General features: G+C 38.1%; 8 protein-coding genes and 1 pseudogene across 16 annotated transcripts; 4 read left to right on the top strand and 5 right to left on the bottom strand.

Annotated features, from left to right (window-relative positions):
* Positions 1-698, top strand: part of LOC120104648 — a 1,191-nt pseudogene extending 493 nt beyond the window's left edge.
* A 7,348-nt stretch (positions 699-8,046) lies between these two features.
* LOC103719478 (F-box/WD repeat-containing protein pof10-like) lies at positions 8,047-13,963 on the top strand. Its single transcript, XM_017845808.3, has 4 exons — positions 8,047-8,534; positions 10,292-10,489; positions 11,830-11,989; positions 13,618-13,963. The coding sequence occupies exons 1-4, from the start codon at positions 8,516-8,518 to the stop codon at positions 13,835-13,837; spliced, it is 597 nt and encodes a 198-aa protein (XP_017701297.2). The 5' UTR covers positions 8,047-8,515; the 3' UTR covers positions 13,838-13,963.
* A 2,725-nt stretch (positions 13,964-16,688) lies between these two features.
* LOC103719479 (molybdate-anion transporter-like) lies at positions 16,689-21,623 on the bottom strand. 2 transcript variants are annotated; one of them, XM_008808743.4, is made up of 8 exons: positions 21,327-21,623; positions 20,403-20,547; positions 20,112-20,280; positions 18,796-19,066; positions 18,447-18,712; positions 18,144-18,359; positions 17,395-17,503; positions 16,689-17,318 (listed from the first exon to the last, which is right to left on the bottom strand). In XM_008808743.4, exons 1-8 carry the CDS (start codon positions 21,475-21,477, stop codon positions 17,176-17,178), a joined length of 1,470 nt encoding a protein of 489 aa, XP_008806965.2. In that variant the 5' UTR covers positions 21,478-21,623; the 3' UTR covers positions 16,689-17,175. The 2 variants fall into 2 exon arrangements, with proteins under 2 accessions (XP_008806965.2, XP_008806966.2); XM_008808744.4 differs by having other exon boundaries at positions 16,689-17,237; positions 21,327-21,622.
* A 2,262-nt stretch (positions 21,624-23,885) lies between these two features.
* LOC103717379 (MYG1 protein C694.04c) lies at positions 23,886-34,287 on the bottom strand. Its single transcript, XM_039121636.1, has 7 exons — positions 33,974-34,287; positions 32,518-32,664; positions 30,893-30,991; positions 28,320-28,511; positions 28,063-28,182; positions 24,972-25,043; positions 23,886-24,333 (listed from the first exon to the last, which is right to left on the bottom strand). Exons 1-7 carry the CDS (start codon positions 34,223-34,225, stop codon positions 24,109-24,111), a joined length of 1,107 nt encoding a protein of 368 aa, XP_038977564.1. The 5' UTR covers positions 34,226-34,287; the 3' UTR covers positions 23,886-24,108.
* A 16,216-nt stretch (positions 34,288-50,503) lies between these two features.
* On the top strand, positions 50,504-52,514 carry LOC103717381 (AAA-ATPase At2g46620-like). The gene has a single exon (XM_017845242.3). It carries the CDS (start codon positions 50,701-50,703, stop codon positions 52,180-52,182), a length of 1,482 nt encoding a protein of 493 aa, XP_017700731.2. The 5' UTR covers positions 50,504-50,700; the 3' UTR covers positions 52,183-52,514.
* A 10,296-nt stretch (positions 52,515-62,810) lies between these two features.
* On the top strand, positions 62,811-71,297 carry LOC103717364 (DNA excision repair protein ERCC-1). The gene is made up of 9 exons (XM_008805713.4): positions 62,811-63,106; positions 63,181-63,334; positions 63,427-63,530; positions 64,878-64,977; positions 65,167-65,243; positions 66,801-66,900; positions 67,372-67,443; positions 67,692-67,760; positions 70,673-71,297. Exons 1-9 carry the CDS (start codon positions 62,877-62,879, stop codon positions 70,991-70,993), a joined length of 1,227 nt encoding a protein of 408 aa, XP_008803935.2. The 5' UTR covers positions 62,811-62,876; the 3' UTR covers positions 70,994-71,297.
* A 337-nt stretch (positions 71,298-71,634) lies between these two features.
* Positions 71,635-85,982, bottom strand: LOC103717365 (ATPase family AAA domain-containing protein 1-B-like). Of its 6 annotated transcripts, none has more exons than XR_001879994.3 (7): positions 85,551-85,982; positions 81,413-81,713; positions 78,183-78,341; positions 73,544-73,836; positions 72,950-73,161; positions 72,774-72,863; positions 71,635-71,966 (listed from the first exon to the last, which is right to left on the bottom strand). XR_001879994.3 is itself a non-coding variant. In XM_039121609.1 (6 exons), coding segments are annotated over exons 1-6 (1,161 nt in total). In that variant the 5' UTR covers positions 85,746-85,982; the 3' UTR covers positions 72,400-72,862. The 6 variants fall into 6 exon arrangements, 3 of the variants coding, with proteins under 3 accessions (XP_038977537.1, XP_017700736.2, XP_017700734.2); XR_001879995.2 differs by having other exon boundaries at positions 73,027-73,161; positions 85,551-85,981; XR_001879993.3 differs by having other exon boundaries at positions 72,774-73,161; positions 85,551-85,981.
* An 848-nt stretch (positions 85,983-86,830) lies between these two features.
* LOC103717367 lies at positions 86,831-91,560 on the bottom strand. Its single transcript, XM_008805721.4, has 6 exons — positions 91,156-91,560; positions 90,823-91,035; positions 90,660-90,739; positions 87,482-87,557; positions 87,280-87,408; positions 86,831-87,198 (listed from the first exon to the last, which is right to left on the bottom strand). The coding sequence occupies exons 1-6, from the start codon at positions 91,303-91,305 to the stop codon at positions 87,049-87,051; spliced, it is 798 nt and encodes a 265-aa protein (XP_008803943.2). The 5' UTR covers positions 91,306-91,560; the 3' UTR covers positions 86,831-87,048.
* Positions 91,561-97,827: 6,267 nt separating this feature from the next.
* LOC103717369 (serine/threonine-protein kinase sid1-like) lies at positions 97,828-135,703 on the bottom strand. Of its 3 annotated transcripts, none has more exons than XM_008805723.4 (22): positions 135,344-135,702; positions 126,359-126,613; positions 126,145-126,269; positions 125,970-126,014; positions 124,627-124,708; positions 122,785-122,853; positions 122,415-122,585; positions 122,257-122,322; positions 117,022-117,090; positions 116,791-116,862; positions 116,584-116,645; positions 111,842-112,123; positions 109,462-109,598; positions 109,134-109,228; positions 109,025-109,063; positions 108,873-108,932; positions 101,709-101,810; positions 101,547-101,598; positions 101,417-101,469; positions 100,199-100,263; positions 99,648-99,699; positions 97,828-98,505 (listed from the first exon to the last, which is right to left on the bottom strand). In XM_008805723.4, the coding sequence occupies exons 1-22, from the start codon at positions 135,515-135,517 to the stop codon at positions 98,428-98,430; spliced, it is 2,205 nt and encodes a 734-aa protein (XP_008803945.1). In that variant the 5' UTR covers positions 135,518-135,702; the 3' UTR covers positions 97,828-98,427. The 3 variants fall into 3 exon arrangements, 2 of the variants coding, with proteins under 2 accessions (XP_008803945.1, XP_008803946.1); XM_008805724.4 differs by lacking the exon at positions 135,344-135,702 and adding an exon at positions 129,944-129,962; XR_003387558.2 differs by having other exon boundaries at positions 98,428-98,505; positions 100,195-100,263; positions 135,344-135,703.
* Between the last annotated feature and the right edge of the window lie 961 nt (positions 135,704-136,664).

The following is a 136,664-nucleotide window of genomic DNA, read 5'->3' as shown; positions in this document are numbered from 1 at the left end:
AGCTACTTCGGAGACGGTATAGAAGGTAGCTTCCCCTTCCTCCCAAATCCACACCCTAGATATCAGAGAACTTCCCCTTCTCCCTCTCTAAATATCCTGCTATCTTCCTCCCCAAATCCCAACCCTAGATATCAGAGAACAGGAGATTTAATGGCCGATCCAAGATCTACGGCGGAGACGACCCCGATCGCCGGCGGAGCCCGGCCGGAGGCTCTTCACCCTACCAGGACCTCCAGATCCCTACCGGACCTCTACGACCTCCCACCTCGCCGGAGTTCCTTTTCCGGGAGTCGTTGCCCAGCGCCGCTCCTGGGGCGAGAACCTCACTACTACACCGGCATCGGCTCCTCACCGGCGCCGTTCGGCGCCTCCTCGGCTCCACGCGCCCCCGCCGCCGCAACCTGGCGACACCCCAAGATCCGCGTCAACGCATCCTCAATTCATCCGGCCAGGACGGCCGCCGGATCGGAAACCCGCCTCGGCGTGCTCGGCCTCCTGTATGCAGGGATGGAGAGCGGGATGGTCGCTGCTAGGGATACTGATGACTGGATCAACAGCGTGACTGCTGGCTCGGCACCGGGGCCCTGTTCAAGGCCGCGATGGGCCGCGTTCGGCGGCTGTCGCTGGCGCCATCGGGGGGTGATGGTGGGAGCTGCTGTCGCTGGAAGCAGGCGCTGAAGAGATATGTACCTATCTAGGGTTTGTTGTCCTTCTAGCTCCTGATCCTCTCGATCTGTTATTTCTTCTCGTTTCTTGATTCTAGAGGGGACCAAAATATGCGTGTCCATTTTTGCACTTATCACCATGCTGGGGGACCGGAGGTCAAATAATTGGTTTGGAATAAGCCGATAACAACAATTTCATTAATTTAATTTCGTTATATGATAGTATAACTGTTTGTATTTTGGTTTGAGGATTAACTTATGTGACTCTGTTCTTGATAGAATGTTTCAAATGTTGCATCTGTCTTGGTTCCTTAGTTGGCTCCTTCTTGTTGCTGTTTCGTCTGTTAGGAACTTTTTTCTTATGTTATATTATATAAATACAAAGAATCATTGTTGAATGGGAAATTTGTCATTTTGAGGCGACAGAGAATAAGTTCATGGTTCTTTACTTCCATTAACTGATCTTTAAAACTAGTTTTTAATATCAAGAAGATTATTGTAGTTATGGATATATGACAAGAAGTTTATTATCCTTGGTGTATTTATGTAATTACTTTTACCTAATTGCTTTGGCACTATTTAGCTGAATTTAAGTTTGCTTCTATGAATGCATATGTTCGGTCTATGGAATTGCAACATATATTCGAATTCACAGCGATTTTTCAGATATAAGATCAAAGATGGTTGTCTAGGTTTCTTTAAGCACCCGCTATTTCAAGAAATCCTGGTTTGCATTGCTTATTGAGATGAAGAACCCTTTATTGATTATGCATGATTTTAAATATCAATATCGAGCGCTGTACTATTTTTCTATCAAAATGGCACATCGGTATTAGTATGGTATTGGTACACCTGCATATATAAGTTGGTATATTCCAAAAAAATTTAAAAAACTATTATTGCCGATTGGTACAGCAGTACGGTATGCTGGTACTCGCCGCTGTGGATCGGTATATAGACTGGTTAACTGGCCCGTACTGGTACATCTATTTTAATGTCCGGCATCCTACTGGCGCTGGTTCTGTATTGGAATGTTATGGTATTATTGTACAATCCCATTTCAGCAATTTTTGAAACCATGATTTTATAGAGTTGTTTGTGTTTCATTGATGCATTAGTCTGGTCCCATTTAGTCGTGGATTAGGTCTGATTGTTTAATCACATTTTTAAATTTCTTCCCATTTAATCCTTCAAAGATTTTTTTTTTGTATGATCAGATTTTACCATTTGGTATTATAATGGCAAGATCCCTTATGGCATAGTACAGGCTTCTAATATTGTGTAGGTTCTGATACATTATTGAATGCTACAGTTGCTTGTTCTAACATTTGATGTGATAGGACAGCCTTTGTATGTAAGCAGAATGATTTATGCTATGTTCATTGAATCCGATGAATTTGTTAGTGAAAAGTCAGGAGTGCAATATGAGCATTAAGAATCTCAAGGACATTAAAGTAATAATCAGGATTCTCAAAGTTAGATTGAAATATTACTTATAGGTTAGAAGATTTGAGTTATGAAGAGCTATAAGATGGATGATTATGTTTGCTTTCTAGCTTTTATCAATAATTTGATGGATGTATCATTTTGTTTTATGCCAATTGTTAATTGGACCCAAAGTCTGACCACAAAAGAGCTGCCACAACCATGACTTCATGGGCTGATCATGAGATGTTAGATGATTGATTCCATCAATTTGTATTAATCTAATGGTGGCAGTAGTTTCTCAGAAAATGGTGTCAGTCAAACATTGTTTGGCACTAAAAGAAACTCATGGCAATACTATAGCAGTGGAAGCATGGATGTGGTACAGAAATTTGACGGGGGCATGGGGTTTGATGTTGAAGTATGTCTTACTGTAGTAGATTTTCTATTTGACTTTTCCAGTTATACTGATGACCAACAATCAGAAATGTAATCATACATTAAAAATATTGTTCATGTGTTAAAGTTGCTGTTGCATGAAGTGAGAAACTATGGTTCTTAGGAAGAAAGGGAGGTCCAATTGTGTTAAAGAGGTACGAAGTTTGGCTAGGTTGGTATACCATATTGCACAATAATCTTGCTGACTAGCGAGTGATTGTTCCATGGACAAAATTCACAGCAAGTGAATGACAACCTTTTCAGCATATTCTAAGTTTCTTCATATATTAGATGATCTAGACCTCTATCACTTAATCAAATTATTTAGAGAAAAGAATCTTATGAAGTCTTAGACAAGTAGACATATTGCAAAACTGAAGGAGTGTCATCATGAGCTAATGTTAGCTGACTGGAAGAAGACTATTGTATTTTTATTTTTTTTGCAGGTATGAGTGAGAATTAAGAAAGCCTCAAGACTGCTGTATTTTTATTTTTTTCAGTTATGAATGAGAAATAAGAAAACTCTAATTTCAGTATTCTGTAGCTTAGATTGCTCAAATACTTTTGCAACTGTCATGGATTGAACCTTCCTTTTATCATGGATTGAGTGGATTCCAAAAATCATTAATCAAAACTTTTAACTTTAAAAAAAATTCTAGACCATTGACTTATTAAAGGTAACAATATTGCAGGTCTTTTGTTGCTGGAGTTTGCCTAGTTTGTTAAAGAGGTAAAATGCAATGAACTAAAAAATCTAAAAGGGAGTTTGTATGCAAGTGTTAAGGACTTGTATATGAACTCAAAACTGGAAGTTGATAAGATTTGGAAATATAAACTCGCAACATGGAAATTGACAATATTTGGAAATTGACAATATTTGTAGGAAAAAAGTCTACGATTGGATGGATTTTCATATGGCCCTAATACAAACATGTATTATAAGATTTATAGTATAAAAATTTCTCCTAAGTATATTGTCCCATATTACTTTAGCATATTTGTAAGAGGCAAATTGACAATTAATGAAGTATTTTAAATCTGCAGTGTTGTTGAATGGGTTTTAGAACTTAAGAACAGTGTCCCATAGGCAATCGATAATTGTTTTTAGGGAGAAACTTTTAAAGAATGTTAGGTTGCAAGCCAGCAACTACATAGGAATCATTTCTTGGCACTTGGGAGATGTCCAGAAGGAAGAAATAGAGAAGGAAAAGTTCTAATGATGTGCTGCTGGATTCCAGTACTGTTGTCACCATGCCAGAGCCGTCATAAATGAATAATATGATTATGCTGCCATTCTGACTGAAATGTTGCTAACTTGCCTGAGTGCGTCTTAGTCTCTCAACTTTTATGATTTATCCTCTCAGTTTTTCAGCTTCTCCTACTTGCGTTGACCCACTTTGGACCTAAATTTGACTTAAACTGTCTGAACCCTCTCTATTTTGCTGACCTAGGCCTGTTGGCAGTCTTCCATGTAACTGCACAACTAATCTGGGCATACCTAGTGAACATGGTTGCCAAGATAGATAGCCAAGCCTCTAGGCCAGGTTCATAGGTGGCAAAGTGGTGCTTGTGAAGTGCATTAGTGGCCTAAGCTTGTTTTTCTTTTTAAACAACGAAAAAATGATTGGATTAATTATCCCCCAAAAATGAACTGCAGTAGAACTCATGATTGTATTGTATTGATTCCCAATAATCATAGAAGGAAAGATGGTTTTAATTTAAGATGGATCTATAAGCTTATAATAACATGCCTTTCTTAGTGTTTATATCTTAGACGATGTTTCTTCATCAGTGGCAATGGTTCAAAGCTAGGGGATTCCTAGGCAGTTGGAATTTGTAATAATTTGTCCCTCAAGCTCTGGTTGGAAGGTTCATAGTTGAAAGTCGGTCTCATCAGCAAGCCAATTGAATTTGTGATTAAACTTCTTTTTTTTCTCTATTTATTTATGTTCTGGTTTTTGGCTTAACGATGAGCTTTTATAAAAAATGCATTGATTTGAAGTTACTTGTGATGATCACTTTACTATTTGCTGTAGACTTATTCCTCATGAAGTATTTTGATTTTTTGAGGCGTGGAAATAGTGTGTGTAATGGGTCATGTGTTGGATAGATAGTTAACAGACTTGCCACTTGACAACATAACACCTTGGTCAAAACTTGCTACTTTATGAGTTTCATTTTTGTGCCTATAGTCTACCTTTTTTCAGTAAATCTTTTGGATAAATTACCTCCGTCAAAGAGTTGAGGTTGTTCTTTGCTTGTCTATATCTTAGGCAATCATCAAATTGAAGGAGATGAACTTTGCATGGTCAAGGAAGTTGTAATGGAGAGCAAATTTTGGGGAGACTGTTTTGTCAAAGATGTTATTAAAATCATTATTACGATGCAAGGCATGATGCTGGTTGTGGGGAATTGGAAAAATGCTTTGAGCATGTCATAGGAGTATTATTATGGAAGCTAATATAAAAGGTGGCTAGAGGGATCGGACATAGATTTTGGCCGGTGGTTGGTTTTAGGGGTGCTTTCTTGTTTGGCTGTCAACTCATCTTATTATGACTTTGGACTATGGACTATGAGGGGAGGAACTGTAAAGCTATCTTCTCAGAAAGCTTTATATTCCAGGGAAATTTGTAAAAATGATAATCTAGTTCAGAGGGATATTGAATGTTAGGTGTCATTTGGCATCACTTTCATTTTTATTTCCGAAAAAATTATTTTATTTATTTTTTAAAGTTTAAAAATATAAATATGTTTGGTATAGTCAACAATTTTTTAAAACATAAATGGATAATGAGGGTTGAGGCAACGTTAGTGATGGCAGAGATAGTAGAAGCTTGTAGTTGGGGGACGCTAGCGACATGGTGGCGGGGGGCAGTGGTGGTGGGGCAATCGATGATGTGGTGCTAACAATGATGATAGTGGTGGTGTTATGGCAGAGGCTATGGAGGCGGCGGGAGATGATGGATTGGTTGGTGGTAGTGGTTATTGGTGGTGGTATGGCGGGTGGTAGTAATGGTGGTGTTAGAGACAATAACGGCGATGGTGGTGGAGATGACGGTGATGGCAGCAGCATGATGGTTGTGGCGGTGGAGGTGACGACAACAGTGATAGCGGGTGAAAATGGAGGTGGTTCCACTGGTGTTGGTTTTCTTATTTTGCAAAATAGTAAAATAAGAATTTCTTACTTTCATTTATCTAAAAATAACATAATTGATTTTTGAAAAATAAAAATAATAACATATATTCCTTTTTTTTGTCTTGGTTTTTATAAGAAATAAAAGTGATGCCGAACAGGGCCTTAGTCTTACATTTTTTATTATATCAAGAGTAGTTTACATTGTATCTCAAGTAATTGGTGGAATAAAAAATAACTGATTTCAGAATAATTGTCGATATCTCTTTTTAACTTTTTAGGTAGCTTGCTATAGGATATTTCTAATTTGGATTTTCATGCAGATTTTTTACCTTTTAGTTTACATACCTTCTCAGGATCATGCATATCAGCCATTAGTTAACTATCAGTTGCTTCCTTTTCAGGGGGTCAAAGCTGTAGTATGAATCATATTTGTAGCCTAGTGATGAAATCTCATGCTTTTTTAAATATCTTTAGCATCCAAGTTTTTCTTTTCATTCATGTGATGATTGTGATTATGAAAGTGACTATCAATTTCATTAAATAGAAATATTGTTATCATATTTCTAACCAAATATTTTTTATCAAAATCTTCTAGAAAATCTTTTTAGAATGTTGTAAAAAAGTAATAAATCTATTGTAGAAAAAGTAATTTTTTATAATGGAAAGGAATGCAAAAAGTGGCTTAGTTTTTAGCTATCTACAATTGCATCTATGTTACTCCTATGTTCCAGTCAATTGATTCTATTATTTGTTTCAATGACCTGCATTTTAGTTTGTTTGCTTCATTTAGTTTTCATCTGAATTTACATTGCATATTGTGAAAGGTTTATACTTGTCCCACTACTTGAGTGATATGTATATTGACCAGTATCGAATTCATTTACTCGTTTTATGTGTGACTGAAGGTTTAACTTAATAATTTTGTCTTTTGTGTCTAATGAGGGTATGTAATTGGTGACTACCTAATTTTTGCTGTTACTTCCGTTACAACGGTCTAAAAAAAAAGTGCCCGTCGGTATGAAATTCTTGTATGTATATTATCTCAGAGAAATGCTGAGTTAAAGAGGATCATGTTTTGGATCATGCTGTGTGTATCAGTCATGTCCATATAGTGAATTATTCTGGTGTGTATAGATCTCGAGAGATGATGTGTTCAACAAGATCTTTTTTGGATCTTGCATCAATCATGTTCATATATTAATTATTTGGGATTCTGAGCATAATGAGTTCATTTTATACACTTGAGACTTGACATTTCCTGCAACAATTTATTTCTGTATACTGTGTAATATAGGCTTGATTTAGTCAATTAAAATTTGCATAGGCTCTTTGCCTTTTTTTTGTTGACTGTAGAAAATCTGGTAACTTGGGGAGATGTCCTGTTTTGGTAGTGTGCAATTTCCTTGGGAAGCTGGTGATGATTATATGAAGGGCTAGATGTATACTGAAATTTATGCAAATTTTAGGTTACATTTTAGTATATTATTGGTGAACTTGAGGTATGAACTGCTGTTAATAATGGAAATCTGCTTGATGATGGTGAAGCTGATGTGCAGGTCAAATTTATGCACGGTTACTTACATTTGTCCTAAAAATATTTAAGGAGAAAAGCTGGCAGAGGTTGAATGTTTGATTTGTCTTCCTTATATTGTTGGGGATCAGAGCACTTTGGTCTTTCCTTCATTTTATTTTTCTTTATATGTGATTCCTGCATTCTTTATCTTTCACTTTTACTACTGATCCATGTGAATGCTCGTCTAAAGCTATGGCTGATGTTTTGTCCTCTCTATTAGAGGTGGACAAACATCGCCTGGGAATGTTGATTCAAAAGTACTGCTAGTTGCAGATTATCGATAGTTTGTAAGATGAATACGGGGAAATTTTGATGAAAATGGATTATAAGGTTTGTTTGGGCTGGAACTCCTTTATAGATTCTACATTTATTCTTAGTCTGACATCTCTGGGTTAAAATTGGAAATTCTGCTTAATTATTTGATATGAAATATGCTTCTCGCCTCTATTGTTTCCCTGTATCTAACTTGCCGGTTCCTGTACAAGCTTTTCTGGTTTTATATGAGTGTTTTGAAGCATTGGTTAACCTTTTGTCTGTCTTTGTGTAATCCAAGGGCAACCTCAGCTATAACTTCGATATACTTTATGTTATCTAAGTGAATATCTGCACTTTAAATACAAAGAAAAGTTAGATCGGTATTTCTGCAATTTAGGAATCCCAGCAACCATATAGCAACCATGTGGTGCTGCGATGTTGGACTTCAGTAACAAAGTGTATAGCCTTTTATAAGATTCTGCCTGTCCATGTTAGCTTCCAAAGTGTCTTGGTGGTGTTAATTTTTTCGCTTTACGTCTCTTGTTCTTGTGTGGTATCAGGAGATGGATAATATCAGCCAAAGAAACGAATCTGGATGGACGGTTGTTGGCGGAACTTGAGGTCTCGGCTAATTTGTTTGGAAGTATGGATACGTGAAGGGTTGTCGTAACCTTATCTGGAGTTTGGGGCTCCTCGTTGTTTCGTAATGCGGATGCTGCTGGTGTTACAGTTGTGATCTGTGACCGAACGATTTAGAGATTGTCTCCTGCAAACTGTGCAATCAACAAATTCCCGGATCTGTTCTTTGGTCCATGTTATATGGAAGGGCACCCTGTGTTACGACTTACGAGGTCTAACGTGGCGTCGTTCATGCAGCTTCTACGTGATCTTGTTGCCGTCCATCGAATCAGCGGCAAAGATATAGATGAGCTTGAAGTACTCAGCTCCAAGACGTAATAAACTGACATGGATCACACCGGCTGAGCATTTTCGAACCCCAGCTTATCACCTTCCTGCTCCGACATGCAAGAGGCGACAAATGGTAATGGAATCTATTCTTTCCATCGTTAAATTTTAGCGGCTGAGCATTTTCTCCCTCCACCTCAATAATATTCCTCGTCGAAAACCATGTCGGACCAATAAAATATTATGGTATCAAAACAGACTAAATAATGTACCATAGAAAGCCTTCCGTGATCCTTCACCAGGAAACTCCGCATGGCTCAGCTTGCGCACGTATATATGGATATTTTTATTTTATAATTGGTTTTGAGGTGGTGGCAGGATTTCCGAAGGCCACAGCCATCCATGTCACCTTTTATACCCGTCGGACTCTAGCAAAGGAAAATGAATTCACAATCCCTTCTTCAATGATACCCGCCACTTGGTCCGACTTACTCCGGTGCAGCTATAATATCAAACGCGATCCTAGCTAGCTTGTTTTTGCCCATATCGCAAAGAGTGTTTTAGAAGAACGACATGCCTATCGAATTTTGGTACACCATGGGAACATATACCTTATTAAAACGGCCGTCTGATTGGAGGCTAATATATATGTTTAAGCAGACCACTCCTTGTGTATCCTGATGAGCATAAACTTGTTCGTCTGGGAGAGCATCCAAACCCTGGATTAGCAGTCGTTTCGCGTGCACAAATACAATGGAGTAGATGTAGCAGCATTCATAAGCAACTACATCCTGCGATCTCATTATGTTCTATGTAATCTATACATAGCCATCTATTAGCATAATTTTTTCTTCAGCCGACTAATGAAGAGGCATTGAATGATCTAATGACAGCGGTTTGTGCATAAGATGGGATCCTCAAGGATAAATGTTGAATTTTCATCTTTATCCAAAAAGAGAATTGTTGATTTTTCCCTTTCCTTTTCCTTTTTTTTTTGGAAAAAGAGCCAGATATTCATGGTTCAATAATTTAATATCATTATATCTTTGTGGCATCACTTCTATGACTCTTAGAGTTAAATAATTGCAAATACAAATTTTGATTTATGTAAGGTTGCTTAGAATTAGCTTCCGCTAAAGTAAATAATTTTGCTTTGGTGATATACCCATGTTATTATTTCCATCAAAATGGAGATATACCTAAGTTCTAAAGGATTTGATACATATCAATGTCCCTGCTTCCTTTGTTTGCGTCTGCATAACACATTCAGACACCAAAAATGACTAGCCGGAAGATATTATTTGGGTGTCTTAATTCTATTTAAATTCTGCCTAATCAGAAGAAGGATTTCTTAATCCTATATAAGTATCCAAAATCTACCCAACGTCAGACTAAGGGTTCAAATCTATTCAAATCTAGTCATAAATACGACGATCGACTCGTGGTTAGCCTCAATGGATCCGTGCTGTTTGCTCTGATACTATTTATAATAACCTAGGACCTTACTCAAAATAACTAGCCGGAAGGTATTATTTAGATTTTTTGATTCTATATAAATATTTAAAATCTACCCTATAAATAATTGATGTGGGAATAAAAAAAAAAAAAGAGGCTCATACAGTGCTCCCATGGAGAAAGCTCATGAGCAATGGCTACATGATTGACAGCAGCTATGACTGGGTTGCGGCGGTTGGCGGCAAGAATGAGTGCGGCCGGAATGGTAGAGAAAAGAGTCTCCATTTGAAAAGCTCTAGATTTGCTTTACCCCTCCCGCAAAAGAAGTCTAGATTGAAAACGAAAAAGATAAGGGACAAAAAAAACTGATTTAGTTTTAATTTTAAAAATATTTTATTATTATTATTTTTGACTAATCTAGATTAGCACACGTGGCAGAAGACAAGAAGAAACGGGGAGGTAGAAAGAGGGGCCGAACCGGATCTTCGTCGGGCTCAGACAGCAGAATTCTCTCTGTTTTCGAACTGAGACAGCAATTCTCGTGGAATCCGGAGGTAATGGAGAGATTGCCGGGGGAGCTGTGCGTCAAGATCTTCCACCTCTTCGATCACCAAACTCTAGCAACAGCTCTCCAAGGTAGCTCTGTCTCCAATCCTCCTCTCGCTATCTTCTTCCTCTTCTTGTAATTTATATTACAATTATGGTAATTATGGCATCACCTGTAGGAAAACTGCCTCCTGTCTTTGAATTCCCTCATCACGACCACAATCAGAACTGTTTATAGTTTCTTTGGTGCTTACTTTTCTTCAGTCCTTTAGATCTGGATAGTGGAATTAGTTCTTGTAGGATCTTCTTTTGAATCTGGGAGCATCTTTCCATACTGTTCAACGAGAAAAGAAAACGATGATGGAGAAGGGACAGGAGAGAACTGGTATGCAGAGCTGCTCATTAATGTCTTTTTGTAAAAGCAATCTTTTCTTTATGTTTTGTGCCCTTGCTTGCGCATGGCAATATGGATTGCTCGATCACTTCTCTTATGGACTTTTTTTTTCACTCGCGTGAAAATTAGAAGTCTTGTGGACAAATACGATTTCTTTCATGATCCAAGCAGAGGAGTTGGGTGCAGGGCCTGAATTCTTGGCGAATTATCTAACCTGAATTGTGCGGTGCAGTCATGCCGGCAGCACACCTCTTTCTGCATCAACATCGTAAACTTGTGAAGTGGTCTTGTTTGGTGACTCATTTCTTGATATGAATCTAGTAAATATGATGCAGATCCTTATGATTATATCTCTGTATCAACTATAACCCACCTGAGAATTGTAATTCCTTTCCATTCATTGGATTGGTGCTGATTAAATTGCCATTTCTTGTGGACAAATATTACTTCTTGCCTGGTCCATCAAAGAATTTGAGTGCGGGGCTTGAATTCATGGTGAAATATTTAGGTGGAGCAGCTAGGTCATTACACCTATTCATCTGATCATGGATCTATACCATCCATTCTTTAAGTGTCCTTTTTTGGTGGAAATGCCCATCATTGTATTTGTATCTAATGCATCATTTATCAGTTGAGATAAAACCTACATATCAAGTGCTCTTCAAGATAAGAACAGGTTTTCGATGGAGAAATGTAAGCATGGATTTCTTTACTTGGCAGAACCCACAATTTTTGCAGAACTGTGAAATGTGTGAAATCAGGAAAATTGATGTTTACTTGTAAAGGCCCATGAGCGGTGGCACCAAAAGCCATTGATTAACATGCTAACTGTGCAAACATCATTATCTCCTTGGAGAACTTAATAATATATCTTTCATTCCCTTTCAGAGTGATGTTTGAAGCTTTTGTTCAATCAAAACAGAAAATGAGTCTTCAATTTGCTTTCATAAATTAAACTGTCAAGAATACTGGTTAATCATTTAGTTTACATCCAAAGCTGAGTTTGTGCTAACATCCACGTTGGTGCACTAACTAGTTTGCAGAAAGTGGAGGAAATTAGGCTCTGACAATGCCCTGTGGAGCAGCCTATTCAAGGAACGATGGGGAGAAGACAGTGCTTCATTCTACGCGCCACAAGATTCCAAAACTTGGAAAGATGTCTACATAGCGCAAGATCGATGCGATAGATATGGATTGTAAGTCATCAGCACACCCTTACTGTGTTTCCATTTCTCATAACTTATTCTTTACTCATTGAGATCAGGTGTACCAATCTGAATCTAAATTATTTTGCGATTTAATTAAGCAAGCGAGAAAAATAGGAGGAACCTATATTTATATTTTTCATAACTTATTCTATACTAACTGAGATCAAGTGTACTACTCTGAATCTAAATTGTTTTGTAATTCAATTAGGAAAGTGAGAAAATTGGGAGTAAGCCATGCTTAGGTTGCAACCGATTGTTGTATATTAGTAATTTTCTATGTTTTGATACTTGTACTGGTTATAATCATACTTAGTTCTAGAAACTGCTATTGAGTGCATATCCATATGAAATTTCCTCGAGGGCTATTCTATCCAAGCAACATATACTCACATGCATAAGATTGCCTAGCAGTAGTAATCTGCCTGAATGACAACATGATGTACATGAACACAGTAACATATCTATCCTAAAGCAATGTTTTGATGAACTTCGTTGGAACTTCAATGTAAATACAGCTTCGTAAGCTAAACTTGTCTGAATTGGGCAAGGATGAGTTGAATGTTTCATGTTTGACTTGGTTTTTATCATCTACCAAATGCATATCTAATATTTTCTCTGATGCCTCCATACTGAAACAAATATTACCACTAGATTCTTTCTCCCTAGTGGAAAAATTGATATAATCTAGGAAATTGAATTGGCATAGAGATTAAATATTTCTCTGGAAATAAAATATATGCACGCCATTTTGCATGCTGACTAATTGTAGAATTCGTCCTTGAAGGAGTGAAACTGATAAAGAAGGATTGCACTTAGGATTATTCATGAAGTTCTAGTGTTGGTATCTAGATTTCAAAGTGCCAAACATGAATGCGTTGATCCTATAGAAACGTCCATCTTATCAGAATATCAAGACTAAATATCAAATGCTGTATAGCTAGAAACTTTTCTGACATGTTGACCATAGATCATCAAAGATTTTAACCTAGTAATGCTTTCAAAAAAAAAAAAAAAAAAATTGCTCTATTTTGTATCTGTCTCATTTTTCTTCAATCACTAAGAATTGGTGTTATTCATAATATACACGCCTTATCTTTGAAATTGTAAGTCTGCGTTTAATCCGCATATGCTGATTTGAGAAGCCAAGCTATTTGCCAAATTTTAGTAAAAGGAAAATCTCCACTGTGCTGAGCCAAGCTTGAGCTCAAGATAACCTAACAATTTTTCAGTTTAGGGGAAAAAGAAGCGAGAAAATTCGCCTCTAAAATATATTCAAAGGGAACGAGAATGGGAGGACGGACCCAAGTGCCGCAAACCTGAACTCAGTACAGATCGCCCCAGAACAAATCTACCCCAAACCGAACTAAATGTACCTTTTTCTTTACAATTATGAAATGAAACCTAACAATTTGGACATGAATGTGTGAGCACCGGGATGAGTGCATAGACCTCATTAGGTTAGATAAAGCAACTGGATATGAAAATGGATGCCTGTTCAATATAATCAGTTGATTCAGAATTTTCCTTCTAACTGTTTGAGCACTATTTTCTTTATATTAAATATGCCCTTGACTTGTCTTTAAATGAAGTAAAATAACTGTATTACTATGTTTCAGGGGTTTGAAGATTATCAGAGAAGGAGTTGACTACTATCTCATTCATCAAGGTGAGATCCAACGATACCTAGGCTCTTGTAGGCATCAAACTAGCTGGGACAGCGGACCGCTGCTCCAAGATAAGCTAGAGCAGCAGCGCTTGGAGATTTCCGATAAGATGCTATTCTTTATTGGGGATCTGGAAGCTGCTTGTGCTGATGCCAGGCATGTTAGAATGTGAAGTTGCCAATTGTGAAACATAGAGCTCTGTGTATCATTATTGTGCAGCTATTGTTTATCTACAAGTATGATTGGTTTCATCAGTTAATATTCCAGTATCTGCATTCGAATTTGATGCTTCTGTGGATATTTTGTGACTATACTCGGTTCACCTGTACCAAAGCACGTTCTAATTCAGAAACAGAGAGCAAATTCCATCCAATAGGTGGAGAAATTCCATGCTAGATGCCTTCATCAATTGACATTGAAGAAAGATCAGTTCTTAAGTTGCGGCATCAAAGTGCACCACGGAGCATTCATTCTGTAAACATTGCTGCAAGCATGTGGGAGGCGGCAAGAAAAGTGGAACTTGCCTATCCAAAAAGGGAAGAGAAAAGGGTGAAACTATGACCATCTGGAAATGGTACAAATCCAAACCCTAAATTTGCTAACAGACGTCTAATTGGAGCACATCTAGTAAATGATTTGGACTCCCTAAGGGCCATTCTGCCTCTGGCTAGTGAACTTTAGTGGTAATATCTGATAACCAAATGACCGATCTCTGGAAAGCACGAAAGGGAAGCACTCCACGTGGACAAAACATGAAGTTGCTCTATGAATATTACATCCCGGACCATCATTTCCCCGTATGCCCTCACGCACTACTGACTTCAGATAATCTGGAAATTTCCTGGTTTCCTCATGTGTAGGGCACATTTGTTTGTCATACTTTTCGAACCCCATCAACAGCCAAGCACACGTACAACCTTCAGGGATAGAGAGCATCTAGGTAATTTGCTTCCGCCAAAAAAAATGTAGATAGGAAGGATGCAGTCAGGAGGTTTATGCATATACTGATGACGCATGGAAAGAATGAGGTAGCGGCCTGGGATGCGTGTTGCAACAAACTTAAGCCTGATGGACGCTACTTCAACTCTTGAGCACAGGAGGAAGGTTCGAAGGAACTGAAGGATTTTAACATTTACTCGTATTTACTCTTTGATTGATTCCTGTACAGGCATCATCCCAAATAAACGTTCATTTTCAAAAGAGTCGAGTCGATTCCTTCTCATCGGTTTCACGAGTCACTTACTTGTCTTGCTCATCAGTTACATGGGCTTATAAAGGTCAATCTGCCCTGGGATGGCTTCAAAAGGACCTCAACAAAGGGCAGCTGTTCTTTGGGCTAGAAGAAAAAACAATATGGCCGAACAATTCTATGCACACCTCAACAAGTAGTGCAAAGTTGTCTTCTAAAGAATTTAACTCCAAAGAGAGGATGCAATCATGAGTCTACATGATAGAAGTGCAAAGATAAGTGGAAGGACTCAAAATATAAAATGATGGCTTTTTTTATAGAGGAAAACAATTATTCACATTCTGGTGAGATTACACGTGGCTGACTCTATCAAGAAGCAAAATTGGTTTACCAGGTTTCTAAAGATAGAGGATGCTGGTAGGTAAAGCACAAGGTCCAAATTCCAAATGGTAATCAGCAGAAATACAGTTTCCTTCATGGAAAAAATCCGAGCTTAAAACAGAACGTCGATAGATATAGAAATTCAGACACAAGGATACGGCAATATACAAGGCTTTTCAAATTTCATACGTCATGATCAACAACAACAAAAAAAAGTCAAAAAATTAGTATGCAGAGGACAATTTTCCAAATGCTATCGATCAGTATGAAAAAGAAAAATCCTTTTTGAACAAATATGAAGACACAAACTGAGAAATGGGTGCTTGGAGATGATACTTCTAAAATCTGTCAAAGGAGAGAGATAGAATCATTCTCACCGGTAAATATCAACCCAGGGAAAATGAAAACAGATACTATCTATTAGATTGACTGATGGGCAAGGACACTAAGGTAAGGCTAGCGGAGACAACAATTTGAGCACCAAAAATAACCAATAAGGTTAGCTTGATTAAGTGTATGTTGAATTGGACTTCTCTCAATTGGTCGGCATCCCTCTCCACAAGAGAGGGAAAAACAGGTAATTGCTTCCAGATGGTGGCATATTCACCATTATTTTTTTGGTAAAAAATAAATAAAATGATTAGAAATATAAAGCTCAAAAAATAATGGATGAAAAGAAGTGCGCTAAATTATAAGTTTATAATTTTATAACGTCGTGATATCAAGACACTTGTGTAGGTAAAGCTCCAAAGAGCGAAATAAGTTTATAACGTCGTGATATCAAGTAATAAGTTGACGCACCGCAAATACAGCGAAACTTCGCAGCTCCAGGTGTCCCATGTGCACAAGACGGCAGACTGCTTCGTTGTTGGCATCCAAACAGCCAGTGACTAGACAAGTTGCTCAAAGTCATGCTAAAAATTTGCTCTACTTGGAGGTGGGCTGTATATTAGTTTTCATGATGTATGAGGTTTAACATTAGAAGACCACTTTTATTGTATCGCTTAGAATGTGTTCAGGAGATTGTCTATTGGAATAGGATAAGCATACATATTGTTTAGAACTGCTGAGGTAGACATTTCAATAAACTTAATCGAAATAGAAAAAGAACCTGAGTGTTAGAGGGGAAATTTAATGGGATAGCAATAGTAGATACAATGATGGAACAACATTTGAGATGTTTTAGACTTGCAAGCAGAAGAATTTAGGACTATTCATATATAGACAACAAATGATAATTAAATTCATAATAATCTCGAAACTTGCCAAAGAAAAAGGACAGTCGCTATTTGTTATCAGAAGAAATCATGTAAAACAACAAAAGAAAAATGTAAAAAGTTTCTAGGAGTACAAATTCACATGATCAGATACCTCATGGACTGAGCACAGCCTATCTGAGTATGAATGCAGCAGACTGCCCGTGAGAGAAAATTATCAAATTCAACAAATGTCCTAATTATGCAACAAAAGTACGCTTCTTATTATAGAGTGATTTTTTAGCAACAGCAATCAAGAGTTACAAAAGAAATATCTACATAACAATGCTGTTAGAAGCCCATGTTTTGCATATGTGCAAAAAGATTAAAGAAAGATTAAAGAATGAGGCGTTGGAACAATCAAGTCCTCATCAGATCAGAAAAAAGGTAACGGACCAGCAAAAAATGATTATCAATGTCTAACCTATTTGGCAGGATGCTTAGCACGAGCAGACCACTTCTCTGTTAGAAAGAAAAGGAGAATCTGACTAAAGGAGAGTTCTTTTAAATGGAACAGTTTGCTGGTTTTGAATGGTATTCATGTGCTGACAGTTCTTCTAAATGTCCATAACTCCTCCCAAACCATCTTATTTATCAGCTCAGCTACATCAGCGAATGCAATGCGATGGCAGTATCTTAATGTGAATTACAACTTGTATTGTGCTCCAATTGTCTTCTTCCTGATTAGATATTCAATGGCGCTGTCTCACCATCCCTCTCCTTTAAAGATGACCAATCTTGTGCCTCTGCCAAAAGTTCATTAGCGATACGAATGCAGCCAAGGTCTATTAGTTTTAAGGAGATGACCCATTTTGATGAAGTTGCGCCTCAAGAAAAAAAGATTTCAATGTAATAATACATCAAGTTCAGGTTTGACAGTGCAAGTGATATAAGATAACTTACTTGACTTGTGCATCTCAGCAACCACCATCAGCCGCCTTTGCAAGATCGCAGCCATCAAAAGGAAAATCGAACACATCCCAAACATGACATTTATAGGCAAAGCGCTCACCTTCAAGATACCATTATTTTCAAATATTAGTATTCTCAATGTTTTGTGATTTTTAAACTTTTGAGGAATTTGTAACCTAATAATTCCATCATTTTGTCTTTCGGAATGACGCTAACATATCTCTAATGTCAAGTAGAACTGCAATAAAGAAAACTCCTGACTGAAAGCCTTGCTGCTGCCCATCATCCTTTCCGAGATCAATTTGTACATAAACGTTTCTTTACTAAATGCACCAGCCTGCCTCAGGAGAGAATTTATATATAGCAACCGAAAGAGGGAGTGCATTTATCATCTCTAACATAAAAATATAGATTTGAACAAATGTTGAACCATCCATCCTACTTCTCATGTACATCAACACATGCTGGGTGCTAATGTAACCAAGTAGAAAGAGATATTTAGCCCAGACCATTATCCATAATTTGAAGTAACTGATTGAAGTCATACCAAATATGGATAAAGTTGAACTTATGGAAAAGTTAAGACGATAGATAAGACAGCTGCTCTTTTTAAGTTTAAATAATATTCCATTTGTTCTTTTTGAGGAAAAAATAATCTTGAACATAGTTGGACTATAGCATCTGTTGAACTCCATTTCTGTGAGAACAAAAGAGAGAACTAAAAAAGTTTCCAGACTTACATTGTAAAGCACAATGCAGACAAAAATGTTCAGAGGAATACGGAAGAAGTTCATGATTGTGCTCCTGGCCTCCTCAGGAATGTACTGAGATCTCATTTTCATAATTGATGGCCAAAATATTCCCACAGATGCTTCAAAGACACAGAAACCAAAGAATAGGATACAACCCCCGAATGAGATGCTCCGACCTTTCTCTGTGGAAGGTGCAATGAGGAACTGTTTCACATTAAGAATCAGGTCACACGCATATGAATAACTTAGCAAAAGAATTTCATATTAGTTGATACAAGCAGGAAGTCTTACACTAGTAATAGTAGGAAGGATGAGAGTGAAGGAAGAGATTGCAAAAACAATCTGCATATAACTTTCAACTTTGGGTGTTGGACGGGCCAGAAGCCGAGATGCAATGGAGCTCCCCAACATTGAAGACAACATGAATGTAGCAAAAATAAAGCCATGAGGGATGTCCTCATCATTTGGGCTTAGAGCAGGAGTCCACAAGAAAACAAAAGTATACATAGATCCCTCAAAGAGTGATTGTATTGCACCCAGCAAAGCAATTTTCTCATCTGCTTCAACAAAACAGAATAATATTGAAGCTGATGGCCCTAAATTCCAGACAGATTATTAATCACTAAGATGGCACACCTACCAGAAGCAATGGCTACTGCAGCGACCTTGAACTGAGCAATTAAATCCTTGCTCTCAGAAGGATCTCCGTAGTTTTCACTCCATGAGGGCAAGATAATGACCATGGCTATTGCAAGGAGGATTGCAGCAGCATCAAATGGAGCCACAGGGCCAAGTCCTAAGTTATCAACCAATACATTTGCAAATAACCCAGAGATGATGGCAACAAGACCATTGCCAAGAAATATCGCTTTGGAGAAAGTTAATGATAGCCATTGCGGATCAAAACCTCTCTGTAAAAGAGCAGTAGCAAGGTCCATCAGAACAAAGACCAGGAAGGTAGTCATTTAGATATATGAAATACACTTCCAACATAGTAAGTCAGCAGTCAGATCACCTATTTCAATAATCATTCTAGATTTTGTAATTCGTAATTTAATGAAAGAAGTGCATAATTGCATTGAATACAATTTGAACTTAAGTCAACCCCCAAATAGTTAGGACAAGGCTGATAGTTATGGTTATGGTGCATAATTTATAAACATAATCCTAGTTAGATGGGTTTCCTAATTGAAAAGGAATTCAAATATTCTTAAGCATTTCATCTGAAATTTCCCTCACAGCATTGTTATAATAAATGTAAGAAACTGCATAATCTGAGAATTATTAGCAAATCTTGAGGGAAAAAAGAGATGGTAATCATGATATCTCCACTATTTCCCCCTGAATGTTTATATCTTCCTTTTCATTCCCCTGTTTCTCGCATATTTTTCTTAGCTTCATCTTTTCAATTGATTATGTCCAATTTTCTTATAATATTTCTAAGTGAAGTATACCTATAATTATATCTTAAATCTTGAATTCCAAATGTTGATGGGGAACACAACAGGAGCATAAAATGAGAACAATTGCAACTCACAAATCAAAAGCCAAACATACGTCCAGACATCTATATCAATTAATAAAATCAATGGAAAAATTGCAGCAGGTGAGATTCATTGAGCTGATATGATGGGTAGGTGAAAAATTTTGCAATAAATTGAAAGGGAGAAGAAAGCAAAGGATCTAAGCACACAGCAGCAAAACACAGAAAAGTAATTAGCCAATACACAAATCGAGAGAACCAATCTGATGGATACATCACACTAGAAAAAATTGCTCAAGTTTCTCAGCTTATTTTGGTACTAAAATTCAACTTTAGTTGAGTACAAAACCCGCCTCATTGCTGTGTATATCTAAGATTTCAAACTGACAAAGATGACCAAATCTATCTTTTCTTGAGTAAACTGCAGCAGAGTTAAAAGAACAGAAGGGAAATAAAAAATCAATCATCATGACCTTAAAATGTTCTGCAACAAGCCATGACTCAAAGGCTGAAAAGAGTAGAGACGTTGCGATTCCTCCCAATACACGTCCCAACATCAAAACCTTGTACTCTGGAGAATGCTTGGTGATACAGCTAAGAAAATAAGCTATGCAATAGGTCATACAAGCCCTCTTCCGACCCCTGTATTTGGATGCATCAACCGCAACAATCTTATTCAAACAATTCGCTCTCCCAACAGTTAGATTCCAAAAGAAAAAGAAACACCACACATGATAAAACAAATTTATATCAGAAATTCTCACTGTTTGTCAGCCAGAGATCCAACAATCGTCCCAAACAGCATGGAAGATCCAAATCCTGCAATGAAGAGCCGCCCAATATCTCCCTTGTCGAAACCATACTGGCTGTAGAGGTAGTACACATAAGGGCCCTGCAACCAATCACCAGCTGATGCCAAGAAAACAACATCATAATTAGACCAGTCCCCGCCAACACAGAAAGAAAGAAAGAACGAAAGAAAGAAAAAAAACAATCACCACATGATGCCAAGAAAACAACACCATAATTCGACCAATCCCCATCAACAGAGAAAGAAAGAAAGAAAGAAAGAAAGAAAGAAAAACCAATCACTCTCTGATGCCAAGAAAACAACATCATAATTAGACCAATTCCCGCCAACACAGAAGGAAAGAAAGAACGAAAGACCAATCACCAGCTGATGCCAAGAAAACATCATAATCAGACCAATCCCTGCCAACATAGTGAGAAAGAAGAAAGAAAGAAAGAAAGAAAGGAATTCTCCCCATGACAAATATGAAGAAAAATTGACCTCAACTCTCTGGTACTCAATTCATGGCAATCAAGAAAACATAGAATTATTTCATTTAAGTGCTTCCACAAAAGAAGAGCACTAAATCCAAAGATCAATCCGAGCAAACACACAAAGAGACGATCAACCGACATTATTTAACAAGATGAATCTACCGACATTATCAGACAAAAAAAACATCAAATTAACTCCAGAAATCGAACACTTTCAAAACCCTGGGGATCAATCCAGACAGAGCCAAAGGCTCGTCGTTTAGATCGGAAAAACCGGAAGGGATCCCCCTATACCAGAGCCTCGGCTCCAGATCGACGATCCCAGATTGCGAACCGGAGGGTTTTTTCCAGGCAAGATCTGAAGGGTTAATCTTGGGGGAGGAACGTAAGAGGCGGGGACGGACCCATGGCGAGGGAGTAGACGACGAGGTAGTTGTTCTTGAAGGAGTTGAAGGCGGAGGAGATGGCGACGCGGTCTTTGTTGGTCTTGCTCAGCTCCACCGTCGCCACCACCACCGACAAACCCCCGAACGCCAGGTAGTAGAAGAGCTCCATTCTTTTCTCGTCTTCCCCGTTCGCCCCTTGATTCACAAGAGAGTTCCTCTTGGGATTAGAAGGGAACGAGGCTTTACGTTCTTTTCTCTTCCTTCCCCTTCCACCTCCCTTCCCGTGACTCTGGAGATACGTTCCGAATTCCCCGATCTCGGCCAATCGGGGGTATATATACACATCGTTTCGCGAATCACCTTTAGCTCGAATCCTGTTCTTTAACTTATTTTAAGGAAAATAAATTTATATACCATAAACTAAGATGATGTTTAACGTTGTTAAACATATGATTAATTTATTATAATCTATAGTGTAATCTTGCACCTCATGAATACGTTCTGCATGGAGTTATTGGTCTGACCCTTTTGAAGGCATGAGCATATGAATATATGATTGATTACAGGTTTGCTGGGGCTGAATTGGGTCATGGCAGGGTCAAATTTTATTTATATACAAATCAGATCAGAATTTTATATTCAAACTTGATTTGTTTTTCTTCTAATTGGGTCTGATGGGATTTAGATTCTGTGTTAGTTATCTACTTGGTTTATCCAATGAAACTAAATTAAAGATAGTTAAAAATATAAATCATAAGTAATGTGCATAAATCTGTTGATTTCTCATATATTTTTTAAAGAAAAACTTGATTTTAAATATATTTTTCAAAAGATCAAATGTTTGACATGATCATCAATTTTGCATTCCATATGCATGAAGATTGACTACCAAGAACATGTAAATTGTCACAATGACAATATATATATATAACAATTTTTAAACTCAAAGAGGTTCCAAATATATAGTTGGTTATTTGGGTTAGGTTTTGTCTGGATTTGGTTACTTCACGACCTCTTGATGACCCAATATAATTTTTTTTTGTAAGAATGATTTTGGAGAGGGGGGGCTGAAATCAAAATGTACGTAAGGTTAAACCCAAATTACTTTTTCTATTTCATATTTAATTAGCTAACTTCATGTTGGATTGTTTAGGTTTATCTTTGGAAGTTAATTCTTGATCAAAAGTCAGTCAATGGAATGCACGCAACAATTTTTCATGCAAAAATAAAAATTAATGGAACCATAACTAAGATTTTTGCATATGGTACTATTTAATTTTTTTCTAAGAAAAATTTGCTACAGCAGATCGAGTTTATCTTCTTTTCATTTTCTAACCTTGATTAAGAGTCAAGATATTATTTTCCCAATGATGCTTCATACTTAACATGGGATCTACGCAACAAAATAGAAAATGACTAATCATGATCATTAGTGGGCAGCATCATTATCAGGCAAACAGTTCGCTATGAAATCGGCATAGGGTTTGCAGCCATGCGCTTTTTGTTCGGGTCCAAGCGAAAACCAGCCGGCTCAGGTTTCTTGGGCCCACGACCAGTCCCCACCCCTCTCGGATCGTATCAGGAGGACTGCAAAAGGACTTGCCTTCAGTCATTCTCTTGGTTTTTTTCCTACGTTAACGCGGAGGGCAATAAATACAATTGCTCGCATTGCTGACACGTACAACAATGCAAGGAAATCTGGCAATGGTCCCTGGTAATAATATTCTTCGAACTTGTAGATTTTTCAAAAGTATATCTATTTTTACTCTTTACTGGATTATTCTTCGTATTATTATTTATAACATACTACTCGATTTATTCACAATATATTCACATCCCACAACTACTTCAAGATGGCATTTCTAGGCTACAAATGATGTTATATGCTCTTGTGACAACTGAAATGATGGCATTTCCGGGAGCTGTCTTTTTTACATTAAAAAAAAAAAAAAAAGAGGGGGGAGACTGCTAACATCTTTTCAGATCCTAACTTTGCTCAAACTGGGGAACAAAATCTTCAACTCAGTTACCGACTGAGATCAGGATCCGAGAGCAGCTCTTGCCATCGCCAAGGCTCCATCATGTTTGATTTCAACGAGGTATCCACTAATGCGAAGGAAGATACAACCAGGATTACCAGATTTATTTGAAAGCTCGTGATCTCTCAAACGGCTCCAAGGTGATGAAAGAGGCCTTCGCAGAAAAAAAAAATGCTTATAGCCTCAAAACGAACTGTCTCGCAATACATTCAGGGAAAAAAATGTTGTCACTCTAAGATGCTTCATTCTAGTCTAATATGTACTGAAAAAAAAATGGTATGCAAGACTTTTTTAACTTCCATAAATTCATCACCGGCAAGGGGGCAAAAGGGTAGAATGGGAGATTTGGTGCTTGTAGCACCAGGGCAAGTAGTGGCTGCTCTGGAGGCTTGGGGTGGGTTCAGATAAGTAGTGTTCCTTTTTCTTTGCCTCTTTCCTCCATAGGAATCTTTGAGCTAAATCTCGGGCCCTTCCTGAAGTGAAGGACAAGGGTTCGCTCGGACGCCATTTTATGAACTTCCTGGATTGTTGCTGCTGCTGCTTAAATAAGGCCATTTTATAAACTTCAGTAAAAAGTACCACTGGAATCGTCAGGAAACACCAGCTCAGCTGCCTTTGTGTACAAGGTGCAGGATATGCTTGTGTGATAGACAAAAATGCTTGCCTGAATGCAAAATTAAGGGAGGGGAAACACAACCATTCATATAGTGACTCCTGATTAAAACTCGAGTACAACATTTATTTTCAGTTAGTTGCTGAAATCAATACTTGAGGGCAGCTCTTGCCATAGCCAAGGCTCCTTCATATGTTTGATTTCCACCTATGAATCCGCTCATATGAACGAAAACGCAACCAGGAATACCGGATTCCTTTGAAAGTTCATCATCTCTCAAACCCCTCCAAGGCAATGGAAGAGGCATTCGGCTTTCAAATTTATCGGGAGATATTGCCACTGCTTGCACTCGCCAATTTTTGCCCCGATCATCCTGCAAATATAAGAAGTCAAGAAAAGCTTAAGCACACTTAAATAGCATAATGATGATTTGATGTCACACCATGGTGGCATAGATAACAATCATGTAGCTAGAGGGAATGAACTACTAAAAGTGTATCCTGAGGTGCTATATCATTGATTCAACAAGGAAAAGTATATTGAGGAATCCAATCCAATCTAAAATGATTACACTAATAAGTAGAATTTCAAAATGTTATCAACCAACCTCTGGTAGAAGGGAAGAATGTTGTTCCTGTGTGAGATGCATGAAAAGTACTGAGTGCAGGTTCTATTGAATGCACTGACAACTAAAATGATTTCTCGGTCTAGACTATACATGTCACACAAATCAAAAGATTTACTTCAATAGAGCACTGCCGCCTCAAACTGTCCAGCATAATGCGGATCTATTTATCTATTAGACAATAATAGCTTCTAAAATTAGTGACTTTAGGCTCAAAATATCACACTGTATTGAACTTTGTTCATGCACACCAATATGAATGGAAATAATCTCTCACTAACCTAATTGTTCGACAAGTAGATAGTCCAATGTGCATGACTATATGCTACTAATAAATTCTTCTGGTCCAAGTCACATAAATAAATATTCCAGCCGAATGAACTTACCTGATAAAGAACATACTTGATGAGAGGATCAATTTTCAGTTCCTCTTCAAGCTCGAACAAATGAAGCTTCCACTGCAACAAGAAAGATTAAGTTGAATAAGAATCAACTTCTCTGGATAATTAGCATATAGATATTAGTCAATTAACTCTATAAATCCTAATCAGATAAGGGAAAAAACGATCATACAAAATCTTCAATAACATGGTTAATTTTCACAAAAATAAAGACCAGTAAGAGTAAAACCCTCGAAAATTACATACCTCACTACATTTCTAAATGGACCATATAATCATTCATATAAAAATGCCAATAAAAATGATGGGGCTTAATCTAAAAATTTGTTTTTCTGAAGGTGACCCGCTTGTAATTAAATTAAGCATTGTGAATATATGGTTGGCCTGACTGCCAAAAAAAAACTATATATGGCCTTATCCGCTTGATCATCTCTTGTCTGAATGATACAATGTGGTGCTAAATATGCAAATCAAGCAGGAGCCCACTAGAAGTTGCGTCAGACTCGGCCCATAGTCTTGATACCTGAGGCTGAGCTCAACCAAACCTGAACTGCCTGCAATACTCCAGCCTAAGCCTGTCCTCAAAACTTTACAAGACTAAGAAATGCAAGGCTGGCCAGCCTAGCCCAAGATTGTTTAGCACGAGCCAAGCCGTCTCTCAGCACAACCTCAACCTATGTTTTCTGATTCTTGGGTGACTGCTGACTAAGGTAATATTAATAAGGGCAATATATAGTTTACTAAGTATACATCGAGGGTGTCAGTCAGTGCATAGGCAAAAATCATTGGGGGTTGGTACCAAGGACCTGGGTTTGAGTCCTATCCTCAACCCAATTTCAGTAGGATTTCTCCCACCATATTTGTCAAAAATATACATATATAATATATTTTAGCCAGGTAGAGCTGATCTAATTAGCACAGTGAAGATTAGCTTAGGCTCAACTTCAGTTGATATCAACCAAGATTCCAGCCCAACCCATTGTCATTCTAACTTGGTCCATCTAAAATGAGAGTTAGGTCAAGCTGGTCATCGGCTAGCAGTAACGAGCGTGGTATGAACAGATTCCATCAACTCTGTGACAAGAAGAAACATGGCATCGTATCCTTGGTCAGCATTACGTGTGGGTATTACGTGACAATTCATCGCACATCAGAGATCTTGTAGCTTTGCCTTCACTCAGATATGGGAACCAAAGTCACTGTTTGCCCATATTGTTAAAATCAAGGTTACAAGAGAGAGAGAGAGAGAGATCAGTAGCCGATGTCTTACTTCATTTTCTTTTTTCCTATCACCTTGAGCTCTGGGGTCCTCCTAGGCACTCAATGCCCTCCCCTAGACACTGGTCTCCTGCATATTATAGTCTTTTAAAATCTTTGAATATAACCATGGTGAAAGGTCAAAGAAGCTGTTCTATGCAAAGATCTGCTATACTACAATTCCTAAGAGGAGGTGATGAACGGTCTAGAAATATGGATGAAGATAATCAAATCACAGGCTATGGATCTTGACCATTGATCATATTTCCATAGCTCCATTTGCTAACAAAATCATAACAATATAATTCTTCGAAAATTATGTCTCACAAACTTTTTCCAGAATCTTTTATGATCCTATTAACAAACGAAAGAAAAGTGTTATTGCTTTTGTTTCATTTAAAATGCCGATATTGACTAGCATTACAAAAATTAAAAGTAAAACACCTTTTTCATTCTAGACCATTCATAAATTTTAAAGAGACCCAGATATCCAAACAGCTCCCAGAAGAACCTATCCTCGAACATTCTTCAGGTGTTAGCTTCCAAGATGTTGAGTGGCTTTCTTAGGTTTGAAGTTGCAATAATACAACTATGGAGGTTCTAGTCAACAATTTATAAAGATCTTGCTCATTTAGGCTTGGCAAATCACCACCATCTCATTAACCCACTTGCTACTAGAAAAGATATATGATATTTTGGTATTGCAATTAATATGTATTTATAAGTCACTACCAGCACATACACAGCACAATATTGAAATAAGAAAAGTTATATATATATATATATATATATATATAGAAAGAGAGAGAAAGAGTGCTGGACTTGGTTACACTTGAGTAGATCCCCTCACATCTGATCGGGTCTAAATTAGACAATAGGGGTTTTACATTGATGATCCGAGCCGTTAGATATGATCACCTTTAAACTGCTTACATGCCAAAAATTATATGAATTGGAGACCCCTAACCTATGCATCAACTGACCAAAAAATATATATAATTTAGTATTATTTAGAATATCCATTTTTGGACCACTTGGCGCTAGGCTAGGCATCTCAAATCACATAATTTTTGGTATGTAAGCAATCTAAAGGTAGTAGATCCCATCCGAGGGTTTGAATCGTCGGTGTAAGACCCCCATCATGCAATCCAGACTTAACCAAATCTCAGTGGAGATCCACTCGAGTGTAGCCTAGTCTCGCTATATATATATATATATATAGATAGATAATACATAGATATACATACATATATATATAGATATCTATATATATATACACACACACACATAAATACATATACATACATACATACATACATACATACATACATACATACATATATACATACATATATATATATATACACATATACATATATATACACATATATATACATACATATGTATGTATGTATATATGAATTAAAAATAATATTAGTTTAAAAATGCTGCAAAACATACTAAAATCAGAATATTCGAATCATCGGTGTAAGACCCCATCATCCAATCTAAATCTCACCAAATCTGACTCGAGATCTACTCAAGTGTAGCCTAATCTATATATATATATGAATTACAAATAATAATAATTTAAAAATACTGCACAACATCTTAAAATCAGAATATACAATCACATACATGGGAAAGACCAGACTGAACACCACACTCATGGCAAATCAAACTTAAAAAATTGGCATAACCCAAAAAGAAAATAAGATGCACTTAACAAAAAGGCACATATTTCAAGTATAGAGCAAAAGGCAATTACTCATGGAAAAAATGCTTAAATAGTTAAAATAAAATAATCGGACGTACTTACAGGGCAAAATTTACTCAAAACCATGATTTCTCCACTTGGATCAACATTTTGTCTTGATTCTAGACACTCGATGACAATTGATCGTGCAGGTAGCCATGATCTGGCATAAAAACGAACACTCTGGCAAACACATTAAAAAAAATGTAATGTTATGTGGAAGAGTTTGCTTCTGGTCAAAAAATACATCTAAAAGTTTAGCAGCACCCTGGCAAAAAAAAGATGGTGCGGATACGAGAACTAGACAAGAAATTTTTAACCTCTAAAAATTCACTGCCAGCAAGCATCATAGCTTGCTGAAAAGCTGCATTCTCGTTCTCTGAAGATTGGTCAGGATCCATCCAATTCAAATTAAGCCGCCCAACCCGTGACGATAAATGTGTGTTGTTCACATATTTTGGAGGCTGATCCGACTCGTATTGATTTATCCCATTATCAATGGCATCAATTGCCTGTTACATGTAATCAGCACGAGTTATTAATCAACTTAGTATATGATCAACTAAAACGTTAAATGTAAGTTTAGTGTCAAAAATACATAATATGACAATAACCGATGAATAGTAGGTGTCCTGTTTGTGAGAGAAACAACAAAAAGAAACATAAAGCACATTTCTTCATTCATTTCAGCTACAGAAAAGATGTTTTATTGATTACTGTCGCAAATCAGAAGCGAGAAAAAAAGAAACTGATCATAACCTTTAACAAAAACTAGTTGCTGCAAGGAAACATAGAGGTAAACAAGGTCCATGATTTCGGTACCGGCTACCGGACTATTACCAAACTGGTACAATAATGTGCTCACTCAATACATGAATATGTACCAGTTCGGTACCAACACAGCACTTTTTGATTTTTTTCTCTGTTTATTTGTTTTTGAGGATTATTTTAAGGTTTATGGATGTTTAAAATAGGATGTTATTATTCAAAGTACTCAAATAAGATTTTATGGATGTTCAAAGTACCTAATAAATTTTCTATTAGCAAATTAGACATCTTAAAAATTTGAAATTCAAATAGCACTAGTAGTTATTAGAAATTCTACGGAACACTTTATGGAGCTATATATCTATACTATTCAAACAACAGTTATAAATAGATAGTATCAGAAGCTTCTAAGAACAACTCAAAAGTTATACTCTGTTAACTCTTAGACCACGTGATCAACCATGCAAATAAATATCAACCAAGCTTTTCATTAGATATTGTCTCCAAAGACCCATACATCATTTGCTCATGATGTCTCCTATAAAAATAAATGAAAATAAAAATTAGACATCGTAAGACTTGATTTATATGTCATCAAGTACTTTAGTCATTTTCAATAACATTTTCAAGCTACAACCATCAACCCTCAAGAACTACAATGGAATTAACAAAAATAATACCATTGGACCTAAAACCAAGCACCATACATATAAACAAGAGCTTTTAATATATCAAACTCTCAGAAAAAGGAATGGTGGGATATTTGCAGTAATTTAGAACATTCAAGTCTGGTAGTTTTTGTATTTACTGATACATTATTAGATGCTCGAAGTTGTAGTACTACCATTGTAGATCGATCAGGGCACATGATGCTAGATCATCATAATTTGTAACTGCTTGAAGTCTTCAAACAAAGGTTACTCAAATAGCATATGTGGGAAAAGAAGAAAAAGAAGCAAGGAAAGATGAAAAAAAGGAAAGAAGGAGAGGAGAGAATAAGAAAAAGAAAGAAATGGGAGAAAGAAGAAGCAAAGGAAAGAAAGGAAGGGAACAAGAAGAAAAATGGAAGAAAGGAAGGGAGCAAGAAGAAGAACAGTAAGAAAGAAAAGAAAAAAGATTAGAAGAAGAAGAAAAGAGAAAGAAATGAAGGAAAGAAGAAGAAAAGGAAAGAAAGAAAGCAAGGGAAGAAGAAGAAAACGGAAAGAAAGGAAGGGAGAAGAAAAAGAAAAAAAATGAAGGAACAAAGGAAAAAAGAAGAAGAAGGAAATAAAAGAAGGGAGAAGAAAAGAAAAGAGGGAGGAAGAAAAGAAGGGCAAAGAGATGGGAAAAAAAAGGTAAGGGGCCTAAACTGCCTTGAATCGCTCCGGACTTAGCAGGAACTGGGCAATTCCACTCGATTCGGGCCAGTTCAGCCTCGTTCAGACCCTTTTGCCGAATAGAACCTCTGAACCACCCCGATGCCGTACCAATTCGGGTGGTTCGGGTTGGTTCGGCATTCCTTGGGTAAATATATCTCTAGCAATCACTTCTAGGAGTTGATGCCAGGAAAAATCAAAGCTGAATCTATCTCTAGCAAACACTTCGAGGAGTATCTCAAGATACAATTTTTTCCAAGCAATCTCATAAGAGAGGAAGAATATGATCAAATAGTGATTGAAGAATTTTTAAGCATGTAGGAAGATCCTCTGGATGACTGAACCTTCAATCATTTAGCCATTGTATGGCGACACTTTATAGACAAGCTGAAATGCCCACCAAAGCAGAATTAAACGATTAGTGGTGTTTGATTCTGCTGCATGCCTATCACCTTTGTAGGCTGCAGCATTGAAATACACTGGAATTGAAACTGATGGTTCTTTTGTCAGTACTGTTACTCATATTCTTTGAGGCTTGTGGTAAGCAGGCCTTTACAGACCCCTCCTTGATTCTATTACTTTCAAAGGTATAAAGATAAAATCGGTGATAATGCCCCTCCACACATATTAAACATGCATGCCCAAATACACAACACCTAAAGAAGTACAAGTACTATTTGTTATACTATATCAGGTCAAATTAAATCAAAATGAACACTGTGGAAAGAACTATGGCAGCATGAAGTTTTATGCATATCCATGCTTAATACCTCGATGAAGCTTTTATATACAGCAAGATATAGACGATCTACATCTTGGTGTCCTTCATCAAGCTGAAGCTCCTTCGCAATTATCTCCTTACCATAATGCTACAAAATGAGAATAAAAAGTAAACCCGCAGTCTAGAAGGATCTGGAAAAAGACTTAATATCACAATAAACAAACATAAAGGACTTATTTCCTTCCATGTGTACATATACTAATGTAAAAACCTACATTTTCTAAAATGACTTGGAGATGCAGATATCTTTAAGTACAGAAGACAGGCAGATTATATCTCAATATTTTGGGAAATGAAGAAAGGCAAAAAAAGGTCTTTTTGTAAAAAGGAACATATAAACCTACAAAAAAGGAAAATTCTAAAGAAATGTCAGTATTGTAGCCAATCCAGGATGCACTCATATGCACCGTTTTCTATTGAAGGACTTAGTATGAGGCAAGGTAAACGAGGAAAAGATAACATTGAACAATGATCACATAAGGTCAATTAGTGGATTATGTAATATAAACAGTTTAGGTCTCATCTTGTCATCCTCAAGGTCTCCCATCTTTAGTTCTCATGTACTTTATTAGTTTATAAGTTTCCTTTTAGACTCCCGCTGCTTCCCATTCCCACGTTTTCTCCTTATATTTCTTAGATTTCTTCTATAAAATGGAAATTATTAGGCTAGGTATGCTTTTGCTTTTCATTCACATGGAAGTCATGCAACACTAACAAAATTCATTCTTGAGAAACTTTTCCCCAGCAACAAATTATGCATTCTTACAAGTAATATCAGACCATTTAATGAAAACTGTGCGATGACAAAAGGGGGTGAGAATAAGAAATTTTGTTGTTATAATTCTGGAACCAAAAGGTTCATCTTTTTCTAAGTCAAGAGATGATTTAGATTATAGCATGCTAGTTTGATATCAGACGACTCAGGAAAGCAAGAATTAATGAACATCCATAATAACTACTCATCCTGACAAAAGTCAACAGTTCACCCTCTCACAGCACTTTTAAAACATTTGGGCTGAGAAAGACAAAAGAAGGATCCTCTTAACCAAAAGGATACCTTGCATGGAAAACACAAGGACAAGGTACTTAGGCAAGGTTGCTGCTCATTATATGCATTTCAAGAAATCTCAGCTCGATCATAGGTAGGCATTCCGGATCTGGCCATAAAAGCATTTGGTACCCATAAGGAGCCAAATCCAAACCCAATAAACGAATCGAATCCAGGTTTGGCTACATATCCTGCAATCTTATCATGTATGAAACCAGTTTAAATGCCTCCAACAGCACTAGATTTGTGTTTGGATTCAATATCAATCTATGTAGTAACCTCTTTAAAGGCTGGTAGCATATAGCAACCATATTGATGCTCCAACTATTGAATCCATATGACATCCACAACTAAAACTTACAACATTTTCTTGAATTATCATGAGTATACCAGGACTTTGAACACATGGTAATAGCTTCAAATCCATGATCAATAGTAACATGGTAACAAGGTACAGTCTTATTGAGCTATTGCTGGCGAACATGAAGGTGTCATGCAAACAACATAGATACACTCAAAAATGACTTAACCTTATGTCCCTTGTGCCAGGTTGAGAACTATCTTACCTTATAGACTAGACCAGCACTACTAAGCTTGGTGAGAAATCCATGCCCAAAAACCTCATTAAATCCTTTTTGGTGATGATCGTACCGATCTTGGCTAGGATCATACACGCCGCCAACATCAAGCACTGCATCTAGTGTATCCAGTACCTGCAAACCATTTTAACAGGCAATACTAACTCATAGTAGCCATATTAGGAGAATGAAAATACAGGAAATGGAAGTTTGACCAGCTAAATTAACTTTAAAGTTGTGTGTATTGAAAAACTTCTTGATCAGTTAAACAAAGTTAGGCTGAATATCACAAAATCCATTTGAACTGTGACCAATGATGTTATTTAAGTCAATAGGATCATATCGTATGACAGATTGAGATATAACTGATGCATTTATGATTAGATAAAAATTCAGAACTAACAAATTTATTAGTTTTTTTGAAGCAATACAGCCATATCGTAGAGTTTAGTTCATTATTAACTGAAAGACATCATTCTGCATACAAGAAACTGGCAGCTTGCCATATTTAAGAACTCATCAAATAATCTAATGAACAAAACAAGAGTTATTTCCTTTCTAATTTATATGCATTATCCGCTCTATACCATTTCAAAGCTTTTCGTTACCTGGCATTAAATGGTAAAACGCACACTCCCCCGATAAATGATATCCTCTCATTGTATAGATTTACTTAGAATGCCCTTACAATGCATTGAACCAGCCTATTTGGAGCAAATAGTTAATCATTTTTGGTAGCTTCTCTGCAGACTCATCAAAAATGTTAAAAAAGAGAAATAAATCTCTATACATGCGTCATTTGCTTCTATGTTCTCTCTAAAGTTCTTAAGCTACCTTTTTCTTTAAAAAAAAAAGAAAGAAAATTCCATCTAAACCTGCATCATGTTTTCATTCCCTCCTTCAGCAAGTTCCTTTTTCACTTTTAACATGCTCCAGAATCCGGGATGAGAATCTAATGTTTCTCAAATCTGAGATGAAAACTGAACAACTCTTTTCCATTGCAGAACAGTTTAGTTTCGGCAAACAAGGACATTCCGTGGATAAGAAAGCGACCATTTCTAACGCTAGATCGAGGCTAAGAGTAAAGTCAAAGTTCGTATACTTCAATCACTTTTCAACCTCATGAAAGCAATGTCATTGCTTAACAATATGTAATGGCACCAGAAATAAGTCACAAATAGTTATCCTCATCAACTCAAACAGTATGGTATCAAAATAAATGACGGACCTTTGATTCAGCTCTATACATGTTATTATATCATATTATTTTAACTATATCCACAGGGTAAATTTAACAAACAACTTCTAAACAAACCCCAGTACCTTCTAGCTGATACAAAAACGAAACTAAAAAGAGCAGAACCGCATAATCGACACCATTTCTTCCAAGAAGAATAGCTATACAGAACGCCGTTAAAGGGCGACCTGGTGGAGAGACTGGTACCTGGGGGTCTCTGGTTCGGACTATCTCGGAGCCGGAGAACTTGTTGGTGAGGCGGATCATGAAGCAGCCGAGAGCCTCGTCGCAGTGGAAGCTGCCGTTGTGGGTGCCGACCCTTTTGAGGCTAGGGTTTGGGGAGCCCGTCGAGAAGGCCGAAACCCTAGGGCTTCTCGGAGCGGCGGCCGCCATGGAAGAGGCGTAGCCTCGGGTCTCCAGCACAAGTAGCCGCTGCCAGCAGCTCCGAATCGCGAACATATTGCGGCCCACCCGCGACCCGACCGCTTTAAATTATAGCGTGCCGGACCGGTCTGATAGGTAGGTTTGGGACGGGGTTGGGTGTGTGTGTATATATATATAAGGGACAGATCATATAAATTAAGTATGAATATATCAAGAAAGATCAAAAAAATAAAATATCACAAAATGTAATTGGGAGAGCTAATAAAGTGGTTCACAAAACCTCTTCTGAGTACTCCGCCACATAGGAAGCGATCTAATTTACCACATTATTCGTTTTACAGTAGGTGTGCTTGGCTACAAAGCATGTGCACTCCCTCAACTACTCCAAATATCGACCAAGAGCGGGTGGAAAACTGCCACCCCTGCCTGGCCTGGATCCAACTACATTCTCACTTTCACTTGGTGCACTCTTCTCCAATCTCTACTCAAGCAAAAGATGAACTAATTGGAAAATATCTTATAGGTATGTGTAGGGTGTCTTATGAATGGACAAGGGAATTGCTTTAAAACGGACGCGTTCATTGTGATGCTTTGACAAAAAAAAAATAAAAAAAAAATTTGTTTAGGGCAAGATAGGCCGGTCTCTGACCTAGATGGCTAGATTAATTGGTATAATTTTATATACTCATGAAACTGTCCATCATGAAGTAATATATATTTGATAAGCACCATGGTTTTTATTTAATGTTTGTGTATTGTTGAAATTAGACCATCAGCCTATATGCTATTGTAGGTTTTGTTGGCCTGCTTTTGAAGTCTCTCATCGGTTCAGCCATTCTAGATCCAAGATCTTTTTTTAAGGAGCCTAGAAAAGGCTATATCTTATATATCTGGATTTTTATCATAATTGCTAGATAAAACCTTTGGCTGCACTTTATGGCCTTATTGCTTGTCTGGACGCGTGCCAAACATTCTCTAATTTATTCTGATGGCTCGGGAGGAGAATGAGCTTGTTCAGTGGGCATTTGTGTGCAAAATGTAGAACTGCAGACAATTGGTGGATATAATGGCATACGTCAAAACGCCATACTTTCAGCCAAATAAATTTTGATACTACACTGTTCACTGTTGTGCTATGTAAATATTTCTCTTTGCTTTAGAATTCTCCCAGATCTAAAAGATGATAGCCTACCTACCTCTAAAAGTTTATTTGCTCCAACACTTTTAGAGCTCCTAGTAATCATTCACTATTATGTTATATCATAGTATTTTTTTAATTATTTCAAATAACTCCTTTCTCCACTCCATTGGTTGCTTTCCCCACACTTTGGACCCTTAAAAGTTAGGAATAGGAGCTATTACCGCTAAAATTGGGGCCGACCTAGGCGTCGAGCTAATGATGTCGCCGAAGAGATAGACCTATCTGTTGTCTCGGTCGAAGGGGCTGGCTTGAAGGTTGCTATACATCTCTTAGACAAAGTGGATGGAGAAAGGTTATGCATGGATGGCGGCTCCGATGTCGAATCTAATCTGAAACATGACAGATAAATGAAGTTCACTGGTCAGAGAGTGTTTGGTGGGAGATCCTTTGATGTCTAAGTCAAACTTAACTTAGGGAATAGTGGAGGTGTTATGAGAGCAGCATAATGGCAACATAAGGAGATTGAGGAAGCACTTAGAGAAGTCTAGATCACTTAGAAAAATTTTCTGAGGGTTCCCCAAGTGTGGGTTATATAAGCGAGGTCTGGCTCCTATCGTCGAGCAAATCAAGCAGGTGCACTAGCTGTTTTTAGGAACAGATCACGTGTTTTGCTTAAAGATCGCGTGTTTCGCCTGAAGATCACGCTTGCGCATCTCACCTACATGGATCACTCGCACACCGCACAATTATGGAATCTATTCACGATTATGGTCAAACTATCCCCAATTAAGGGGAGAGCTAGAAATTCGAAGGACTCTTCGTGCGCCTTTGGGTCAGCCACGTGGTGATCTTTTATTGGTCGGCTTGTAACTACCTGACAAACTCCTATTGGTTGGTCTACCATGTCGCTATGGTCAGTTCTGAGGCATATTAGGAGCCAAGTCTTGGAGTGGTGCAAAAAATTAAATGGTAGGGTAACATCAGGCAAACTTGACATCCTACTTTAATGATCTCTGCTTCTAAATTTCTGGACTGACAACTTACTTTATATATTTTGTATTGGATTTAGCAACATCTGTTTGTAAAGACAATACTTTTCTAGGTGAAAATTATGACCTTTAGCTGAGAAATGATGGCAGAGAGAAGTTACAACCTCTAATTTCTGGCAGTTGAATGGAAGCTGCTTTCCAATTTTGAAAGTCGTGAGGTCCAACAAGCTACTCTGGATTGTAGTGCTGATGCTGTTTCTCCAGGGGCATTCTTCTGAAATTTCTCTGACAGGATTTCTTGTGTGATATGTTTCTAAGTAGGATATCTGATGACATTAAGTAAAATTAGCTGCAATTGGCTATAATAAAAAAAATCTTCAGCTGCACCTTTTTTAAATATAGAGATCTCTCAGAAAGAATTCAACACAGCATTGTTATATACCAGTAGCAACCTGCTTTCTTACTTTGTTTCGTCATCATTTAATATATGAGAATTCTTTTTCAAGTATGCTGGTACATATAATTCTGTTTGCAGTTGTTTTCCCTCATGAGAAAGGAAAAAAAATATAGATATAGGAGGGTAAGAGAAAGTAGTGCTGACTTTTGAGTTGAGGTGCTCTGTCATGGACAGCTTCTGCTGCCAAAATTTGTTGTATTTTCTCATTTGTTAGATGAAGCATGATCTCGTGTATCTTTATTGTAAAATTTAGTGCAGAATTATAAGTTCTATCTCCTACTATCAAAGGCATTTACATCCTACAGATTCCATAAGGGGTGCAATAATAGCTCATTTGAAACAACGGGAAGAAGAGAACATAGGAAGCTCAAACCCAGCAAGATTAAAGCTTGTGCTACAATGTCCTTACAGAGGGCATCTATGGAAAACCATTTCAGTTACGTGAAGCATGCACTGTGTTATTAGACTTTAGTAATTGAAATATGTCTGTCTAACACTACTCCGATGGCTCCCTTTTAGTGTTTGTGTTGCAATCTTCCACTTACTATTCCTTTCTGTATGTCTTTATTTATGTCTAAATAGCAGGGATTATTAAGTCTGCTCGCCCGTTTAGGAGTTTGAATTAGTTGTTGAAACGCTGCTGACCCTCTGGATATCCCTGCTTGATTCGTTTTTGGGCCTTTTATGTTTCTTTCCTTAGCTCCAAACCTCTGCTCTGATATCATGTTAAAATCACCATTTGTCTCAAAAGCTTAAATTGATAGAATGAGATAGATTTATTTATATATCTTATATTTTTTTACCATTTGGATGCTTTTCTATGCTATTTTACTGAGGCAGTTCAGAACTTCCAACCTCCTACTGAAACATAGCTGGACAAAGGGGTTGAATGATAGTGAGCTCAAATCCATGACACTCATAGTCTGCATTCACTCTATAAATAATCTATCAATAAACAATTAATGACGTGACTAAGGTGTCGTTTGATTTTGCTGTCATATCTCTTAATTTTCACTTCACCTCCGCAGTTGCGTGCTCTCCCCAGCTAATAAACTACTAAGGCTTGAGATCGTGGCATGCTATGTTATTGGGGTTTTCAAATTTTTTTGTACCCGTTCATTATAGAGCTTTAATTGTTAACTATTAAAATTAATGCCTAAATGGTAGTTAATCTTGTTGTTACTTTGCCAACTTATAATTTTAATAGCCCGCTCGCTATGTACAAGGCAAGATATTTGGACAACTTTTGATTGTATTATAAATTCTATAGTTTTCTTTCTTAGTTGGAAGCGGTCTTTGTCATCTTACTCATCAAGAGTGTTTGAAATTGCTATGGTTCGCAATGGATCATAGTTTGAAATTATACATTGTTAACGATATGATGGCTCTCCACAAAGTTATTGACTGTTATAATTAGTCATAATATCCGTTATTTGTCTCAAAAAGCAACATTAAAAATTTTAGTGTTACAATGGAAAAAATAGTGATACTATCTTCTCTTCATTTTTATTATATTATAAAACACCATGCTCTTGTAGACATGCAACCAATTTTGAAGTAAAATTTGAGATAAAATTAAAATTTTAAATAAATATTATTTTATTGGAAAAGTCCGTACAAGTAAAAAATAACAACCGTTGTTTGAGTTATAATGCTCTGGTATAATAGAAACTAATGAAAAAACAATGGCTATTGTATTTTGCCATGTTATCTATCCTAGTAACATAATGGGGGTGACCAAAACCATTATAAAGGTTACAATGCTGCTATTTAAAACCCTCCTAGGTTCTGATTGAAGGATAAAGAGCAGCATTGGTATCTAATTGGCACATGAAATTGAGTGTGATATGAATAATATACGATAACATTTTCATAACTTTCATTAGCTAATATTGCAAATCCATGCTAGGCATAATAGGCACAAATAGAGACAGCTTAGATGTGAGCCTTGGAAATTATTCCAAAGTAATTTTTGAAGTCTCAGGAGGATCCACATGAGAGCTTCCAATGAGGCGTAAGAGCACATTAATATAGCTACCCCGAAGGGATCCTCGATAGCTGGAAAAAATTGACTCTTATTTCGTAGGTTCTACATTCTCTCAAATGACTTACTTCACTTAAGAACCACCACTTCTTGATTTTCTCAAGATCAACTTTGATGACAGCGTTCAACATAGAAAAAATTTTGGTGGAGCAAGCTTCTCACATCATACATGAGGGAGACTCTTTGACAATTTCTAGATTCTGGTAGTGTATTAACTGCAATAAGTGGTATTAAATTATTTGATACCATTGTTTCTATGACAGAACTGCATGCTACATAAAAAAGGCTATCATATGCGATGAAAATTTTGAAAGCTTGTCACATCATACTTGAGGGAGACTCTTTGATAATTTTTAGATAGCTATCTCGTTCATCATGTTCAGAGACTAGTACTCATCCTCTAAGATAGAATTATAGAAAAATGGGGACAACTTTGTCATCTTACAAAGTGACACATGTCTATATAGAAGCTAATAATGCTATAAACTGGATGACGACATATATAGCCCAACATATTGTGATTACTTTGTGCATGGTTGTGACATATATTCCTTCGGAATTGTCAAAAAAATTATTATTTAGATTTTCACAAATGTATTTATACTAAAGTAGTGTAATAATTTTGATTTATCAAAAAAAATTCATATCCGCAGACCAAGATGAATTTGAGTGTTGGTAGCGGTGAACATATTATCAAGTGGTATGCTAGAAGAGAGCGAAAAAATAGAGGAGAAAAAGTCTTCAAGTTGATTAAGGATTTGTTTGGATGCCTGTGTTTGCTATCCACAAATAAATTGTTTATTTAATTAAAAATCTAGACAGAAGACTATGGGTGCAGGGAAATTGAACCAAAATGGTAACTCAAAGACTGCACGATTTTGGAAAAATTGGACTTCATGTTCTTTTCAAATGATAGTTTGTGGAATTCCATGTATTATAGGTTTATGTTTTTATAACTAAAATGTTTTAACCGCCCATGCGCATGGACTATTCCACGAATACTTAAAGCGAGCATTCAAACAGCACCTAAGATAATGAAAACAAAGTCAAATCTAAGCATGAATCATAGGCATGCGTTCCGCAAGGGAAAAAAAAAAAAACTCGAACGTTTCCTCCGCGAACGAGACCGAGACAATTCGCCGTTCGTGTGATCGGTGTCATAGCCTCATAGGCGGAGCTTTCTTGGTTTCAGTATAAACTAGCTTGTCAGAGTAGAATTTTTGAGCATAACGTCATCAAGAAATCAAAACACACGCTTTGTCCTCTAAACACACTATAGAAATTGGAAGTGTGTATATATCAATATTTCCAAGGGGAATCGGTTGGGTGCAGGTAGGTTCGGTCCAACCAGGGTCGCACGATTACCATCCGAACGCGGTCAGTTTCGTGCAACGCGCCCGAGATGCGTGGTGATCGCCATGGAACTTGCCCTGCCGATGTGGTCGGACCTTATCCTCGTCCGTCCGGTGCAATTTGGTGACCGTTGGTCAGAGACTTAAATGGTCCTGACGTGGCCGGCGGCTCCGAGAAAATCAAAGAGTAGGAGTTTCTATCAGACGACTTTTCTGAGTTTCTCACCGCGGGGTTTGAATTAATCGTTTTGTTTTGCTGACCTGTTAATTATTATCTCATTTCCTGATAGCAACGGAACGTTGTATTTTGAAACGGTAAACCTGAAGACCATCGCCCGTTCTAGAATTTATGGTTCAAGTATGACTCAAGCTTTTCATAGGACGAAAATTCTGAAATCAGACCAGTGGAAGCAAGTTAAGCTCATTGTACTAGGGTGCTGTCATTGGCCCACCGGATGTATAAGCCGAGAGAAGCCAAGTAACAAGTTACTTTTGGCTCAACTTATTGAATAATAAATGAGCTCCAACCGAGCCTAAGAATCTAATCGAAAGCTTGGTTGATTCATTTATGATTTGTATTATTCATTTTAATGAACTCAAGATATTTAAGCTCAGCTGCGAGTGGAGCTTCAGAATTATGTTATTAAGCTCAGTTGCTGAGATCAAAACTTTTATGAAATGTGAAATGCTTGGTTCATTCGCACATATAGCCTACTGTTATTTTGTAGACTGATTGAGGGTGCAGGCATCTCCACTCTGTTTTTTTTTTTTTTTGTGAAAAAGAGGGAAAAGCAAAGTGCTGGTGAGGTGGGCGACCACCATCTGCTGCTTAGGAATATCTGAACTATGGTCTGTAGTGGGATGGTCTTGCAGGCAAAGCGCATACATATAGAGAGACCAACGGAACAGCGAACTGGGTGGCCTTATATGTGGCAAATCACTTTGGAGATATTTTTTGGATGGAAAAGAGGGAGCTGCCTGGTGCATTTTGGGATCTGTTATTTTTTTATTTTTTTATTTTTTTGGTTGTATTTATATATGCATGTATGATACATCTGTTTTAGTTGGGTTAGTTGCTTGTGATGAGTCATGTTGCCATCTTGGGTGAAGTATAAAGTTCATTTTGGATGGATACCCATTAATTCCTGTACCTGGTCGTGTTCACGGGTCAACTGCCAAATTGATGGCCTGCCCACCTTTCGAAGGAACTGCATGCTCCTGCGCTATTTCTAGTGGATGATTCCCAAGCTTTGATGGACATGTCTCTGTCCACGGTGGCCAGCAGCAACCACCCTATGCGCGTTGGATAAATGACCCCTCATCAGGCCAAACTAAAGCGTCCGTAACCTTTCCCTCGGGCATGGTTCTTTTCCAGTTTAGGTATTGGCTATGTCGTTTGTCGTGTTTAGTAAATTTTTGGTTCGATTTAGCAAAGATTTCATGGGCAACCTGTTTTATAATTTTCGTGCTAGGTGGTTGCAGAATCTTGTCCCATTTGAACTGACCTAGTTGGAGAGTTAAGCATTACCTCAATATGGGGTCAAGTTTGCAGTTGCCCAATTTGGGTGCTAGAAAAATTATTTTGTATAGGTCCACGAAAAATATGAGCCAAGCAAAGCTGAGCTTAGGCTGTTTTAATTTAGTATTTTTTTAAAAAAATCTATTTTAATTGCAATTGCAATCATCGTGGCTCAAAATTAATGGAGACCTTAGGGTGGTGTCGATTATCTTAAAAAGCCCACTTGGCATTCGGCTCGGCATGATCATGTATACAAGATGTCCGAGCAAGGTTGAACTTTAACCCATCTTAGCCAAGCTTGGTTTCGAGCTCGCCTAAATGGGTTAGGTTGTTAAACAAATTTAAGCTTCTGCTCATATATATTTCCGAGGTTGCACATATTTATACTTAAACCATTAGAAGTCAATCAGGCTTTCCCAATGCTGATAGTCTCAATAACAGAAATTTAATTGTTATTGATCATTAAAGCATAAATAACAATATTATTTGTCTGAGAAACAAATGGAGTAAAATATATCTACTTTAAAGGTATTTACACCACATCATAGTGCTTATAGATTATCACAAACGTGGCAGCTATAAAATAGGATTAGGTAGCGACCTAAGCCTTGAGCCAAGACCTAGAGCTTGCGTGGTAGCCCAGATAATTGATTGACTGAAGTGAATGAATGTATTATAGGGAGAGCGAACCAAATCAGTCTAAAGATACCTCGAAGCGCAAAGGGCCGTGCTATAAGCTGGTTAGAGGGAGAATGCCAAACCAAACCATTATGGAATAGGCCAAATAAAGATTAGTAATAAGTTAAGACTGATCAAGTATGATTATCGGTCTGACAGATTGTCACGCCCCGGATTCGGATCCGTGACACGGCCGTGCTATTGCCGACTATCGCCCACAGTAGCACGCAGCCTCATACAGGGGTAACAGGTAGCCAAAAAGGATTCATCCTTATATATATATTAAAAGTTTGCAGTACAACCTTCAAGTTTGAAACCAAAAATACAGAACTTCTATGCTATTCAAATGTACAGAAGTATATAAGCTTCTCCAAAAATACGAAGCTCTGTAACAAAATAAAAACATATCTGATGGCGATCACTGGTGAGGATCTGAAAGAAAACGAAACATAAACAGATGTGAGCTACACGGCTCAGTAAGTAATCCTGCATAATCCTACCGGATCAACCAGTAGACTAAACATGTAAATCAGGGTTTTGAGAAGCTGACATGCATGTTTATCTAATAATCATCCTGGCATAATTAGTATGCAATTTAAACAAAGCAGTAGTGCAAATCACAAAATTTTCATATTATATGCATATGAAACCGTGCCCCCCCGGCATGCCGTGGTCCTTTTACTCTCGGATGCTACTGCGAAGTCAGACTCGGCCACTGGCGGGGCCAGCTCAGTTACTATTCAGCCACTGGCGGGGCAAGCTCAGTTACTATTCAGCCACTGGCGGGGCAGGCCCAATTCCAATTCAGCCACTGGCGGGGCAGGCTCAGTTACTATTCAGCCACTGGCGGGGCAGCTCAGTTACTATTCAGCCACTGGCGGGGCAGCTCAGTTACTATTCAGCCACTGGCGGCTCAGTCATTCTCAGTAGCATCTTTGAGCCCATTATAGTGCCTCTGGGCTAGCTAAGACTTTATAAACTTACATGCATGATTATAATATCAGTATCATCATGTTGCATACATAGCCATAGCTTCTGGGATCATTAAAGTTACTTATGCATTGTAACATATCATGTATGAAACATATATACTTAAAGTAAATGCTTAGGAAACATTAATAACATAACATGATCCATAACAGGATTAGGACAGGTTACTTACATTCTTCACTAATCATGCATACAATTCAAATTGTATGAAAAACACTGGTTCATCTTATAAAACGTAATACAAGATCTACGATAGGATTAAGACAGATTACTTACCTCAATTCGCTTTCCAAATTGCTCAAGTCCAGGTGACAAATCCTTAATCACCTAAAACAACATCATAGGGTTTACATTATTCCCCATTTATTTATTATAAAATCTCTTAGTTCATCATACTATGAACTTACTTGCTTGGATCCCATCCAAGGATCTAGCCAAGTCCAATTTACCCAATTTAGAGCCTTTGGGGCTCAGTTTAAAACCAGATTGGGCCCACATGGGTTGATTGGATTTTTAATTGAAGGATTGGGCCTCGTTTATAATTGGGTCCAACCTTTTCTAGCCAATTGGGTCCTCTGTCAATTTACTGGGCCTAATTTAGTATTAATTGGGCCTGCTGGGATTAACTCCACTCAACTGGATTCGGACCCAAATCAATTTGGGCCTAATTTGGTTCGGATTTGACCCAATTTGCAGTTTGGGCTCGTCCAGACTTAGCACAATCTGATTGAGCTCGGATTTAGACTTGCCCAGTCTAATTGGGCTTAGGTTAGTCAAATTTGGCTAAACCCCCTCTTTTTATATTTTTTTCTTTCTTTCTTTCTTTTTCTTTTTCTTTCCCTTTTTCTTCCCTTTTTCTTCTCTTCTCCTTCTTCTTTTCTTCTCCTTCCCGAAGCTTCCTCTCCTCCCTTCTCTTTCATCCCGATCTCCCCCTTCCTCTCTTCTCCGACGATGGGAGCACGACGAGCGGAAAGGGAGGACGGCGAGCGGAGGGGGACGGGCCACGACCGGCGGCGTCCGCAGCCAAGCCCCGCGGCATCCCCGGCCGAGCCTGCGGCACTCTCGGCCGCGCCTGCGTCGACGGTGCTCGCGGCCGAAGCCGGCGGCCGCCGCACACGACAACGAGGATGAGTCCCCTCTTCCTCTCTTCTTTTCCCTCTTCCTTTCTTTCTTTCATTCTTCGTCTTTTCTTCAACCTCCCTTCACCAACCCCCCATATTCTCTCTCTCACTCCCAAACCCTCTCTCTTCCCCTCTTCATTCTTCCCCTGTGAAGGAAGAAGGGGGGTTTGGGAGGGCCGAGCCACAGTCGGCGGTGCCACGGCCGAGCTCGCGGCGTCCACAGCCGCGCCTGCGGCTGAGCCCACGGCCGCGCCTGCGGCGGCCTTCTCTTCTCCCACGGGGAAGAGATGCCGGGAGAAGCCGGCGGCACTGCGGGATGCCCGCGGCCGCTCCCTTGGTCTGCCAGCAGTCCCCTTCCTCCCTTCTTTCTTTGTTTCTTTGTTGTCTTGCACAAAACAGGGGGAGAGAAGGCAGGGGGCTTACCTGGCTTTTTGCTGGTTACCGTTGGGCAGTTCTTCCCCCTGGTAGTCCCTCCTTCCTCTTGGAGCTTCAGGGCTCCTTCGCCTTCGGCTCCAGGGCTTCGGCTCTCTCTCTCGTTCAGTGTTCTTGGGGGTCTGTGACTTAGGGTTGCCAGCAGAGGCTTAAACAATTGTTTAGAGGATGAGACCCCCCTCTGAGAGGTCCCATCCGCTCCATTCCTCCCCTCTCCGGGACTGGCCGCCCCCCTGTCTCCGGTGCGCAGGCATCGGCTGCCAGCAGGGGTGAGGGTCACCCTTCCCTGTCGGTCTTATCCCTTCGTTTTTTTTTTTTTAAACATTATAACAGCACTGCCCACAGTGAAATTTGGGCCCAAACCCTTAACTGGGCCCATTTCTTATTGGGCCTAGTAGGTTGTGGGCCCGGACATTACACAGATGGTGTAGAATTTGACCATTCTGACGAACATGAGTAGTACGAGAACAGCTAGCATCAACTACCAGAATTTGCTACAAGTGGAGGTTGGATGTGTGCAGCCATCACCAAAGTAGGCAGTTATGATGTTGTTTATTCTGTAGTATAAATAAATAGATGTATTCTGTAGGAAATATCTACAACGCTTCAATGATCTAGTTTATCTTTAATTATATTTACTTTATCTTTATTTTTGCTCGCTTATAGTTTACCGGTAGAACTCTATCCCTACGAGTAGTGGTAGCGGTAGGTTACTGCAATTATAGCCTTGACTATATTCTATCCAACTAACTCTATCCATCTTTTTTCAAAACAATGGTGAGAAGTTAATGAAAGTCTTTAAAAAGCAAGACATCTAGACCCATACTGCTTTCATCATATTATTTGTCTGGTCTAGGAACAAATGGAGTAAAATAATATCTACTTTAATGTATTTACACCATATCATAGTGCTTATAGATTATCACACATATGGTAGCTATAAAATAGGATTAGGTAGCGACCCAAGCCTTGAGCCAAGACCTAGAGCTTGTGTAGTAGCCCAAATGGTTGATTAACTGAAGTGAATGAATGTCTTATAGGGAGAGCGAACCAAATCAGTCTAAAGACTTGAAGCGCAAAAGGTCGTGCTGCAAGCTGGTTAGAGGGAGAATGCCAAACCAAACCATTATGGAAGAGGCCAAATAAAGACCAGTAATGAGTTAAGACTGATCAAGTATGATTATCGGTCTAAAAGATGGTGTAGAATTTGACCATTCTGACGAACATTAGTAGTACGAGAACAGCTAGCATCAACTACCAGAATTCGCTAACAAGTGGAGGTTGGATGTGTGCAGCCATCACCAAAGTAGGCAATTATGATGATGTTTATTTTCTAGTATAAATAAATAGATATATTTTGTAGGAAGTATCTTCAACGCATCGATCTAGTTTATCTTTAATTATATTTACTTTATCCTTATTTTTGCTCGCTTATAGTTTACCGATAGAACTCTATCCCTACGAGTAGTAGTAGCAATAGATTACTGCAATTATAGCCTTGACTATATTCTATCCAACTAACTCTATCCATCTTTTTTCGAATAATGGTGAGAAGTTAATGAAAGTCTTTAAAAAGCAAGACATCTGGATCCATACTGCTTTCATCATATTTTTCTTGATTATCTTGTTTTTGACTAATAATGCCAGTGGCAATGGCACACTCGTGTATTTACCACAACTTTGCAGCTGAGTTGTACTAATCTCCCGTCTCTCAGTAGAAAAAGGTGTCAACATATAACCAACATTTTTCATCATAAAGAAAAAATAATGGGCAATAAAAAGAAAATGGCTTTATTTGCTTGCATTCTAGTTCTCAAAATAAAACTACTAAAATTTTCATTTGTTATATAATTTTGAATTTAAGAACCATTATCCTTCTGCTGCTATAGCATAAAAACAACCAAATAAATGTAGTTATTATTTTTGTATTACAATATATAACATAAGGGATTGGCCGCTATTCATGTTTACTATTTTTTATTCAAGTAGCAGCAAAATAAATCCTAGTCATTCATGAATGAAGGGTATTATTGAAAAATGATAGGTCACTGGTTGCAACTCAAGTCTACGTGGTTTCAACATGATCACCTCCCATGATGGTTAGGCCATTAGTCCTCACCCTTTCCAGCTGCTCTCTCAAGGGCTACCTCCCCTTCGAGCTCTCTCTCCTATCCTCCTTAAGGTTGGCGTTCGGATGTGGCAATAGAGGAGTGATGAGATGGGCACAGTGCGGAGATTTTCATGGCAATGAATGAGCATTCAAGTTTGAGTTGGAGCCTGGAGGAGCTCCTTCGGGCCTCCTGCATGGTGGTAAGCCATCTTAACGAGGCCGATGATGAGTTGTGACTTGTGAGGGTGACGACGGCGAGTGAACGGAGGAGGAGGCGGAGGCCTGGTTGTCGGTGTGAGCAGAGGAGAGAGGAGGGGGGATGCCGAGGTGGGGGGTGTTGGGTGAGTTGAGCGATGGAGAGGACTGGAACTGGGGGGTCATTGTGTGGGAGAGCAGACGAGGGAAGAAGATGATGGTGGTCGGGTGATCAGCGGAGGGAGCCGATCAGGTTGTTGGTCCGGCAGCGAAGGAAGGTGAAATGGCATTAATTATGACTCTTCTATTTCATTCAAATTATTATACTTTCTACTTGTACCAGGGCTATTCAATGGTTATAATGACTGTGGAAAGATCGTTTGCCTTTCATTGCAGATTGAACGGCAGAGCAAAATTTAAAATTTTATCTCGAATGGATTCTAGGAAGCCCACAGCAAGCCCCGTAACATAATGAGCCAACTTATATTAAAATTTGACATTAGCTTGAACTGGATAATGAACCACCAAGCTATTATAAGGAGCCACTTAGAGCTGGGGCAGTTCATTCATTCCACCACTAATCTCATCTAATCTAATCTAGTAAATACGAAAATGAAGGCTATGCTTGTATATAGTTGTCCATTCGCCATGTAGACGTTCATATTATTAGAGCTCTTTATTTTAGATAATAAGTAGAGCTCTATTTGATATGATTATTTATCAAAATATAATAATATAATATAATTATTAAAAAGTTTATTAGCCTATTAAATCATATTAAATATAACTTTTTATTAGCACTACTAAATTAATACAAAAAATAATGATATTGTTAATAATCATATTTATTTAATGTATGCTGATATTAATAAAAAATATTCTTTTATTAGTACCATATCCCATCCATGTTATTAGATTATTTTGATATTCTCTTAGTTTCAACTATATTTTTGTGGTCATGATCTTACTCAAAAGTGAAATTACAACCACTAATAATCCTACTATTGTATTATGCAATATAATTCTATTTCTTAAGATACGTATGTTAAATCATAATTTTATTATTTTATTATAATATATTATTTTATTGTATCGGTAGGTTTTACATATATTATTAAAATTTAATATAGTGATAGCATATCATATTATTAATATAAAAAATAATTAAGCTCTTATACCTATTATATTCTATTTTGTTTCTGTTATTTATTCTATTATATCTCTTCTATATTACATTTTTTTTAAACATTCCATATTTCATTTCAAAAATAGTTGAAAAAAGAAGAGAAAAGTATGTTTCGGTTGATTATATGCTAGAATATACTAAAATAGAGGCTCTTCTTATGCAGAGCTCTCTATTCACAATGCAGATACCTTAATAACATTATTAATATAGCTATAATAAGTAGAGCTCTTATTTAATACAATTTTTTTATAAAAATATAATATATATATATAATATAATAATATTATTAAACCATATTATTAAAGAACTTTCATTAGTATTACTAAATTAATACAAAAAATAATGATATTATTAATAATCATATTTTCTTAATATATGCTGATATCAATATAAAAATACTTTTGATTAGTCCTAAAATTCCATGTAGGTCATTGGATTATATTAATATTTTATTAATTTCTACCGATATAATATATTATTGTAAAATAATAAGATTGTGATCCTTAATAAAAAATAAAAAAGTATTGCATTTAGGGAATATTTAAATACGATACAATAAGATTGTTAGTAGAAGGGGTCACAATCGGATTAGGTCAAATCAGATATGGATCAAGTCGGATAATATGTCATCCCAAACTTGATATGTTTATTAATTGCTACATTTAGTGATAGAAGAACAAAGTTTTAGGTGGGAATGCGCTATCCTAAGCCAATAATGATCCAAATTGGATTTGTTTGTACAATTTGGAGCCATATCCAACTCATTTGTTTGATAGGTTAGGTCAAGCATAAAGGAATGGTCTCTCTTGGACTAAATTTTTGGATTTATCTTTAATGAGTTAAATGGCATCCCTTTAGATTTGAAAAATGAAAATCCAACATCTTGCAATTGAGTTCCTTGATTAGGAATTGGCGACAAACAAATAAAAAGGGGCCATGTAACCTTCATTCTCCTAGCTCTTAGGGAAGCTACATTTTGTTGAGAGGTCCTAGTTTTTTATATGCATCTAAGAACCAAATAGCTTCTTCTCAGATCACATAGACAAGTTTTAGCTTCAAACTTCAGAGTAATTCTAGCAACATTTTCTTTTCTTTGCATTATTTCTATAAGAGTTACATACACAACAATTGGCCGAACAAAGAAAAAAATATCTAGAGAGTATAACAAATAAATATTTTATAAAAAAAGAGTATAATAAATATGACTGAAGTTTGAGCCAAAATGATGCGGCAATAGTGTACCAAATAATCTGGAATGTTGGCCGGGTTGCTTCATTCATATTAGCTAGATTCCTAGAAAAAGATACTGCACTTCCTATCGCAAGGTATTTTGCCCTTATGACAACATTTTAACAAAGCTGGGGCACAAAAGAAACACACTCCTATCTTTTGCTTCCAAATAAAAGAATTTATATCAATTTTTAACTCTAATTATTTTAAATTTTAATCTCTATTTTCAGATAATTTATTTCATTAATCCCCTATTTTAAGATCATTTTCAACTTTAATATTTTGAAATTATAATCTTATCTTTTGGAGCAAGTCTAGCTTTAAGTTAATTCTCTTATCCTTATATATGTTTGTTACAAAGTTATTAAACCAAAACAAAATAATAACAAACTTTAACAATATGCATATCCATCATTGAAATTATTTTCTATAATTTATAATTCTTCACTTTGCTTCATTAAGAGAGCGTGTATATTTTCTTATTCAATTTTATTAAAAAATATTGTTATACTACTTATAATTTATAATAAAATACCATTCTTTTATAATTTTGTGCAATACAATTTAATCAAAACACATATACCTATCAAATCTCATGAGGGCACCGATCTACATATAAGAAAGAACAATTCATCATTTGTTTGATTTGTAATCATCTCCTCAAGGCACGCGGCACCGTTCAACCTTTTACACCAGATAAATTCCGCCGGAAAGGCACAGCCGCCTCTCACGGCCCTCAAGATCTTTCTCCCCGCCCACGCGCTGCTCTGAACTGGAAAGCGCCGAAAATTACAATCCGCATACCAAAAATAAACAAAAATTACAAACCCACTTGAAATCCCCATTCTCTCCTTTCCCAATCCCATATATCTTAGCCTCCTATGTGTGCGCGTTTGTCCTCCCTCCCTTCTTCCCTCTTCCTTCGTGGCTAATCAAAAAGCCGGCGAACGCCGTCTCCTACCTGCCGTCTCCTACCTGCCATCTCTTACCCCCAACTCCTCCCTCCCCCAATCCCCCCTTCTTCTCTATTCCCCGTTTATTCCCTTCTAATCCCAATTCTATTTCACCATTAGATCGAAAGGATTAGAATTCTAGTAATCATCCCCATGATAATCCCGGTTAATGCCCTCTTCGTGGCCTTGGCCGCCGTCTGCGGTCTGGTGATCCTGCGGACCATCCTGTCGGCGAGGGCCCTGCTCTACCACCTGGGGCGGTGGTGGCGGTGGGTGGACGAGCGCGTGCAGGCGTACCAGTACTTCGAGATCCCGCGGTACAACGAGGGCTCCCAGGAGAACCCCCTCTACCGGAAGGCCGCAGCCTACGTGGCCTCCCTCCCCTCCATCGAGGATGCGGACGCCGCCACGCTCTCTTCCTCCGGCCGCAAGCCCAACGACTTCCTCCTCCACCTCGGCCCTGGTCAGTCCGTCCCCGACTCCTTCCTTGGCGCCCGACTCTCCTGGTCCAACCGCCCCCCCGGCGGAGGGTGCCTCGTCCTCCGCGTCCGCCGCCAAGACCGGACCCGCGTCCTCCGCCCCTATCTTCAACACGTCGAGTCCGTGGCCAACGAGATCGAGCTCCGGCGAAGGGAGGTCCGGCTGTTCACGAACTCCGGCAGCGGCGACTGCGGGGAGGGGCCGCGGTGGAGGTCGGTGCCGTTCACCCACCCGTCGACGCTGGACACGGTGGCGATTGACCCGGAGCTCAAGACCCGGGTGCGGGCGGATCTGGAGGCGTTTGTTAAAGGCCGGGCATACTATCACCGACTCGGCCGCGTGTGGCGGCGGAGCTATCTGCTCTACGGCCCGCCAGGGACCGGCAAGACCACCTTCGCGGCCGCCATGGCCAAGTTCCTCTGCTACGACATCTACGACGTCGACCTCTCCCGCCTCGCAGCCGACGGTGCCGACCTCCGGTCGCTCCTCCTCCAGACGGCCCCCCGGTCGGTGATCCTCGTGGAAGACCTGGACCGGTATCTTAGCGGGAACCAAGGGCAGTCGTCGTCGGCGAGGCTGACGGGGATGCTGGGCTTCATGGATGGAGTCTTCTCGTGCTGCGGGGAGGAGCGGCTGATGGTTGTCACGATGAGCGGCGGCGATGGGGGGATGGAGGAGTTGGACCCGGCGATGCTGCGGCCGGGGAGGCTGGACGTCCACATCCACTTCCCCCTGTGCGACTTCTCGGCGTTCAAGACGATGGCGAGCAGGTACCTGGGGCTCGAGGACCACAAGCTGTACCCCCAGGTGGAGGAGGGATTCCAGTACGGGGCTCAGCTCAGCCCTGCCGAGGTCGGCGAGATCATGATCGCCAACCGGGTTTCGCCAAGTCGGGCAATCAAGTCGGTGATCAGTGCATTGCAGCAGTCGACAAACGGAGGTGGCGGACGGAAGCTGTGCGAGAGCTGGTCCACGGAGGGTGGCGGCGGGGAATTGGGCTTCGGCAAGGATTTTACGACAATGAGGGAGTTTCGGAAGCTGTATGGATTACTTAAGATGAAATACGGGAGCAGGAAGGAAGGGGTGATGCCGGTGAAGGTGGCCGCGGCGGCGGCCGCTGCTGGCACTCTATTAGACAAGGATTATTCTAGCTGAACCGTGGAGGTTCGCAACTGGAATAGGAGTCCTCATTTTGGGATTTGAGACTCGTAGATTTTAGGAACTCTTTCCTCTTCGAAACCCAGGTAAAGGAATTTTATTTGGATTTTAGTTTTATTTTTGATTCTGGGGAGGGGAAACGGGGATCAACCAAGGTGTAGAATATAATTCGTAAACAGTGAAGTGTAGATGACATACTCTGTTGTCCATTGTAGTTTGAAGATGATCGCTCAAGACCATGCTTCGTTCTAGGATTTTTTTATTTTTTTTATTTTTGTATTTTGAAAAATATTGGAAAGTTTTATTGTGATGCTCCTGCCTTACTGGTCTCTGAATTTGCTAGATTTGGTTTTAAAACATTCCCATGTTTGTATTACTAAGATAGATGCTGGAAAATGAAAAGAGAAAAAAATCTTACTAAAGATAACTAGTTGAGTGTATATCTCATAAGTTTGTGACTATCAGCCGGAGATAAGAAGAAAAGTAGAGATTATATATGGTTAGCCTGCTTTTGCAATTTGGAGCATTCTAATTTCAAAAGCATATTCCATACTTCTATTTTCAATGTTTGAAGTTTGACTCTGGAGAATTAAACCTATTTGATTGTTACATAGATGCTGGAAAATGAAAAGAGAAAAAATTGTATTAAAGATAACTAGTTTAGAGTATATCTCATAAGTTTGTGACTATATATTAGCTTGAGATAAGAAGAAAAGTGGAGTTTAAATATGGTTAGCCTGCTTTGAAATTTGGAGCATATTCTAATTTCACAAGCATATTCCGTTCTTCTATTTTCAATATTTGAATTTTGACCCTGGAAAATTAAAACTATTTTATTTTTACATAAAGGGCAATAGCATTAGTAAGTTTTGGGAGAATTTATGGGCTGGCATGACAATGGTTCAAAGTGAAGAAAGGTTATAAGATGATAGGGGGAAAAGGAGCAGAATGATGTGAATATTTCAAAGTTGAAATCAAACATCCATATAGTAATATTATAACTCAAAAATGCTCGTTCTGAAGTAAATTACAATGCTTAGGATTAGAACATGAGATGCAGTCAACATTTCATTTTGAAAACATGGAGTGGACCTATCTCCCCTAATCAACTCAAAACTGTTAGCATCATTAGTATGAATTATTCTTCGGTTTGCATGTTTTTTTCTTACAATCTTGACAATTGTCTTCCAACCCACTAGAGGTTTTACTTAGTATACTTCTAGTTGTACAAAGTGTGAAAGTCAAGCTGATAGTAACTATTTGGAATGAGGCCTTGTCGTTATGATACTAAAATGATAAACTTTCAACGCATGGTATCTCAAAATGTTTGATATCACTCGCTAGTGTCCTAGAGTTAGTCAGCCCAATAATTTACACTCCAAACAAGTATCCTTTTACAAAGTAAGTCCCACAAGGAAGCCTTTCTAAAAGGTTTCATATGGACCCAAATGTTGGTTGAGGATGCCATGTATGCAAGCTTTCTAGTGCTAGCGATCCACGCGACGCGCTAAGAAGTGATATCAAGCTTCAAAAAGGCACAACACAACTTGTTAGGGTTGCTTTGGCTATACCTGGGCGATGGCCTCGTGCATGGCCTACCTTTAGAGTCGCATGAGGGCTTGCAAGAACTACTCCAAGGATAATTAGAGAGATCAAGTTTTAATCCATGTTTGGATCTTGGTCCAAGGATGGATAATATAAAATTATCTAACTATCTAGCCAAACACCATCCAAAAACTCTTATCCCACTAAGCATGGGGAGCAACCAAATTAAAAAAGGAATAAAGGTATTCATGGGTCAGCTGGTGAGGGGGCGAACACTAATGATTAAAATGTTATTCCAGGGGTGGTTACTCTGGTCAGCAATTCGGCATCCAAATGCAGCTTTAGACTTCTCGTGCCTACGATTATGGGTTGGAATTTGCTCGGCTTAACCAATGATAAAGAGCATAACTGAAACGCTGACCCTGCCGTTCAACAATCTTTGGCCGGTCAGCCGGAGACTTGGCCTTTGCTACGTTACGCATTATTATTATCGAATAAAACCACCTCTCGTGTCGTGATTTTGTCCTGCTGGCCGAGGAAATTGAAACCATGTGCCCTTTCGTCCACACACGAAGTCGTTGCCTTTGAAGTTAGAACTGGGACACGTTTGTAAGGCTCAGAGAGGCCAAGAGAGTCCACAGGTTGGGTTTGATTTTAAGCTTGAGAGTTCTCAAGTCAAGACAAATTTATTGGACAAGGAACACGATGCCGAATGCTGGCCGCTACTTAGGAATCTCTGGAAAGTGACTTTTAAAGCACTGTTCTGAAGCTTTGTGCCAGTGTTTGTCCTGTTATTGGCCTCGCATGCCTTCTTCTCTTCTTTGGTTTTGGATTGTAGTTGGGTTGGCTCACCCCCACAACAAAGCTGGCCAAACGGAATCCACCGCCCCGGGAAGTGTCTTTGGGTCGGCTGACAAGGCTGGGGGCTGGTTCGTACGCGCATCTCTGCGTTGGTGTACGAACCCCATGGATGGTCGTGCCTCTGGCTTCTAATCATAGCCTTGTCTCAGCGTGGCTCACGAGCGCCTCGAATTCCCACTCGCATGGGAGGTTGACGTAACTTTATAGATTACATTAGGATTTTTTTAACTAAACATGTGGTACTTAAAAAATTAATTTTTATATATTTAGTTGATTATAAAAAATATATATATTCTAGAATGATTTATATTTGATTATATTCAGTTGAATATTTATTTTTTTAAAAAAATATAAAATATTTATTATACTTTTAATAAAAAATCTTATTGTGTACAAACTAAAAGTTTAAAAATATTTTTTAAAAAAATATCTCAATTTCTAATTAATAAAAAAACTACTTTTCCAACTTTCTTATTTGAAAATTCCAACTAAACATAAGATATTTCCTCATTTTTTTCATTGACCATATTTTTTTCTTCCCACGAACTAAATGAGTTTTGTAAGCAAGTTTTGTTGTCTCAATATTCTATGCATTTTTTTCTATTTGTAGTGTGGGAATCATTGTTTGGTGGCCCTTCTATCTTGGAACTTGGAAGCTTCCTATTATTTAGTAACTGTGTTGATTATATTATAACCATTCATCAAACCTCCTCCACTTTCTTATTCAAGATCAAGGTAGTGCATAGCGTGACTGACTGCAATTTTATATGTGAGATGGTAGCACTGACATAAGAAAATATAGGATCTGTTCTCCGTTGGATCTCTTGGTAATGTCCATTACATTTCTTTAGCTACAAAATTTGAACTCAAACTACATGTTTAGCATGCATAAAAAGTTTTGGATTCCTACAACAACATAGACCACTCGGTTGGTTTGTGGGTGTGAAAATGATGCACGGCAGAGTCAAAAGCACAAAAATGTGCATATACTTGTGGGCATATGCCATGTCTAAGGTGTAGAATGCAAGGATATGTATGTCCAAAGAAAATAATACAAAGGCAAAGCTAGGCGCTGATGATTTTTGTATAGTTAATTGCATGTAATTTCAGAAAAAAAAAAACTCAAGGGTGTAGATGGAGAAAATATTAAATGATGTTTTTTGAAAATTAGAATTTAGAGAAGACCCAACAAGAACTAGCTAGAGAACAATTTAAAGCGTTTTTGTTGTAGCTCTTGACAGAAAGTTAGAACATGTTAATGAATAATCATGGCCTATTTTTGAGACTGGAGCAGCCTTAATTATATGCAAATATGTATTGCGACAAGATCAAATTGAACACACATCCATTCTTAGACGAGTAAGCCTTCGTTGAGAAGCAAAATTGATATTAATAGTGTGAGTCCGAGATGAAAAATAGTAGCTCCTGCAAGCTTAAATCAATAGAAAAATGCTGATTTTGCTAGATATGCATGAAATTTTAGGTGAAAGTGACACAACTTGTTCACTCTACTAAACTACATTCATATGCTCTTGTGCATGCGCGAGTTTTTGTGGATAATTTTAGGTCAGAAAAATAAGGGACTAACACGGTATGTTTAGTATAAATGATGTCAAAGAAAGCGGATGTAAAATAGTTTCAAATAGCTGATACCCTATTCATTATCTTTTTTCTCTCTGGATATAAATTGGCGTCATCGAGATAGGTAAAGCATGATGGAACTTTACAGTGTACGATAGATGCAGAATCAAGTTTGTCAGCTTCTGCAGGAAAGTCCACAATGCCACATGTAATAAAGGGACAAATTGCTAGGGACCGCACTAAGCCCTACATTTGTTCTCGAAGGAGGACGCGATGGCCGACACGAGTGGACATTTGCCTTCTTTTCTTCTCATTTTGAATCAGCATGCTTGAAAGATAGGTCCTCCAAAAGCATTAATTTGACAACTTACCTGCCATTAGAACTAAATCTAAACGAGTAGTGACAGGCCAACGAGAGAGAGATTGACCGCAGCTTGAAATCTAGATCAATAGACAGAGGCTTCATTTTTTTTTTTTTTGCCACCAAAGTAGTAGCCTGATGGTAAGGGGGCGATAATTCCGCCTCAATTATCCGGGTTCAAAACACGCGGGCATCGATTAAATTAGAGAACCGGATGCTCCACGCCCGGTAGGCAGTTATGCTTTCCTTCCACTTGTACCAAGATGGCGTTGGGGTGACGTACCCACACGTGAAGATGATGAGCCCAGTGGGGTGAGCCCACGGGTCGGGGAAGGCACGCGAAACTTGCGATCTGTATCGAACATTCCCTGGTGGAAGGGGGCCCAGTAGGAGCTGCTATGCGGGGTGGGCTAGTCCCTCCCTCTCCCCTTCCTATTTTTCACAAAAAAAACACTTTTTAGCCTTCTAAAAATATTTTTAAATAAAATAAAAGTATTTGGTAAAAATTTTGAAAAGCTGTTTTAGCTTTCTCAAAAACTAAAAACAACTTTTTGAAATAAGCTCCACTTTGGAGCTTTCCAAAAAAACACTTTTAGGCTCGGTCGGAAAGCTGTTTTTTTACCAAAATACCCATGATAAAATATAATAATTACACAAAATGTCCATTTAATAATTATTTAATCAATTTTATGACCCAACTAGAAAATTTATTATATTATAAAAAATTAATTTATGCTAATACTTATAATATTTTATATCTTTATTATTGTATGATACTATAAATATAATATTATATTACATTATATCATAATACATTGATATGTTGTGTTAAATAATTTAATATAATATTAAATTATTATGCTATAGTATACAATATTATATTACTATATTATAATAATATTATATTACATTACAGTAATATTATACTATATTATATATTTATGTATTAATACATATTATATTTTATTATGCTCTACTGTATAATACTATGCAATATTCTTCATGGTCATTTTGTCATATCAAAAGTACTTTGTGAGTTTGTTTACCAAACACATATTAAACTGGCACAATACTTTAGAAATATACTTACCAAATAGCAAACAACTTTTTATAAAAGTTTTCTTCAGAAATCTCTACTTTCAAAAACTCTACTGCTGACAGCTCTCCCAAACGCCTAGAGTGCTTTACTTGGCAGCAGGAGATAAGATGACAACAAAACTCTAGGGTTAAACTGATGTTAGATGGAGATATAGAACTGCTTGTTTTGATGAATGTAGAGACTGCACAAGTAGTGAATCATTCAGTTCTACACAAATTGTGCTTGAGCAGAGATTGAGTTCTCGGTCTAGATGTTCTTGCATGGCAAAACATCGGTTGAATGTAAACTCAAGAATTGATATAAGTAATAGAGATTGAACTCATTTAAGGGGATGAGAATTTGTTAGATCCACTGGACCTGCCTTTCAGAGTGATTCATGCCCACAAAATGCGTAGGTAATGCAACACACCTGTGCATTAATACGCATCAATCTCAAACATCCTAGCACAGGGGGCACGCTTCCTAATTGGCTAGTGTTTTGAGTTGTATAAGGTCATGAGGGGCAAAATTAGTCAAGGCGCCACTGCAACCACTTCGCATAAAAGAATTTAATCTGATTAAAAAGCAAAAGCAACTTTAGGATTATTTCCGCCTGCCTCTTACGTGCACTATCATAATAGTGTACTCTTTCTATAATAAAAAAATTATATTAAAATGCATTACAGAATTATGCACAATTTCGTCTATTATAATATATACGATATTGGATATCAAAGTTGTTACATATTGCATGTACAATTTTAGTATATCAGCTTAAATCAATCTCAAAAAATTATGGGATCTGATTGTTATATTCAAATTTAATATTTGTATTAAATCATAAAATTTTAATATTATATTATACTATATCTAGTCCCTAGTAACTTTTTCATAATTATAAATTTTTTTGTTGTATTCTACTATATACGAGGGCTCAATTTGTATATAAAGCACATTAGTTCTATGAACAGGATTCATATTTTCAATACAATTTTTTTAAAATACTTACATATTATTTATAGGTGCACTCTAAAATTACACAGCTGAATCTATTATATATATATATATATATATATATATATATATATATATATATATATATATATATATATATATATATATATATATATAAAAGAGAATCAATTGTTATTCAATATCGCGGAACTTGGATGACTCACCAGGCAGTTTTGGGAACCACAAAACCACAAGCCTGACAGAAGCGACGTACCACCCTAGGAGGCTAAACCATTTATATTACTGTTTTAATAAGCTCACTGAGATAAAAAAAAATAATAAGGGTATTATCTAATAGATAGCGCTCTCTCTCTCTCTCTCTCTCACACACACACACACACACACACACCCGCACACATACAAAGTTCAGTGTATATATAATTAAACATTAAAAAAGGAGTGATGATTTTAATTATCTTAGTATTAAGAGTCATAGAATAGGGTCAAGTTTCTAGTCTACCAAAAAGAAGGTTCAACAACAAAGCTAGTTTTTATTGTATAGCCCTCGTGTATCTTCCATATGGAGGAGATATATGCAGGTATAGTTTCTTCTTTTTCTTTTTGATACACGTAGGTATAGTTTATTAACTTGAACTACTTTCAACGGTAAATCTTATCAAAGCCCCACAATCGCGGCGTTGAAGGACCAAATTAAAATGACATGAAAGGAATTTAAAAATCAATTTTAGTGTTTGCAAACATCTTTAAAAAGCTTATAGCCTCAGGACCACGGGTATTCGTTTCAAAGTAATATTTGGCTTTTGATACTAATTTCTATGATTATGAGCTGCAACTGTGGATGGAAGAAGGTGCAAATTGGTAGCTACAGGCATCAAATCGAAATTAAAAGCAAATAAGTGGCAATTAGAGGGAGAGGCAGCATACCACAATATGCTTCACAAGCCAAAGCTAATAAATCAATGTGTCACTCTTTTTACTAATCATTATGGCACTAATAATCTTTCCCACCCAATCTTGTAATGACCTCGTCATGGTTGGATCGTTTTGAGAGAGGGGGTTCATCCATGGCCCAAGTCCTCTTTAACCCTATTGGGTCCTCAACGACCTTAGCAACCCTTGGTGATGAGTCCACAGGACTAATAAAAATTTGTGGTGCACAATGAGCCTAAATCTTAAGGTCAGTTCCTAACATTATGTTCTCCATATATTAATAAATCAAAAAAACAATAGGCATGACCTTCTTTTACCCCCAGGTTAGGCTGAATCTCCCATACACAACCCCACCAACAAGTAGGAGGTTTTCATCTAAGAGTTAAACTTGGCCACCCATCCTTGACCTCCATGATCCACTTAGTCTATTAACAACTATTGACGAGATACAGAAAAACCAATTGTCGTCCCTCTTGCAACAATTGGATTTATCCTAATGGAGCGGCAGGCTGACTTTTAAAGGTTTTGGCCTACCTTGTGTGCATAACATCTAGCATCGTCTAAATTTAATTGTCTTATAACTTAGAAAATAGCATTATTTTCATGCTAGTACAATGATTTCGATTGTTTTCATGCTAGATTTGAACCATAAGACAACATATTACCAAAGAAAGATACTTGAATAAGAAGTTTCTCTCTAGATTGATTTAAAAGATATGTATGTATGTATGTATTCTGATTTTTTTTTTTTTTTGAAGAGGGGTGGGGGGAGGATAAAAAAGGCTTCTTAGCTGATAATTGTTAGCTTAGTTGGCTAGCACCTTACCTCTAAGAACTTCTCTTGAAGATCTAGCACAAACTGTTGATATTACTAAAAAAAAATATATTTAAGCAGGAGCCTATGGCTTAGAAAATTATCTAGAATTTTCTTTTTCTACCTAAACTAGTATCTACAATATTAAATATAGAGCTAGATACCTTCACATTTGCAGGGAGAATAACTTCTTTACACAGTAGCAGTAAACCCAGGTCCATCCAATCCAAATCTCATTCTGACTTAAACTCTGATCCAACTGAAATCTTAGTTCATCTGAGCTAATCTAGTTTATCCTAATTTGAGGGCCAAATATAGTACATGAGCCTACTTAGCCTCTAATTCTATACTTGCATGCAAATTCAACCATTCATGAACCTAATATAGGATTGGACAAAGCTTAGATATCATTGGATCCTCTAATATCTTCATCCCACGACCCCATACTCTCTTATCATGAAGCAACTCCCCTCTTAACCATCATTATTTTCTTAGAAATACTAGCTAAGTGGCATCCCAAGAGACCTCCACCACATTGTTTTTTTTTAACTAACTTGATTCCATTTTCAGTCTACTTTTGCCCCGTATCCAACTTCTCACATGCTCCCTTCCTTCCATCTAATTTTAGCCCCAATAAATGACAAATATAAATATTTCTCTTGTAACCAACTTTATCCATTAGATGCCACATCCTTGACATGTATTAGTTCAATTTTGGTGCCTCCTTTTTGGCCATCAAATACTCCCCCAACGTCTTAACCCTAAACCCTTTGGCTAGAACAAATAATTTTCATATCACTGCCAATATTAACCTACATCATTATATCACTCCCCTCTCTCTTACAATATTGTAATTATCCGTTCACCCTCCACTTCCTCTATCCTTATGAGGAGAAGGTCTATTTAAATTTATCTATTTAGTTTTCCTCGTTACTATTAAATCAAACTCTCTTCCCTAATCCTCCAGTCCTCACCATTAGATCAAACTCTCTTCCATAATCCGAACCCTTCTCCTTTTTCTCTAATATACCATTCCAAAAGAGCACAATTAAATCGACATACCCTCTTTAAATCTTGATCATCTACCTCTTCAATTCTCTCCTCACACCATTTAGCTAATAAAGACTTGCCACATTTTCACCATAATTCTTAGATTTTTAGGATTGAATTGTGAACCATAGACTAATCTATCCTATGTATACAATCTTATCCCTGCAAATTAAGGAGCATGAACTAAAAAAACATGCTCTCCCTTCATCTCAATTCTCCATTTATATCACCTCACATGTCCTCCTTTAAACCCAAGAGCTAATATAATTAAGCCACTCAATCTCCCTTTCCTAGCCTTGGGATTTAGGGGTAATCTAATGTGATGATCCCTAGGAGAGGTTACCTTACATCCCTCTCCCAAGAAACTCTTCTCCGAGAGGGAGACTAAGTTAAGGAGAGAAATTTAGTGGGAGAAAGAGGAGAAGGAGATTTAGGATAACCTCTTCCTAGCTCAGTCTCTCTCTTCTAGCCGAGTCCTGTTCCTTTGACCTGTGTTTCTACACTTATTATGGTTAGTATATCATAGCCGAATACTGTTAGATCTAGCAGGAAACATGTGATTTCTATCTGTATTGATCTTTAGTCTCATCCATATGGCACTTGTAATATTTAGGTTGCCGAGATTAGGTGTAAATAACTTTGTATAGAGGTAAAGATTCAGATTTCAATAAAAATCCAACAAATTATAGGTTGTAGAATCATTAAATTATTTATATTTTTTGCAAGCAGCAAGTGAAGAAGAGATAAGAATAATAAACAGTAGCAAACATGCCATCAATAACAACAATTGGTGTCATCAGTTTGTTATTTATGAAAGCAAAAACTAGTCTGCTATATCATTTTCTTCCCAATAGATACGCATAGCCTGAAACCGGTCGAGGTGCACTGCCACCATCCTTTTCACCCCCTAATTTATTCGCAGAACCATTCCCTTGCTCAAATAGGCATTAGATTTGGAAATAAGCTTCAAAAAACAAGACCAAACTGATCATCACTTTCTAAATATACACTTAGAAAGCTTTAAGAGTCCAGCATGCAAATCGACTCTCAGACCATGGATTTCTTTCCCCTATAATACAATATGTTTAAAAAAATTCCAAAAACATAGGATACTAGAGAAAAAGGAATCATATCGCTGTTCACCTCCTCTTGCTTAAATGCACAGAAGCGCTTCACATGATCGAACTCCGATCTATCGATGCTTTTCCATACATACATGCACGGCAAGTGCCAAACGCTAGTAGTAGCAATGCCACTCATCAAGCTCTCCAAAGCCCTTCTCGTTTCAATTCATTTGCAATTATTTGCAGCTCGAAAATTGTAGACGTTGGACTCCTCTACAAGCTGTTTAGCCCAACAAGATGAGGCATCGTGATCGTTACGGACCGGCCCAAACCCATCCTGCTCTAATAAGTAGACTCGCGACAAGCGAACTCCAAGCCCCGACCGCGGCCTTCCGCTCCGTCTCTGTCTCTCTCTCTCTCCCCCTCTCAAGAATGGAGAAAAAGTCCGAGGAAGAGCAGCGAGCGAGCCAGGAGCAGAACAAGAAGAAGGGCGTCATAAGGATCCCCTCGTACCAAGAGGTCTTCGGGGGAGGCACCTCCTCCTCGTCCGCTCCTCAGCCCTACAACCCTCCCCCGCCACCGTCCTTCTCTCAAGCCTTCTCTTTCATCAAAGCCTCCGAGTTCTACACCCCTCCTCCTCCGACTTCCGACCCTTCTCCCAGGTGAGCTCCCCTCCCTAGTCCCTCCCTCCACGTTTCTCTTCGCCCCCCGATCCTAACCTTTCTCCTCTTTCAAGGCACGTCGCTGCCGAGCCCCAGGCTTCTGCAACGCCAACGCTGCCGGCGGGGGCGGCGGCTTCGTCTTCTTCCGGTTCTGCTCCTTCGTCGTTCTATTCTTCGGCGATTGCGTCGGCTCAGAACCGGAACGCAATTCTTGTTAGCCATCGGCAGGCGGGTGACCTTTCTTTCTTGATTTTTGAAGGCCTAATTGGGAGATTTTTTTTTTTTTTTAAAGTTTGTTTGCTCGCTTGTTTTGCGCGCAGAGGGGGAATCCGTTGCTTAAGCATATCAGGAACGTGCGGTGGGCGTTCGCGGATGTTGTTTGTGACTACTTGCTAGGACAGAGCACCTGTGCTCTTTATATTAGGTATAAGCACATTTGCTACTGGTTTTTCCCCTTCTGATGCTCTCTTTCTTCCTTTCTTTGTTATTGGGTTATTTTCTACATCCTTTTTTTCCAAGAAGTAAAATAGAGATATTGCCTTTGTTTGAGGATCATGGATATGCGGTTGTTGGCCTATAATCTCTTCTCTGGTTTGGTTGTCAGAAAATTATGTTTGAGTAATTGCGCACAGAAAATGTAACCATTAGCTTCTCTGTATTTCCTGAAACAAAGGGAGATAAGCTGAAAACTACCCAGTCAAAGGCATGTTCCATGGGAGATGCTATTGTTGGAGCACGATTCAGCCTTCCCTATCTACAGTACGATAAACTGGTTTATTGCTGCTTTAACATGCCATTAAGCTTCCCCTCTGTCCAGATATAACTTAAATTACCTTTCAAAAAGAAAAAAAAAATCAAGCCTTGTCCTGACTTATTTGGGTTGGCTTTATGAAGTCTTATTGCGAATCATTCTTGATGTTGGTTATCTCCGAAGTAACTCCAAATTTTTTGTTACCCTTTTTCACAATCTCATTTATGTTAGCCTAAATCTTACCTTCTGTTTCTAGTCTCATAAACAAATTTCATGCACCTCTCCTTACCATGACTTTTGTTGCAAATGTCTGTACCATTTGAATCCGTTCTTTACCGCTTTATCCTCAATTAGTGCGACTTCTATGCCTCTTCTATTATAATCCTTGCCAACTATCATCTTCGTAGTCTAATCACCTTACATTTGATTCATACAACATTGTAGAACTTATTTTTGTTCAGTAAGTTTTTTTTTCTTGAGCTGACAAGGACTGCATTAGTCAAATAACATTGCATACGCATGTCTGCACTTCAACTATCCAACTATTCTTCTATAAATATTTTCTTATCAATCACTTTTGTGTCCAGTAAATCTGATATAGTTGAACCAAACATAGGAAGGCCTTTGCGGCGATAAGCGTTACTGAGGCTTGTTTTAATTATTGTTTCCATCAAAATTTTGTTCTATATACTCTGTCTTTGTCTTTATATTTTTTTAGGCCATAATACTATAAAGCCTTTTTTTTTAATTTCAGTTTATCATTTAGTTTTATGCTCTCTGATATTATCATTATATCTTCTATGAATAATATGGTCCATTTTCTTAAATATTAGTAGTAAGTGCACTTATGTCTAATGTGGAGTTTAGTGCTATCGTTGGTTGGTCCTACATTAAATATTAGTTGCTTGAATCTGTTCATATCACTATCTTTTGCTATTCTTACATGGATATGGATATCTCTATTGTTAGTATGCTTCTTTCATCTCTCTTCTCTTTAATTGAGTTCACCGATATATGCAGTCTCCGCTATCATCTTCTTCATCCAGACTACTTATATTATCGAATAAGAGAGTTGCAGAAGAATTTTAAGCTCCGTGTTGTTTTGTGCCATGTTGATGTGGTAAGCTCCACTAATTGCGAGAAGCCCTCCTTATTCCATTTAGGACATTTTTCACCTTTTCTGCTTGGGCTGATTAAAATTACTTGGATTCTTAGAAGTTACTGTCAAAGATTAGCAGTCTATTTTTTCCGTTCTTTCATTCAGTTCTTTTCCTTTTAAGATCAGTTTTCATTACTCTTAGTTTTTCAGGAAGATGTTGTCAAACCATTGCTTGAAGTCACAAGGACAGCAATGCTGCATGACTGCACTCTTTTATGTGGTTGGAGGTATCATATCCTTTATTTATTTGATAATGTCGTATATGTTGGAAGCCTATTACCTATATTTATCATGTTGTAAACAAGGAAGCTTTTTGTTACAGTTTGGAACTAATGTTTGACTTGGACTGCAAATTATTTTCTCAATAAGAAAATTAAAAGTTGTCTCAGCTTGGGAGAGCTTAAATTATTTTCCAAGCAAGGGTATTTTTGTACTCTATTTTACCAACAAGGCTGAGTCACTTTGATGTTGTTAAAGGTTCTCAAGGCGCTTAGGCAAGGCGAGGAAACCTCTAAGCGCCTCCACAATCCCAAAACAAGGTGCGTTTACCAAGGCGACACCTAGGAGAGTGCTTGCGATAGCAAGAGGTGCTCAAGCAAGCGCCTCTCCAATGTCCGGCACTGTTCTTCCTATCCAGTTCTCTCATTCTCTTAGAACTATGTTAATTTTATTGTGATGTTGATTTTGTTCTATTGGAGCCCTTGTAAATAAAGGGCTACTCTAGGATGTTCGGTGGTTTACTCCTTTGCATTGTGTTGTTTAAAAATATGTTTTCATGTTTTGGGAAGTGGTGTTTTGCCATTATGCTGGAACTTTGAAGCTATTTTAAGATATCTAATGGTTTAATTTTACTAACCACGGTTAAAAAACATGTTATGCGAAGTGGTATTTTGATGTGATATTTTGAAAGATGTGAAACATGATATCTAATATTTATGATGGTCATGATTTAGGCTATTGAAACTTGAGTAATTAATCTTATATATTTGTATTGTTCAGATACAAATAGTATTTATTTCTAGTGCCATTATTGAACTTTTGATAAATTAGTGCCTTGCTTTCTTGAGGTAAGTGCCTTTTTGGCATCTGGCACCTTGGTAGTATGGGGCCTTGTTGACTGAAGGGCACCCTTTGCTTTTGACATCCTTTAGTCAATATCTTGGAATATACATGATAAATAATATATGCACGATAAAGCCTGAGACACGCCGCTCAATTTTTTGCTCTCCTACCTCTTCCTAAATTCATTGTTTATGGTATCAGGAATTACTGATAGGATACCAGAAATTAACCTGCACCTAATTTTGTCTATTTGATAATCTGTTTATCCTTTTATACCATTCATGTGTGTCAAGGAAAAATCTGATGTTAGGAATCTTTCATTCTTTGGTCTCCTATCCGAAATTGTCCACCTGTCTGACATCATCCTTTACCCTTCGCCATCCAAGTAGGGATTGGCATTGTACAGGTATGTAGGAAGTAAAGTCGTTTCTATTTGTTATAATCATTGTTAATTAAATAGTTATGCTTTTTTAATTTGTAAAAGCATGCAGGAACAATCAAAGCCATTGCTGTTGTGTCTGAAGATATCTTCCTAGGTTTTGCATGGATATCTAGAGCTGCAAAAATATCATCACTTTGTTTACAATCTATTTTTGGTATTTAATGCTATGTCCATATATCCTGTGTTGTGTATTGTTTTCCTGTAAAGTACGGGATACAATTAAAATAGTTGAGAAATACCTTCAGGCTTCAACCTTGACTACCTTTTCTTTCTTTTCTAGCCTGGAAGAATGTGGTCGGTACTTGGAGACAATTAAAGTTTATGAAAACAAACCTGCAGACAGCATTCGTGAACAGATGGATACTGATTATTTATCACGGGTATCTATTTTTAAGGACCACTTCTATCAAGCGTTGATACATTTCTTCTGGATGGATTGCTTATCTGCTGAACGAAATCAATTATTCTAGGATAACTAAAATTGATTAAAAAATAGCTGTATTTAGTTGAACCTATTTCTTTGCAACAAATGAGACATTTTATTTTGAAAATCTAACTGGTGATAACCTTCTCATTCAACTACTTCTATGATCCCAGTCACATCAGTGAAGGTTTATTTTGTTTTTTAACCTAAGGGAGTCGGTCATTTTGTTTTTTCTCAAAAAATCAGATTGTTTCAGTTCTTAAACCATGAAAGTTATCTAATAATCTTTTTAATCATATTATCAAGGGATTTATTAAATGATTAGTAACTGAGCTTCCCGTAACTAATATTAGACCTTTAAAATATTGTATACTTTTACTCGAAACCATTTATACTTGCTTTACTTAAATTTCTTAAACTTTTGCAGCTGACTCATGCACTTACAACTGTTCGACATGTTAACAAGACTGATGTAGTTACACTTGGTTCAGCTTTTGGGGTAAGCCTGGATCATGTTAATCTGTTTCCTGAAAGAAATGCTGCATCTTTTAATTTCAGTTCTTCCTAGTGTCATAGATGCATATGTCAACCACTTTTTTAACCATGAATTTGTTTACCTGTCTAGGACTAGCTTTTGTCTTCTGTTCCTTTTTTTTTCTTTAGAGCTTCTCTGTGCAAGCCTTGAAAAAATTCATTCTTAATAATATTGCATGTTCATTATTCAGCGAATTTTCCTACATGTTGCAGTCACTTTCACATATTATGGATGCTTCTATGGAAGATTTGGCTCGTTGCCCAGGCATCGGTGAGCGTAAGGTATTTGTCCCATTTGGTGGTCCATGTGTTTGTTGTACATGCATATAGCTTTTTCAAAAAAGATTTACCAATTTTCTTTTAATTATGTTGAAGTTTTCAAGAATGCTCTAACTCCTTACTCTTTTGAATCAGCTTACGTCTTGGTTCATTTTACTTAGCTTTCACCTGCCTGCTGTTTTAATCACAGCAAAAGATAGTGTTGGGTTTGTGTTTATGTAACCCCGGAAATATTTTAAGCATGTGCTTCTTTATAATCGAGCATTCTGTTGCTTTTGATTGGAATGATTTGCAAAGAATTTATAGTGCTGACTACATATGAAAGGGCTATATTTTTTGTTAGTTGGTTGATATTGTTACTCGGAAAATTTGAGTGTTATATATGGAGTGTACATGAATCTTTCATGGTTCTCTTTGTTCAGTATTAGGCATACAGCATTTTGTTGGATCTATTTTCAAAAAGTTCAGCTTCAAGGGTGTGAAGTACATGGCTGCAACATTCCTACCCCCCTCCTCCTAGGTCTTGCTGGATTTCAGTTAAACCTTAATTTAATTTTAATTGATTTTTCCATTTAAATAATGTCATTTTTCTACATATGCCATTTCCATATATAGTCTATTATTCACTGACACTAGGCCTTCAATTTTAGAGCCCTAAGAAATGAGGGTTTGAGGATATCATTTGTGTCTGCCTCAGAATGATAGAATAATATCACAACATTATGTTACTAGTTTCACTGTTGAGGCTTGATCATATGCCACAAGATTAGAGGTTGTGGTTGCAAAAGCAACTATACTTAAGATGTGGTTTCAGGATTTTGATATTGCTTGAGTAAGGGACAAGATCTGATACTACACAATGGGTCTACATGTCCTCTCCTACTTCGGGATTGATTAATATATAATCTGGAGAAGTATTTAAAGAAGAAAGCATAAGTGTAATGAGGAAGGGGAAGAGAGAACAAGTGGGAAATCAGCATCAGGCAAAACTGTCACTTGTATGTAGAATTGGCATTATTAACTTATAGAAGAATGGCCGGTTGTCTTCCTCTTTGAAAATCAGCACTGAAATGTCATCAAACTCTTCTGAAATTGGCACCGCATGGTTGGTGAAGAGTTAGTACTCCACCAAGAGAATAATGAGCACTTCAAAATAATTTCAACTTTAGTTAAATTGTTTAAGGATGAGTAAAAGAGTTATTTATAGTTTCTATGGTTTCCCAAATGACCTGGGAGTCTTAGAATCCCTAGTAACTCCTAACAAATTAATAAAGACTCAAAAGGCAGTCATACAGCCAAAAGTGTCATCTATGCTGGTGTAATGGCCAGACATAAATTTTAGCAGTTATTGTAGTGCTTCTACTAAAATGGTCATATCTCCTCTTTCCAGTCTCCAATTCATGTGCTTCTTGAGCTGTTTGAAAACTTATTCAGTACGCTATCTAATGGTCATGGTGCCTTTAAATTTGTCATGAGATCTTGCCTTTAAATTCATCAGGACATATTCATCATTATGCAATTTTTTGGTTGCATGTTCTAAACCAACAACTGTTAGACTTTTTTGAGTCAACTGTCCAAATGATTAATTCTACTGTTGTAAGGAGTCATGATCGAATGCAACAGGGTCAAAAAACTGATAAATTATGACTAAATTGAGTCGATTTCGAACTAATAATTGAGTGTATTTCCACTTAGTCTTACAAAGTTGCAAGGCATCAAGGCCATCTCTGGTCTCCCTAGTTCTGTCATACTCATACCCAATGAGGATTCACTGTTATATAACAAGACAGTTTAGGTAAGGCGGATTTTGTGCCCCATCTATTGCATGTCATAAAAAAAGAGATGTTCATAACCTTATAGAACAACCGGAAACTACTTCTGTGACTTGCTAGCTTTGCAAATGGAGAACCTCAGAGTATTAAGATACAACAACTCACGGCACACACCTTTGCCACGTGTTCAGGAGCTCCAAATCATACACCTTTTTTAGGTGTTGGTTTCTGAGAACTACTAGCTGTCATAAAATTGTCTGACTGTCGTAATTGAGCCCATATTCGTGACTGTCAAAAGATCAACTTTAGATGTAACATGCGAGTATCTTTTGTCTATTTATGGACTCCTTTTTTTCTTGGGGGTAATCGATCTAGTTGTAGATGACTTTAAGGTTCGTCATTTTCAACTTTTCCACTGCTTTTTCCTAACTCTGATATCTTTGCTTGCTGCATTGTGTAAATTAGCGTTTCAGCCTTCTCATCCATTTCCAAGCAAATATTTGGTCATAAACAATCTACAAATATAACTTAGATTGCTAGTTCTTGTCCAGGGTTAGATCAGTTGTACTAATTGTGATTCTTGTCTGTGAGACTGAGTTTTTTTAATAAACTATGTCTTTGAGAAGATCCTTAATGCCTGATTTTCAGCGGTTGCATAGTTATATGCTGTGTGCCTTTTAAAATTCAATTTCTTAAAGAAGGCGCCAGCGCAGTCTGCTGGTAAGCTTATTGGTGGTGCGCAGGCAAATAAAAATTTTTCTTACATTTCCGTATGCAGCTTCACTCTATAGAAATCAATAAATTTGATAAATACTTACCATGATCTACCCACTCAGAGCTTCTGATGAAACTGCCATACTGCCAGATGCAAGTTTTTATCGGTTATATGGCTTTTATTATCTGACTCTTTCTCTGAAATTGGTTGACAAAAATTATGATCTAAAGCTATTTGCTGCCTGCTCAAAAATTCCGATCACATGCCAGAAATGCATGCTTGCAAATGTGGATTATATGGATTCATTATCTGAATTTCCTTCTGAGTAAAAGCTAATAAAGATTTTGATTTAGTTTTTTGCTGTAACTTTTTGCTTTTTTGGACCCTGATCCAATTCACGCGGTAAAACTTCAAACTCCTCATTGCAGGTGAAGCGCCTGTATGATACCTTCCACGAACCATTTAAGCGAGTTTCCAGTCGGCCTACTATTGCTGTGCCAGAAACTCCCATCAAGGACAAGAATTCTGAAGAATCTATTCCAACAGATATTGCTGTGGAAGTTGAGGGGAAAAACTCTGATTCATCAAAAGCTGAAAAGGAATCCAGTCTTGATGTGAGATCAGCCCTGACTGCTGCCTTTGACAAATATGCAGAAAGAGTCCGCAAACGGGACCGGAAGAGTGAACTGTTTGAGCCAGGGGAAGGTAGCAGCAGCGGCAGCGTAGCCCCAAAAGATGCAGAAGCATAGAATAGGACGATCAACATAGGCAACTGATTAATGAACTTAGGATTATGGATGAGGGCTGAATACTCTCATTGAGCATGCCTTCTACAGGTAGAATCATTGGTGGAAAGAGAGTTGATACACATGGTGTATTCGCAAGTTTCTTTCACTAGATTAAGTCACTATTTTTTAGGCTTCATTTTTCAGAGGTAGTAATTGATTTTACTTTTATGCTTATGATATTTTTGGCCAGATCTAAGTTATGCCATTTTTACGCCCCTGGCAAATGAGCAAACTTTTGATAAACTAACTTGAGTTCGACTTGAAATTTGGGCTTGCTTGAGATAGGCTTGAATTTATTTTATATATAATATTACTATTACTATTATTTATACAAATAATTATTTTTATAATGATTTATGATAAATTAATGTAGATTGTGCAATATTCCAACTACAACATTAAAAATACAATCAGAATTATTACTCTAAATTATTTAAATGAAAGAGTTGAGCTTTAGTAATTTTAAACTGAGTGGATTGCTTGAACAAGTTTGTTCATAGCTCGGGCCGCTCGATTACAAAACAGAGAGATAACTAGGCTCTGGCTTGGTTGCATCTCTACTGTAAAGTGGAGCATTTTCATTCCCCAAAGACTTCTCCAAGTATGCTGAATATCATATAAAATGGCTAGAGCATGTAGAAGCATGAAAATACTGGTGAATTAGCAATCTTAAAAATGTTGCTAATTAAGTACGGATGTAATAATCAACTGAGAAATCTATTCCCATAAAGTGAGGCAAGCGAACACAACATTTTAATGTGATGAACAGCGTCATTCTTTGCTGGATGCCTTGACATGGTTGAGGCCATCCGACTTGCTGTACTTGGTAAAGCTACTCCGTGAGAAGGATTTGACCGAGTCTTGTGGTGCTTGCTTTCCTCAATCACTGATGGCATCAGAAATCTAGTTGGAAGCTTTTTAATCATTTGATCACCTGCATCACCAATGTGATGAAATGGTTTATCAGAGATGCATATAGGGGCAGTCATCACCGGTCAATTCCGGTGTAACCACGGGATATCATATCAAACAACGGCTTCACTCCCATAATAGAAATTCACCTGCCTCAATATCCTAACTGCCATTTTTACCACTTTGTTGTTGTCACAAAAGTTACAAAGTGAAGTTAGCCACGATTCCAACAATTGCTAATTAAGAGTTGAAGACAAGAAAGTAGGATGATGTATTGTAACATAACTTCGACCATACCAATGTAGAAGAGGTTGGTAGATCCAGGAGCAACTAATAATGCAGAGAATCATCATAATCGATTCAAGACTTTATATACATTACCAACAGATATTATTAAGCAACAATCTGTTAGTGCCACTTCCAAAACATCAGTTTCCAGGCTTCACTTCATGACCTAATCACTAGCATGCTGGGTCGAGGCGCATCAAATTAATTTGGAGCACTGATATCTCTACAGGCAAATGTCCACATCTCATACAACACCAATTTGTAAATGAACAGGTGTCTACCCTTCTCCAAACACACAGTAAGGAAATAGATTATGCAAAACAAAATTGAAATTTTTTAATAAATTCCCTCCTGCCTAAATCCTGCTGTTCTTCGAGTGTCATCCCTTCTCTTACAACCACGTTGCCAGTATATTTATAAACTAATATAAACAAGCTATAGACAAAATGGTGAACCATTTTTAGGGTACTGATCATGGAAGTAGCCAACAAGATGAACAATAAATATAGCATTTGGGTAGGAATTTTTATGACCAGCACACCTTCAAAACATGATAATTCTCAACCCATGAGAATGTTGACCATCTCCAAAGGTGGGTGAATCAGCTGCTTCGTATCCAAGACTACAATTCCTGAGAGTGCAATATCCACATGTTATGATTCTGAAAGGTCAAGGCATCACAGTTTAAAAAACCTTCAGAATGGTTTAAAAACAGACTAAGAGTCCTGGGCTTCTGATTGGCTGTTGACAATATGAGATACAAGCTTAGAAATCTCCAAGATGGCATTCTGGACCTGATCATCATCCTGCTCTCTGTGCCTAGACCATGGCAGAGATTGCAGCCCGAATCTGTATTCACTTGTTTGTTTTGCCTTTCTAGATGCAGATAATGCATTCACCAGGTCTGACTGTGTCAATGCCCTTGGTCTCTGAAGCATACAACAAATGGATTGGGGTAAATCATTTGTTACAATCATGCAATAAAGTTGGCAAATAGAATAGTTAACAGGTGACGAACAATTTCACTAGAGAACTGAAACAGAACAGACCTAAATAGATAACTTGAAATCCTTAGAAAAAGCCCGATAACCCCTCTCTCTCTATCTCCCTATCTCTCTCATTCTTTTGCCAAACTAGATTTCATTACTTAATCATTAAAAATTATCAAAACACTATTTAATTTCAAGATATTGACACTTTTGAACAGTTAAGCAAATAATCAAAATGGAAAAAAGCAACTTTGATTTTTACGTTCGTCACACAGAACATCTGGGTAGAAATGCTAATCGCAAAACTAAAATACATCCTTACATTTGGTTGCTTTCCCTTCTTTTCATCTTCTAACAAGTCCCTAACAGGGAAGTAGGCTGCTTGCTTGCAGACTTCAAGTATATCAGAACCAGTAAAACCATCACAGAGGCTGGCAATGTATTCATAATCCACGTCTTCAATCCTTTCACCCTTTAAGATAACCTTCAATATTTTTGCTCTCTCACTTTGATCAGGCATACCAATTTCAAAGGCCTGGGTGAAACGCCTAAGTATCGCCTCATCTAGTTCTGATGGGCGGTTTGTGGCAGCAAGAACCATCACACGTGCATTTTCTGCAATAACAAAAAGTTAGCATCTGTAAAAAATTCATAGCCTATTCCGGACCCATTTGGAAAATTATGAAGAATCCAAACCTACAACTAATTGAAAATGAAATAAGAAAAAAAAAAGAAGAAAAAGAAAAAAAAAGTGACAGGCCTGTTTTCTTCATGGTGATGTAGTATCATTGCGCCAAAATTCTGATTCACCTCTCTCTCTCTCTCTTTTATCTTGAGCTTTTTTAGGACTTCTAGGATGGTCTGCTTAAGACTATGAAGAATTGCATATAAGGAATATAGTAGTTCATGTGATTTTTAAGAGATGGTACAAAGAAGAGTTTACATCTTTTAGGGCCTGTTTGGAAACTTCCTGCCTCATCAGACAGGATCAGTTGGAGAGGAGTGCCAGGGAAGAGGCAGAGTGGGAGAGCAGGAGGGTGAACACAGCTGTGAGGCCTGATCCGTGAAGGTTCAAGAAAAACCACCTCTTGATTGTGCGGAGATCCGACCCCCACGTTCACCCTCTTTCACTCTCCCGCCAGCTCCCTCCTTGCCTTCCCTCGCACTCCCCCTTTCCAGCTGATCCTGCTGGATCTGATAGGAAGTTTCTAAACATGCCCTTAAAGTTGCATATTCTCCTATTCTTCATTATTCAACAATTAGTTTTTTTGGGTTCTGGTGCATAACTTTATGATACACTACCTCCATATATAGTATGAATCCAACAATCTGAATATTGAAATTCTCCAACATACTCATAAATTTACTCACATAAGTCTATCCACCAATAATAAACTTTGTCAGGAAGCACAGAAACTATACATTATGACATGAGAGATGACAGATCATGACCATACAAATATTGGATGGGAAGTGTCATTACCCACTTAGCATTTGATTCATGTTTGTATCTAGACTTCCGACAACAAATTGATTCAATGCTACAAGCGAATCTTTTAACATCAATCATCCAATAGGATATACCTCTTAAAAAGAGAGCTTCATATCCTCCCAATAGGCTACTCTGACAACATTCTCATTGAACACATGCCTCAATGGCATTACCTAATTCATCTATACCAGCTGTCGAATTGGTGGAGGACATCCACAATCCTTATGGGGTGAGGAGGCACCAGGTAGTCATTGCTCAACGTATCTAATAATTAGGTGGGAGTGCCCAGAGGGCAAAAGTGAATTAGTAATCCTAGAGATCCAGTTTTCTTTCTTGTTCAGGATCAGATGGTAATAAACACGTGGAAATGATATGCAAAATACTGCAGTAAACAATTGACCTAGACAAGTACATAATTACTTCAGAAAATAAACAAATATTGCGAGGTATCTTGGTCAAATAAGCTACCCAGGACCTAGCCTAAGATTTGAAAAACCCAAGAACTACGTCCCATTTTTCCTTTAATTGAACTGTAGGCTATCATCAAAATGTCACTACCTCTTTTTTTTCTAAAAAACCTTCATGGCATCCATCTTAGTGCGACTCATTTTGCAAAATCATGTTAATGATGATTGCATGCATAGGCAATTTGACAAATATTACCAATATTGAGCCCAATAGTCATGCAAAATCATGTCAAAGTTTCTCAAGTACATTACAAAGTATAAAATACACAAATTCTTTATCAAATTGCACATGAACTTCTTCACCGGTCAGAATAAAGATAAATTGTATTAAACATATCTAGCGAACATCAACAAAAACAAAACATATTTATCTAGTAAAACTTTATCAAAAGATACTCAAGTGAACTTCTGGTGTGAAAAATGCAGACGATAAATTGTCACGGACACTTTCTTTTCTAAAAACACCTTCAAGCCATCCATCTTAGTGTGATTCATTTTGCAAAACATGTTAATGAGGATTGCATGCATAAGCAATTTAATGAATAATACCATGTTGAGCATTGTCTTGAAAAATCATATGAAAGTTTCTCAAGTATATTACAAAGCATAAAATATGCAAATTCTTTACCAAATTGCACATGAACCTTTTCATCAATCAAAATAACGATAAACAGTCTAAACATATCTACTGAACATCAACAAAAACACAACATATTTATCTAGTAAAACTTTATCAAAAGACGTCCAAGTGAACTTCTAGTATAAAAAAAATGCACACTTTACAAATGGCACATCATAAAACAATTAAAAGAAATAACATGTCGATCTCCCCAAATCAAGGTTCGCCAAACTGTGCTGAACCAGCTGGTTCGGGACATATGAAATGGACCAATCAGTTACTAGCATAGTTCGGCCGATCGAATTGTGACACTATAAATTCCTCTCGCGAAGCCCTCTCTAGCTCTCCTAATACCCTCAAAGCCCTCGCTTCCCCTCTCCTGCCTCCTCTTCCGGCTTCTGCCTCCTGACAATGCTGTTAGACAACATCTTGTCCATGTTTGACAATGACTCTCTCTCTTCGTCCCCACCACCGAATCAAGAGCTATCGGACAACTTGAAGCCCTCGAAGCCCTCATCTCCCCTTGAAGCCCTCTCCCGCCTCCTCCTCCTCCTCCGACCTTGGTTGTCTGACTATGCCATCCAACAACATCTCATCCCTGTTCGATGATGACGATAACAATAATATCCCGGCTACAAACAAGTACCGTATAAAACTAGTCGCTGGCCAGTACGACTCTTAGTTTGATGAACCTTGCTTCGGATATTAACAAAAGAAAATGCTTCTAACACTAATTTCATAAATTCCTTTAAAAAATTCTATGTATTAGAATAAGTGACACAAGGAAGAGATTAAAGTTATCAACTCAAGCATGGACTGGACAATGACCCTATGGTCACACCATTCCTTTGGTTGAAAGATGTTCCTGGTTCGAGCCTTGGGAGGCGATGCCTATTTCTAAACTTGGCTAATTTAATACAAGCGGGCCTTCTAGCCTTCCTTGCTCTTCTCATTAAAAAAATGAAGACGTAAAAGAGATACTTGCTTAGTTTTTAACCATCCCAAGATACTGATTGCAAAATTAAGACCGATGCCTTAGGTCTTTACAGAAATGGGTGGATTAACCAATAAAATACTATTAAATTAGATACAATGAGTCCAACCTGAGTGAGTTGGTATAGATTTAGGCTAACCAAGACATAAGACAAGCACCACATTTTCCAAATCTATCTCAACTTCACCTGATGAGGAGCTCAACCACTCAACTCCAATCATATCTAACGATTTCCAACTTATATGAAAGAGGTATCAGATATTGTCAAACAAAAGCAAGGCATGGCTCAAAAAAGAGAATGGTGGTGTGAGATAAGAAGTACCTAGCGGCTGAAGGCAGGCATCTTTGTTGAGGATGAGCCAAGGGCTTGAGATGCAAAGATGATTAGAGAAAGACAAGTGAGAACAAGAAGAATATGAAAGACATACATGAATTGCCATCTCTTCTCCATATTTACCATTAAATTTCTTTCTTCCTATCCAGCTGCAAACCTCTTACACATCACTAATCTCAGTGCCTCATTGATGTTCCTTGCTTGTGGATATGTGTTAAGCACATCTAGGATTTCTTCAATATCTCAAGTAAAATCCCAAGAAAACATTGAGAAAATTCGATTTGGGCCTCAGTAGAATGATTTAACAAGCCATGGATATCAAGGGGGCATAGTTTATATATGAATTATTGCAAAAATAGGTAACCTTGTGATATGATCCGTATGCATTAAAAAATTACATGGTGAGTTGTAAATATACAGAATGCAGCAAAGCTCGCACGAATAATTCCTTGAATCACTACATCCCTTGACAAGAGAACATGAAGAATGGCCAACTTAAAATATCTTTCTAAAGAAGCACACTTTAGTTCGATCATTTACCTCTTGGTTAGAAACTAGGTTCGTAATCTTGGTATCAGACTTATACCAGTACTATTTTGGTACAGTGTCGGTACGCCTAGTATAGAGATTGGTTTGGAGTACCAATACTCAGTACACCCCCTGAACTGGCATTGGTACGCTATGGTACACCTAACATGTACCAGTACAGATTGGTATAACATACCATGGTTCACAATATAGTTATGCATACTTGCATAATTCATGCAATAAGGTAAATTATCTACAGAAAAATGGCTTCAGCATGAGCTCATGCTAGAATTAATCCTCCGAATTCCATTATACTACAATATACAAATAAGAATCTTACAATGCCCAAGGTCATTTTAAGAAAGAAACCAAGATAAATCAAGATGGTAACATGTATAAAGTTCCCCTGAGTCTTTAATAACTGAATGTCAAGATCATTTGACAGTAAATTATGGAATAGTTTGTGAAACAAGAAATGCAGATGTGAAAATTTTGAAAAATATAGGATCAATGATTTAAGTACTTACGGTCTGTGGTGAAGCCATCCCACAAAGACATAAACTCAGTTTTCATGTTGGTTAAAGCTTCATGATCTGTTGTGCGCCGCTGTCCCAAGAAACTATCAACTTCATCAACAAAAACAATAGCAGGCTGGAGCTTATAAGCCAGAGTGAATACAGCAGCCACTGCAGAAAATCCAGTGAAATGCCTTTTCAGGTATGGCTATAGTGAAAACGTAGTTATGATATTGAATAACACGAGTACAAAAGTCCACATAGAGGAGCCCATCAAGATTTTTGCTTCTGTATCCACAGAATTACAGGCATATCAAGAATTATGAGAAATCGTGTCTCCACTTCATAGGCACCAATATAAAAAGACCATTGATCAGGCAATCCAACAAGAGGATAGGAAGCCAGTTTCATGCATGTAAACCAATTATTAGTCCTTTTCAGGAGGCCAAAAAACATAACAACAAAGCGGTCCAATGGCAAACTGAAAGTAACAACAATTGGTCGCATCTATATCAGAAGCTTTCAGAAGAAGAAAATGCTTAACAGATTCTGAAGTTGCCAGACCTCTTCTTAGCTATTACCATGCTATATGATTCAGTAATTCCTTGAGTCTACTATGGTTTCTTAATTGAAGTTCTCTAGTAGACACACAACCTTCTCATATCTGTTACACTTAAGCCTAGCAATTATAATGCATTGTTACATGTTGGAATTCTTCATTAACCAACTTAAAGTGCAACCATACCAATAAGCTTAAGGGAATCTTTCTTGACAATAATGGAACAGAAATATATGTGTAAACAGAAAACAGGTTTTGGTTATCCTTCCACTTGAGCATAACCAAAGACATCAGCACCAATAGCAAATGTTCCTGTAATATCAAATCAAAAAGTCCAAAATGACAAATCTATCTAGTCATTACTAATAAGCTTCCCCAGACCTTTTGTTTCATTTGAAAGGCTTCGCTTGATTCTACAATTTAACCAAACTTAATTCTGTCGGATGCTCCATCAGCCGGTGCTTGAAAGACCTTGATATTTATCTATATGAGCAGTCAAAGCTAGCAAAATAATAAGTATAAAATGGGCCATGAAGGAAGAAAAGTAAGCGAACTGCAGCTTTGGATATATCTGAAATTAGAAAAGTCCGTTCAATAGTCCAAAGATCAAGCATGTAAAAAGTAATACCCAGTGGTAACAGCAATAATAAAGGTCACAACATGCCTTCGACTTATAATGCTTACACACATTGACTGATAAAGACAGATTTTCCTTTATTAGCATGTTTCAACGTAAATGAACATTAAATTTATCAGAAGCCTAGTTCCACAAGCCTGGTTCATCTGATAATATCATGTTTGACAATTTCGCTAGAGATTCTAAAGTAAAGTCCGCCGTATCGGTGGCGGCCCGGACCGGTACATACCGGCCCCATACCGGTTCCGTACCAATCCGTACCAGTTCGTACCGGTCTCATACCGGTTCTCCAATGATAAGCTACCGATACCGGATTTCACGTTGATCCAGTATCGGTCTCAAGCCGGACCGGTACGTACTGGCCCGTACCGGCCGGTACAGCAGACCATGTTCTAAAGTCTGATCATAATGTATGCAAAAATATACATGATTTTACACAAACAGTGATAATTACATGATTTCTATTTATCTAAGAAATATTATTAGCATTTCCAGATAAAAAAGATTATTCACATACTGAACTCGGAAGTGTTCCGGGGTGGATTGGAAAGGGGCATAGCAAAGTGAAATACTAATATTTTAAGACTGTGCTTCCAGTTAATGGCATCATTAATAACAATGTATAATTGCATTATGGAAATATTAGTAAAAAAAATATGAGCAAGAAGCATAGCATTAGATGAGTCCTGAGGCTTAGAATCTAATTTCAATTTTACTCTATTGTTGTAATTAAATACAGCCATATATATTCGATGCCATAACTTGAAAAATATGAATTCTATCTTAACCTAAAGAAATATGATACTAGGATTCTTCAGTGAGATATGTATTTTTAATATCTTTCATGCACCAAACAGGCGTCAATTCAACCGAGTTATGATGGCCTAAGAGGAATGCAACAGGACTGCAGACTTAAATGTCTTTTTTTTTTCTCTCTTAATGATAATTTGTTTACAGCTTTGATCAATGGTTAAAATGGAGGCTTGATTTCTTAAGGTTTGAGTGACAAAGTTTCAAGGACAAAGCCACAACTCAGCAGATAGAATATGGATAATGAAAGAACTTTGCTTCCTTCTTTATGCATCTTTCTGTCCCCTTGCAATTTCTTTTCCTTTTGCATAAATTTTCAATCAACTGAGGCAATAAGGAATCATCTTGATGTGAAAAGGTTCACCCTGAATCATGGATTTAACCCCAGATAGCTTGTTTACATGAATATCTGAAACAATATTCAGAATTTTTTATCAAAATCCAGACTGAAATATATTTTCTAACCATAATATTGTCACCACTCCACAACTATATAACAGCAAGTGAAATTCCAAAGGAGATGCTTCATCCTATGCTGAGGTTCTGGCAACTAGGTCATATCAGCATATCACTTAAGCTATAAATCAGCAGCATCATCGAACCTTCACTTCCCACAATACTTTCTTCAGTATATAGCCTACAAAATGCATGGACAAGCTATCAAACCATCTTGGTAAGCCCAATGATACCCCAAAAATGGAAAGGTATGGTGGCTCAATGTCTATTTGTGCCCTGAACTTTGAGTAAAAATCTTCATCGTCTGCAGAAAACCATATCTTTTTCCACCTTTTCTCTCTTAGGAGAGAATGCATTGCTAGGAAAGAAATGAGGAATCTATCTTTTTATATGATTCCTAAAATCACTTAATTTTCTGACTATAGTTCAACAGATGAGGTACATATAGTCACATTAAGATTTTTTTTTTTCTGATATGAAGACAACACATACAAAAAAGCAATGATTTTAAGCTATTGAAACTTTGATGAAACTTTCAAAAAAGGGAAAAACGAACATGCAAACAAATAATATACCTTCAGTCGCATAGATGTACGATGTGATGATTTACTCATGTACTTGGATCACAGATCATGAGATGCATCAAGTGAATCGGTTTATATGTTGAAGATTTTACAATATATCAACAAAGTATATACCAATTAATGCCAACTCTCTTTTGTAACAAAAGTTCAATATTTATATAACCAGTTGACCATTACATATATGATTCAGACTTACCAAGTTTCTGAGCATCACCAAACCATTTACTCATCAGATTAGAGATCCTCACATTGATAAAAACAGCTCCAGACTCTTTGGCTATAGCCTTTGCAAGCATTGTCTTTCCAGTTCCTGGAGGTCCATACAACAAAACTCCTTTCTGTGGACTAAGAAGCTTTCCATGGGCAAACAGTTCAGGTCGTCGTAGAGGAAGTATGACCAATTCAAATAAAGCTTGCTTAATATTTTCCAGGCCTCCAATAGACTCGAACTCCACATCAATATGGTCAGGATTTATAACATCGCAGGCTATTACATCCTGCATTTCGATGCAAAATATCAGAAAGCATAGATCACAAATTCATACTAATTTAAGAAATTTACTTTCATTTGGATATTGTAGCACTAGCAATAAATTCACAAAACTTTAGATGTAGATCAAGATATAATTGATAGTGTCAGACAAGTCCTTGAAAGGCTCCTTCAAGCCATTTTATCCAACATACAACAGATTATGGAATGACTCAAAGTGAAGTCTTGTAACACTCAACCATCAAAGAAGAGGCCTGGTGAAGTGATCAAACTGGAGGCATCATTTCATTGTATGGCAGAATAGTTTCAAATTGAAAATATCAGTTTCAGTGGCGTCGGACCACCTCAAAGGAAGCATGCTTGACATCTTGCTGTAAAACCATGGAGACTAGGATGCAGTCCACATTCTAACGACAAAAATAGTCTCTCTCAATAAGCTATGCTCCCTTCTATCTAACTGTCTTTAGCAATGCATACCTTGCAATGGTTAATCATGCCATCAATTCAATAGGGGCAACAGGGAAGTCTACTTCTGCCTCTGTTGGAGAACAGAAAATTTCATCCATGAAAAATCAAGGAGAAAGCCTTAGATACAAAGCAATGAAGAGATAGGACTTTCAAGTTGTAACAAAAAGAAGGAGAAAAAGAAAAAAAATGCTAATATTGGCCCAAAGACTAGGTGAGAAAGGTAGAAAAATGATATGACGCCGACAAACAATCATAAAAAAATATGTCAAATTATGCAACAGACCCAAATTTGATATTAGTGAATGTTAGGGCATCCCTTGTCTTGAAATAACACCAAAGATGCCATTTATGCGAATTCTTGGTGGATCAAGATCTACAAAGCTGAACCTAAATAGTTGGGACAAAACTAGATGACTATAGTTATAGTTGTGGTAAAGGTCTACAGTTTCGATACCAAGTACCATATCCATGAAGCTGAGCTGTCCCAAATCGAATGATTCAAGATGTACTGAATTCGGGATGGTTTGGCCAATCAATCTAGTTTGCTTTTTTATTTTTTTTTAAAAAATAAAACCCCTCTAGGTCCCTCTCTCTCTCAACTCTCCCTTTCTTCCTCTCCCAATCTCTCGATTTTCCTCTCCCTCTCTTCCTATCTCTCAATTCGAGCTTTCTCTCCTCTCACCCTCTCTCTTGATGCTTCGCCACCACCAGACCACCTATGATCATGCCAATGCTGATGCGATGATGACCGCAACTAGAGCTAAGATTTCGGATCCATGCAAAAATGCCAGCATTTCCATCTTTAGCCGTGATGAAAATCCTCCTTGTCGTCTTTAGCCCCTATCTTCTCCCGGATCGGCACCTCCATCGAGCCGAGTGAGTCCCTCCCTCCCACTCTCCTTCTCCCTCTCCCTCCCTCTAGTTCTGATACACGTCGAGCATCCATATTGGTGCCTTCATCAGGCCAGGTGAGTCGCCACGCTCTCTCCTCCTTCTCCCCCTCCCCTTTGGTTTTGGCACACATCAGGCCTCCAAATCGATGCCTCCGTTGTGCCCGAGTGAGTCCCCCCTTTCCCTCCTCCCTCTTCCTCTCCCTCGCTCTAGTTCTAGTATGCATTAGCCTCTGAATCGGCATCTCCATCGGGCCAAGTGAGTCCCCTCTCTAGCTCTCTTCCCTCCCTCTCCCTCTTCCTCTCTCCAACTCTATTTCTGGTACGTATTAGGACATCACAGTATGTATTGGTACTTAATCAACATGGTTCGGTATCGACACTTGGTACAAAAATATATACCGGTTTGTTATAGATACAACATTGTTTGATTTTTTTTTCCTTTCTTATTTTTAAGGATTATTTTGACAATTTATGGATTTTTGAAAGTACTTAGTGTACATTTTAAGCACCCAATTAAATCTCGGTTATTGTTCTAAGTACCCAATTAAGGTTTATGGATGTTCAAAGTACCTACAAAGTGTCTATCCACACACAACGAAAATTAACAAGCGCTTAACTCTTTCTTTTTTCCGAGCACTAGGCTTGCTTTTGGGGCTTGTATATGGGTGTTTGAAGCAAGGTTGGCCAAACCGATACGAATCGGACAATTCGAGCCATACCGAGCTAAACTGATCGAGAATTAGAACAACTAGGATGGTCAAATCAGTATGGCTCTTTAAAATCTAACGAGCCCTTCCGTTCGACTTTTTAAAGGCTCATGATGCCCTCATTCCGCCTTTTAAAGGCCTTCAAGACGTCGCCGCACATACCAAGCCCCCCAACCTCCCCGAAAGCCCCCTAAGAAGGTCCTCTCTCTCTCACCCTCCCTCCCTCTCTCTCTCCCCCTCCATGGTTGTTTCTTATCATGCACTGCTTTGCTTATCATGCGCCTATCCCATGAGAAGGACCCCATGCCTCCCGTCTCACCCTCTAGGGAAGAGGGCCTTCTCCAGAATCCTTTTCTATCAGGCTTTGATGGGTTAGAGGGGTGGAGGGTTCGAACCCCTTTGGTGCTTTCTGCCATCTCCATGATGAAGAAAAGGCAGAGGAAGAGGCCGAGTGTGAGCAACGGAAAGAATACGAGATGCTTTCTCTCCCTCTATGTCCCTCCCTTCCTCTCTCCCTCTCTCTACCCACTTCTCCCTCTTCCCCTCTCATTTCTTGTTTTGGTATGTCTGAGAATGGCATGGTATGGATCCATACCGTGCTAGTCACTGGCTAGTATGAGTCTTGGTATCAATTCGGTGAACTTTTATTTGACGTTAATTTGCTAGAAATGCAAAATTTACTGTTCACATGCAATACCCTCGCCTTCTCTCTTGCAATAACCTCATTATAGGGCATGCAGAATGAGGTTATTCAAGATTCTCCTGCCCAAGAGGCACTATTCTTATGAAAGGCAGCAAATATAAAAGCATATGCTCCTTAAAACCCTTTAAAACAGAAAAGGAACCTCAATCAGAAACAAAAACTAGTTACATTTTCATCATACATAGACCATTTGAAACAATAACTTTGCCTCTCTCTTGCAAAAACTTCATTATAGGACATGCAGAATAGGTTATTCAAGATCCTCCAACCCAGCAGGCATTAATTATTCAGTTGCTACAAACTTAAAACTTCCGTACCCTATTAAAACTCTCGCTCTTTATAAAATATAGCATCTTCATATATCATCAAGCTAACCTAAAGACACGAATAGAATAAAGTCATCGGTGCGATTTTGTAAATCAAGTTATGGTACCCGATGTTACAGAACCCTAAAACAGGAACTTGAAATTTAACCTGCCTACTAGAGCTTCTTGAGAAGAAAGAAACAATGAAAAAACTTATGAAACCCTAACACGAATAGAATAAAGCCATCGATGCGATTTTGTAAATCAAGTTATGGTATCCGATGTCGCAGAATCCTAAAACAGGAACTTGAACTTTAACCTGCCTACTAGAGCTTCTTGAGAAAGAAAGAAACAATGAAAAAACTTATGAAACCCTAACACGAATAGAATAAAGCCATCGATGCGATTTTGTAAATCAAGTTATGGTATCCGATGTCGCAGAATCCGAAAACAGGAACTTGAACTTTAACCTGCCTTCTTGAGCTTCTTGAGAAAGAAAGAAACAATGAAAAAACTTATGAAACCCTAAATCATAAAAAACGTCAGACTTCTCTAGAATAACAAATAAGAAATCAAGATCGACATGCCCAAATGCAACTCAAAGGTTTTCAGTTGGGAACTCGATAGGTTTCCTTTCCATCGCCAACTAATTTCAAAAGGCAACAAGAAAACAAGAGTAACCCTAATCAATCATCAATGGAACAGGAGTTCCCAGAAAGAGACATCGCCACGCCAAAAACTGGACGCGGCGTCAGTGACGCTGTGTACCTCGTATTGATTGGTCTGGATCATGGGGCGGCCGAGGCGCTTGGCGATCTCCTTCTTCTGCTCGAGGGCCTTCTTAGACGCGGCGCGGTTGGGATCGAGCTGGCGGAGGCCGGCGAAGAGGACAAGGCAGCTGAGCGCGGCACTTGCGGCGTAGAGGACAAGCTCCTGGACGAACCTCGTCTCCGACGCCCCCATCTCGCTTACCCTCGTGTCTGGAAGTCGGCGGAGCTGGTCGTCGTCTAGCGAGGGCGAGGGCAGTTCTTGGTAATTTGGGGGAAATAAAAGAGGAGAGAACTTGGCGTTCAAGAATCAAGAAGATTGGGGAAGAAGGCCAAACTCTGAGGCTTGGGTTTTCTTTTTCCTTTTAACAAAAGCAAAAAATAAAACTAATTAATTCTTTACGGTCCAGATCACCAGTCCTAACTCCTACATGGCACGGCGGGGGACAGTCTTATGTAGCAGTCCAATATTGGAGCGTCATACTCAGAACGAGCTCCAGCCACGAATATATATAAATATTAATATAATATATTTTTTTTATTTTATAATATATATTATTAATTTATATATTTTAACCTATAATAAATATTATATATGATAGGAATATTATATAAATATTAATTCTAGTCTCTACGGTAATCACCAAATTGATTTTGTAAACTAGGCTGCATTAGGTTCCGAACTAAGATAGGAATATTTATATCACCATGTCATGCCAGTTGACTCCACTCTTGAATAGCGGACCATTTCTTTTTGAAATAACTTCGAAATGATGATATTTTTGTCCATAAAAGGTGAAAAAAAAAGTAAAGTGCCAAAGGAATAACTTAGACAATTAATTCTAAGCAAGTTTAACCAGCTTTCCAAATACCGTTTGGCAGGTATAACACTTATTCAAAGCCTTATACCTATTTTGTACCTGGACAAAATACAGCCTAGCAAATTGACAAAGAAAGGATCAAACAGTCAATATTCAATTTCTAATATTTATAATAAAATATCATTCCAATATGAGTAATATTAACTCCTAGTCCGATGTGGCATGAAGAAGAAGAAATTGGTACAATACGCCTCAGTTATTCTCATCAAGAAAGCACCATGATTGGGTGATCTGGTGATAACTCACTTCTTTTTTACTTAAATATTTTCAAAATACAATGATATGTTACCCAGAAAGATTGATTAATTCATACTCTCCCGGTGTCTCAAAGCTGAAATAACAACGCATGATTCAGTCCGACTCTCAACAACCGAAGGGCAAGGGCCAAGCCAAACACGAATTGAAACTAAAATAAGATCTGGTCCTTTCAATCTCTTGATCCATTGGAGTCCTCCACAGCTGCAGGGTTTTATATTATGCGCAAATTTGTGAAGTTTTAGCAATAGCAAAACATAAAGCAAACAAATTGAAATTTATGGTCTACAAGCTCCAAATCCTCCTACCACAGCTGTCCATACAAAAAACAGCATATAAAAGATCCCATGTCTTCCTGCTCCTCTAATCTGAATTCATTTCCTTTGCATCTACATCAGAATTTTCATTCAGGTGTTCCAGATGATCAACTGGTTTTCTTGTGATTCCCCAATCCCGAATTTTCTCTCTTGAATCATGTGTAGAAGGTAGTTCAGTACGTCTCTTGCTCCTTCCCTGAAGCAGGTAAAGGTAAAAACAGCTTGGGTATCCCTATTTACTAACGCATAAATATTCATTAAATTTCAAAGATCTAACCTTTTTAGGGGTTTCTTGGTAACTTTCAATCCTGGTGTCTTTCTTCCTGATCATCGAGGAAAATTGCTTCAGAGCTTGACCAAAAAATTGGATGCCTTCGAGATCTCCATTCCTAATACTTGCTTCTAGCTGCCAACAAGGATAAAATATGAAGAAGAATCAAAGCTTAAGACCTGTCGGCAGAACATACTTTCTAAATCACCTGAATGTGAACAATGCAGACAAGTATGCTGGCAATGGGCAACCAGCTTTCTTCTGGTGATAGTGACAAGTTTGTCCTGAAAAACAAAATTCTACAGTTTAATAAGCAGAGGCAGGCCTTCAGTACTTAATAAAAGCAAGTTCTCGGAGACCTAGATTTTTCCAGATAGTAGAAAGAAGTATTATAGCAAATCATATCATAATTTACTCATTAAGTCCCCCAAGGGAATACAGGTACTCAAGCATCTCTGAGCAATCAGAATTTTTTCCTGTTACCATGGCCTCAGCATGATTCATGCATATTTAAATGATCCGCCAAATTAACTACAATTATCAGAAAGCACTTACATATAAATGCATTTATGCTTTAAGTGACAAAATTGCCTCTTGCATACTGGCTATAATGAACAACATGGGCCCAATGGTAACTCTCAGTTCCAGGTAACCTCATGTGAGAGAGACTGAAGGCAACTAATCTTCCCTTCTTAAAAAATTTAAAACATACGTATATCCAGCACAAATAAAGGTGGATAAATAAGACCTCGTGCCACCTATATAGGGTGGTGAGCTTTATGGTTCCTTTTTCAATTGGTTCTTACTTCATGTCCTATTTCAGAATGGTAGGCATCTTCACAATCCATTCACCACCTCCTCCAAAGTTCCTCCTTTGCTCAATGTTGCACAAGGTAAAATCATCTTGAAAGGCACCCCCTCACTTTATCCACATATATACAAAAACATGATTAGTACATACATATCTTTGCCTCCAGCTGTTCAAATTGCTTAGTGCCTCAATTTATCTAAGTCTAGGAAAGTCTTATGTTTCCAAGACCTAGCTTAGTGCCTCAATTTATCTATTAGCTAGCTAGTTGAAACTTTTGTATGTTCTACTGTAACTCTATGGTGGAAAGCACATGGGACTGATCCACATGGTTACGAGGCATGAAGGCAGGTAAAATTTAACTTATAAATGTCAGTATGTGAAAAGAACAGAAGTTCACACGTGCTAATACTTGATTCGAGTTGCGAAACATCTAGACTCGCAAGTCGTATATGATTGTGCTGTAATATTTTTTTCCCTTCCCCACTTTTGAATACACACAGCGGGCTAGACTAGAATGAAATAGAGTAATTGACCTAATTTTCATCAAGTTCAATGCAAAAATTAAAGAGAAATACCTTATCAAGGACTACTAACAATGCTGACATACAATAAAGCACTAAGGGTCTGTTTGGATGTCAACGCAAAATATTTCTAGAATTTTTCCATTTGAGGTTGGCGATGGGAATGAGATAACAATGGAAGGGAAGAATCCTTTCTGTTAAGGGAACTTGAGATTGAAAGAGTCTAAAAGTAGTGGGATAAGAAAAATCACCTCCAGAGCCGAATCAGGTTTCCCATTTTTCCCGGATTGTGGGCTTAGTGGAGGCCGCCTGGTGGTTGTTTCTTCCCCGAAATCCTTCTCTCCCATCACCGCCTTTCCCTTTTGTTTCAGCCAGATGCTAGTTTATCCTAGGATAATTTATACTTTGAATCCAAACAGGCCTTGAGTGGTTAATAGATGTTCCTAGTAAGTCCACTGGCAATTTTAAGCAGGGAAGGATCATTCCTAGATACGGATCGACATTTGATCAAGTTAAAATAGTATGTGGTGATATCTTCAAACCATGTTTAACTTGAAGAGTTATAATCAGCATGATGCTATTGCTCCATCTTTAAAGACAGATATTACGAAAGTTGACAAACAAGATAGAGTTATCCATTAAAATTTGAGAAGAAAATCTGTGTTTGATGACCTAAATACAAGAGAAGATGTAAACTTAAGATGTTAAATATGATGATTAAGATGTCTTACTTCAAAACCTCCCTTCAATTTCTTCTCCTATACAGGTTTCAGTTTGAAGTGTGTGTCATGTAAGAAAGTATATTTACCAACTAATGCGTAATTGGGCAGCTCTGTTACTTTCTTCTTCCATATTCTTAAGATTTCATGTGGTGCTCGGATGGTATACAGAGCTTAGGTTTCAGAAAAGCCATTTAATTCTTAGGTCACAGTAATACTGAAAGACATTTGTGGGCATCTAATAAGTTTATTTAACTTGAATGATTACTTCATTATTCAATTTTTATTTTTTGTTACAAACTGAATTAGATCTTTCGCTCCCTACTGCAATTAACCTAAGATATTTGAATGGATCTAATATTCAACAATCACAAATGAATCTTGATTGAATTATAATAATCTGGCAATAGAAGTGGTAACGTATATAGAAGACACCTTGGGCACTAGGTGTGGGTTAGGCTGGAAACTGGCAGCAATACTCTCTCAAGCTTTAACGGAACATACTTGCTCCTTAGAGAAAACGCCAAATAGATGGAGCAAAGCTTTGTTTACTTCTTTTATATGTTGTAATCAAAATAATCAAATTGCTATGCTGATCACATACTTGGATTTTAACTAAACTTTTCAGCATCAACATGATCAAATCAATCAAAATTTATGAAATAAAAGTTGCAAGGCCCAAAAAATAGATAAGAAACAAATAATCACATGACCAAATGGGAGATTGGCATCAACATACACCTTCATAAATTAGCAGCTGACCGTTTTCTTTTAATTGTATTTACAATTAAAAAAATTCAAGAAATAAAATACTTAATCCAAAAAAAATAGCTCAATAAAAATATAAACTCTAATGACACATCCAAGTGACTAACTGCATCATACATAGAGCAAGCATAACAAGAATGGTCACTCATAAAAAAATAATCCTTTCCTGAATGGAGATGGTCAGCATCAGCTTGCTGTTGGATACTGACAATTCTCAGGCTAATATTTCCAGTTAATTATTTCCTTGCATAGCTCATGAAACAAGTCTGACATTTAACAGCCTTAAGCAACAAACTAGGACACCTTGATTCGCATGTTAAGTAATAAAAACGGGCTTAGAAAAATGCTTCCATCTACATAAATCAGAGCACAAAAGGTAGCACGCAGTTCGTTCTCAAAGAAAAATGAGCATTTACACTTATGAAGATGAGCATCTGTATAGAAGCTCAGCACACACAACCTTCTCATATACTAACATTTAGAAGTTGTGGACAGCAGTAATCATGAAATATCCACCATTCAATCCAATAAAGTTCCTATTTTTAAAAGTTACTAAAGAGCTCAAACCTCAAGTATGGAGCTAAGTACACAATTGAGTACACCAGATATCTCTGTCTACCACTATCAAGCCACGCAAACACCCAACTCTGCTCCAAAACAAGAAGCTGCCTAAGTTAACACCTTAGGTAAATGGGGAAAACAAGAAAACAGTGGGCAAAGGACCGCTTACCAGCCAATTGAAGTAAGGGATGAAGCCAATGATACCCATCACGGCGAACCTCGCATCAGTCGAATCAATCGCCCCACCACCATCCTCATCGTCGGCGCCGCCAGACGGGATCGGGAAGACGAGCGAATTGAGGACGCAGGCGCCAATCGCAGCTGCAAAAGGGGCGTCGTAGGAAAGCTCAGCCCGGCACACGCCCCTCCCTCGCCCACCTCCCTGCGTCCATCAAAACTCGAGCTTTCTTGACCCAATTAGATAGCAAAAGGAGCTAAAAGGAAACAAAACAAGAAGCAGAGAGGGAGAGCTTAGGAGAGAGAGAAAATTATGACGGAGTACCTGGTTTCCATTCTTCACCAATTGCCTCCTAATCTCCTTCATCTTCCAGTCCAACGCCGTGGGGAATGTAGATAGGCCGCGAGATCGGAGGAGGAGAGGGGAGGAAAAGAAAGAAGATGGTGGAGAGGGATAGGCGGCGCAGACGAACATCTCGCGGCGAAGGAAGAGGAGTAGGAGAAGAGGAAGGGAAAGGGAGAGAAGAAGAAGGACAGGGGAAGGGAGGTGGAGAAAGGGAACAGGGAAAAAACTAGAGAAGGCGGGGTTTTCATGGAGAGGGAGTGATTTGGGGAGCCAGCTCGTAGAGCTCAGGGTTTTTCGCTGGCTTTAGGGCGGAGCGGCGGGCCGACCGAGTGGAGAACGAGGGATGCCACCGGGTCGGATCGTAACGCACCAAACAGTTCGGTCCGCATCAAGCAGTTCGCTTTGTCGCGATATAGTAGATTGGTTTGAAATAAAGTTTTTTTTTTCAAAAAGAATCCTTTTGATCTCTTTGAGTTCTCACGTTTTTTTTATGGCCCCTCTAGTTCAAAATTCTGCTATCAGGATTCTCGACTTACTTTTTTTTTTTTTTGGGTATATGCACATACAACAGTAGTGGAGCCCCTTAACATCGCTAACGGTGGGCATCGTAAGGCTAAAATAGTTCGGACTCGGTCAAACGCTGCTTACTTTGAGGGCCAACGCCATTTTGATAGAGGATGACTTGGCAGTGGTGATTAGCTGGATTCAGAGTCGAGCTAGGGAGGTAGGTATGCATGCTTTGATTCAGAACATCTAGAGCTTTGCAAGAAAATGTATCTCCTTTAGGATGAGACATGTTTATGGGAAGATAAACAAAACTGTGAATTTGATGACCTCTTTTGTGGTTGACCACTCTCACAAAATACTCTAGACTTCTTGGGTATAAGTGCCTAGAGCTGCTAGGAACATGTTGATTTTTGATTTTCTTGGATTGCATTCATATTAGAGTAATATGCAACACCTGTGGAAGCCTCAAAAAAAAAAAAAAAAAAAAAAAAAAGCAGCAGCCAAAATGGCATAGCTCCTCCCTGAAGAGGGTTTAGGATAGTTATTTGCAAACTGAGTCTGGATTAAAAACTAAAACTAACTCTGGCCTCTCCTTTTTGTCATCATCCAATCCAAATCCATCACGGCGAAACAAAATCTCCCATGACCAAAGAAGAAATAACAAAATCTCCCTAGGCCATTCCTCCATTGTATCCTCGTCCTCTGGTCCTGCCAATAAAAGCTAAGCTTGCGGATTCACTTGAAATCCAAGCAATATGATTTTTCCCCTTCATTGTTGATAAATGAGTTAACATCTGCGGCATTGCCACAGGATTCACTTATTCTAGGCCTACAGCTACAATGTGGTTACTTTAATCATGCATGATATCATTTTATTGTAGTTTTTGCTCTGTTTTGGGGGATGTGATGTTTGTTTCTGTGACATGTTTTGTCATATATGGTTTCTGCATAAAGTAGAAGTATATTCTCGTGAGATCCAAGACCATAATTATCCTAAACTACTTTAAAAGTTATTTATCTATGCTAGTTGTCTACATGTTAAGGACAAAGTGTAGCAGTTGTTCCATGCTATGATAAATTATTGTTCCTAGTTCTGCTATCTGGTGCTGGACATGAGCCTTGAAGATGGCTTGAAATCAATGAACAATCAAAGAGATATTCTAGACATATGCAGCTATCTAGAGAAGACACACTGTGTGTGTTAAGCATAGTGTGCAAGAAGCATTGGGGATTGTCAGGATATTCCACTACCTCTTCCTTCCTCACAACCATCAACACAGGATGATGATGGTCATCTTAGCCAAGCTGAGGCAAAGGGTATGAATTGTTAGGGTGCAATTGTGGATCTCAATCATGGTCATGTGGCTGGACAAGGGATGTCAATGATGGTGGAGATGTTGAAAGAGCAAAAATTGTTAGTGATGGAGGAGAAGCATAAGGACCACAGGTTGTATACGTAAGTGTTAAAATGACTCGTGAACAAGAAGGGTTTGTAACAAAGGATGGTTGCTAGACTTTCAGTGATGGTTTTGTCAATGTAAATGTGTAGGTGGGTGCATTTGAGGGTACTGGTGGACAAGGTGATGCAAAGGGTACAAATGCGGCTAAGTTACTGCTGGTAGCCATGGGGAGACATCTATTGAAGAAGATGGTGAAGGCAGTGTAGTAATAGTGAATGTGATGCTATTATGGCACTAAGGTGATCTTAAGGGGACTAATAAGGATCGTGATTACTTGTTTAGGGAGTACATTGATAAAGCAATTGTGGAGGAGACCTGAAAGTGGTTACTGGATTCAAGGGTGAGCACGCACAAGCGGCTGAAATTTCTGCGGCAATATTGATATCAGAAACCTTGATAGCTCCTCGGTTTTAGACGGTGTTCCCCCTTCATGTGCCCCCCACATAGGCGCTGGGTGTCGCACGTGCCCCGCAGAGACGGGGGGCGTGACAGTTTTAGACGGGGAACGTCCTAGAATCCAAGAGTATTCAAAGTTTAGTTCTGCAAGATTTGAAAAAGCCTACAAAGCTTCAAGCTGGAAGTTCGACTCTCATGTTGTGTCCAGGGGAGGAACTCAAGAAGCAAAGTATTTGAAAAGGTTTTGTCTATATTTATAAGTGCGAAGATAAGTTCAAACTCACAATAATATGCAAGAAAAATTATGGATGGGGGACGCATGCTTCTACAATGCAAACAGAGGCCACATGTTAGACCAAGACCTATGAAGAAATACACAAATGTAGAAACCAATTCCGCAATCACAATGTCACTTCCAGGGTTAGATCGTACAACAATTTAAGGTTCTCATATCCAAGACAGGAGCCTATAAGGCTAAGAAGAAATCAAGATCATACATGGTCCAATTAACATCATACATGGATCGCACAGAGAGCAATGTGCCAAGATATAAGAGTATTGTGACATCATTAGGGCAACAAACCTGACTCCACCATGAAGGTAGATGTGCAGAGAGCCAAGGGTAAAGCCCATTTTCAAAAGACTTACGTGTGCACAGATGCATGCAAGAAGGGTTTTATAAAAGGATTGTAGGCCTATTATTAGATTAGATGGTTGCCACCTGAAAGGTGCTGTAGGAGAATAGCTGCTAGTAGTTGTTGGGAAGGATGGAAAGGAAAATATGTTTCCAATTGCACGGGTTGTGGTAGAGATTGAGATAAGGAATAGCTAGATATGATTTGCCACTAATTTTATTGGCAGACACTGGATCTATAGAAGAGAATGGATGGACCTTTATATTTGATGCACAGAAGGTAATTAATTCCCTCAAAATCTTATTTGCTTACTTCAGTATTAGTTCCATTACCAACACTAAGATCTTCTCATTCAGTGAACTCCAAGAGCAGTTACTTCAAAATTGTTCTATTTGTTGCTGCAAGTCTTGTACTATACAAGAGTTTGTTTCAGAGATGGAAGAACTAAGAAAATTGGATGAGCATTTGGTTGTATGGTAACCGATGGACAATAAGCTGGAATTGTGGGCTCAGTCCAAGGTCCTAGTAAAGTATGATTTCGAAACATATATATATAAGAGTTTTAACAGTTGTATTGGAGAGGCTAGACCTTTACTGATAATTTTCATACTTGAAACAATTAGGAGACTACAAATTCGAATGTTTCGAGCAAAGAGAGAAGATGATGAAATATGAAAAATCTATAATTTCTAAAATTTACCAGAAGCATGAGAAGGAGAAAATGGATTAATGGAATGCCAGTATTCATGGGGAGGAGGTACACATATGTGAAACGGATCATCCAGATGGCATATTTGTAGTGGATCTAGGGCAAAGATTCTATGTGGATGCAGGAAGCGGTATTTTGCTGCCATGAAATGGCAGCTACTATGTTCATGAGGTAGGAACCTTGAGGGCTTTGTGAATGCATATTACTCCAAAGAGACATTTCTAAAGGCCTTGAATGGAGTTTTAGCAATACGTAGTTTCAAGCCACATCAAGCAGCATCACTTAGGACCTCCAGAGAGACCCAACAAAACAAGGAGGATGAAGGCAAAGATCCTCGTAGCATTAGGACGCGAGGTACCTCGCCCAACTGGGAACTACTTGGGCAGCAATTCCAGGATCCAAAAAAGCTTGCCTTTGGACGGTCTAGGAGATGATAGGAGTCCAACCCAACCAACAAAATACCCAGCTAATGAAGGTATATTGTCTTTAATGAAGCTTTGGGGTGCACTGAGGTATATTGTCTTTAAAGGGTGTGGCTCATGGAATCTTCATTCGTCTTGTGTCTCTAACTTCTAGTAAACAAGCTTCTCAGATTCTAATCAGATGAGCTTGCATCTAATAGAAAATCCGTAGCATATGATCCTTCTCAACTAATTTGTGTTCATGCCTGCAGGTAATGGACAACAGCGCGGAATAGAGCTCGGTGACTTCGCAGATCAACTTACAGATAGAACCAGTATTTCAGTATTTGCTCAACTAGGTTAGCAGAAGACCAAAAACAAACTCTATAGAACAAAATTCCGCACGAATCCATCCATGGTTTGCCAAGATCGATGCACAACTTGAATAAACCATTGGGTCTCCAATTTGGACAGCAGGTCCTCAAAAAGTGTGTCATTTCACTCTTCAAGTTACATTGATAGCGAGATATGGTCGGGCAGGCTCAGTTGGCCAGGTGGTGGGTAGCCGGAGGAGCTCCTTCATGTAGCGGGAGGTTGGGAGGCATCTGCCTATGACCCTGATACATTCTAGATTGTTGATTGGCGACGGACGAAGCATTGACGTAATAGAGGATCCATGAGTGGATGCACTTCCGTTGAGTTTGTGGCCGACGATGATCAGCGGTGAGGGAGTTGCGGGGCTCCGAGTATGCGGCCTCCTCATGCCGGAGAAGGCAGAGTGAGACGACGACAGACTTGGCCAGTTATTCGGGGAGCACTTAGCAGAGCGGGTATGGACTCTCCCCATCCCGAAATCAACAGGTACAGATGTTAGGGTATGGAGCACCACTTGTAGGGCCAGAGTTAGGGTTGGTGATGTTTCTCGGGTTCTCCAGCAGGAGTCAAAGCTGGACAGGAACTGTGGCTGGGTATGGAGATTTAGGCTACACCAAAGGGTTGCACTATTCCTCTGGAAGATGGCCTAGGACCATCTGCCGACGAGCTCGGCGCTGAGCCAACGTGGTGTTAGCATCCCTCCCTTGTGCCTGTACTATGAGATGGACGAGTTAGTGGATCATGCACTATTCCAGTGTGTTGGACGAGGTGGACATGGAGGCTGTCTGGGATCCCCGGAGGGCACTTGGAGCCGGAGGGATTGCTTCCTAGAGGAGGTTCGACATTGGTCTAGCTCCCCTCAGATGTGCTTTGTCGCTATCAGGGCATCCTGCATAGCTTACAAGGTATGAATGGCTAGGAACATCCGAGTTTTTGGCGAGCTTAGTCCGTCCCCACGGTTCGTGATGGAGCAGGCTCGGGCACAGGCAACAGAATTTTTTTATACTAGTTCAGATCATAAACCTTTGACAGCTCAGGGTACCTGGAGCCCCATACTGCTTCGGCAGCTTCTCATACGGTGTTTTTCATATGGGAGCCTCCACCCCCAAGTTTCCTCAAGATCAATTTTGATGGCTCAGTTATGGTAGCAGGAGGGGAGGGGCGGATTTTGTTATCAGAGATCCAAGCTCGTGGCAGCAGGAGGCTGTCAAATCTTCAACACCTCGATCCCAAGGGCAGCAGGAGGCTGTCAAATCTTCAACACTTCGATCCCAAGGGCAACGCTACGAGCGGCTTGAATGGGATTGTGGTATATGCAACGTGTACTTTAAGTAAATTCCATCCTCTTGGAGGGCGATTCGGCCACGGTGATCAGCTGGATCCGGAAGAGTCCTCACAGCGATGGAGGAGTTCATCCTTTGCTTCGTGACATATGGTTAATAGTAAGAAAGAAAATTACTTTTCAGGCTATGCATGTATATCGTGAGGCTAACGAAGCAGCGCACTAGGTGGCGACATATATCGCGAGCTACTCAGAAGACACCCTATGGGTTGGTGAGAATGACCTGCCCGGTGTACTCTGGAATCTTTTGTCTGTAGATTCTACTAAGTGTATTCATACCCATGTTATATGAAATGCCCATTTTAGCCCAAAAAAATAAATAATTAAAAAAATAAATGTCTGAGGCATATCAATTTATATCAGCTGAGATGATTAAGAGCTGACATTTGATAAATGTTGGCGGGTGCCCGATACCAGCATATACCCTTACCGCAGGAGCAATTTGCCTTCGGTCTTAGCTATCATACGAAAACTATTTCATGGTAGACCTCCTTTTCTTTCTTTCTGTCAGACATCCTATGCATCTGAACAAATAACTGAGGACGTCCTCTACTTGTTATCCAAGTTTTCTCTAAATAATTTGTTAGTACCCCCTACCTGCTCTCTCTCTCTCTCTCGTAAAGTGATGTTTCAAATAAAAGCACAGGAATACCGACACATCCATAGCATGGAGGACATGATGTGGTGGTCCTGTATATTGGCATGAAAATATGCTTTCTGCTATTATAATCTATGGTTTATCTAGTAAGGCATTACATTGCAGACAGGAATCATTATAAGGAGACAAAACTAAACTCATCAGAAAGGTGATTTGTATGAAGTACAATGAGAATGAAAGACTGTAATTCATAGTTATGTTTCAGCTAAACCCAATACATTAAACCTGATAGCAAAAGCAGCTATCTGCTTGTTGAAACTAGAACTTTAAATTCTATTAATGATGCATGCAATTACAAAGATACCAGGGAGAAAATATTTGGGAATAAAAGTGAAAGCAAGAACCTCACAACAGACATGAACAAAATACAGTCTCGAAGATGGTGCAGTCAGTCGGATACTACACCTCAAAAACTATAGTTACCAAAAATACATCAAATTTGCAAAAGAGCAATCATTATAAAAGGTAATCACTGACTTGGTACTTCACAACACCATCTGTTTAGGAATGGTCAATGCCCGCTCCTAGCTACGACAAGTGAAATACATCTACAGGGCATCTGTGATGGCTCTGATCCTCATAAAATAATTCTAGTCATATATCTTTATGGAGCATGGCCCAGCAATTGATTCTTATGCCTCTTTAAACTAGATCTTCTTAAGAAAGACCTGACCAAATGAAGATGGATGAAAAAGGTCCTTCAGCCAGGGAATCTATTGTTACCTGGACCTTCATGGTACTGCATTCAAGAATCTTGAATTAAGAAAATCAGGTGTCCTCTATTTCATCGTTTCTTTTATCTTCTTCCTCTTGACGACAATAAACAGCACTTAGCTCTTGTTGTAACTGGAATTAGCGGACAAGTTGCAAAGTACTAGTAAGCATAGTTAATACAAAATTTCATGGGCTTGTACCTAAACTTGCAAGAAAGAAGTTCGATAAATCATATGCAAGGGAATACATTTCAAACAAGTTTTCTTCTTAATATTTAAGCTGGCTGCTATGACAAAACTTGTGGTCTTATATATTCATAAATACTATAAAATAAGAATGGTCCGAATTCCCATAAATACATCAGATCCGATCAACCATGTATGTTTTTTAATACAGGAATAACCAATAGCTTGGTGCAGCTTAAGTTTAATCCTGCTGCCAAGAGACCACAGATTATTTCATTTCCAAAACCAGAATAGCTAAGCAGCTTGTAGGCTATATAGCACACAATCATAGTATAGCAAAATTAGCTTCAACAAGAATATTGGTGGTTTGGCGATGCCACTTTTCCAGACATGCTATCAATCTGAGATGGGGAGGGTGCTGGAGTTTTAATAATATTGGCCAAATAGTTAGTTGGGTGCATGTATACACTCTGTGCTTCTTTACGTGAGGAGTTATAGTACATTGTTAGTTATACATTTGCTTACTGGCTAGTGTTCATTGTTTTGCCCTAGCTCTTGCTCCACAAGTTCCATGGGTTAAAAATAGCTTACCTATATATACTTAACCATTTCTATTACTGCAATCTAATGCTATTTGTGAGTTAGCGAACAAAGTATTGAGCTATTAATGGTACTAGCACACATTGAGATTAGTTCATTCATTGACTCATACTGGTTAATTATTTGCACATCAACTAAATTCTATGTTTATGATTAAGACATGGACCAAAATAATAATTTGAGAGGATGATAGATGACAAGTAATAGGCTGCAATAGTTGCAGAGTTGGATTAAAAGTCTCCAGAAGCATATAGAGACAGATTTTTCTAGGTTCTCCAACATAGATGGCCGGTCATGCAAATCCCAAGGATCTAAAGATTTGGCACACTCAAGGAAAAAGTTTCTTAGAGCATTAAGTAAGAAACATTTCAAAGTATCATCAAAGAATGAATAATGAGAAAAAGACAGTTAAATAGAAGATCAGTTGAATGGGTAATTTCTCATTGTCAAAGAAAAAAAAAATAGAGGAAATTCAACTCCACAGCTCACCTTAATGTGTTTGAGCTTTGCTGCGGTTAGTTCATCAGTTAGATTAATCATCCTGCAGAAAAAATGAGCAAGGTCGTACTTCTTTAGAGAATAATCACTGATTGCTAGAACTTAGTTACCGGAAGCAAGTCCAGTGCAGGAAGTAGGCCTCTTAAAAAACAATTAATAAGAAAACAACTAGGAAGTGGGTGCACCACTCTAAATGGAAGCTTGCTGCTAATAAGTGCTAGAATATATTATGAATAAGCAATTGCACCATTCCATTTTACATGAAAACACATAACTTGCTGGCAATATTCTTAGATATAAAGACAACAAATCAACAACTCTCATGCATTTTGCATCCAGAAGTAAGAAAAATGTCTATATTTCTTAGATATTTAATGCCATGCCACATAATCTAGTTAATCAAACATTCAATGCTATCTGTGCCCCTGAACTTTGATTTCTTGGGTGGTCATTGTATGACCGTATGGACATCTGTTCTATGCTTCTATATCCTCATATATATTTTGCCAGAATATGATTTTTTGAAGGAGATGCTGACCTACCTGGCTTGTAGCTCTGAAATTTTAATAAGCAATAGACGCTCTCTTTCAGTAGGTGCTGTTTCAGCCTGTCAAAAAAAAAGGTCAAAAGACAACCCCTTTTTTAAAGATTTGTCATATAGCCATGTAATAAGCAGTGGAGCAGCTATGCTAGTATGCAACATACACCACATATATGTGCAAAAAATAGATAACTTACATTTAGTTCAGATCCCTGAGGTATATAAAGAAGATATTAATTAAACTAATGTAACATACAAGATAAATCATAAACACTGCAAGCACTTGCACATGCAGCAAATAACAAATATACACACAAGAATTCATGCATGCATAAAAATATGCATATACACCCAAGTACATAGCGAATATCAGGAAGTTGTAGGAGTTTATATGATTCCAACAACAATAATGAAAAAAGGGATACAAGCGAGGATATGTTATAGATTTGTAAGTTATTGCATCATTAGCACTCATGGGTCATAAATCTTGCACTAAAAAGTTTCTGTATCATCTTTATTATTTTTTACATATCCACTACAATTTGCTAATGTGGTAACCAAGGATAACAAGTGCCTGGTAACATGTAAGTTCTTGGTAAAATGTGATCATTAGCATATGCTGGGGTTTTCTGGGCTTAAAAACAGAATGCCACAACCAAATAAGAAACTGAGCTAGTAATGTAGGATTAAAGGATGTATCACAATTCATCCATCTGCAATGTTTTCTTTTACAGAAATAGATAATTAAATTATTTAATTAAAAATGACTTGCTTTTTTATCAAGCTCATTCGCATAGTGGATGAGAAGTACAAGTAAAGCTTCAATGTTTTGCATGTAATCAAGAAAAGTGACTAAAAATTATTTTTATCAAGTCCCAATGAAGATGGTTTAGTCTAAAAATCCAAGATCCAAACAGGGGTGGGGTCAAGTATAAATCATGGCAGATCAAGACAAAACCAGACCTACTTGGAACCTCAAGTGGAACTTAATCCTCGCTCAGAATTTCTTCCACTAGTTGCTAGCTAGGTTAAAGCTAGATTTTGATAATTGTTTATGTGATCAGTACCTGCTTTAAAACATAAATTGAATAATTTTTGAATTCAAACAGAAAAAATAGGCTACATCAACCATCAACAATGGAAAATACCTAGGTTGTGAATCTTATAGGAATGTAGACAGAATGCACCTGGAATAAGTCAAGATCAATACTATACTTACCAACATATCATTCTCCAAATTGCGGACCTGGGAAGGCAGTCCAGCATGAATAGCTGGAAAGGAATAAGTATGATTTACTGCAGATTTCCACATATACCACAATATTGTAGTAGGAAAATGTTATACTCACCATCAACTGCCTCATTCTGTTGCAAGCTATTTAAGAGATTCATGATAAGATCCTGAAATTCAACAAAGAAAGTATAAGCACTGTGACCAATGATAGAATAGTGATTTCAGGCAAATATTGAAATTTGAATCAGTAAAGTTTAAAGAAATCATTCTGATTTACTTGTTGAAATGAAGTCTGCTGAAAAAGATTCTGAAGGTGAGGCATAAGAATAGATGCAGGTATTGAACTGTTGCTGACTTCCTTGGGCTGTTGACTGACAGGCTGATATAACAACAGAAGTAACATTAATACCTTAAATCACATGGCACATGCACAGACACAAACACACAGAGAGACAGAGGAGGGAGGGAGGGGGGGAAAGAGTTCTGAAGAATATTGCATAGGATTGGACAACAGATATTTGAAAACTATCTGAACCACAGTTGCATGATAAATGTACTAATGCAGCAATACCAAACAGATTAGTTCAGTATAATAGGATAAAAAGTAAAACAGCAAAGAATTCAGCATTCTTTTTCCCAAGGATTTAAGGATTCCTGAAACTTCATTGCCCCTAAACTAGGAGAAGAAACAAACAATAGTATGCACTAAAACCTTCCTGACTTTTTATCCCTTTAAAAAAAAATCAGAGTTTAGGCCTCAGGTGGGAAATCAAAGGAAAGATAAGTATGTAGGAATTGTACACTAGTTTTTTCGATTATCCTTAACTTCAGCTGATGCTTACATGAATCTCATCAATATGGAAGACTTCGAAGTGAGTCAAAAATAACCCAATATATGATGAAGTTGTCAAGTCAGCAGTAAATGGGCCTTAAAAACAACAGTCAACCTCAGCTATAGTGAAATATCATGATAATCAACTAAAGCTAGTGTCTTAGATGGATCTTATTGATGTTGAAGTTGAAAATAGTCCAACATTTATGACTAAACTTCCATCACAGTCGTAAGCAGGCCTTTCAAGTCAATTTCAACCACAACCAATATTATTGTGTTCGACATCAGCTAATTCCTTGGATGGACCTCATCAATACTGCAGTTGAAACTAGCCCAATTTTAGTAACAAAGCTGTCTAAACAGCCATAAATAGGTCTTAATACTCGGCTACAATAAATATTATCATGTTTCACACTGTTGTCAAATGAAAATGGAATGAAGTAGAACATTTCAGTTCTTCTGATGTCTGATGCGATATAGGATACATAAAATCAAATCAAGTCTGTTGAATGAATGACAGAATAAATTTTTAAGGCATATACTGCCATCTAGGATCACATTTGCTAATCTAAACTCGGAGAAAGGATTCAGATAGCTAATGGCCTGTGGAAGTTCATTTTCCTGGCTATCATGGCTTAAATCAAAATATCTTACATGCAATTTCTTTAAAAGAACCAAGCAGACCATCGAACTTTTGTGGATTAGAGTAGCATGCTAAAACCAGTGAAAATCTGGCATTACATTGCATACAAGTACACTGTACATTATTATAGAGTTTGCACAGCAAATTATCTTCAAAATAATTTTGGCACCTGAAGCAAATACTAACCTAAGTGGAAGATTTGAAATGACATTTACAACTCAGCATGACAGTATATTATGGCAAATGGAACTTCACAAAAAATAACATATGGAGTGCAGCCAAAAAGTTGTCTGGGAATCAATCAGATGGAAGTACCAGCAAAATCATGGAAGGTTGGACCCTGATTAGTATTTGCAAGTTTAATGTGAAATCACACTACACTATCAGAAAACAAGAGATAACTTATACAGAAGCCATCATTTCAACGGCAAACTCTATTTCGCCTTCACAACACGTTCCTAAGGGCTTGGTGGGTCCGAGTTATCCATGTACTGCCCAGTCTTTGAGCAAAGCACAATGGTCGGCAGGCAGTCCTAGGCAATTTTGCACTCAAACTAAGAACATGAAAGAGAGGAATGAGGATCACAACCAAGCAGGTATTTAGAAATCAGATCTTTTCAGGTACGAAACTGACAACAGGAAATAACACTTGAAGGAGGAGATCCATGTTTGGCTACATTCTTTCCATATACTGAAAGAACTAACATCCAGTCTGAGTTGTCTATACGATGAAATCTGACAATTCGGAGACTTGAGATTTAAAAAACAGCTTATATCAGTTCAAGATAGAATGAAAGATCTGTTAAGAGTTTCTAGAATATAGAGGTACTAGATGTCAGATGATCTTTTTTTTTTGGTCAGTCATATCTTGACTTAGAACTTTAATTATATATCTTTATTATATCATAGGATCAGGTATGACTAATGAGCCTAGTTCAATCCTAAACTTGTTGAGAAGAAAGAGTCAGTGGCATTTACAGCTGGCAACTCAACAAATGAGGTAGCCTACAACTCTAAACAGAAAACTGTAGACAAGGATTGAGGTGCAGACCATGTTGGTCTGTGCCAGCACCAGCATGTGTACCAACAACACACAACCAGCACCCCTGAAGGCATATAGCAAGTTGAACTGCTAGGCACCAAGCAATACTAATTGGTATCCAACCAATGCCTGTCAATACCACTCAATACCAAGCCATAAGGTAAGGTGTTTGAACCCTTATTCTTTTCCTATTATTCTCATATTCTAGCTTAACACCATCGTTGCCAGTCCCAAGTTCACATGAGAAATATGGACAGTGGACATTAGGTTGATAGCTGGCCACAAAAATATATCCAAAATTACAGAATAGATTCAAACCTTATTCGCGTGTTAAATACTAGAGCATCCCATGTTGTATGCTACATGCCATAACCCAAGGAATGCTAAACCAGCCCGTACCGGCCGGTTCAAGTACGGGCTGGTTCAGCATGTACTGAACCCGTCCGGTCTCTAACCGGGTCGGTTCGATCATAGAAAACGGTTCTGGCCCCGTAGACAAGAGCGAACCGGATCAATTCTATCTAGTTCGACCAGAACTCAATGCGAACCGGTTGGTTCCCACCGAGTCCTATATTTATTGGCCACAATGCGGCACGATCGGTACGGCACCCGGTACCAATTCGGCAATCCTTGCCATAACCTGAGTCAACTGTGGTGAGAAGTAGGCATGGGTTGGCTAGGTCGTTGCTCATAAGCAATGTGCTATGGTGTAACCCAGTTATAGTGACAAATAAGCAAGGGTAGGTTAGGTCACTGTCGGTAAGCAACGTGCTACAAGATAAGCCAGTTGTAGTAAAAAATGAGCAAGGGTTATTCAAGATTAGGGAGTCTTTTAGTAATAACCTAGTACAATGATGGCCAGGTAGAGTGGTAAGAAGAAAAGAGAAATTACAACATGCAAAGAAGGTAACTAGAAAAAAAGAAGAAAATTAAATTTGCTCCTGGAAAAATGGAACTTTAAATGGAAAAATAGAGAACAAGTGGATAGATGACATATAGGAGAACCAATATTGCTTACATCAAGAGACTAAATGGAGAGAGCGTAAATCTAAGGAGATTGGAATGGTATAAAATATTACTTGTAGGTAAGGATGATAATAAAAGTGGAGTAGGAATAGTAGTAGATAAAGAAATGACATAAAAATTTGTGTATAAAATTAATAAAAGTGATAGATTAATACCTATTAAATTAAATTTAGATGAGGAGATAATTAATGTAATTAGTGCTTATGCACCACAAATAGGCTTAGAGGAAAGGATTAAGAAAAAAATTTGGAAAGAAATTGATAGATTGATACAAAGTATTCTTGAAGGAAAAAGGATAACTATAGGTGGTGATCCAACCGAGCATATAGGGAAGAATAATGCAGGAATATGAGAGAGTGCATGAGGGTTTAGTTTTGGGGACAGAAATTTAGTAGGAGATTCAATCCTTGTTATGATTTAGCAATTGCAAATATATTTTAAAAAGAGAGATAAGCGCTCAATAACCCTTAAGAGCATATCAAATTTATCATAAACATATTATTGTTTTTTAAGAAAAAAAAAGATCAGCATGTAAGGATTGTAAGGAGATACCAAGAGAGAGTTTAACCATACAACACAGGTTGCTAGTTTTAGATGTGCAAGAAGAAAGGGAAATAAATTAATAGGTGTCCAAAGATAAGATAGTGAAATTTAAAAAAAAACAATGTTATAACTTTAGGGATAAATTATTAACTAAGGAAAATCAGAATTAAAGGACTAAAATGAACAAAATGTGGCATCAAATGACTAACTATATAAAGAGGGTAGCCAAAGATGTTTTAGAAAAGACAAAGGGAAAGAGGTATATGCATAAAGAAACTTATTGGTGGAATAATGAAATATGGGAGGCAATTAAAACAAAATAGATTTACTTTAGACAATGGCAAAAAAGAAAAGATATTGAGGATTTCATATAATATAACAAAGCTAAGAAAGATGAAAAAAGGATAGTAAGGCTAAATATGTAAAATATGATAATTTATATAACAGGTGGGGATCAAAAGAAAGTGAAAGAAATTTACAAAATAGCTAAAGCTAGAGAAAAAAAACTAAAGATATTGATCAAGTTAAATGTTCTAAAAGGAAAAATAACAAGATATTTGTAAAAGATATAGAAATAAAAGAAATATGGAGATAGTATTTTTCAAAAATCGTTAAATGAGGATTCTATTCAAAATTTACAAAATAGCTAAAGCTAGAGAAAAAAAACTAAAGATATTGATCAAGTTAAATGTTCTAAAAAGAAAAATAACAAGATATTTGTAAAAGATATAGAAATAAAAGAAATATGGAGATAGTATTTTTCAAAAATCGTTAAATGAGGATTCTATTCAAGCATCTTTGAAAAGTATAATCATGAAGAAAGTCAAGGTTTTATTCAAAGAATTTACAAAAATGAAGTGGATATGGCTCTAAAAAAATAAAAATAAGAAAGGCATTAGGACCAAATGAAATACTTACTGAGATTTGGAAAATTTATAGAATATTGGTTTAAATTGGCTCACTAACCTATCTAATGAAATTACAAAAACAAAGAAAATGCCAGATGATTAAACAAGAAGTATAGTAGTAGTACCCATCAGGGTATGCCGTACCGATACCGGTAGGCATACCGGTTGCCTACCGGACCAGTACGGTTTCAGTTCGAACTAGTTTAAACTGGTACTGAACCAGAAGAGAGGTAAAAGTGTGCGTGAATTTTTTTCGCGCGGTGCGCGCGTCATTTTTTCGCGCGCGTAAATGCCACTCTGTGACATTAATATCCTCCCGCGCAGGGCAACGCGTGGGCGCCCAGAACCTCGCGTGAGTGCGGTTCCCCGTGCAGGAAACCGTGCGGGCGCGGGGTCGGCGCTCTTCCCCATGTGCGGGCGACACGGGCCGGTGCGAGCCGGTCCGATTCGCACCAGTACGCAGCGGAAACCGTTCGGTTCAGCATACCATGGTACCCATCTATAAAATAAAGTTGTTGTTTAAGACTTTTCTAATTATCAAAGAATTAAGCTCATGAGATACTCTAAAAAAAGGGTAATTGAACAAAGATTAAGAAAAGTAATAAATGTTTCATATACCAATTTGGCTTTATGCTTGAAAGATCAAGAATGGAGGCTAACCTTTTACTTAGACAGTTTTGACCAAAAAATATAGATAAATGAAAAAAACAAAAGTCTACATATTTTTTTTATTGATTTAAAGAAAGCTTATGAAAGGGTACCAAGAAAAGTGAATTGACGGGCTTTAAAGGGGCATACATAAACTGTACATTGAAATAACTGAGAATATGTATTCTGGGGCATTTACAAGTGTTAGGAGTTGCAATGGTACAACAAGCATTTTTCCAATCACAATGGGCCTCCATCAAGGAGCAGCACAAGGCCCATATCTATTTATATTAACTATAGACAAACTCGCATATACTATGTAGGAAATGTACCAGATGTCTGTAATTTGCGGACAATATAGTATTGATTGATCAAAAGAAAACTTGATCAAATCCTAAATTGAAATTATGAAGGAAAGCTTTGGATAAGGGATACACATTTCATTAAGATTGATAGACAGGAGATATCATGAAGTGATTGATTTCATTATTTAGGATCTGTTATACAAAATAATACGAAGATAGATAAAAATATATTTAACAGAATTAGAACTGGTTGGATAAAGTAGAGACTAGAGATGTGCATCCGGAATATTATATGATAGGTGAGTATCTTAGAGATTTACAAAAAAAAATTATGGAACAGTAAAGCCCGTAATATTATATGGTGTAGACCAAAGTCCGCCGTACCGAATCTGGTAGGCGTACCAGTCGCCACCGGACCGGTACGATTCCGGTTCGTACCGGAATCGGACGGTACGAACCAGCCAGCTCTTCTCCGCCGGAGCCGGAGAAGACGAAGAGAACGAGAGAGAGCGCGGGGTAGAGAGGGAGGGAGGAGACATGTGGCTGCCATCAGAGAGCCACGGAGGGGGGGGCGGAGGCCGGGGGGTGGGGGAACCCGCGCTCTCCCCCCCGGCCTCCGCCGCGCCCCCGTGGGTCCCCCCGCCAGGCTCCTCCGCCCCCCCGGGCCTCCACCGCGCCCCCGTGGGTCCCCCCGCCAGGCTCCGCCACCCCCCCGGGCCTTCGCCGCCCCTCCGCGGCTCTTCGATGGCGGCCACATGTCTCCTCCCTCCCTCTCTTTCCCACGCTCTCTCTCCTCTTCGTCTTCTTTGTCTCCGGCACAGAACCGGCCCATACCGGCCGGTACAGACTAGTTCGGCATACCATGGTGTAGATCATTAGGCAATAGAAAAGTATGTGGAAATAAATTGTGACAAAAATGAGGATGTTAAGATGGATGCATGGTAAAACTAGGAAGGGTAGAATAACAAATGAATGTATTACAGAGGCTGTAAGAGTTGCATAAATTAAGAGCAAAGAGATGCAAAATCTTGTACTCTCACACCAAATTAGCCATGCCACGTTATAAGCCAACTGATGCCTTATGTTGGCATAGCACATGCCATTCCAAATATTGACAGCCCTAGAAACGACATTAGCTTTTAGAACCTTGATGGTATACTTATGCCGTAGAAGATAACTTTAAATCTGATTTTCAATCAGCCTAAGAGAATGTGCAAAGATTTTAATTGAATCGTAACAGGGTTCTGATATAAAAAGGACGCTTACAATTGAGACATGCAAATTTGCTCAACATGGCGTCAACCAGATTGCAAATGCATTCAAGGAAAAAGTTATAAAAAGTTATGTTCCTTTGGAAACAGGGTGCAAGTCAAAAGACAGATGACATCTTTGAAAGAAAATATAGCTTGTTTTACACTTTCTAATAACTTGCATGTATACTTCACGTGGAAGTTATAAGAACAATAAAAGTAATTAGGAGACAAATTTGCATACCACTGGTTTAGAATTAATCAGCCAATCACCGACACTAGCAGATTTTCTGAGTGGAGATCCCTGCGATATTAAAATTACAATGTTGAAAAAGTGCACACAAGCGTAATAATGGAAATTATAAATGGAATATGAATGTAGAAATCAAAACATACCTGGGATGACCTTCGTGAAACTGTACATAGTGGAATATCCTGAAATGTGTACATCTGTTTAGTACAGTTACCAGTCTATGACAAAATCTTTTATTAGATTGAGACTGACCTTTACAAGATCCACATTTTCAGATGTGACTGAAAAACGACCCTTTATTTGCACCACATTGGCCTTAGATTTATCCTCCGAGGAGTCTCCAAAACCTATGAAAAATGACGAAAAACATAGTTCCTTCTTCTATAGTACTGTATAATGGAAAGATGATAATTTCTTGCATTTGCTGATTTCTTAAGGAGTTAAAACACAACCAGCAAGCTTTGTTCCAACTTTCAAAACTTCATCACGATTTGCTCCCGTAGAGGGCAAAACCCCTAAGCAAAATTATTAAGAAAATAAAAAATCATAGCATTTCCAGAAGTCTTATAGGTTCTGTTACCTCCTGAAGATCGTATTGGAGCAGATAAGCTATTTGCAGAAGCACGGTTTGGAAGCATCAATGGACCACTAAAGTTTGTGGCTTTTCGTGCATCACGTTTATATTTCTCAGCTTGTGGTTGATTATCGCCTTCAAACCTAGCAAAAAGAAGCAGAGCATGTGGACTCTTGTGCACAAGAAAAGCCTCAATGCTTCGAGTAGATCCAATAAATAGTTTAACATTCACAGAGTTGACAAAGAACTAATAAAATGTTCCTAAAACCTTCCAACCAAAAGGAATTATATGTGCCTCTATCTGCTGACATTAACCTTAAAGTTTCCTTTATTTTAAAAGGAAAAAAAACCACTAAAGAATGAGGATGTAATTCCCAGAACCAGTAAACTTAAAGTGAAACAGTGTTCTCAAGATATGTTGCCAACAGCTGTACATCATAACTAGCTAAATAACTAGTCCGAAATAAAAACAATTATATTGCTAACAAACATCCCAGACAATGGACCTAGCAATTGCCCAGGTAGACTTAAGTACAAGGACACTGATGTATTCTTGATCACACTACATTTATATTATTAGATATATGTACTATTTTAATAACTTAGCATTTTGAAATGCTTTAAGGCATATATCATATATTGTGATTTGTGAAGAACCTATAAAAGCACTTTCAAGATGTATCACACTTTGTACAATTTACAATAAACTCATAATAGCATATATATTGTTTTCTTGCTCAAATAATAGAGATTTTCAAGCTTCCTTGGTTGCTTATCTTATTGGCAGCCAAAGCTCAGGATTAGGGTTCTGAATGGAAATATCATATACACTAACTTGTTCAACATTTATTTTTTTCCTTTTTAATACATTATAACTTTTTCTCACTCCAGACAAATGTATCATACTCCCTTCTTAGCAAGGTGTCATTTCATAGCAACAAATTACATGAAAACACTTTTCATTATCAATCCATATCTGTTTGTTTTTGTGTATAATATGAAAAAATATATTTATACCATAAATGCAGACATGCAAGCATACTTGCATGCACGCACATAACTAAGTATGTATATATGTATGTATACATGCACAATGGTCAAGTTGGGGGTTGCTTGGGTATCCTAAGGCCTATCAACTGCCTAGAAACCCAGGAAACCACCCAGAAAGAACAATAAAATGTTACACTTTCAATTCTAAACTTGAAAAGGAAGACTTGGAACGTTGCAGACATGCATCGCACCATCATGAAAAGCAATAGCACAAAAACAGTCAGGAACGATCAAAATAGATCAAATCCTCTCATACAGTATGTATACAACTTGAATTAATAATGCATCCAGAAACTTGGATACTCCTACCACGTAACAGTTCAATAATCCAACATCTCCCACCCCACCCTCTCCCTGGCATCCCAACAAAGTTAAATGAAATAGTAAGTTTCATGGATATACATGCAAAAAGGCATATGTTGGAGAGTATGTATGCAAAAAAAAAACAAAAAGAGGGGAAACCAAAAATAACAGAAAAAAAGAAAGGAGAATGACTTGGAACTTGAAAGAAATGGGACCAAAATGCTGCATAGTTTGTTACATGCAGAGCTAGAAAAAGTTAACCAGGTTTTATATGCCAGCCATCCACTTCAGAATAGATACAAATTTGATGGCATGCCATCCATTTCACCGTTATGTCCTCCAATGACATGATAACCACTTACAATGGCACTGCTTGTAAGTGATTCATGAGAAAGAATTTTTAGAGGACTATAGGCCCTTATAAACCATGAAATATTCAACCAGATGATGCTCAAGTTCATGATATAATCATGCCCAGAATCTAACAGCACAACCTCATCTTTCTGGCATCATTGATATTGCTATTAGTTTTCAGCAAATCCATTATGATGCCTTGTTTATTCATATGATCTCATTCTATTTTATATTTTAACCACAATGCAGATATCTCCCAGAATTCCTGATGTTCGCTTATTCCCTGATACATATTAGCTGAAATGGTCAGCGATCTACAATCCACTATATCAATTTATATTCATTATGCAAATTTGTGCTTACTATGTTATAATTAATAAATACCACATAGCGTATATATCTGATGTATATTTCTCTGTTCTGAACAAACTGCATTCCCTAATATGTTTGATAATTGATACAACTTAAAGTACAGTCATCAAACAAAGTACCCACCAATTAAATTAGTAACAGAAACATCTCTTTGTGTGTCCAGCAATAATGGACATGAATAAGACAATTTATCCAATCAAACTATTATGAAATAATCCTAAAAATTTAATTAAAATTTTATTTATAGTTTAATTCGAAGTACAACCAGTGATGAATATAAAACTCGAAGAGGATGAGAGAAATGAACCTTTCAGTGGTTCGCCCTTTCTCTGTTGATGAGTTAACATGCACACTAGAAGGCATAAGTGGACCGCTAAAGGTTTGCTGTCTTTTTCCAACTTCACCTTTACGGTAGCTTGGCTCCATCTCCTGCTTTGATGTCGATGGAATTAAATCATTTTTCACTATGCGCTTCTCATATTCATCAACCTTTGCTTTATTGCTAGAATTCACTAAATCCGTTTCAAGAATTTCATCTTTTGTATTTAAGCATCTGGTTTCTGACTCTTGTGCAGGGCAGTTATTTGCTCTGTAAAATGATAAAACAACAATAATTTGATTGCTCTGGAAAAACCAACAAAATTCTTTATGAACAACATGTAAAATTATAGTTTCTTCAAAGTTCAAACTTAGTCAAGACGGCTGATTTAAAAAGCATAATAAACTTACTTTACTATAGCCAATTAGGCAGTGGCACGCAAACTATAAGAAGCAAAATATGTTGTATATTATGGTCCAGTGACACTGTAATACATACCACAGATGGTCTTGACTTGAGTTATGTGTGCAATGCTCTTCCACCAGCCCAAATAAATTTATAGGTAAATGGATTAGACTCATTTTAATCTTAAAAGTCGAATTTTTAGGGTAAGAGTTATAATTCAACATATGATACCTTGCAAATCTAGAGCTGAATATTCCAATTTTTGCCTTTTAGTTAGGATTATACAAATCTAAGATAAAGAGATGCAGGTCTAGATAATAAGCATGGTTTGTTATACCGGACCATACTGCCCAGTACAGGGCATATCGTATCTCACCGAAGGGGTATTGAGAACTGGTATGCCCTCCATACCAAGTATTACTGCCGAATTATGCAACATATTGACACTTGGTATGGGGCATATCGGTTGGGTATCAATATGGGGTCCAGTAACAAAATTGCAAACCTTGATAATAAATAAAACATCTAATAGAAATGAGTGTGCAGAAATACATATCAAGATTAGGGAAGATCTTATCTCACTTGTAAGAGGCAATAAGATCCAATACAGCCCATATTTATAAAGATACTAAAAACATAACAAACAAGTAATGAAACCCAAATATATCTAGCAATAAAAGGAGATAGCACAAATACAAAGGGGTTATGCTTTTAAACATATGGACCCAAAATGAGGAAAGAGACATCATAGATCATACACTCCAGATGGTAGAGCAAAAGAGATGAATATCAAAGCAAACATGGTTCGACAGAGAAGTATCAACTTTAAAAAGGCTATGAGAGATTAATGAAGACTCGAAGCAAGAGATGTAAGCAAATGAGGCTCAAATTTATGGGATTTGGTATCAGAAGAGATTAAAACCAACATCTTGGAAAGCATAAAATTTCCAGATAACGATATGGAAACAAGAAATGAGAGCGAAAGAAGCCAAAGAGCATATGCAAATGTCTTCCATTCTCCTCTTATCAACTAAAACCCATATGGAAGAAACCAAACCGAATTGATTTAGATTGGAAAGGAAGCTGACTCAATAAAAGGAAAAACACATATGGAATGAAAGGGCAAACAAAATGAGCACAGAGCCCTACCTTAATTATTATGGCTGGTTAAGAATAGTCAATAATCAGAAATGCACTTTACAAGTGCTACATATCAACTGAAACAAATTCAGCTCAGATCTTGCTGTCTTGGAGGTTGGATCAATGACTGGAGGCTATTAATGGGAAGCCCTCAAAGGACAAACAAAACTCAGATTATTGTTAGATACCAATAAACTTTCCAACAAAAAATTGACTTGTTTCAGCACTGGCCCAATGAATCTTGCAAGCCTAAATATTAAAATGAAAGAAACATTGATGAGATCTATGACAAGGATGAACTCCCATAGATTCAGTGTTGACATACTTGAGCTGAACCAGCCAGTTAGATCAGAAACTTGACAACCAGTGTCTATGTCTGATTCAGGTTTCCAACCTGGCATATTTCAGTGACCTGGCCAGCTGCCCCCTTTTCCTTCAAAAACATTCCCGCCACAAAATCTCAGAGATTCAGGTTTGAACCCTTGGTCTGCTGTAACTATTAAAACTCTCTCAAGCACTAAGATACAATGCCAACTAGATTATTTTGATGATATAATATACTTATGTAGACATATCTCTTTGCTAATAAATAAATAAAGAGACTGGACCTTATAAAGTCAAGAGCTAGTTTAGGCAACAGCGATGCTTTATTTTGATTTTTCAATAATGAAAAATTTTCCATTTTTAGCAAAAAAAGAAAATAAATTAAAATGCAATTCATTTAAAGAAAAATAAGTTCTACAATGTTCTTTACATCACATCTAATTTTTTCTATAATTATTTTAATTTATTTTAATGTGCCTCTGATCTGACCAATTGACCTGGGGGTTGGACTGGTGAGCAAATGACCTGGCCTGTTTCTGATAATCATGCACATATTACTGGATTTCACAGTGCTACTTAGAAGCCTTGACAAAGGTTTCAAAACAGTGATCCAAAGATTCAGATAATCATGAACACTATGAAAATCAAGGCAAAGAATCAGACATGAAAAATTAAAAGGACTTCTCCTAAATGAGGTGCATCATAATATGGACTGCATGTTTAAAAATTAAAACAATGCATCTATTCTAGCACACAATCCATATATACAACAAACTCAAATGAACAATTATGCTGTACATGTGGGCAAAACCGCTAAACATCTCTTTTGCAATACAAGCACAAGTAGCATATATTCTTGAAACTCAAACAATAGCTATGCTAATCTATAAGGTGGAATCTTTATCCAACCTTCACAGTAAAATTTAGCACATAGATTGATAAAATGTTATCATACTCATTTTACCTCCACATAATTCCATCTCATATTAATATAACGATCCTTCGCTTAGAGGGCTGCAAAGATAAGTGCACTGTGACAATCCTTGCCCATGTTACATTAGAAAACCATAATATGCTAGAGCAACTCAGGCTTAAAAAGGGGACGACTTCTTTTCAATAAAAAGTAGAAAGAACAACTCTATAGAAGGAGAGTCGGAACATCTTAGTCACTGACTAGGACCAATACGGGAGGAAACTGAGATTCAAGGATTTTTGCCAACATCCAGATGTAGCTCTGCCGGAAGGGTTCGACAATACCGAAGTTTAGTAAATACAATGGGGTCGGCGACCCATATTTATCTTAATAATCTACCTAGTTCTCAATCAGTTAGCAGCTGGACCTACATATTAAACATTAAATATGCCTCCAAGGCCAGCAGAACCATCCCAAACCGCCCGATTCGAGGTGTACCGAGCTGTACCAGCAACGAACCGAGATATTTTGGCTTCAAATCGAGAAACCAACGAAGGAGGGGGAGAGGGAGAAGGAAAGAGAGGAAAAGAGAGAGAAGGGGGGAGGGAGGGAGAGGGAGAGGGAGAGGGAAGAAGAGAGGAGGGTGGCCAACGGTCGGTGGAGGCTGGCAGAGGGCCACGAAGGGCCAGGGAGGGGTGCGGAAGGGCGGAAGAGGGGCTCCATCCTATGGTGAAACAGGAGTCTCGGAAGAGGCCCCTTTTTTATTTTGACTTATTTATGGAGGGTTTTTTATTTTGAAAAAATTAAGTAAAGTCGGCAAAGGGGTTGCCAACTTCATATAAATAATTCAAATTAAAAAAGGGGGCCCCCCTCTAGGATCCCCATTTCGAACGAAACAAGAGAACTGAAGGGCAAAGCCCCTCCTCTGCCCCTCTGCGGCCCTTTGCTGGCCGTCCGCCACCCTTCCCTCCCTCCCTTCCTCTCTCCCATTCTCCCTCTCCCCCACCCTCTCTACCATGTCGGGCCGCGTTCCGCTAGCCTTCTCCCTCTCTCTCCCTCCCCCCCCCTCTTTTTTCATCTCTCCCGTTCTCCTTCTCCCCTGTCCTCTTTGTTGTGTCGGTACGGGCCCGGCGTGGAGCGGCACAAGGGCATACCACACCATCCACCATGCAACTAGTATAAGCCTCAGTACCAGCACAGCGATCCTTGTGTATCTCCACAGATTTACATAGAAATATCTATGAACTAAGAGTGTCACCATTTAAGGCTTTTCTCAAGTTTGAATCAAATTCTTCTAGACGCTTTGACCTTTGACAATCATGTCACTATACTTACATTGGCACTTGCGAAGATTCTGACACTTTAAGCAAGTTTAGAAAAGACTGGATATGTTTCTCTCTCAAAATCTAATTGTCATAACCACGAATCTACAATTTTGGAAAGCTGCAGCAACTGAAAACAAGCAGTCCCAAACATTTCTCGCTTGACAAAACTGTATGATAGAAATGATAACTACTGTTTTGTTTAGGTGCCTGATTGACCGGCATAGATCCTAGTTGATCCAAAGGTAAAACAATTTTTGCTTTGTAAGACAGTGCCAGTACAGAACGTTAGAATTCATTTTTCACTAAGTATTTTTAGAATATCAGCCTAGATACTTAACTAGAAGCATACAATTATAACCATGTTTCACAGAGAATTCAAACACAAGCATGCGAACCCAGATATGTGATTGTTACTTGGGAGAAACAAAGATTTTAATTAAACAGGAGCAAGAAAAAAACATGTGAGAGAATTTTTCATGTATGAACTCTGAAGCAACCTGTGATCCCACCAATCCAATAGACTTTAGATATGATATGTTTCTTCAAGAAACCAAAATCATAATCCAAGAAGCAATTTAGATACCAGGGTCGGGAATTAAATATAGGACCACAGGATGACTCACCTACAAATGACTTCATCAGTAAATACTGACTTCCCCAGATTAGATGTGGAAGTAGATGGAACCTGCCAATGACAGTGAAGTGTTTACAAGTGAATTTTCTGGAAGGACAAGAGGAAACAGAGTTCACCTAAAAGAGATAAAAATATTAATAATATGCTGAATACAGTATGCAAGATATAACCTAAAGTTGAAATTGGCAACGCAAACCTTATTGTTAACAAACAGTCTCATGCTCTCGTCATCTTCCTTCATTTCCGGAAAGTCCTCATCATCTTGAATCTATAAAAGAATTCCAGAAAATGAATGACAGTCCTAAGAAACAAAGAGAAGTAGCAATTTGGGAAAAAAGGAACCTAAAGAAGAAATAAATTTCAAAATGAATTGACTAATGGAAGTAGATGTTCTGGCATTTAAAAAGGAAACAGGTTACGGTGATACCAGTGATGCTTGGGCCTTCAAATCTTCAATATCAAAGTTCCATGCACTAACACCTCTTTGATACTCACTCTGTTAAAGGATCAAGTAGTACATTAGAAAATAAAATGATAAAACTATAAGCATGGCTGGATTGACTCTTCTCTATATCCGGAATTAAAATATAAAATCATCCTTTCTGTTTCTTTTGATAGTTATCATCCATGTGATCTTATACAGTATGTGTGTGCACGTGTGCGTCCACATATGTTTGTGTGCATTCAAATTATATTACTCCTTATTGAACCAGGAGATCTTTTCAGTTCTTTAATATTCACACATTTTACTCTTTCAGCAATAATCAGATGAACAGCTACCAAAAGCCATCAGCAACGAACTTAAAATTGTTTGCCTATCATGAGCAATGTTCTAATACTTGCAAGACAAAAGACAGCTCAAGTGCATGTGATTCCAGATTTAAGTACATCATAAGCAGAAGTTTAAGTTAAGAAATGATAATTTTTTCCATGTGCTGCTGGTGCCAATTTATAATTTAAAGGCATGATGGGGAGTCATCTCCTCTGAATACCTTGAAGCTTAAGGATGGATATGCGTGGTTCACCGTACCAGGCATACCGCCCTATACCGGTACCAAATTGAGACTTGGTACAAGGGCATATCCAGTCTTGGGATGCCAAAGCGACCCCAATATCAGGTGTACCAACACTATACCAGCATGGTGTCATCAAGGGATCTAGTATTGAGACAGCAAAAATTGGATATTAGCACATATGCTTTTTGAGAAGTAGAATGGGTGGAAGCCCAGTTGACACCAGGTGAGGGTAGGACTCAAATCCTAGTCAGTGGTACCAAACTCAACGACTTTACCAACTGCACTAGTTCGCACCTTTATTAGCACCTGAACTTTGAAGATATTATAATTCATCTTGCAAATTTTGTTGCCATTTGACTTTGTCATCATGTTCACCCTCATGGATTTTAAGTTCCAGCCAGCATGACACTACACAATACTTGCAGTGCCAGCGCCTTACCAGCATGTAAAATTGGCAAAGTAAAGTCAGCATGACAGTACTTGCATGTGGCAATGTCAGTGCATGCCAAGTGTAACAAGAAATGTCATGAACTAGACTCCGAGGCGCACATCACGCGACCAGAGCCAGGCATCAGCACCGACATGCAGTTGCACTCACTTACTGGTGGCAAGCCACACCACTTCCTACCTACCTTCTATTATCAAGCCAGAATGCAATTAGTTACCCAATTGCTATACATGAAGTTTTTCTGGCTACAAAAATGTTCATAGCACCAGGGTAACATCACACTGACCATCACATCAACTCCCTACTTTTGGAAAGAGTATAGGCGCTAAGAGGCCATTTTGTGCCCGCCAATTGGATGTCACCTAGAGCCAAGGATCATTGAACCGGTACCGAATGCCGTACCGGTCGGCGCCTGATATGGTTCGGACTAAACCGAACCGGTTGGTCGTGCCTATTCACGCATTGGCACGCCCTAAATTTTTTTTAGAGGGGGAGGGGAGGAGTTCTCTCTCTTTTCGTACTTTTTCTATAAATTTAAGTCTAATTTGATTTTTTTTTGATGTTTTCTTGATGTTTTTCTGATGTTTCTAATGTTTCTATGATTCCAGTTTAAGCTAAATAATGTATCTTATTGCTTTAAAATGATATAAATCATAAAATGAACAACAAAAAATATCTTCAAATCAAGATACAATCAATTACATACTTTTAAAGTCCAACAAACATACATAATGATATCTAAAATCGGGTCGAGTGGCGATGCCTCTCGTAGATATCCGTATCATCAGTATAATCAGAAGGCACATCAACCCACCCCTCTATCCAAGCAGCGACGTAGTCTTGTATGTTCATCCCATAAGGAACGCGTGTTGGATTATAAATACTCTCAGATCTCTCGCTAAAGCTCTGGCTCTGAGAGGTATCTTCTGGCTGATAATACGGCAGTAGAGAAACCCATCCGAATATGCTAGCAACAAAATCCGACCCGTGAGGTGCTTCGGGCTGCGTAGGATAGTAGCCATCAGAAGATGCCTCAGACGCACCATATACATATCGGTATCAGTATGGATTATAGGCTGCTTGTGGCTGCAGATAATAGGATCCAGTATAAGACTTGAAACCTAATACGTCTATGGATTCGACTCTATGTGCGAAGTCATCTGCAGCTGCATCATGTCCTTCTGAATGACCTTGAAGAGCTCGTCTCCTATATGCAATCGTATCCTCACGGGCTCTGCCAAATCGTCTACTATGGTTCCGATCCTGTGTAATATGCATAAACTGGGACTCACCAGTGTATCGAAAACCAACCTGCGGTTGTCTCATAAATAGTGGCCTCCTGTCCTCCACTCCCTTCATGGCCAACAGATCCATGACCACCAGAACTATCATCGATGCTGCTCCAAGACTTCTCGACACTCTCCATTGGGGTTGCAGGTGCCTTTTGTTTTTCGTTTTTGGTCTACTGGGCAATTACCTTCTTACCCTTCATGCCTCTCTGTCTGGTTATGTCGCCTTTCTGACTGAGTTGACCGGATAGCATAGTAGCCTCATCCGAGCATCTCTCAATTATGTCTTTGAAAGGATGCCTCGGACAAGGAGTCATGTGGTGACTGACTTTTCTACGGTTATGGCTGATTAGTTGCAGGAATGCGTAAAATTATGCAATACGTATTACTAATTTTTTATAATTTTGATATTAATTATATATTTTAAACTATTTTTATATTTAAAATAATTTTTAAATAATAATATTTTAAAAAATTAATTTCAGCTCAAACCCATTTAGAACCCAATAATGGATACTATATATATTTTTCTAGGCCCTCGGGCATGCATAAAAGGTTACTTATTTCTCAATTTTTTTTCAAATTTAGGCCTAAGCTACTGTGCGCATGATCGCATCAAAACTTGAATGAATGGACACCAAATTTTTTATATAGAGTAGCCTGCATGCCTCTAAATACATTTCTGATTTTATTTTTTAAAAATTTTATTTTTTAAAAAATATCTTTTTTAATCCGAAAATATATTTATAATTTTAAAAAATTATATATAATCCAAAAATTAAAAAATTTTATGTCAGCATATACATCGTCCATAGATCTACAACATATAAAAAAATCAAGCCCAAATCAAAAAATTTGGCATGATCTTATCTTATTTTGCAATTATTAAGCTTTTTTTTAAGGTCCCCACAAAAAAGAAAAAGAAAGATAGAAAAAAGGAAGCACACCTTATTTAGCATTGACTCTTCCTTCTGATAGCCTAAATCAGTGTTGTTTGTAATTTTTTTGGAAAGAGAAAATCGGTACCTGATCTTTGGGAAATGGAAAGGCCTTCTTCGGCCTTCCTCTTCAGTGGTGTTCGGCTTTTAATGCTGATGCCACGCCATAGCGGGCCGCTGGCCCCCAACTCAGATCGGTTCGCACCGAGTCCGAGTCGAACTGGATGGAACCATCCGGTTCCGGGCGGTATTATTGAAGTTTCGGCCCCTAGGAGGCCGGAACCATTTTTCTATAGCGAACCGACCTGATCTATGACCGGGTCGACTCGGTTCGGCCTGAACTGGGCGATACGGTCTGGTTCGACCTGAACCGAATGGTATGGCCTAGTTCGACGATCCTTGCTTAGAGGAACCTTTGGTATCTTGACTGAGTTTAGGCCAAGATTTAGCATCCTCCCTGCATACTATATACTATGTTCGGTAGTGGGTTTTTTCTATTTTCTTTCCCTCTTTGTGAGGTTTATACGCAAGGTCAAGCTATATCTTTATCCATACTTACAGTTACCCATTTTCAAGGACCAATCAAGACAATAAATTGCATGTTCTGATGAGGTGAAAGAAATAGCAAGATGTTCTACATCAATGCTCCAAGACAAGATCCATAATCTTGGTACCGGGTACCGCACTGCTATATTACCAATTTGGTACAGTACAGTATGCACCCCATATTAGGACAAAATTTTGACCTTTTTTCTCACTTATTATCACAGTACTGTTAGAAATCGGGCAATGCAAGTCAATATAGTATGGTACGACTCATATACCAAACCGAACCTCGGTACTGTACCGATAGCTTTCTAATAAAATACATTATGGGTTTGTACGACAGACCTTGCTCCAAGAGGTTGGAAGTCTCCTTTTTTTCTCTTTCTTATGGCTGTACAGGGTAAGGCATCAACTTAACAAGCTAGCATGCTCATTGTTGAGCTTGTTTTGCTTTTGCCAATATCCTTACCTAGACAAAAAGAAAGGACTAAACGAAGAACTGAAGCACCATGTCCATGCTTTTGGAGTTCCCAATTGCACACTCCACCCCTCATCTCCAGTGTCAGTTGGATGGCAATGGAGGCACAAGGAGCTATAGGGCTTGGTTTTATGTGCTGCTGCTCTGTCAGTGTGATATCTCCAACATGGATGAGAAGGGATATCACAAGTTTAGGAGTGAAGGAAGAGAGAGGGAATTAAGGGAAGCTGCCCATCTGCAATCCTAAATTTTTCTAATATTAAAACACATTCATGAGGTGATATTTGATTACCCAAATATCTTGGGACTGCGAGGTAGATGGCATATAAACATGCCTCATAACCTCAATCTCCTAAGCCTGCGACCTGTTTGCAAATTTCACAAAGAAAGGTAGATGGCATATAAACATGCCTGAAGCTTGGGAAAGCAAACATAACTAAACTTGGTAATTTGTCCTGTTGTTGGAAAGGTTTGGGCCCCTGCACTGCTCTAGAGTGGACCTTAGCCAGGCTTTGGCCTGAGGGTTTTGTTATTTCAGCAGCCGGTGCCTGTGGGTTGCCACCCTAAACAGCTCCACGCTGCATGGGGCAAGGCTGTGACAAATAGGACCCTTTTATCTATGTTCTTTTTGCCTCTTTCACCATGGGGAAAACCAAAACATTCTGCATTTATAGGTATCTTTTCACCTGATATACTTTTCAATTTTTCATTATAGAGCATTGACCTCTCACAAGTTAGTTTTTAGAAAGAAAACATAAAACATAAACTCTTTCTAAACAGAAGTGAATTACCTACTCATCTATTGTTAATGAAGGCTTTGCATTATAGGAATATTAAACAAGAGAAAACTAGCCACAGTATACAAAAGAATTCACTGAAAGAAGAAATATCCTGATTCATTATCAACGTTTTTGCTATCATTATTAACATGTGCAAATATGACCAACCTGCGATAATTTTTCTTGTTCAGCCGAAGGCATTTTCTTAAGAGCAAGTTGTGCAGCATCTTTAAGCTGCACAGAAGCAGAAATTATGTTACCATGCCAGTTTCACATAATAACAACTAAGACACAGTAAACTTAGACTGCATCCATAAAGTGACTACCTGGAGTGCCTTCACACGGTCCCCAAGTGGCGGCAAGTCAGCAAAAATGGTTTTCACTGACAACTCTGGAGGCTTAGCATGTCTGAAGAATGAATGTTTTAACAACTTTTCTGCTGTTGGCCTCTTTGTTTGATCTTTCACCAAGCACATTGCAACCATTTCTTTAAAAGACTGATTACAACTGAAAATCCTTTATTAGAATAGTAATTTATCTAGATTGCTTATACAGTAAAACAAAATGCCCATGGCATGCCAACATTTTCATCGACAACTTATTGATTGCACTTAAAGATAGTTTGAAGCTGATTAATGATGTGATAGATGTGAATATCCTCCACAAATATGTATTAGCCAAAAAGACATGTAATACCTTAGAAAACCTCTTATCACGATCATAGTCAAGTCCAGGAGGCGCATTTTGGAGGGTCATCAAAAGAACCTACACTTAGGTGGAACAATATCAAATGTCAGAGCTTCAGGTATTGCCGTTAACTAGTATCATTAAGTCTTTGACTTATAAACTTATGCACCCACTTGTAACCAACATGTAAACCATGGCAGATAGACTGCAACATAATCATGAAGCTTCCACTTTAATCCAAAATTAGACATGCATTTAAAAGACTTGTGACTATGAATGGGAGAGCTATAAACTATGGAACAAGGAATCATGTTTTTATCAAATAGACTTCACATGATCTCCATTACAGGATTCACCCACACACAAGCCCTCGAGTTGCTTAGACATTATTCAGTAAGAAGCAATTGACTTAATTCACAGCATTAATGGAACAAAGACTTCCACATATGTAGAGAACTATAAGCTATGGGAATTAGAAAAAATGCGTTCATATCGAAGCATTGACCTGATTTATGCTATGGAATTCACATAATATAGGTGCTCAGTACTTTATTCACAAATTGTTCAATGTGAAGCAGTTAAGACACTAAAACTTATTAATGGAAATCACATAGTATAGGTGCCTGCTATTCATTGTTCGATACTTCAATGTGAATTAAGACAGCCAAGCTTATTAATGGAAATTACCCAAGTTTATCTGGAACTTTTCTGGGGAGCTAAATTGTAGTCATGATGCCAACTAATTCACCACATTCTTCACAAATTGAGCTTTCAGACATTTAATGTATGGATTTTTTTTTTCTTGTTTTCTTTTTTTCTCTGAGTTGAGCCACCTGTCAGGGAACAAAATGATCTGTTTATCTTATTGTTTTCAAGAAGATGCTCGATAGGAAACATGTGAGAATTTTTTCTTGTAAATGTCAATGCATGCTGGTTTTAGCCATCATGCAAAATTAACACCTCAAAAATATTGATGCGTGTGAATATAGAGCATCAGTGTATATTGAGCACATCTTGAGTATCATCTCGGAGCACATGCTAGTTTTAAACATTGGTACCTAATGGCTTCATACTTCAAGTAGACTAGTAGTGTTGGGAGGACCTACGCAAGCATGCGTTTAGTCCCATATGGGTTATGTGCTAAGAAGATCTTGGGTACCCATAAGGGCTTAGGAATCCAAATAATATCTTCCCGCTAGCCTTTTTCTATGAGATCCTGATTGTTACAGATGGTATCAGAGTGGACCCGGGCTATGGCCCATGTAGACTAGAAGACACTGTAGAACAAGCCCATTTAGGGCTGACCATGGACTGATCATGATCTTTGTGATTGGATTTGGTTGGGTTTGGACCCTTAGCCTAACAAAAATGCCAAGACTTAAATGGAGGAGTAATGCAAGGAACCATGTAGGTATGTGTTTAGTACCATACCGGTTATGTGCTGGGAAGATCCTTGGGTATTTATACAGGGCAAAGAACTCAAATAATACCTTCTGACTAACCTTTTTAGGTGAGGTCATGAATTGTTACAAGTGTTAAAACTCCTTATATAATCTTTTTTCTAGAATAATATTTATTTCCAAGGAGCAGTCAAGGATCAAGTTAAAGAGCCTTTGCTCATCTATGCTTCCTTACTTATCACAAAATGACAAAAATAGCCAAAAGAAATAATGGTTTATAATGTGCAGAAATGTTCATAAGAAGACCCCTCAACCACAAGAAATTTTGTGATAGCCGTAAATGTCTTTAGAGAAACTATCATCAAAATTAATTGCTAGTCAGAACAAAGGGAATTGTAAGTGACTTGTATAGTTTCAATACAATATTTAGCTGATTATTCGAACAGCATACCTTCATTGGAGGATATTTTGAAAATGGAGCATGTCCATGCGCCAACTCTAGTGCAGTTATTCCCAATGACCATATGTCAGCTCTGGAAATACCCGATGCATTAGCAACTGCAATCTTAAACATTTATATATTTGTTCTTCTGAGAATATAGTAACCTCTATTTATAAGTTTCAAAATCACAAAGTCAATATCCGTTTCTCATAGCATTAGAGCAATATAGTAGGCAAAACCACAAAAATAGAATAAATTGCCATAACTCAGAAAAGGTTCAATCAGAAACAAGGTGAGGACTTTAACAGAAAAGGCATGTTCCAGCTACCTTTCTATACTAAAGCTTAAAGGACCAGAAGCCAAGCTTTGATGAACTAATACAAAAAAGCATGTAAGATAAAGGCAATACAGTAGGTAATTTTATGGAGTGTGAACGCTAAACTGGGAAGCACGAAAAAAAAAAGAAGCAATCTGTAGTATATAGAAGCATATGAATGTTAACTGTATCTGCAGAAGCATTTCACTTAGAAACATTTGAGAACATCACTATAAGCATTTTCCCATCAAAACAGAACCAGATAATGACAAAACTTACTTAAAAGAGCCCCTTGAAAAAAAAAGGTTCACCAAATTCCTACAGCCAGTTGTCAACCTGACCATCAACCAACTAGAAACTAGTGCCTGATATTTGGTCAAGGAAATTTGAGCAGGAGTTAAGCCTGCAATGGACTCTTGAAAGGCAATTGGTGGACTGGAGGACCGACCTTATTGGTCAACCAGCTTAAGCTCATACTGCTGGAGAAGGAACATGCAAAAATCCTCTAGATTTGGAAAGAGCTTGTACAAGGATCAAAAAAGAGATAAGATTTCATATAAAATTTTGCATTATCTTTAAGGTACAAAAATCAACCAAAAGCAAAAGGGAAATACAATCCCAAACTCCTTGGAAACACAACCATAAAGATAAAAATGTAAGACAGAGGAATTAATAACTAAAGGGGTACAGGAGTATACATAATAACAGAACCTTGATGTCCTGAATTTTGCACATTTGCTAAAAGAAGCTCTTTGTTTAGATATCAATCAAGCTCTTTGTTATCTGCTTATAATCATCATAAGGATTACTAATTATAACCACATAAGGAAATGAACCCTTTCTGAAGCATAACTCTGCTCCTTTTGTTCAATTAAACAAGGGGTGCAGATCTCCATAGATTGCTGATGAATAAGTTTCTTTCATCTTAGAAGGAAGAAGTATTTAGCACTGAATAAAGTCACCATTTCGGCAGGGTCAATTATTGTTTTTGGATTAAGCATCTGAATTAGGTTCTTAGAAAGATGATAGTACTCACTTGAAATCATATCCACTTCCTGGCTGCAAGACCTCTGGAGCCATCCTATAGAAACAAAGCTTATTGAAGAATTAAGCCATGAAAAAATTTAGATGATCTAGAAAACTTAATAGCACTATGTTGTAAAAATGACTTTACAGAGAGAATAAAGTTGACAAGAGATCTTGTATCTCACCAGCAAGGAGTTCCTACGAAAGTATTTCTTGAACGTTGCCTATCACCCTTATCAAACATGCAAGCTGAAACACCGAAGTCCCCAAGCTTAACCACCCCTGAAGTATCAAGAAGGATATTTCCAGCCTGCGGTGAGAAGTCGGTGCTGAGTGAAACATTTGAAAATATAATACAGCAAAAAAAAACCATGTGCCCTCTTCTCTAGATAAACTAACCTTGACATCACGATGTATATGCCCATGTCTATGAAGGTACTCCAAAGCCTTGAGTGTTTCTTTAAGAATAGACGCGATAACATGCTCTTCAAATCCATCTGGATATGCTATCTTCATTAGGTGCAAACATGAACCTTCCGCCATAAATGGCATGACCACCCAAAGGCAATGGCCAACAACAAATGAGCAATAGGCCCTTATGACATTTGGGTGGTCTATTAAACTCATTGTTTGGGCTTCCCGCCGTATGTCATCCTGCGTAGCATGCCTTTTTTATCATGACCATTTCAATAATAAAAAATATAATAGATATAAAATTATAAATGATCATAAATGCCCTTCCCATCCCTCCTCTTCATTCTTATTTTGGCATGATTTCATGACATGTCACAGATAAAAGGATGATCTGTGTATTGAAAAAGAAATCATGCATAATTTTTTAATTAAAAATATATTTCTGATTTAAAAATAATGTTAATAAATAATACTCAAAATTAACAAAAAATGGTAGCATGTTTGGGGGCATGCATGTTACTTGCTGTCATTTATTTGGCAGTAATTTTTTAGAATTCAGGCATGGTTTTGGGTACTTGGATCTAAGCCTAGATTCAAATAAGCTTCAAGAATAAATAGTGAATAAGGCATACACGTGGACCGAAAATATATATATATAAATATATATATATAGTATCCTTGGTCAGGTTCTCTACTATTCAAAATTAAAACTATTTTTTTACTTTTTATAGTTAAATATTTTTAATTAAAAAATAATGAATATACTTAAAATAAAAACTATTAAATCAGTATCCTGTATAGATAATTTAGGGGTTCGTTTGGTCGAGGTATGTCAGATTACGAGGTAATCTGACGATCCCTAGAAATCATTTATCTAGGTAAATGATTGTGGGGGAAAATAAATTTTATCACCTTTGGTTAGTCAAAAAAATTACTATGGCAAATGGCATCGGAAAAGGATTACTATGTTTGGTTAGAGGTAATCTTATATGGAAATATTGCCGAATTTCCAACAATACACTTAAATAACAATTCAAGTAATAACATTTTCTTCAGTCAATTTGTTAGCCATTTATGGCCCACTTACATAAACACTGTCAATATAGCTATTTCGGATATTAAAATATATTTACAAGACTTAATATTAGAAAATATATTTTTTATAAATAAATTTTAGTATATTTTGGTATATAAACAAATTTATTAATTAATAATAAATTCTATGTTATATTTATTTATAATTAATATAAATTTTTTACTTATTTATTAAAAGTAATATTTATTAACAAATATACTAATATATTAAATATATTATTATTTATAAACATTATTAATCAATATATTAGTATATTTTATAACATATTAATACGATATTAATGTAATATACATTAATATAATTAATATTAATTATATAATATAATTAATATTTAATACAATATTAATATAATATAAGTGAGGGCATTTCCGTCAAGAAATGATATTTTCAAATTACCCCCACTCAGTAGTCTAGCATGGAAAAACGAATATGATCCCTTGGTGCTATTTGTTTTACCTTCTTTCTCAGAAAAATAGACATAAGACCTATTATTTACTTTACTACCTCTCTCATCCACTTTTCGTACCAAACACGGTAATCTGACATGGGGTTCATTTTTCTATGCCATATTACCCCTAACCAAAGGGGCCCTAGAAGTCTTTTCTAAAGTAATTCAATTATTTTTTGCATTACAATATAAATTATCAAATTTTAAGAGTTTAATAATTCAAAAAATTATTAACTCAACTAAAAATCATGAAGAATATGGCAAACTGTGTTGATAATTAGGACATTTTCTAGGATATGCATAGTTTTTACATTATTTTTTAAATTACCACATATATTAAATGAAACCAAATTATAAATGTCACTATTACATCTAAAATATATAATGTTTTTATTTTTTTTAAGTGAAGATTGACTTTATGCAATTCGTGGTAACAAGTGAGGTGGTTTATAGTATATGGTCGTCAAACTTGCAAAAATGAATTTAAGATGGAAGAAGGATAAGGATAACATTAACTAAGAGCATGTGTAATGCTCGAGTCTGCACTATTGGAGGTGCAAATGGTACAATGCAAAGTGAAGTGGGAGTGAGTTGACAAGATTGAAGCAGCATTTGATTAGTGGCCACCTCGATCAAGGAGATCCTTCAATCCCTCTCTTTTCCCGTTGAATTGAACTTCCGCATACAAGAAATGTCCACTAAATATTCGACAATTGATGAAGCAATTTTATGATTTTACAGAAGGCAAGAAAAAAACGCAAAGAAACATGTAGATATTGATTATTGGGTAATTGAGCCACTATCACATCACCCTAAAGATCCGAAAAATTATGAGGCATCGGATCCAAATAACATGGAGGAAGATTAGATTCAGGCTACCAACTGGGACATTTCGAATAATCAATGACAGAGGGAGGTTGCCAGGCACATGACATAATTTGGGCCCTCATAATACAAGGAGATTCTGATTCCAAGTCCACCAGGATAGATTCAGGCTATAGGAGGCGCTAGTCAATGAGAGAAGTTGTCGGTAAGGGTGATGGCCAAATAGCATCTACATTTGAGGCTTTTACCAACAAGAAAGGAAACAAGCCCAGAAACATATCAGCAGAGGCTACCATTCATAACTTAAATCCACATGCCTTCCTAGCAAAGGCTCAAAGCAGCTGAGAATTGATCTATGCTCATCAAGAATAAGAGAAAGGATATGTAGAGAACTTTGTTTCTTGGCTCCACTACAACCACATTCTTGCAAATGCCGCAAGCAACACCTATTAACTCCATCTAAAAAGCCAATCAGGCTGCTGATCCACCTAAACCTAAGGATATCTACAGTGAGTTGCTTAATAACAACAAGGGAGAGGTGGAGAGATGGATAGCATTCTATCAGAACAAGTGAAACACTTATAAGCCATTAATGAATGATGGTTGGACGATGTCCAACAGACGAAGCATCACAACTTTTTAACATATTATGACAATTGACAAGAATACATTCTTTCATAAGTCAATTGATGCTTGACAATATGCACACGCCAGTATACCGTGGAGCATGATGGCGCAAGTCATTGATCAGATAAGGGAGCAGCATGTCATGCAGGTGGGTTACCGATAATGAACCACAATGGTCATCAAAAATATTCTAACAATTAGAAGATCACACATTTTTTTGATTACATGTCACCCACTGCATAAATCTGATTTTGATGCACGTATGCAAGATACTTCGGGTGAAGAAGGTGATCAAGACAACTCAGACCATCAATAAATTCATACAACACCACATAGGTGTTGGTTCTGATGAGAAAGCAGACCGGGATGAGATACTGAAGCCAGCCATCCCCCATTCTGCCACCCACTGTAATGCACTTAATAGCTTCATTGAGAAGCTTGCACCAGATGTTCATAAATATAGACCAAGAGAATAGATATGCCCGTACAGGCACAGAAGGGAGCCATGTGAAGAGGTTAGTAATAAGCAAGCATATTTTAAAGCATGCTAAGAGAGTAAACAAGGTACTCGCACCTCTATAGCAAGTGCTTAGCGCAGATGATGGTGAGAGGTACTCCTAGATGGGCTTCTTGTATCCTATGATTATGATTGCTGCAATCGAGATCAGGCAAGCAGATATAAAGCATGCTGATGAGCATTTTGATAAGAGAGATGGGATTGCAAAATGGGCAAGAAGTAGCATCCAGCAGGTAATCCAAGTAAATCCTCAAAGCACGTTTATTCTTATAAAATACGATAGTCCAATCCTTTGTTTGTTAATTAAATCAATTGCATGCCTTGGCGGCCTACTACCTAAATCTAAGGTTCCACTATAGTGTTCCAGGAATAGACTTGGATGAGGAACTGCTGACTGCCTTGCGCAAGATGGACCTAACCTTGCTATCGTTATTAGATGCCTAGAGGAGATAAGTTACATTTACTAGAAATAATACTTTGTCAAATAAGTAGAGATATTATGCCACAAGTGTGTCTCATAGCCTAAAGTTTTTAGGGAGGGCCCATAGTTTTGGTGAGAAGACAACTTTGGCAAGGAAAGATAATATGAATCTAGGTATTGTTAGATGCCAATTTTAATAATGTTTTATGCTAAAGGGTGCCCAATATGAAATTTACGTAACTGCTTTCACAATTGAATGGTGGTTCCCTTTTGGGCTGTCATCCAAAAATATCAAGAGATTAACAATCTAGATTCTCTCATGGACAATCTTCTCCGGTGGCTGCAAGCACAACTGGTCAACCTTCACCTTAATGTGCAGCAAAAAGAGAAACCACTTGACAAAGAAGAGACTGAATGACTTAGTATGCATAAACTAAAATCTATGGCTTGGATTGAAGTGCATCAATACAGAGGTGGAGCTGAAATTTAATAGCTCACTCTACAATGACTTTGTAATACGATGAAGATGATCCCATGATTAATTGGTTTATGGGCTTTAGCAATAGCCAGAGCTTAATGAACCAGGGTTACCTCATCAACCAACTAGCATTATAACAAAAGGAAGTTGGGGTGAATGTAGAGCAATAGATAAAGTGCACATGCCACATTCACAATTAGCTGATGCCCGACAAGAGAAGAAACAAAAAGGTCAAAAGGGAGCCCATCGGGATCCCAAGGCTATGTTTGAGACCTCCAATTAGAGATATCACTTGGAGATGCTAAGGAGAGGTCACCATGGCACCAAGTCTACTCAGAAAGGTAGGGTCAGTCAAGGTTGTGGGCCTGGTCGAGCCACCTAGCAGATTCAATCAGGCAGAAGCGGCTAAGAAAAGAAAGTTATTCATCAATATAGCAAAAAGAAAAAGAAACTGATGCTAATGGCAGTCCGAGTAATGATGCATCTGATGGCCAGGGAGGTAGTTGTGGTCATGTTGAGGGTTTATAAGACTTTTGAAGTCACATAGACTAAGTCCATTCACCAGCGAGCCTCGTTTCACTTGTGCCATGCAAGATACAGACCACAACACAATGTAAATCCCATTAGGATATGATAACATACATCGAACGAGCCTTTTGAGGTAGTTCAAGATTCAGTACTATTGCAACTAATGATATAGCAAGAAGCAAGATCCGTCGAACCAGTATCGAAACCCATGCCAGTCGGCTACCAATTCGGTACAGGATGAATGGGCAGTTCCCTCCGGTTTAATAGACCATGAAGCCATTTAAAAAGATAGAGGGTGAACTGGTTCAAATTAGTGCGAACTGCTCCGTTCGCACCAATTCCGCTCCGAATCGGTGAGGGATTTCCAAATTTTGGACCGAATCAACTCAATTTTCCACCGGTTCGGTTCAGTACGGGGTGAACCAGGCAATTCGGCCCGGTTCAACTAGCAAGAGGAGTAGGAACTCTAGACGTCTTCGAATTCTAATCATATACCAAACTATTCTGCACAACTAGCATGCAATCTATATGTATCCTTCATCAGAGACGTCATATTTGAGTAGCTACTACCCTCCATAGCTTTGGACAACTAAATGTTAGATTTCGCTGCATGACCTTCCCTCGGGTGAAATAGCCATTCCAATATCAAAGGATCAATATCAGGCGACTATGTAAGAGACCCTTGCAAATTATCATATGCATGGGTGGGCAAAATATCTAGGTGGAGTCAAATCCATGGCCCCAACTATGAACAAGATCCCGACGTTTACAAGCAATATAGATACTCCACAAGAGATTAGATGTCGGTATGTATTATACAATTTAAATCTATTTGATATATATATTTTCAAGCTAAAAATAATGCATGCCTATTTTTATTTATAATAATTGCATCCTTCAAGCAATCATATGGTATTCAAGATTAATATGATAAAAAAGAACATTAAAACAACCTTAAAATCACATTTCCAAGATGCTCGAACCTTAAAATAACCGTAACCAAAAAATAAAAAATAGTGAATCTATCAAGGTCCGCCGTACCGGTACCGGTCGGTATACCGATGGTGGCCCGGACCGGTACGAAACCGATCCCGTACTGGTCCGTACCGGCGGCATACCGGTCCCGTACCGGTCCATACCGGTCCTTCAATAATAAACTACCGGTACCGGATTCCACGCTGATCCGGTACCGGTCCCAGTTCGGACCGGTACGGCAGACCATGGAATCTATACTATATCGATATGCTTCTACATATCAAGCGTTGGTACCAAGGTCCGCCGTACCGGTACCGGTCGGCGTACCGGTGGCCGGCCGGACCGGTACGGTACCAGTCCGGCCGGTACGCGGTGGTTTCAAAAACCACAACGCGCGGCGCTGTGGTTCTAAAAAAAAAAAAATCGTACCGGTGCGAACCGGCCGGTTCGCACCGGTACGAGGCCGGTACCGGCCGGTACGGGCCGGTTCGCACCGATACGAGGTCGGTACCGGCCGGTACGCCCCCGTACCGGCCGGTTCGGATAAAAAACCGGAAAATACCGGTTTTTTATCCGTTCCGGTACCGGCCCGTACCGGCCGGTACGGCATTCCATGGTTGGTACTGTATGATATCGTACTGATCCGTTATCAAACAGGCACGGTATCCCGTACCGAGATTGCAAATTTTAATTATAAATGCATATATATCCAATATATATTATTATTGAAGATCGGTCTTAATAATTCAGCTCTAGGACAACTAATAACCATGTAATTGATGCTTTTCTTGCAAGCACATGCAATTTTGACCAGGAACTCTTATTGTCCTTACTTAGGGATCCATGTTCTGAAGCAAGTGTCAAAAACAATTTAGCATATTGACGGTTAACATATTTTTTTCTTTTTATGCTTCTTCACCAAAGAAATATAAATTTGACCAAAGCATAATAGCTATTCCCCTCAAATAATGACTTTATATGCAAGATTTAATTTTTCTATTTAAATCATTGGCATGTCAAAATTCAAAAAACATGCAGCCAAACCTCTAAAACATAACAATTGGCATTAACTTCTCTGAATATATACCCTTCTGTAATCTGAAAGAAATGCCATCTAGGTCATAAGGTCAAATAGTTCCAATAACAAAACCAAAAGAATTGACATTTGAACTCATTCCATTTTGCAATATTACCACAATATGGCATCCATTGTTTACTTCAGTACACTTTAGCAATATTGATCTAGTTGTGAAGTTACATGGGCTCCCATACTTATTCTTTTCATTGATTACAGTATCGTTGTCTTATTCAACCTAGCATCAAGCAGTGTCAAATGTTGTGTGTACCATGCTTTAGGATGTAAGATCACATAATGGAACTGCACGTTATGCAGTCACTTAATGTGAAGCTGTTATTAATGCATATCACTCTAGTAGATTGCCAAAATGACTCATGCAACAAAAATAACAGCTTGACTACCTATGTTCCTCAAGTAACTGTGGCATGGTATCACACTCAAAATGACTGACCCAGGCAGTAAACCAAAATATTGCTGATGCTAGCACAGCTCAAACAGATAAGCAGCATACTAAACAAGAGAACAAAAATAACCATATGCCCCAACTATTTAGGTCCATGTTACTAACATCAGATACTGATCAAACACTTCTTGAAGTATCTTAAAAACCTATACAAACAAAGTCTTCATGATCATTTGGTAACTTACAGATATGTACTACGTTAAACTGCATTGTGCCCGTCATGTGATTCAGTTATGGAATATTATATATCTTTTTTGGAACGAAGCAATTATATGCGCTTAATAATATTATTGTTTTATAGCATGAATGAATACAGTAGGATACGGCAACATCAAATTTTCAAGAAAATAATCACTGAGAATCAAAGCAGATATTGAAGTTCCTCAAACACTTTTTCGAGGCATCCAATGAATTCTAACTTTACCATTTAAAGTCTACCAAGCATGATGACTTCTTATACAACAAATTATAAGAAAGATAGGAGACACTCCTAGAGAAACTTTAGCTAAAGTAGTGAGATCAGATTTACACGATGGACCTAGATAAGAACTGGCCATAAAGCAAGATCTTTATAGTGTGATATTTAAATTTATTACAATGGAATCATAAACCTACAATTCAGGCTTGAGAGCCTTATGCACAAAGGAGAGAAAGAAATGAAACAGAAAGAACAGTACCGAGGAGGGGTAGAAATTTGCAGCCTGAGTCAGCAGCAAGATTATCCTTATTTAGAATTGATAAGATTGCACTATTCAGGTTCTACCTTAGCTGCCAATATCAGGAGCAAGTATGGATGCAGATTCGAGTGCTTGGGAAACGAGTGCAGATTCGAGCATCTCAGGAGTTTGTTAACTGCGAATATCTCGCAGCAATCTAACAGCACCATTACATATTAACCTGAATTAGTATTGATTTACAAAATGAATACTTATTCTTCCTGTTTCTATACAGATAAGCACTGTTGAAGCATGCAAAGAAGCGTGAACCAGTAAAACTTCAAATCCATTCAAAAACAGCACTAAGGCCCACAAAATAGAAAGAAGGAAGCAGAATTGCATCAACAATTATGCAATTCAAGGTCATATCACGATTAGATGGAGTCACAAAATCACAATCAAAGGTCAACATGAAGCAAAATCAGAGAGCCAATCCAGATAACATCCATCGAAATAATGGGAGACGATCCCGATTGCCCTATTCATCAGCAGAAGACCAACCACCAAGAAATATGAAATCTTGGTAAGCAAAACGGCAAGAACGACATCTGAACAAGAAAGATGAAATCTTGCAAGCAAAGCCGCAAGAACGCCATCTGAACAACTCAAATTCCTCAACCCGTACCATCCAAACCAAGAACCCGCCCTCCGTCTCCCGATCTAAGCAACTCCAACCGCTACCCTCACCAATCCCAAATAACAAAACAACAACCATAACCAGCAAAAGAAGAGTCCAAAACCCTAGGAATCATAACAACAGCAACCAAAGTCTAAAAGACAAGGGATAGAGAGACCCACGAGATTACTGTTGCAGCGGTCGAGATCTAGGCACTTGACGGCGACGATCTCGTTGTACGGTATATAGATCGCCTTATAAACCGTCGCGCTCGCGCCGTACCCAACCTCCTCAAGGAGCTTATAATCCGCCGGCGACACCGAGTAGCTCTTCTTCACGCTTCCATTCTTTCCCATCTCCCCTTCCTCCGGCCGCCGCCAGAACCGGAATCCTCGAAATCCCCCCGCCGGAGACCTCGCTTCCGCCCTCCCGTCGGCCTCCTTTCGATGTCGCGAGTGCCGTTGACCGCCGTCACTTACGGTGGGGGAGAGAACTTCGGAGACGGAAAGGGGCAAAAAAAAAAAAAGAAGAAATAGAAAGAAAGAGGAGGGTGGGGGAGGCGAGATTAGAAGGGGAGGTAGGGTGGGCTGGGGTGGGGCTGGGAGCCGGATGCCGAGAGCTGACGTGGCGGGGAGGGGATCGGGGAGAGGGGCCGTACGTGCCGGCACGGCAAGGAGGGGCGAGTGGGGCCCGGGGGAGCCCAGAAATCTCCGCTCGGAGTTTTCGCAAAAGCTGATATATCGGGGACGTGTCGGTGGGGAGGGGAGGGGAGGGATGGGTTACTTACTTCCGAGGGGCGTTACGAGGCAAGCGTTTGCGAACGAGGGACGGGGGGTACCACGGATTGGGGTCCGGAGTACGAAGTACGAACAGCGGAGATCAGTTCTTTTGAGCCTCCGATGGATCTGATCTGAAGCCGTACAACCCGTGAGCCCAAAACCAAAAGGGGAGTGGTGGCACGGCATTGTGACCCTGCAACATGCCGGTTTTTGCTCAGCCTTGTTCTTGCGACCACGCGGGATATTTTTTGTTTGATTTTTCTTTCAAAGATTGAGATTGTCCTGCCCGATGGTCGCATCATTTCGGCAGGTTACGCGATTATGCAAACCGGCTTGTGATTTGGTATGTGCATGTTGTTTGATTTGGTAATTTTCACATCAACAAGTACCGATAGCTCCGAAATTGACTGCAACCGGGATAGCGGACTGATCAAGCAAAATTTACCATGAAGCCTTCTACAGCCAGTCATATGGTCGATCCCAAAAGCGTGCGGAGTTCTTTAAATTTTAAACTCTTTCTTTAGTTGGCGATACTTCGGCCACGATTGTGAATGGTTTTTATAACCACATAATGAATGAGTGAAATGTGCAGAGCCTAATGCGCAGGTGAAATACTTGCACATAATCTTTAGAGTGTGCGATCAGTGACCAAAAATAACCGATTCACACTCCCAAATTCTCCAGCGAAGGGCACGGACTCTCATCTATATAAACTTGTCCTAAG

This window comes from Phoenix dactylifera, chromosome 2 (assembly GCF_009389715.1).
Source record: "Phoenix dactylifera cultivar Barhee BC4 chromosome 2, palm_55x_up_171113_PBpolish2nd_filt_p, whole genome shotgun sequence".
Classification (NCBI taxonomy): domain Eukaryota; kingdom Viridiplantae; phylum Streptophyta; class Magnoliopsida; order Arecales; family Arecaceae; genus Phoenix; species Phoenix dactylifera.
This window is presented reverse-complemented; position numbering and strand designations above follow the sequence as displayed.

What these genes read in the sequence shown, in the direction of transcription:
- LOC103719479 (XM_008808743.4), bottom strand. Translation starts at nt 21,477, where the DNA reads ATGGAGCTCTTCTACTACCTGGCGTTCGGGGGTTTGTCGGTGGTGGTG. An exon ending in TCCTTCCTACTATTACTAGT is followed by an intron (nt 18,360 to 18,446) that starts GTAAGACTTCCT and finishes AATGTGAAACAG; the next exon opens with TTCCTCATTGCACCTTCCAC. An exon ending in TGCTGAGATGCACAAGTCAA is followed by an intron (nt 17,319 to 17,394) that starts GTAAGTTATCTT and finishes TTTTTTCTTGAG; the next exon opens with GCGCAACTTCATCAAAATGG.
- LOC103717381 (XM_017845242.3), top strand. Translation starts at nt 50,701, where the DNA reads ATGATAATCCCGGTTAATGCCCTCTTCGTGGCCTTGGCCGCCGTCTGC.
- LOC103717367 (XM_008805721.4), bottom strand. Translation starts at nt 91,305, where the DNA reads ATGTTCGTCTGCGCCGCCTATCCCTCTCCACCATCTTCTTTCTTTTCC. An exon ending in TCCCTTACTTCAATTGGCTG is followed by an intron (nt 90,740 to 90,822) that starts GTAAGCGGTCCT and finishes GTTTTGGAGCAG; the next exon opens with AGTTGGGTGTTTGCGTGGCT. An exon ending in TCTGCATTGTTCACATTCAG is followed by an intron (nt 87,409 to 87,481) that starts GTGATTTAGAAA and finishes CCTTGTTGGCAG; the next exon opens with CTAGAAGCAAGTATTAGGAA.
- LOC103717379 (XM_039121636.1), bottom strand. Translation starts at nt 34,225, where the DNA reads ATGTTCGCGATTCGGAGCTGCTGGCAGCGGCTACTTGTGCTGGAGACC. An exon ending in GTGCTGGTCTAGTCTATAAG is followed by an intron (nt 30,992 to 32,517) that starts GTAAGATAGTTC and finishes CTCATTTTGTAG; the next exon opens with CATTATGGTAAGGAGATAAT. An exon ending in TATATAAAAGCTTCATCGAG is followed by an intron (nt 28,512 to 30,892) that starts GTATTAAGCATG and finishes TACATGTAACAG; the next exon opens with GCAATTGATGCCATTGATAA.
- LOC103717364 (XM_008805713.4), top strand. Translation starts at nt 62,877, where the DNA reads ATGGAGAAAAAGTCCGAGGAAGAGCAGCGAGCGAGCCAGGAGCAGAAC. An exon ending in ACTCTTTTATGTGGTTGGAG is followed by an intron (nt 65,244 to 66,800) that starts GTATCATATCCT and finishes TTTCTTTTCTAG; the next exon opens with CCTGGAAGAATGTGGTCGGT. An exon ending in CAGGCATCGGTGAGCGTAAG is followed by an intron (nt 67,761 to 70,672) that starts GTATTTGTCCCA and finishes TCCTCATTGCAG; the next exon opens with GTGAAGCGCCTGTATGATAC.
- LOC103719478 (XM_017845808.3), top strand. An exon ending in TCTAGCAACAGCTCTCCAAG is followed by an intron (nt 10,490 to 11,829) that starts GTAGCTCTGTCT and finishes TGCACTAACTAG; the next exon opens with TTTGCAGAAAGTGGAGGAAA. An exon ending in CGATGCGATAGATATGGATT is followed by an intron (nt 11,990 to 13,617) that starts GTAAGTCATCAG and finishes ACTATGTTTCAG; the next exon opens with GGGTTTGAAGATTATCAGAG.
- LOC103717365 (XM_039121609.1), bottom strand. Translation starts at nt 85,745, where the DNA reads ATGGGGGCGTCGGAGACGAGGTTCGTCCAGGAGCTTGTCCTCTACGCC. An exon ending in TCCAGACCAATCAATACGAG is followed by an intron (nt 81,714 to 85,550) that starts GTACACAGCGTC and finishes ATCGAAATGCAG; the next exon opens with GATGTAATAGCCTGCGATGT. An exon ending in TGGTGATGCTCAGAAACTTG is followed by an intron (nt 78,342 to 81,412) that starts GTAAGTCTGAAT and finishes GATTTTCTGCAG; the next exon opens with TGGCTGCTGTATTCACTCTG.
- LOC103717369 (XM_008805723.4), bottom strand. Translation starts at nt 135,517, where the DNA reads ATGGGAAAGAATGGAAGCGTGAAGAAGAGCTACTCGGTGTCGCCGGCG. An exon ending in ACCGTGTGAAGGCACTCCAG is followed by an intron (nt 122,323 to 122,414) that starts GTAGTCACTTTA and finishes GCTTCTGTGCAG; the next exon opens with CTTAAAGATGCTGCACAACT. An exon ending in TCCAATACGATCTTCAGGAG is followed by an intron (nt 109,229 to 109,461) that starts GTAACAGAACCT and finishes CATTTTTCATAG; the next exon opens with GTTTTGGAGACTCCTCGGAG.